Genomic DNA, 142,667 nt, shown 5'->3' on the forward strand with positions numbered 1-142,667 from the left:
GAGGGCCAACTAATGATTTTTCATTTTGAAAAAAAAAAAAAAGTTGGGAGGCAATAGGAGAGGCCACACCTGCGAAAAGCGACAAAAACAAAATTACACTATATAAATTTCATAGTTTCCGACATAAAGCAAATTTTTTTTGTGAATGGCCCAATAACAATTTCATCTGCTCCTTATTCAGACGTACCACCGCCTTTTGTTTCAGTTTCTCTCCACCCTCTAATTTAGAATGCTTATTTTAAAGGCCACCGTGTCAAATGTCTGACACTGTTAGCATGTTAACACTGTTAGCTCCTTGAGTGCTAACTCGGTGCTCTAAATGGCAAGTCATAAATATTTATGGTGACAAAATTATAACTCACACCACTTTCAGAGCATAACGGGAGCTAAGGACGAAGAGCTTCAGGGAGAAAGCAGTAATTAAAAGTAACTGATTTATTATAGAACTCAGGCCACCAGAGCCATATACTATGGTTTTTTAATTTGGCAAACCAACTTGCCAAACTGAAGTTTCTCTGAAAAATTTCTCAAGTCACAATTCCTAGTTATGATTTATAATATTCTAATCAAGTCTCATTTCCTTTGGTAACCTAAGTGTGAGTTAGTTTTCCCTTCACTTATAATATTGATTGTTACCTCTCCATTGTCTTGGAGTCTTGGATGTATTTTTAAGGAGAACAGATTCCTACTCTAATCTCACAAAACCTCTCCTTCTTTGCTTATTTAATATCATGTGAAATTGTCAAAGCAGCTCAAGTATTTCATGGGTGCCCCTCTTCTGCTTTGGAGGCCAATTTGAGCTCCTTATTCACTAGGGGGCGCTTGTCACATAAGAAAATCGTAGACAAGTCATGATCAATGTTAACTTAGAAATGGCCTCATACTCTATCACTTGGTCTGCCTTACTTGAGAGCATAGTCATTTTTTTTATTTATACTTATGAACTGTTCAAGCATACAAAGAAGAAACCGGGTCTTAGGATGTCTCCACTACCTTCCATGAAAGATTATAGTCCACTCCTTAATTCACAAGCAGTTTACAAATTCCAATGATTGTCCAGAACCAAAGCCTGCTGCTGTGGTTTGAATAGATCCCACAAAGTTAATGTGTTGGAACTTAATCCCCAATACAGCAAGGTAGAAAGGAGAGGCCTGCAGGGAACTGTGTAGGTCATGAGGGCTCATCTTTCATGAAATTGCACATTTGGCCCCTCACAATAAATACTTGCTGTCTACTTTTTTTTTTTTTTTCTGTAGAGTGGCAGGGGGAAAACCCTCACCAGATCTAGGACCTTGATCTTGAGTGTCCTAGTTTTCAGAACTGTAAGAAATAAATCTGTGTTCGCTGTAAGTTACTTAGTCTTTGGCACTCCTTTGTAGCAACATGAAACAGACTAAGACAAAAGAATGAGAAACGGGGCTATGGCTATTGCAGATGACTGGGAATATGGACGTGGATTTGGAGTAGGGTGATGGATAGAGACCGGAAAAGTTTCGAGGATTAGCTATAAAATCCTAGGTTTCCTAGGAACATTTAGAACAGTGTGATGCAGAAGAGAGGTCTCCGGGAAGAATGACTGCCTAAGATTACCTAAGTGGCCACTAGCAGAATGCTGATGGACATATAGATGATACAGGCTGTGTTGCTGGTACCTCCGAAGCAAACAAAGATCACAACATTGGAAACTGGAGTAAATTGTCCTTGTTACAAGATGGTGAAGGAATTGGCGGAATTGTGCCCAGGCCTAGGGATGTACAGAAGGCAGATCAAGAGTGATGATCTGGGATGTATGCATTGTAAAAAAAAAAAAAATTCTAATCAAAGGGTGGGGCAGTTGCTTTTAGTTGGATCTGGTTAGATGTGACAGACCTAGCAACACTCAGACTTAAAGATGTCTGTCCATCTGCAAACCCGCACGTGGCTCTGCGGCTCTTCCCTCTATCTCAAATCCCTTGGAGGCCTTCTGGGACTAGCAGCAGCAGTCCAGAGGGCAGCAGTTTGAGACTGGCTTTTTGTTTGTTTGTTTTGACTTGGTTTGGTTAGATATGAGTAAATTTTCTAAAACCAACAAGAGCACACAGCTCTTTTTAAAATTTATTTACTCTCAGGTGAAATTGAATTCCACTTGAGCAAGAAATACATTTATGTGTCCAAGCCTCATGACTCTGGACAGCAAAGCACACAAAAGGAGAGCAATCTGGAGAAAGGTAGCTCTCTGGTGACTGACTAACTCCTATGGCCTTAGTGGTAAGTTTGTATCAAACTACAAACACCGTTTCTGGGAAAACCATTGAATCCAAAATGCATGTGATAGCCCACTTTCAGATATTCAAATGAATGGAAAGTCAGCTAAATAAAAGTTTATGTGTCCTTCACACAGGTATCTGTAGTGGTTTTTCTTGTAATCACCCGCGCGCAGTAAACAGACAAAATGCCCTTTCCTAGGTAAATAAGTAAATACAGACTGCTGCAGAAGAATGTAGTTATGGCCGGGCAGTGGTGGCGCACACCTTTAATCCCATCACAAAGATTAAATCCCGTCCCAGGCAAAGGCAGGCAGATCTCTGTGAGTTCAAGGTCAGCCTGGTCTACAAAAGCTAGTTCCAGGCCAGGCTCTAAAACTGCAGGGAAACCCTGTCTCAAAAACCTAAAAAAAAAAAAAAAAAGTATTTATGCACAAAATACTTAGAACTTCTATGAAGGGAGGTTCCCTTCTTAAAAGAAAGAATTCAGAGAAGACAGACAAGTTTCAACAGGAGCTTCTTAGTCAAAGTGGACCAAAGAGAATAATACACTTGTACAATGATTAAAACAGACTGACTTCAAGTGCATTGTGGAATTTTAAGAAGTACTCTGTATGGATATTTCTGAAGTGGGTATCATATTTTCTGGGGTAATATGACCCTCTTCTCCCCTGCCAAATCATGGTGGATTATTACCTTTAAGGGTGATTCCTCCCACAATTCTCCTGAAATGCCACAATGGGGTAGGGATGTCAAAACAACAATGTAAATAATATTATAAAACTTGGAGTCTTTTAGAGGTGTAGACTCTTCATTAGTGACCATGTATGACAATTTGGAAAGTTCCCTGGTACCTTCATTTTTAATATGTAAGACAGAACCTAATTGCAGATTCAAGGATATTTAGCCAGAGTGAGGCATTCTGTCAGTAGATACGTCTCTCTAGATCCAACTGGAATTTCCTTTAATTCCCTCACATCTAACTTACTTACTTATTTTCTAATTTATTAATTTAATTTTTTTCAAGACAGAGTTTCTCTGTGTAGTCCTGGTTGTCATGGAACTCACTCTGTAGACCAGGCTTGTCTCAAACTCAGAGATCTGCCTGGCTCTGCCTCCTGAGTACTGGCATTAAAGGTGTGCGCCACTGCCTGTTCCACATCTAATTTCTTATCTAACCAGGAGACATAGTCATCAATATATAATCTTTGGTTGCCTCATGCCTAACTCCTTGTCTTCCTTATTTCAGAAAAAAAAAAACACCTCACTGAATGGGGTCAGAGTATAATTTTATGACCACAATAAATAATAAGACTAAGGCAAAATGGCATCGCCACCAGTTAGCCTCCGCAAGCTGATGGGAAAACCCCGTTACTGAAGACAACTCGTTCCCGATGTAACAGGACATGAAGAAATCAAGCTAGCATTCAATGGACAGATTCACATCCACCTCTACGGGCTAGCATGCACAGTGCTAGAAGATGCTACTCATGACACTGGAGGAGAACAGCAGTCCTCCCTTTCCCTCAGCTACGAACCCTGTGAGCTATAATAACACCCTGCCTGAAAGATATGCCCATTGATGCACTGATGGCACAAGTGTTATTGTGGTAACCAATAACTTCTTTATTGGGCTTCAAGGCCTTCCAAAAAGTAGAACTCATACCTGACAATGTTAATGAAGTCGGGAGCCTGAGACTACGTAGGTCAAGGACCCTAGAGAATACCTACTACAATTCTTCCTCTCAGTGAACGCACCAATAAAATCACTCTTGATGACATCTTGCTCTACTCACAGGGCCATGTGTTGCTGTGCCTTCATCAGAAACACTTCTTTGTGCAGTAGGTGATAATTAACACCGAGACCCACACCTGAACAACACACAGAGTGAGCACTCAGCCCGAAACTGGATGTCTTTAGCATTCCTTTCCCCTCAAGACTCAGGAATCTATGTAGACTAGGAAGTTAAAATATCGGAAGAGCAAGAGGAGGTGGACAACTTCAAGAAAATAGTGTTTTCCAGACCCAACGGGGAAAATGTGCATATGAACTCACAGAGACCATGACTGCATACACAAAGCATGCACAGGTGCATGCCGGATAAAACCCCCACAATGAAAGAGGGGAAGTGGGCACAAAGCCCCACCCTTAGCCAAGAGACTATTTGTAATTGAAGCTTATGGGAGAGAGAAAATCCGTTTTCGTCACTGAAGTGACACTAGGCATATCAACCACACTCCAGGGTAGACCCCATGCTCAGGAGTAATTGGTTCTGTATATTGAAATTGGTGGTTCTATGTGTGTGTGTTTGATTTGATTGCTTTTATTTTGTTAGAGGGATAAATAACATTAAGTTGGGTAGGGATGAGATGATCTGGGAGAAGCTGAAGGAGGGGAAAGGGTTTGATCAAATTATATGGTCTGAAATTCTCAAAAAAAAAAAAACCCGATATTTTTAAAAGACTAAGGCTTTATATAGAAACAGGCTAGAATAGTCATGTGACACTAGATTAGAATTTGGCATATAGCACAAACTTCTTTGGGGATTATGACAGATATTAATGATTATGCATAGATGCATTTGTTATGTGGGACTGGGGATTTAGCTCAAGGAGAGAGTACGTGCTTAGCATGGATGGTGCCCTGACTTTTATCCTTAGCCCTGAAAAAAATTACCTTTGCAGCAAAAACTCCAAATAATTTTTGTTCATTGCCTACCTTCAAGATATTCATTTCATGATACCCATAAGTATGTTCTACACACCATGATGTCATTCCCAGTGGTGAAGGACTGAAATAAAAAACCTGACAGGGAGTAACCTAATCAGACGGAAGAAAAAGATGATTATTACAACCATGATAAGAACGTTGATGTGAACCGTTGCTCTGATGTGGTAAAAATGAACTGGCCTCTTGGTCTTGCTCCTCAAAGCTCAAATCATGAGAAAAACAGCAGACAAGTTCCAATTGCAGCTTATTCCACAACACAGGGAACTGATCTTCCTCTGCCATCTGTGACACACAGCTTGACTCCGAGGCTCAGCCTGGCTCCATGCCACACCTGTCCTCCTTGTTTGTCCCAGAGTCCTGTTGTCGCCAATAAGCTGAGGTTTCCATTACAATGGAAGCAGCACCTTCACCCATGGCTTCCCAGGCCCCTACCCTGCCTCAAGATCTGGAGTTAGCGTTACTACTCACTGGTTCTACCTAAGTGTGAGTGCTCTTGTGTTCTCCATGGCCTTCCTTTTCAGAGTAAAAGATTATTTAACTTGCTTTTTAATTTTTATTTTACAGGAAACCACAGTTAGAGACTTTGAATATTTAAAGGATTGTGGGACTTTTTAAGCAATGCTAAGTTCTATATTGTTGGTTAACATGAGATCTTTTGGATGAACAAGAAAGAACAGGTTATGTTTTAATAGTGATGAATTTGTGTTTGAATTAAGAGAGGATCTTGGAGAAGTTGTGGGAGGGGAAAGAGTGTAACCAAAATATACTGTATGAAATTGGGATCAGTTGTTCCGGCTAGTTTTTGTCAATTTGGCACAAACTTGAGTCACCGGGGGAGAAGGATCCTAAATTGAGGAACTGTCTTCATCAGATTGACCCATGGGCATGCCTTTGGTATATTTTCTTTATTACTGATGGATGTGGGAGGACCCAACCCACTGTAGGTGGTGCCACCCCTTGGCAAGTGGGGCTGGGGTGTATAAGAAAGCCAATTGAGCAAGTCATGGAAAGTAAGCCAGTAAGCCATGTTTCTCCATGGTCTTTGATCCAGTTCCTGCCTCCAGGTTCCTGTCTTGAGTTCCTGCCCCAACTTCCCTCAGTGATGGATTGTGACCAAAATAATGTGATGAAATAACCTTTTCCTTTCCTAATTGTTTTTAGTCAATGTTTTATGATAGCAAAAGAAAAGCAAACTATAGCTGATCATTATGGAAAACCAAGTAAATCTCGAAATATGGGCTCTATATTTTTTTCAGTAATTGTGGCAAAGTTGTCATACTTGATAATAAGGGGACCTGAAGATGGGATATACTGATACTTTGTTCTATCTTCAAAAATTCTGCATAAATCTTAAACTGTTCTAAGTGAAAAATATTTTTAAATAATAAATAAGAAGCCAAAAATTTGACACTTTGGAGTAATTTTGAGTCTGGGAATTTATTCTTAGGAAACATCTACTATATCTTTTAATGCAGATTTAATAATATCATCTGTAGAATTAGCACACTGAGATGCTTAAATGAAGTCCATCATAAGAAGTAGTGTGAATTCTCAATAAATTTTGCTACTGGCATTTTATTGTTACTAGAATTCATACCTGTTAATACTTTTTTTTAAAAAAACTGGCTGTGAATAACACATAATCCTCAAAGAACTGACAGTGTGGTTGAGATAAGCAAGAGTGACCATAATAAAGGGCAAGTAATTGATGGTAAATAACTCTTAGCTTGCTGTTTGACATCGCAAAAACAGTTAGTTCTACTGCCGAAGCCTGTAACACTAAATAAACGAAGCAACAATAATGATCTAGATAGCATTAGCCTCAAAAACACTATTGATGTGATGAGACTAGAGGAATGATGGCTTGGGAAAAAAAAAACCAAAAACAAAACAAAAAAAGAACCAATTTCGACAGAGGATATTCCCGTTTTATTGGAAAATGTACTAACTAAAATATATGTCATGAATAAATATTAACTAATAGATCATTAAATAAACATTCAACTAAGTTTCTGTGTATGCTAGTTTGTAGTGTGTGCCAGGCTGCCTTTCTCCTGAGTATTCTTAGAGAGAATGATGGGTAACATTTTAATATAAAGAACTAAGTATAACTTATGGCCAAGAGGGCAGAGGTTAGAACTCACAAGGTAGCCATTGTGGAGACATAGCAATCATGCATGACTTTCCAAAGCAATGGTTCTTGTAATTAGTGGGTAGATATCCCAGTCTCATTTCTGTTGGTATGATTAAAATACCCCAACATAGCCAGGCAGTGGTGGCCTACACCTTTAATACCAGCACTCAGGAGGCAGAGGCAAGCAGATCTCTATGAGTTCGAGGTCAACTTGGTCTACAGAGCTAGTTCCAGAACAGCCAATGCTACACAGCGAACCCCTGTTTCCACAATCCAAAAGGAGGTGGCGGATATTTTATTCAAGTCAAAATTCCTCCATCAGTAAATGTAATTAAGACAGTCCCCCACAGATACACTCACAGGCCAACTGCAACTAGACCTTCATTGAGACTCTCATCCCAGGAGAGTCTAGATCAAGTTAACAGAACTAACTGTCACAGGATAGGATAATATTTCACACAGTAGTGACATTTTAAGAGCCAGTCTTTGGCAAGGAAAAGTAAAAGTTAGATATGATCAAGACACATTATATATGTACATTAAAAATTATCAGCAAATAAATACAAGATGTTTCTTAAAAATAAAATAAGCTTAAAGTGAGAAATCGAATTTGTGCTTATCTCAACAACATCGTACATAGAATCGTACATAGAATAAGAAGTTTTGAAAGATTGCCGGGTCATAAGACCAAGGCAGGAGTATCAGATGGTAGAACCGAGGATAAAGACTTCGGGAAATCATGCTGAGGAGTGTGGGCCTTTTCTGTATATAACCGGCATAAAAGACATTAAACACGACAGTACTTAGTATCTATTTTAGAAAGCATCCTTGATTTGAAGTTTGAAAGATGCACTTCAGTGGTCAACACTCTCAACAGGGAAATCAGAAACCTTTCAAGTGGTGTAAGGAAGAGATTAGGCTGCAAACAGCAGCTGCAGATGATGAGAAGAGAAAGGTTTGAGCAGAGTTTAAGGGAAAGAATTGGAAGAACTAAGCATGAGGGCACAGAAGGAGGACTCCGCGTAAACGAAACTGTGTCCAAAATAGTTTATATTTATATATTTTTTAACTTTTGCTGCCATAGATGAACCTGTAAGTGTTTAACTGGGTCTGGAAATACGAGGATTCAGAGGCCTCATTTGTAGCTCTATTTTTTATTTTTATTTTTTGGTTTCCATGATTAAATACTCTTTCTGCAACTAAGCCCAGCAGCAGTTTCATCAGTGAATGTAGATCTGGAAGGAGATGCTCACAGTTGGCACCTATGAGCTAGGGAGACGCTGCTCCAACACGCCCCTCCTATCCTGACTCATCATTCGGTGTAGTTATACCTTCACTATATAGCTGTGTCTCTATATTCCACAACTCTATAACAGCCCACCATCACTGCTTGGATTCCCACGATAAATCTCTGTTCTCTATGCGAGGGCAACCAGATCAAGCCAGTCCCATCCTAAATGCTACAAACAGCTTTCCAAATACCAGCTCTACCACATGACCACCTTCTACAGCTTTTTCTTTTCTATGAAGTAATTGATATCACTCAATTGCCTACCTGGGCTAAGGGATATTCTTTGGAGAAAGAAAAGCAAATTCTTATTACTTGTGTTGTCCTTACCATAAGATGCATAGAATTAAGTTGCAGTGGTTTAACAATGACGTAGTACACGCCCAGTCGTGAACTTTTTTCTAGCTATGAATTTGAAGCAGGAGTGGAAGAAATACCATGCCTTCATTATCTACTGAGAAAATCATTTTGTTGAAAAATAAAATCAAGTATCTACAGTCAGGTTTGTCTAGCAGAGCTGGAAACTCATCAACGGATTTGCAAAATCTTATTGCAAAAAAAAAAAAATTAGATCCAGCCACATTCTCTATAGTATTAGAATTATATTTTTGTGCAGAATAATTTAAGCCACTTCCCGATAAGGAATGATGAGTGAATTAATGTTGGAACACAAAATTGTGTACTCTCCGCAAGTTTCTTTCTGGTGGTGTGCATTTACTTCCTCATTTCTGACCGAGAATAAATGAGGGAAAGTCACGCATTTTGAGTGCATGCTATAGAGTCCTAGCTAGAAGCAAGCTTACAAGACGCTATTTTTACACACGGGATTTTATTTTAGAACATATGTGCAAAGATCACAGGTTTCTTGAGCAGCAGGTAGGACGGTTCCGTGTTATGGTGGGAAGTATCCTTCCCCAGCAGTCGGGAGAGGCTTCAGTTCTCTCTCTGGCCCTAGCATGTGTGGGAACAGGCAAGTTGATAGATTTAGTCTCCATCTGATAAACAAAGATAATGCCCACCGTCTCTACTTTACACAGTTGTGTGGGATGAATATTTAAGTTTATTTAAAGAATGGTATTTGTTTTTATTACTGAAATAGTTCTCCACCATAAGTTTACATGGAAATCAGAAATTGTGTCTTAAGACACAATCATATCTCATAATCAATAATTGAATTAAACAACTACATATAATGTTCTAAAAATGATTTTTAACCTGTGCATCACGACAGGGCTTGAACAAGCCTTTCACAGTGGATCACATATCAGATATCCTACATATCAGATATTTACATTATGATTTATAACAGTAACAAAATTACAGTTATGAAGTAACAATAAAAATAACTTTATGGTTGGGGGGGTCACCACAACGTTAGGAACAAAGGGTGGCAGCATTAAAAAGGTTGAGGACCACTGTCCTAAAATGTTCTTCAACTGTACAAAAAAGAAATAGCCATTAAAAACTATTTCTTGGCCAGGCGGTGGTGGTGCAGGCCTTTGATCCCAGCACTCAGGAGGCAGAGGCAAGTGAATCCCTGTGAGTTCAAGGCCAGCCAGGTCTACAAAAGCTAGTTCCAGGACAGCTAAGACTGTTACACAGGGAAACCCTGTCTCAAAAAAAAAAAAAAAAACCTATGTTTTTTCTAAGAGGAAAATTTACAAGTATTCTACAATATGTTTTTTGTGTTGAAGCCTCACCCCCAACAAAAATAATATAAAACAATTGTACAGATTCGATTACAATGTTTACATTGTAAACAAACTTAGATCGTTTGTTGTTTTTATCATTCTTTTAAAGACCATCTCTCATTGGATATAGGGTTAGCATTATTTTATCTTTCTTTCCCATTACATATAGTTCAGAATTAGCTTACAAGTACTTCTCTCTCTTCTTCCTATGCCATGTATTCAACTCAGACAGTTCATAGAGAACCTACAATTCCTTCAACAAGTGATTGTAAAAGGAGACCCCATGATATGCTATATGGCAGTTTTCATCTTCCCCAAAAATGTTACAATGGAGAACACTTTCCACAACAGTCTTGGTCTGCACCAGCATTGATGAGGACAGTACAACCAGGTGTTCACATTTCAGAGGAAATTACTAGCAAAGGAAAAAAAGAGGTCTCTGTGAGGTCAGTTACTACACTATGATAAGAGTTATTGATGAGTAACAATGGTGTCCTAGCCACTTTTGCACTGTGGTCCTGAGAACCACCCCCCAATAAATTAATGTTCAATACAGATGACAATTGTTGATTAAGAATGGACTGAAAGGTGAATTAGAACATGGAAGTGGCCACTGGAATAATTTGTGTCTTTACTTAGTTATTTGGCTATTGTGGAAAATCTGGGTCAGCAGTAGTTAATGGATCTGTGCATTCCAAATCATCAGTTTGCTAATGATGGCCAACTGGGCAGGCTCTTCCACCTTGCCCTGCCATTCACTTCATTCTTGGAATACTGTTCTTGCCATGCAAAGATTCAAAGTCCAGCCTATTTTCTTTTCTCTAGCACAGTCTTGAGAGGGCTGGCTCATTCCAGTCATTTCCTGTCCTAATGTGCTCCTAGAAAATCTGGCTAATCTTGGGGCTACCCTGATCCAGATCCCTCCCTCATACCTATAAAGATGCCACCCAGGGCCACGACTGACACAAACATGTCAACCCATAAATTAGCATACACGTTGATCTCCACTATTCATAACCTGGTGCTCATTCATAACCAAGGAGGTCTGAAATACTTATGAAATAAATATGAACTTTCATGGACAAACCCTACTTGGGCCCCAAGAAATACATTTTCAAATTCCTGCCCTATGTCTTTTTAAATAAAAACAACCACATCTGTGAGCCTGGGGATCCTGCCACTGATGGCATGAACAGTGGATACTGGTCGAGAGCTGGAGTGGTGGAAGGGGGCTGGGCAAGAGGAAAGACAAGGAAAATAACATGCTGCCGTCCTCTGCTCAGTCATTCCCAGTAGTGCGAACACATTTTCTGGCTTCTTTTCGTGTATCAGTTTTTATGTATCGATTCAGTGTATCAACGACTCTTTCGTGGATCTGGATTCAAATTCACTGAGGAATGCATTATTTCACACGAACAGCCAAGGAATAGTTGCCATGTGGAGAAATTGTGACTGTCGGACATCTAACACAGAACTCACCCGGCTGGGAATGTGATCAGTGTGATCACTTATAAAGATTTAAATTTTTTTTGAAGGTAGTGTGAAAAAGAATATAAAAGACAACATTGCTTTATACTGATCATGTGCTGAAATACTATTTCATCCATACAGGAATAAATAAAACATAAAAATTGATAATTTCTCCAGTGATTGCATTATGCTTTTAAATTTTGAAGAATGGGTAAAGTTTTAACATCAAATATGAAAAAATGGACATATATGGGATTCCCCTCTGTATGCTGTGAATATGTTTTATTACCATTGGTTAATAAAGAAGCTGTTACTGCCAATGGCTAAACAGAGTAAAGTCAGGTGGGAAATCCAAATGGCGATATGGAGAGAAAGCAGGCGGAGTTGCCAGACGCCGTGTAGCTGCCAAAGGAGAAGCTGCTCAGCAGAACCTAACCAGTAGGCCACAGCCTCGTGGTGATACGCAGATTAATAGAAATGGGTTAATTTAAGATATTAGAGTTTGTCAGAAATATGCTTAAACCATTGGTCAAACAGTGTTGTAATTAATATAGTTTCTATGTGGTTATTTGGTTCTGGGTGGCTGGGAGACTAACGAGCAGTCTCTTGTTACAAAAGGTTTGCACTATATTTTATTTGACAACATCAATGTATGATTTAAAGATATAGTTATTTTGAACAGTGAGTAAAAATTTTAACTCTAGATGATTTTTATCTATTTACAGTTTATTTTAATTATCTACAGTTTTCATTTGCATTAATTTGAGTGATTCTTCATTTTAATAGATCATTTTAAAGAAAAATTATCTTTTAGAATCTAAGTTAAAATAATTTTCATTATATTTAATTTTCTGAAAACATATTTAAGGTATATATTTGTGTTAATTGTCATAAATTGTGTGAAAAATCCTTGTTTTGATTTTTATTTTGCTTTTTTGAGAGAGTGTTTCACTTTGTCCCACTATCCTATGATAGGATATCCACTATCCTATGTCCTCACTATGAAACAGGCTGGCCTCAAACTCACAGCAATCCTATTGTCTCAGGCTCCTAAGTCCTGGTATCACAGTCATGAACCACCAGACCCAGTGAAAATCTTCATTATGGCAACTTAATAGGTGATAATTTTCTGGTGAAAATAAGAACACAGCTGTGAAGAAAAATAATTTGTAAATTATGTTTATAAATTATGTATGTTGATGTTATCAATCTTTGAAAGATTACTGGCTCATTTACAAGAATGTCTAAAGTGTAAAGAAATAAAAAACATTTGAATGCGTCTTATATTTTGCTAAATATCAGAACGTAGAAACCATAACTTTAAACATACATTTCAATTTGACTATTATTCAACAGTATGGTTTTGGTAGGAGGAAAGGACATATTTTTTATAGGTATTTAGTCTGACATTTAAATATTTCAACAAGAGAAATGGGGGGTTCTCTTTGTTCTCTTCTTGTGTACCTCACAAATGTCAGAGGGCTACCTTTTTCAATCATAAAGTGGACCTAGTTACCAGTACGTCCCCAGCTAAGCACTCTTCTGAGTGGAGTGTCACCTTGCCTGGAGCCTCTGCAGTGGCCCCTGCTCTTCTGTCCCAGGCAGTCCTGAGGGCCTCTGAAAGTCTGTATGAATCTGAGTAGCCTGGGTGGAAAAGAATGAACCTGAGACATGGGTGAAGAGAATGAACTTGGTAACGTCCTTGCAAGCACGTTTCACCACCCCTGCTTCTTCCAGGGTGTATTAAATAGTCTGAAAGTTGCTGAAACAGATTTCAGACACTGCAAAGCTTCTGCAGTGTGTGCAATGCCAAACTCGTGGTGCCAATTTTTGGTAGAAACTGGGTCAAAGGGTGGAGTATGTAGAAGTAGTGTCCTTCAAGAGGAGCGTGTGCCAACTGAACAACAACAGAAGGAGTTCTGGAGATCCACAGGAAAGTGGCCAGCTCACTTGCCTGCTAAGTTGGCTCACACATTATCTTACTAGTACTGGGACATGTACCTCTATGTCTAAAACAAATAAGGATGTGAATTTTACCGATTTTCACATAAATCAGCCACTTTTCGACACTGATAGCTATTTCCAGTGACCAAATGTATAGGTTTGAATAATACAGAAATAAAAATGGACCGAGAAGCAGTTGTCTGTTTTGGTTTTCCTTGGGGTGATATTCCAGGGCAAGGCTTTGATCTGGTCTCGACTTCAGTCTCCTATCTGGAGAGAAAAATAATGAGAAAATTAAACTGCCTCCTTTGGAAGCTAGTATTAGAATCTGATGTGACTGTTTATGGTAAAGCACGTGGATCACCACATGGCAGGTAGAAAATACAAAACGCTGGCATTTTGGTTGCCCTCTGTGAGGTTTCCTTCAGAAACCTGGGACTGATCGCCACTCTACTGATATAATCATTGCTTGGGGTCGTTTGATGTGATTCACTGGTAAGACATACTTCATTTTCCAATGACTGCAACCCAAATTTAAATCACCCAAGTCAAATATCAAAACCATTGCAGTATGATTTGAAAAAAAATAATTGTCTTTAAACTCAGAGTCCATCTGATAATATAGGGATACTTTGGTTTCGCATTCTTATTACTCTACCTTTCTCTTTTGATTTTTAAAAATCAGAAGATTTATGCATAAGGGAAGTATGCTGCCAGGACAAATGGTAACATTTACCATTTATCTTGGTAAAAGCATTATCTGCTTTTCTTCCATCCACATCCACTCCTCCATGGTATTGGTGGGGAAGGAACTTCTTAGTTTTTCTCATCCTGACTGTTTTTTAGAAGAAAGGCTCCCTGGTTGCCTGCATCCCCACCCAAGAGGCATCTGTGGTTCTGATTAGCTGGGCTGCAGGATACTCCCTGACATCCTTGCCCTGTCAGATAAATCAGGGAGGGAGCCTCTGACAGCCACCGTGCTGAATGTCCACATGCAAGTAAGTCCAACTCTGATCAGAGTTGTTACACGAGAGGCTAATGTGGGTGACTTCTGTCCTGTACCCTATGGAGTGCCTTGCTGCATCTTTGCATAGGGCAGATAAATCCCCTATGAAACTTTCCAATGAAAGGAATACAGCAATGCAATGCAAAAATAATTATAGGAAATTGCTCCTATCACCAAAAATTCACATTTTATTTGTGAAGGAAATTCCAGACCACAATATAATAGAATAAACTGGTGATTTCTTTTTTTTCTAGCCAACTCAAGAAAGGATTTGGGTTCTTACAATTCAATAGCAAGTTTAAATAAATTCATATTTATTGTGAAGGAAATTCCAGACCACAATATAATAGAATAAACTGGTGATTTCTTTTTTTTCTAGCCAACTCAAGAAAGGATTTGGGTTCTTACAATTCAATAGCAAGTTTTGTCAGGCCCCTTCTAGAAGAAACAAAAGATCATTTTCTTTCTGGAGACACTGTCTTTAATGCCAAGGGTGTGGGTGGCTTTCTGGGACTTCAAGGCTTGTCACTGCTGTGCTCATGTGAAAATTTTCTTGTGCATCAGGACAGCACAGACTTGGCTGTGATCTGAGCTGAGGCTGCCACGGGTCCCACCTGTCTGAGCATGTCTGGAGAAACTGTAACACCAGCTGTTTCTCTGGGGCCCGAAGAGCATGCGGGACAGCGTGAGCTTTGTATCCTGGTTGGGCTAGTAGGCATTTTGGGTAAATCATGAAATTCTATGATAGATTTCTAGCTGAAGGGAGGCCATTGAGTCTCCTCCAAGGAGCTCATTCTAAGAATGGGAGAAAGGAATTACAAGCTCCTCAGTCACAAACTCTTATGCATCAGAAGGGAAAGGAGGCCCGAGAAGAGCTTTGTGACTGGCTCTCACTCAAAGTCCAGTTCAGTCTAGGATCTGGGTAAATGAGGATGATATGTAAGAGCTAAAATGGCGATCACTGAGCGCTCCATAGAACATCAAAGTGCATGAAAAGATGTAATGTTTAGATTGAAAGGGGGAGAAAGGATACTGTAAGGTGTTAAAATGGAAAAAAAAAATCAAACCAGTTCAACTTAATAAAGTATTGAACGAGCAATACATTCTGGAACAGGACAACATTTTGGACCAAAGATGGGTCAGAATATGTCACCATACCATGCACATTAATCATATTTCAAGCGAGAGAAGAGGTGGAGACAAACAGAAACAACCCAATTGGCTGCAATTAACATGCTCTTCATCTGGACATGGTCTAATGCATTGGCTGCCTGTGATTGGCCAGAGCTCAAGCAATGACACACTCATTTGGTTTGTTTGCTGTCCAGACAGGTTTAAGCTCTCATTGTACAGACCCGGTTTAGACTTCCTTTATTATTCAAGCATGGAGACTAGTTCAGGCAAATGTATTTCCACTTACCTTTGATGGCTGCCAGTGTGCCACGGATCACCAAACTTGGACGCTGTGGACTTTGAAGCTATGTATGGAGAGCAGAAAAGTTTTTTGCAGTTAGTGTAGAAGCCGTGGAGTTTACTAAGAACGAGGTGCTTCAGGGACTGTGACGGGAGAGCAGCGGTGCCTCTGGGAGGAGGAGGAGGAGAATCTCCAGGGCAGGCACATCACTAAAGCCAGATTTGTTCCTGATCACAAGTGGAAAGCTCCCTAGGATGAGAGTGACAGTCTCGGGAGCAAAGAACCAGACACGGAGATAAGAAAAACACACTCTGATATCTGGGTGGTTTTCTCGTAATCTTGACTGTGAATACAACCTAGAGGGACTTTGGGTCGTTTGTATTTCACTGGTGTTGTCCTGGTTCTCTCAAAGCTAGAAGCAGGTTCATGACCCAACAAATAGAGGAAGTTGCTGCCTTTAACTTCTATCTGGTCAAAACCACCTAGCCTGATTAGGTGTTTACAGTGTCCCTAGCTTTGCAGCTACTGTTACCATCATCACCACCACCACCATCATCGTTGCCTTCATTTGTATTCAGCTCATATTCTCTGTGTGCAGACAAAGCAATAAAATAACCAGACACTGTTCTGGTACTTATAGAAGTCATAATCTGGAGTTCAGCATGGATAACCACACATCCGTTGAACGTTTTGTAATAGGTATTTCTTCTAAACTAGATACCATTTGGTGGGTTGGGCACATCGGTGAAGAAGTACAGAGCTAAGGATCTCATGCTCAAAGTATATGTGGTTAGGGAAAACAAACAGTAAACGCAAATGAACAAGATTACTATTGATAGTGATTTTTAAAAAAATCTGTGATGAAGAATTGGAAGAAAATCATGGAGGTGCAGTGGCATTTCACTTGTATTTTAATAAGTAAAACATGCCTGAGCATCAGAAAAGTAAAACAGCCACACTGGCCAGCCTTATAGACTAGGCAAAAACAACACACACCTTAATCCCAGTAGCCACACTAGTTGCCATAGAAACCAGGCACTAATGGTGCACACCTTTAATCCCAGAGTTAGAGAGGATTATAACATGGGAGGAGAAGGCTCTCAGTCACAATCTCATCCTGAAATTCCTGAAGGCAGGACCGCCATTTTCAGACTAAGGCCAAGGTAAGAGCCAGTAGTTGGTTGTTTTGCTTTTCTGCCTTTCAGGTTGAACCCCAATTTCTGTCTCTGAGTTTTTATTAATTGTGCTTCATGGAGGGCTTGTAGTTGCACAAGGTCTCATTAAAAGCATGACACAGGGCAGGGGTTGGGAGTGCTAGAGGGCATTCATGTTGGAAGAAGGCTCACAATGGCCTGTAACTCTAGCTTTGGGGTGACATAATGCTAGTGTGAGCACTGGCCCTCAGGTGCAATCCTCCTAAAGATATACATAACTTTAAATAAAAAATAATATTTTTAGGAAGAAAAGACAAGGTTTGAACGTAAAAAATGAACTAAGGATAACTCCTGAATAAATATAAAGATCTATGGATAAATATTTGAGCAGAAATTGCAACAAAATGAAGGGCTCTCGGGCCAGGAAATACCCTTCTGTGCTGAAGGAACAAAGACGACCCATGAGCCACAAGCTACTGAAGGAGGAGAAAGCGATGCGAAGATGGTTTGCAGAATTGACAAGTGTCCCCTTAGACCAGGAATGTAGAGCAGAGGTCAAGTGCTCGCCAACTGCAAGCCCGACTGCAGAAATGAAAATCTTGCAGAGACTTGGAGATTTTCCGAAAGAGCATGGCTTCACTTTTACGTTTCCTAGGAAGGTCGGGTATTGTAAGCAAGGATCCATCATGAGCTGAGAAGTTAGAGCATGCAATCTGATTCGCCTTCCCATCTTTAACATCACTGCCCACCTCATTCTGCAAGTATTGAAGATGAGCTTCCTTAACCTGGTTTTGAGAAAAGATCAAGTGTCACCACAAAGCCGGCTCGTCATGCCCTCTGTATTGAATATCTAAACTCCTGCCTACACCAGGGGTACTAGGACACTTCTGCAGACATCAGTGCAGATTTAGTCTCCTCCTCTCTGTTGAAGAATTTCCTTTCCCAGACTGACTATCTGGCTACTACTGCCTTTCCAAAGTTTCATGGAGGCCAAATTTCGATGGCCTGTATCTTGCACTAAAGGTTATTCTAAAACAACTTTATAGATGCACGCACAACCTGTGACATAACCGAGTGGCAGTGATAGTGAGGCAACAGAGGAGTAGAGAACTTTTAAACCCAGTGTGGCCCAAGGAGCAGTAAATTTGCAGTGATAGTGAGGCAACAGAGGAGTAGAGAACTTTTAAACCCAGTGTGTCCCAAGGAGCAGTAAAGGAAGATGTCAAAACAAAACAAAACAAAACAAAAATCCCAACAGTATTATGGAGGAGCCATACATTCTTCCATGTGAACACTTGTGAAAATCTCCAGGGGCTTTCAGAAATACTGAACAAATATAGCCCAATGGCTGAAATTGAAAAGATGAACCACAGCTAGAGGTAGAGTGAATATAGAGAGATTGAAAGTGTCATGCAAGGCTGGCTGAAGGAATGTGCAGTCTAATAACTTTGGGAAACAAAATTATAAATTATATACCTGCCATATGATGGAGCCTCTCTATTCCTAGGTATTTTCTCCAAAGAAAGTCAACTATACTCCATATCAAGGCTTGTATGTGAAGTCTTTTAGAAGTTTTACATGTAACAAGCCCAAACTGAAAAGGATCAAAGTGTGGACCATCATGGAAACAGATTAGCAAACTGTCTTATTGTCATAAAGTTGAATAATGTTGGCAGTAAAAGGAAATGGACAATCAATATACTCAACCCCATGAACAAGCCTCAAAATCATCATGAAATCAGATAAAATAAGGCAAAATGAATTGTTCGGCTGGGACTTTCCAGCTGGCTCCCGCGAAAGCCCCCATTTTTTCTCTCTCTCTCCAAACCCGGCTTTCTCATAAAATCTCCAATGGAGACAGCCAAAAAGACCAGTTACACATTCTTGGTGGCAATGGGTGGGTTGTCCCCAGAAGTTGACAGCAGCCCAAGATTGCACCTGAAAGCATACCATAATTGGACACAAACCCAGTCTGTGGCAGACACACCATCATCCCATGTCTCCAGAGTATGTAAGCTCCCTCCTTTAGATCGATTCCGTGATTCTTCCCCTGTCCCCTCAACCCCCACCCCGCACCTTCATCTCTAGGGACTGGAGGAGTTACCCAGGAGTTGCATTGCTCATAATAAACCTGGTCTTTTACTTTTTAATTCAGCTTGATCTGGCTTACTTTGTCAGTGGAGAAACCTATTATTAGGGTGCAGAAAACATAGCATGTCATTATTGAATGATTCCATCAGTAATAAATTATCCAAAACGCAGGCTGTTGTATTCTAAGCAGATCCATGTGTCCCTGGCGGAGAGATATGTGGAAGGTAGAAATAGCCAAGGATCTATTGTGGAGTATTATTTTAACTGGGCAAAAATGTGTTATATTTGTCTGTGCTGTGAAATATTACTTTAACTTTGTGAAGGTGTGTTACATTTGTTTCTGCTGCCTTTGTTAATGATGCAAAGATGTGTTACATTTCTCTGTGCTGCATTTATTTAATTATGTAAAGATGTGTTGCATTTGTTTCACCTTCCTGCCTAAGGCACCTGATTGGTCTAATAAAAAGCTGAACGGACCATTGCTAGTTAAGAGAGGGATAGATAGGCAGGGCTGGTGAGCAGAGGGAATAAATGGAAGGAGAAATCTACACTCGAAAAAAGAGAGAAGACAAGAACAAGGGAGAAAGAGATAGCCACACCCGGGCCCAGAAGCCAGGCAACTCCCAGCCAGACGTGGAAACAGAAGGAAAGTAAGATAGAAAGAAGAAAGAGAGAGGGAGAGAGGTCCTGTGCCAAATTGTAGATAAAGAGAAACAGATTAAAATAAGAGCTAAGATAAGGCCAAGTATTCATAACTGATAAGAAGTCTTCATGTCATGATTTAGGAGCTGGTTGGTGGCCCCCCCCCAAAAGAAAGCCTGGTACAAGGACACAAGGAAAATTTGAAGAAGGATGGTTGATACAACAGACATGTCCATGTAATTTTATCAAATATAAAAATTTACCAAAATTTGTAATTTCAATATGAATGATTTATTTTAAATACCATTTGTATAAAACTTTTTAATTATGTCTGTTTTATATATTCACTTCCTTCAAAAGTATATTACAGAATTCATATATTCTCTTCCTCATTGATGAGCTAGCAACATTTTACCTGTGGCTTAATCTAGTTAAACCTTTGCACTCTGCCCTGGCACTCTCCCGACCCACCATGTATGCATGGGACACAATGTGCATTTCTATCTTCTTGCTACAGAATGATGTAAAACATTCTACCACTCTGAGCTGTCGATTTCCATGGGCGAGTCTGCTCTTCACTGTGCTCTTCTAACTGCAGATTTTGATGCACTGATGCTAAACATCTAAGAGACTTTATTCTGCAAAATGCCCTTTTGACATAGTTTTCAGTCCTTTCATACAATTTAAGCCTCAGGAATCCCAGAAAGAAAAGTAGTGACATGGACAAGTATTAAGGCTTGAAGCTAAGCGTCTGAGACCTTTTCAAGACCTAGAGTCAGGTAATGTAATGTAATGAGGAAGCCTGACTTTGCAGAGCTTCCCTGAAGAAAAGACATAAAAGCAAAAATTTGATTAAGAACTGCAAACGTGGCAGGTGCTGGAGAATTGAAAGCAGAGGGCATTTTGCACTGTTTGATTTCACTTTATTAATTATTATTTGTTTGTTTGTTTTATTATTTAATTTATTATTTATTTATTTATAAATTATTTTGGTACACTCACATCCTCCAGTGTATCTTTACAGCACATATCCATTAAATGATAATCTTACTCTGATGGTTATTATTAATTATCAATTTGTCAAGCTCTAGAATCGTCCAAGGGACAAACTTCAAGAACACCTTCGAGGGAGATTCTAGATTGGGTTGATCAAGGTAAGAAACCCCAGGTGTAGGCGGCACCATCCTAGGGGCTGGGCTCCTAGTGTGAAAGGGAGAAAGAAGGCTGTGCCAGCCTTCATCTCTTTGTTTCCTGACAGTGGGTGTGATCAGACAAGGCCTCAGAGTCTTGCTGCCGTGACTTCCCTCCTGTGATGGACGATGCCCTCAAATTGTGAGCCAAATTAAACCTGTCTTTACATTGCTTCCATCGGGGATTTTGTCACAGTAATGAGAAACGTGACTAACAACACTTCCTTCGCGATGGAGGATAGCTCAATAGTAGAGCTCTTACTTAGCATACAGAGGCCCTGGGATTTGGTTCTTAGCATTGCAAGCAAAATTTCCAAGTAATAAGTATTACTGAGGGACAGTCGGCTTGCAAACACTAGGCTAATTCTTCCACTCTCCCTAGACACAGCTCCTTCTGGACTGAATTATGTCTTCCCAAAACACAATCCACAATGTGATTATATTTAGAAGTAAGGCCTGTAAGGAGGTAATTAAGGTGGAATGAAGTCATAAGGGTGGAGTTCTAATCCAATACGATTAACATCTTTATAGGAAGAGCTACCACAGACAATTTGTCTCTGCCCCCACACAGGAAACAAACAGCAACCAAAACCCCTTGTACAGACAGAGTGACACCTTATTCACACTAAGGGAAGAGGCAACACGGGAAACTATTTCTGTTGGCATCTCCCTTGGGTTTCCAGCCTTCAGGCTGAGAAAAATGTAATTGTTGTTTAAGAATTTTCTAGAATTCCGTTTTGGTAACAAAGTTGATGAGTCCATATTCTGACATGAAGATGCAAGACTGTCTGTCTGGTTCACTAGAAATATTCAGTATTTTAAGTAAACCAGAGAGGGCCAGCATCTGACTGCACAACAGCATACATCATAGGGCAGCATTTGTCTGTCATTTGCCTTTCTCTTCCTAGTTTACTTTCAGTCCTCTCCAGACAAACTTTCTGGGTCCTGGCAAAGTGCAGAATCCAGAGGAGATACTGTGCAGTCCACACGTTTCTATCCAGAACAGATTTATTATTCCAATTACATCCCATTTCCCCACTCTGAAGTTTTGGCAAGAACACTTCAGTTGTTAGCTGTTCACATCTGTCCAGGCCTGCAAATTGGGTGTTGAAATATGTTTTTAAAAACTACTTGCATCCATCAGAGAATGAGGTCTGTCTTTCTAACTGTGTGAAGATTTGTGGTACGGAATCTGCAACTAGACTTCCAAGCTTTTGATCTCAACTTCCAGAGGACACACTCGCCTCAGACCCGTATGCGAGGATGCTTTCAAAACAGGTCCTCTCTCAGAGATCACAGGCCATTTTCATATAAAGCAAGTTACTAGATCTGTTTGTAGAGGTCTCTGCCCAGTTAGACTTCCTGGTTTTAGTTCTTCACTAGTTTAGCATGATACCTTTTTTATTCTTTCATTTTTATTTGATCTGTGTCTTCACATTTAAATTAGATAGCTGGGCATGGCATTTCCAGCCACTATGGAAGCTGAAGCAAGAGTTTGAGACCAACACAGAGAGACAGCCATCTGAAAACAAAATCAAATCAAACAAAATAATAACAAAGTCTCCAAATGTATTGGGTTTCTCATAGGTAGTAAATTGAGACTGACTTCTTTTCTGAGAATTTTTTGATCCTGTACATTTAATGCAATTATTGATATAACTGGATTTCAATCTACCATTTTGATAATGTTGTATTTTTTTCCTGTTTTTTTCTCTTGCATTTTAGATTATTATGGATTGATTACCCACTTTTCATTTTCATTCCTTTGCCCACCAGCAAACCTAACTTTTTGTTTTCTTCTTAATTTTTGCTTGTTTTATCATTTTTTGTTTTGTTTTTAGTAGTTACATTAGGCTTTTAGTAACATTATCATTATACGATATAGATCACACACATTATTTTGGTACGTATATGTGTGTGCATACTCACTGTAGATTCAGAATTACTTACCTAAAGAACTTTTTCAACTGTATCTTGTATTCTAGTACTATTGCTGATAAATTCTTTCATCATTTCTATGTATAAAAATATATTTTCTCAGCATGACAAATAATGCTTCTGGTGGATGAAGGACTTGTCTAAGCTGGCTGTACCCTCTTTTTCTCTTTAACATTCTACAGACTTGGCTCTCCTATATCTATATTTTGTATCATCCTTATGATAGTTTCCTATGTGTGATTGCCTTTTAGACTTCAGTTGCTTTTAAGACTTTTCTTTTTATAACCCCTCTAAAGCAATTTAGTCATATGCCCACAATATTCATAAATTTTGTGCTTGAGATATTCTGGAAATTATTCAGCGTTTTAAAATCACAACTGAACAAACTGGCCAGTTTTTTTCCCCGTTTCTCCTTGTTTCCTTCAAAACCTCCAATTTTATGTACCTTATAGCCCTTTGTGTCACAATCCACCAATGTTTTTGTTCATTTTTGTCTGTGTTTAATTTTACATATTTTAAAATAAATATCTTTTTATTATTTATAGTTGTGTGTGTGTGTGTGTGTGTGTGTGTGTGTGTGTGTGTGTGTGAGATGCACATGAGCGCAGGTGCCTCCAAAGCTGGAGCTGAAATTACAGGAGATGGTGAGCCCCTGATATGGCTTCTCTGGAAAAGCCAGATGTGCTCCTAACTGCTGAGCCATCTCTCCCGCCATTCTTTCCGTTTTTAAATTATGTTTCCAAGCCTAGTGATTTTTTTTCTTTCCCCAGCAAATCGGCTGCTAACCTTATATAATGTAATTTCTACTGTATTTCTTGGACAATTCATTTCCACACATTTATTTTGTTTTTTTCTCACACACTCTGAATGACTCCTTAACATGTTCAGTTAAATTTTTCTCTTAGGTTTTGGAAAGCATGAAATACAATAAAAATTAAAATTTTAATGTTCTTATCAGCCAAATATGTCATCTGTGCCATTTCTGGATCAGTTTTAATTGATTTCTTCCCCCCACTTAGCAGTTTCATTTTCTTTTTCTTTTTTCCTTTTCTTTAATTTTTGAGACCTGGCTTCTCTGTAGCTTTGGAGCTTATCTTGGAACTTGCTCTATAGACCAGGCTGTACTCAAACTCACAGAAATCCACCTGTCTCTGCCTCTCAAGTGCTTGGATTAAGGGCCTGCGCCACCACTGCCTAGTTAACAGTTTCATTTTCTTCTTTTCAAAGTCTGGTGATTTTTTTCCCCCCAAATAGGTAACAGGTGTGTAAACAGGATCCCTGTTCAAGGCTTTTGTTTGTTTGTTTGTTTGTTTTTATATTTCTATAAATACTGCTGAGCTGTGTTCAGGTCTATACTTAAGTTACATGGCAATAGTCTGATCTTTTTAAGGTTTCTTTTTAAGGTTTCTTTTCAACTTTTATACTTGACCAAAGATGGCTTTTGGCTTTTTTTGAGACAAGGTTTCTCTGTAGCTTTGGTGCCTGTCCCAGAACTAGTTCTTATAGACCAGGCTGGCCTCAAACTCACAGAGATTCGCCTGCCTCTGCCTCCCGAGTGCGCCCCGGCAAAGATGGCTTTTTATAGAAGGGATTACTGCATCAAACCCTCTATCTATGTGGGTTTCACACCCATGGATTTAACCAACTGTAGATGAACTTTTTTTTTTTACTTGCATCTGTATTGAACAGACTTTTCTTGTCGATATTCCCTAAACAATGTTGTATAACATATATTCATATCATATCTATATTAAATCAAGTGTTACAATGATTTAGAGATCATTCATTTTAAACTATTCTGGAAGCCGGGAGTGGCGGCACAAGGCTTCAATCCCAGCACTCTGGAGACAGGGGCAAGTGGACCTCTGTAAGTTCAAGGACAGCCTGATCTGCACAGGGAGTTAGTTCTATGACAGCCAGGGATACACAGTGAGACCCGGTCTCAAAAACTAACACCCCTTCCCTAAAGAAAAAAAAATGTATACAGGAGCAGATCATAGGGTTTGTATATAGACCGTGCAACTTTATTTAAAAGACTTGAGCATCTACGGATTTGGGTATCAGTAAGGGCAAACAGAGAGGAAGGCATGTCATGCTGCCTGAAAATGAACGTTCTGGCTACAGCTGTAGTTTCTCCTTACACATAGAAAACCAAGCGTCGAGTCTGACCACACAGCACCGCCTTTTTCTTTTCTTTCTTCTTCCTTCCTTCCTTCCTTCCTTCCTTCCTTCCTTCCTTCCTTCCTTCCTTCCTCCCTCCCTCCCTCCCTCCCTCCCTCCCTCCCTCCCTCTCTCCCTCCCTCCCTCCCTCCCTTCTTTTTTCTTACCCCCCCCCCCTTATGTGATATTAAACCTCAGCCAGTCAGGGGCGCTGGGTACCAGACAGAAAGCCTAGTCAAGCTATTCTTCTAAGCGCAGCATCTCAGAGAGGGAGGAGATCAGGAGCGCTGAGCGCAGCCTGGGCAGTCATGGCGGGAGGGGCATCAGAATCCTAACAAAGGGCAGAATGGGCTTTGGGGTGAAGACGAGGCCGAGGCTCCCTAGAGGGTGTTGGAAGGGCATGCGTGTGAGCACCAAAGCCAAAGCCCCTGACTCCAGGCCGATCGACCCAGGCCGGAGGCGAGAGGCAAGCTCCAGCAGATTGGGGATAATTCCCCGGGACGTTTGCAGGTGGGTGCGCCCGGCCTCCACGCAGGAGGCGGCGCGGCGCACGGAACCAATCACGACCGGCGTTGTCACGTGATGAGCCGTAACCAATAGGAGGTGGCGGGGAAGTCAGCGGGGAAATTCAAACGTGGCTCCGAAGAGGAGTTGGGGCTCTGCTGTTTGCGTCCTTGCTCGGCCTCCGGAGGTGAGTGCAGCGGAGCGGGCGTTGCGGAGCGGCTGCAGCCAGCGGGAGGCTGCGGGGCCGTGATGATGGCGGGCTCTGGGGACCCGGGCCGGGTGGGCGGGAGCGCAGGGCGGCAGTGCGAGCTACAGGACCCGGGGCTGGGAGTGGGTAGCGGGGCCCGGAAGTGAGTGGGAAGCGGGCGGGACTGGCTGTGCACCCCACAGAACCTGCCTCTGCTGGCTGGGAGCTGGGAGGAGGCGGGGGAGCCCCTTGCTGCCTTTCTTGCCGCATTTCTGCCGTGGGCTTGAGTTACTGCGTTGTGGAGCATCAGTAATGGGAGCGACAGGAAGAAAGACTGCTAACCAGTTAAAAAACATCTTCGCGCAGAAAAGCCTGGCATTTGCCCAGTGCTGCGACACTACCTTAATCCTTGCGTTAGAATTGCAAAGGCGCAAATCACAGTTTTGTCAGGGACAGAACTGTTGAAAGTCAATCAGCGGAAGGATGGCTTTTCTTCTTGCTTTGTGTTCTCAATGTCTGTGAATACTCAGTCAGAGTAGGTAACCAAAGAGGCAACTTATTCTCAGTACCTAACGGGTTCCTTCCGTCTCCTCTATCACTCCCAGAATTCAAGAGAACACCTCCTTTCTCTTGTTTTTAATGATGAAATCTATAGACGGCCCCGAGAAAATAATTCTGGAAAAAAAAAAGTGAAAGAAGACCTTCAGTGAAATGAAGTTTTAAAGGGCATTCGCCGAACACGGTGATGTATACATTAATCCTAGCACCAGGGAGGTGAGAGAAGATGAGTTAAGACCAGCCGCAGGCACGTAGACAGATCAAACCCATCCTAGGCTACTTGACACCTTGACTCAAACACACAAACAAAACTCATGGCCAGCATTTGTCTTCCGATATATGCAGTGTTCTGTCACTGATAGTATATTGGGAAGAATAGATATGTTTGGCTCGTCGAAACGTTTCTGGTATTTGTTTGGTTTTGGTTTGCTTTTGGTGCCCCACTGTCACCTAATAACAATTACATTTAGATATGTTTACAAAATTAATGTTTTGTTGTTTTCGTTCTAGAAGATGAATTACAATTTAGAAATGGAGGCTGAAGAATTAGATGGCAGGAAGTTGACAATTGATTCCATAATGAACAAAGTAAGAGATATTAAAAATAAGATAAACGAAGACCTTACTGATGAGCTGAGCTCGAATAAGATCTGTGCTGAAACTACAGGTGAGTTTTTCTTTTCTTTAAAAAGCAAACAAATAAACAAAACCCCAACTTTATTGAGTGCCTCTAAGGTAAAGAAAAGAGATCAACCACTGTTTGTTGCCTAACATAGTTTTTTTTTTCTTCAGAAATTTATGGCTATCCTTTAGACTGTACTTCATACTTCATCATCTTTTTTGCTGATAAATATTACAAACTTTTATGCTGTCTAGAGAGAGGCGTGGGGGGCCATCATGGGTGTGGTAGGGTACCTTGTACCTGTCATCCCAGCACTTGGGGATCTGAGGCAGCAAGATCTCAAGTTTATGGCCTGTAGGGGACATACAGTAAGGCCCTGCCTCAAAAACTCAAAATAACAACAAAAAAGCATCATTTATTAGTGTACTCACGAGTAGTTTTCTTACCTCTTCTGCTCCTGTCAGCTGGCTCTGTTGGCTAATCTGCCTGCTCGCCTTACACGAGCAGGGTTTTCTGTTTGTTGTTGTTTATCTGCTCCTTTTTTTTTTAAAAAAGACTGAGGAAGGCTCATGAATTTTACTGAAGTTATATTTAAAAATCTTTTTTTGATTTATGTGTGACTATGTTACCAACACATAGGTGTGAATACCACTTTCATGCTTGGTGCTCTTGAAGGTTAGAAGAGGGTATGGATCCCCTGGAACTGGAGTTATGAGTGGTTCTGAGCCACCATGTGGATGCTGGGAATGGAACCTGGCTCTTCTGCAAGGGCAACAAATCCTCTTAAGTCCTGAGCCATCTCTCCAGTCTCCTAAAGTTATATTTAATCTTAACACCAAACACTGGATTTGAAGGATCCTCCTATTGGTCTTGTGGCTTCACCACCCCCTTTGCTCTGTTTGCCCTCTTATAGCCAGAGGTCCCTTCAGTCCCAAACAGGTGTCACTTTTACCTCCTCATACTTCTAAACGTTTGCTTGCGGGGCCTTCCCTAATGTGCCTGTTTCAGACAGTTACCTTCTGAGATGGGAGTGTGTCCCCTTGTGCTGTTTATTCAGCCCGAATTCCTTTCATGTATAATTCATCTGTATGTTTAGAGATTGTTCTGTTCTCCACTAGAGCACCATTTCCAGTCTGTTGCTCTGTCCAGTGCTTAGACAATGAATCCTGGTATGAAGTTGGCACTTACTGGGTGACGACAGCTGAGTGCGTAATGCACTAGCTTTGTAACAATCATTAGTCTCACAAGCTGAAGTCTATTTTTCAAATGGTTGATGTCATTTGAGCGGCCAGCATATGGATATTCACAGGATAAGACAGAGATGCTCTGTGTTCCATCTTTTTAAACTGTGGGTTAGAACTTAGTAACTATGTGAATGGTGGGTCAGGAAAAATCGGCAACAGTGTCTGAATGCTTGGTCATTGAAATTTATGTCAAAGGCAAATGTAGGATAAACCCAGTGCTTCTGCCTCTATGTGCCCGTGTTGCATTGCTCAGCTGCCCTGTAGCCTCGGTTCCAAGTGCACAGTGTGTGTACTTTGCACTGTACACAGTGTCCCACCACTCAGTGCTGATAAACACTGTCTGCAATACCTTGGCTCAGATTTGAGGTGATTGCATGTTTTAACTGTACATATGAAGCTTCTTGCTCCTACAGAAATGCAATAGTTTAATGATGAACAACAAAACTTTTAACATTTTTCCACTGTTATTCCTCATGGGTATGAAATTACCATTATCTTTGGATTGTAATATGTTAGAATGCTTGATTTTAAAAGTTGCGGGTTTGCTGACTTAAATTACATCAAAAAATGTTAATTTATGCTTAGGATTAGAATAGAATTTCCAAGAGTTTTTAAAATTGCCATGAATGTATTTCTTCCATTTTGTTCTATATATTTATGGTAAGTGGCAGACTCAGAATTGATGATAATAAAATCAAAATATTGATCAGTCTGGAAAACACTAGAGATGTTCTCTGCCTTCCAATTTTCAATATCCAGCCAAGATTTCATTTTTTGCGTAAAATATAAATAAATACATCCATTTTATTAGGATATAGGTTTGCCTTAATTCTTAGTTTTGTTTTGTTTTGTTTTTTGAAAAAGAGTTTTGAAAAAGGGTTTCTCTGTAGCTTTGGAGCCTGTCTTGGAACTCACTCTGTTGACCAAACTGGCCTCGAACTCAGAAATCCACCTGTCTCTGCCTCTCAAGTGCACGACCACTGCCCGGCTTTGCTTTCATTCTTAATAAATGGTAAAATTGTATGTGACAAAATTATTTTGAAATAGGTTGATTTACGTTATTGTCAATAAGTGTTCAATTTGTATGCCTATTTCATATACTTGCATTCCTGGTGGTTGCTTAAAAATTTCTCAGGTGAAAAGGGATTGCAGATTTGGAAGCACTCTCTGTTCAGCAGAGAGCCTGGTTGGTGCCCAGAGGGCTTGGGAATCCATCTCCAGATCACAAGTGACAAAATGCATTTTTTAGGTATTTCACAAAGTAGCTTTTAGGAAATTAGTAGAAGATAAACTGAGAAATTAGGTTAGGATTCGGCCAACTTAAATTCAGAGTGAGAAAGCAAAGTCCTGAGTGAGGTGTTCTGACAGAATAAGAAGAGTCGTTTTTGTCAGCAAATGGAGTGACAGCTCCTTTGAGAAACTGTAATTTAAAAGTACTTATTAACCACTAAAATACCCTAATTAGGAGATTGGCAGTTAAGTTTCTTTAAAAGCAAAACAAAAACAACAAGTTAGCACTGAATAAGTGTGTTACCAAGTGAAAATTATGCTTGGAAGATTTAACCCAGGACTGTGTACACTAGGCAGGACAGACTTGGTTGTTGAATTCCTTGAAACTCGACACCCAGAAGGTAGAGAGGGGCTCAAAGTACAAGGTCACCCTCAGCTAAGTATTGAGTTGTACACTACCTAGGCTATATGAAACTGTGCTATAAAAACAAAACAAGATTTTCTGAAATTTAATTTCTTGTTGTGGTTTTGGTTTATTTATTTTGAGACAGTCTGTAGCCATTCTGATACAGCTGTGTAGACCAAACTGATCTCAAAACTGACAGAGATCCTCTTACCTCTGCCTCCCCAGCCCTGGGATGAAAAGTGTGAATCACCATGTCTCGCTTGAAGTTTATTCTTGCTGTTCTATGTAGGATGAGATTTCACAGCAATAAAACTAATGCCCACAAGAAGCCCTGTAGGATCTGAAGGCATGGATTGGTGAGACCAGGAAATTGGCAGGGCATTTAAGAGAAATGTAGGAAACTTGGAAGAAGAAAAAGGCCTTAGTGCTCTTGTTCCTTTGCTTCTCTGTTTGCAGTTTAAGTAAGTTTGAGGTACATGGAATAATGTTGGATATTATCACTATTACCCAGGAAAGGTTGTGCCCAGCCAGAGGCTCATACTTCTGAAACGTGAATCAGATGATTGATAGAGGATTTTCCAGTGTGAATTCTTACAGTTGAAAATAGTGAGATATGACCTAGAGAGATTGCTCAGTGGTTAGAGTACTGGCAGAGGACCCAAGTTCAATTCCCAGCACCCAATCTGCAGTTCACAACTGTCTCTGTTTTTAAGTTTATAATTACATAGTTTAGACAATCCTAAAACGATATCTCAAGACCTCTGGCTTCTGGGAGCACCGTGTGCACACAATGCACAGACATACATGTAAGCAAAACACCCATACACCCAAAATAAATTATTGTAAAAATCAATAAAATCATGGATTAAAATAGTAATATTACAAGGTGCTTATGTGCATTGACAGTATTGTAAATGCCTAACTATAATTTGGAGGACAATTAATTTGTTTGCTGTTTATCTGTTTCTCTGTTGTGATTTTTTTCTCTTTATTCATATAATACAGAAACGGTTAACCAAATTATGATGGTGGCGAACACCCCAGAGAACTGGTTGAATTTCTTGCTGAAACTAGAGAAGAGCAGTGTCCCCCTAAATGATGCTTTTTTAAATAAGTTGATCGGTCGCTATAGTCAAGCAATTGAAGCCCTTCCTCCAGATAAATATGGCCAGAATGAGAGCTTTGCTCGAATCCAAGTCAGACTGGCTGAATTAAAAGCGTAAGTTTTAGCTTTGAAACTACACTTAACCAACTATATATGTACTACATTACAAAGAGAGAAAGTAAAATCTTGTAATTTATGTTTTTTAACCCAATACTTTTGTTTAATATAAATGATTTCCTGTGGATATAGATTTTTCAAAGTTGCAGAGTTTAGAAAGTTCCTAAAACAGTGCACAAATGTCACCTAGATTTTTTATTTTTGCATAAACAATAATCCATGTCTTTGAAAAGAGAAGTTATCAAGTGTAGTTAACTATGTCCTTTTGATTTTTTAAATTTGGGTATGTTTTGTTGTAGTATTCAAGAACCTGACGATGCTCATGACTACTTTCAAATGGCCAGAGAAAACTGCAAGAAGTTTGCTTTTGTGCATGTGTCTTTTGCACAGTTTGAACTATCTCAAGGTAATCTGAAAGTATCAAGTGTAAATAAGTGAAAGCGCGTCCTCGTGTACATTACTGTTGAATCATAGATTTGAAGTGAAAACTTAAAGCGGAAATGCTGCAGCTGAGCAGATGAGTGCTTTGTGGCTAAGTAGAGTGTGCACTCCGCCCTCTGTTCACAAGGAAAGGTCTGGAAGTAAGCACAGACGTCTGAAGGAAGGCTTTCTCACTGAGTATTTGTAGAATACAAATACTGGAACTTAGATAAACTTGTCTAGTCTGTGTGGCATAGCCCTGGAGGGTGTGTTAAAATAATGCTGTGACATTGACTTGGTGGATCTCCCTAATGCCCCGCTGCAAGAACATTTCTTCTTGCTCATGTGATTCTTCATAGTCTGCCTTTTGTTATAAGGCCAGGGCATCTTTTCTGTGAGACATTTTATAATCTTATTAAAAATTATAATCTTTGCTTAACTTTCTTTTTATTTATTCTTTGTGTCTTTCACATCATATGTCTTGATTCTGTTCATTTCCCATCCCTGAGTATCTGCCCTCTGCCCTCCCTCCGGGGGCAATAAAATTTAAGGTGGGGAAGGGGAAGGGAAATCTCATCATGGAAACTGTAGTCTGATGCAGTGAGTCCTACAGTAAACTCTTTTATCTGTTTATCTTCATTTGCAAGTGTTCATTGCAAAGAATCTTTAGTTTGAGGCCTCTAATTTCTGCTGCAGCAGTGATGTTGGGCCCTCACTGGAACCCCTGTTGGTGACTCTGCTGTTAGCCTATATCGTGGAGATCCTGCAGCTTTGGGTCTGCAGGATCTGTCTCTTCACGTGCTTCAGCAGATCACAGATCGGGTGGATGTTGGTTCTAGGTTCTAGGCCTGGGTAGTTGCAGTGTTGGTCAGCTCACCCGTTCTCCCTTGCCCTCTCACCAGCAGGGTGAACTCCCCGGCATTGTTCCTGCAAGTTCACCCCTTGCAGCAATGAACAATAGCAATGGGCGGGGCTTGTTCTCCTGCTTCCTGTCCTCGTGGCCAGCTCTATTGTGTTGCCCAGACTTGGTGTAGGGGCCGCTTTCCTGAGTGCTGCAGCAGGTGAGGGGCAGGGCTAGCACTCCCTCTCTTAAGACCTCAAGGTCAGCTCTCCCACCTGCCTCAGGCATTGGTGGACAGAAGAGGGGAGGGCATCTTGCTCCCACCCACGCCACCACATGACTGATAATAGGGACAGCTCCTCCTTACTCAGCCAGGCCTCTGCCAATAGAGTTAACTCTATTGTGCTGCTCACATGAGGCGCAAGGCCTGCTCTCCCGACTGTTGCAGCTGGTGGTGGGTAGGGGCATCCCTGAGACATTTTTAAGCTCTCTGTTCCGTAGTATTTTTCCCCTCATATTCTGCGGATCTTTGGCTATACCTGATGTGACTAAAGTAGGTTTGTTCAAGGCAAACTGTTCCCCAGGTTTGATGTGGAAAAAAACATTGAACAACTCAGACATGGTTTGGGAATCCTCAGTTTACAGAGGTGTTTCCCAAGTTCTAATAATCAAATCTGTAGTGTACTGTGTATTTAGAAAACACACATTTTCCTCCTAGAGAAACTGATATCTCCTTGCTTTTTATGGTAGGTCTGGTCAGGCCTTTAAAACCCAATGGCCTTTCAATGGTAACTGTAACAGAGAACGAATAAACTGAGCTGTCTATAAACACACAAAACTAAATCCCTGAAGTGTATCAGTAGCCGCCAGGTCAAATTTGTGATTGCCCGCAGATTGCTGTCTGCCTTTAGAGGGGAAGGGCGTCCCAGCATTTTTCAGAGGCTCTAATGACTTTTTGACTTGAGTCAATAAGGTCTTAAATTATTGGTGCTTCTCTAGGTCTTTAGGTTTACCAAAGTACTCAGTTACATGCAATTTTTTCACGTTTCTCAATAAAACATAAGGATTTAATCGTTAAAGTGTTTTGTAGGGCATATGTTATATGCTGAGCGCATCTTCCCTGACCCAGTTCTCCCCACCTGCCTTTTTCTCTCCCTCTCCCTCTTTAATCACCTTTGTTGCCCCAATCAGTTTTACTTCTATTTGTGTGTGTGTGTGTGTGTGTGTGTGTGTGTGTGTGTGTATCTATCTATCTATCTATCTATATGATTTTATGTTATTGTATAAAAATCTAGGGCCATAAAAGAAAAATGATATTTAGCTAAGATTTGCTTGGTTTTCTTTATATGATTGTCTCTAATTGCATCCATTTTCGTGCAAAGGTCATAACTTCATTCTTCCTCTGGCTGAAAATAATTTCATTGTGTATATATACCACATTTTTGTCATCCATTTCTCTGTTAGATACCCATCTTGATTTCATGGCTTAACTGTTGTGACTAGTTTTCTGTTTTATGTGGATGAGTGTTTTGCCTGCTTGTATGTTCTCGAGCCATGTATATACCTGCAACCTAGAAGTCATAGAAGGAAGGCATTGGGTCCCCTGAAACTGGAGTTCTAGATGGTTGTGGGCTACCATGTCAGTACTATGAACCAAACCCTGGTTATCTACGAGAACAAGTGTTAAACGCTGAGCCATGTCTCCAGCCTTGCCTATACTGCTGCAGCAAACACCGCTGTGAAGTCTCTGTTTTATGTTTTATGTCTTTTGAGTAAGTAAATACCCAGGAAATAGTTGGGCCATGTGTTAGGTCTGTTTCTAGTGTTCTGAGAAACCTTGGTACTGATATCCACAAAGATTGGGCTAATTTATATTCCCATCAGTGGTATATAAGAATTTTCTTTTGTCCACCTCTGCACCTATATTTATTGTTTGTATTCTTAATGACTCACTACTCTAGTCAGAACAAGAATAAGATGAATTCTTGATGCAGTTTTGATAAGTTCTTTTTATATTCTGGATATTAGACCTCTATTAGATGCATAACTGGCAAAGATCTCCCATGTTACAGGTGGTTTCTTTACTTTGATTAACTATCTCCTTTGTTGTATGGAAACTTTTTAATGTCATGAGGTCTCATTTGCCAGTTTGGCCTCATTTCTCTAAGAACTGGGACTCCTTTCAGAAACTCTTTTCCAATAGTGCTATCTTGAAGTGTTTTCCCCACTTTATATTCTCTATACCCTAAGGGCCAGATTCATAGCACTATAGCCCATGAGTTCAGTTATTGTTGATAATATCCTGTGTGATACATGATGTACACATTGAATATTTATCAAATATTAGGGATAAATTTGCATTTGAAAGAAAATTTGGTAATCTCTTTAGTTGTATGTAATCTTTCTTGGTTATTTTGTGTTTTGGCAGTTGGGTGTAGATTAGTCTAACAGTGGATATTAGCCATTTACCCTTCTTTTTATGTAAATCCTTTTGCTAGAAGAGGCCTTAGCAAATTTTTGGTCTTGATGACTAAACGTTACAATGAATAGTTTGTAATAACAAATGATTGTTACTAGTACTGCTGTACTACATAGAATGGTTGAAATGTTTCTAATTGCTGTAGTTGGGTTTGGTTTTTTTGTGTTAATTTATTAAACTTCTAAAAGTTGTTTCAGTGATGAACAGGAATTAGTGTGGAGGAATTAAGTGTATGTATGAGAAATGAGAAATTGCTTATTTGTTTGCCTGTGCAATAATGTGCGTAAGACTGCTTCCCGCCCTAGGCACTAGTGAATAAATAAGAAGCTGGAGGTGGAGGATGAAAAGTGCTGCATCAAATCAGTTGTTTTTTCCTCTCTTAGGCAATCTTAAAAAAAGTGAACAGCTTCTTCATAAAGCTGTAGAAAGCGGAGCAGTGCCGCTGCAGATGCTGGAGATTGCCATACGCAACCTACACCTCCAGAAAAAGCAGCTGCTTTCAGAGGAGGACAAGAAAAGTTTATCAGGTGACTCTCAGTGTGTACTATGGTTTGCTGGAGTAAAATTAGGGTTCGGGATACTTTAAAGATGACAAAAAAAAATCATTTAGATATAGTGCTTAAAACCTAAAGTTAGATTGTAGGTGTATAAGAGGCGAGATATTCAGAAACAAAGATCCTTCCTGCACAAACATGTGTTGGTAACTCCTTTAAAATGACTTGGTCCAAGTAAGAAACTTGCACTTATTTAGAAGTAAAGGATATGCTTTTACCTTGGGGATAAAGCCATGTAAAAGAATGTATTGATGGCATTGTTGTGTTTCCATACCTTACGTGAGGCTCTTACCTATTATAAGTTGTCTTTTTAAAATATTTCAGTTTATAAGATTAGTTTTTTGTAAATTTAATCATAATTGTGAAATTTTTACAGCATCTACAGTACTAACTGCCCAAGAATCATTCTCCAGTTCCCTTGGAAATCTACAGAATAGGAACATCAGTTGTGATTCCAGGGGACAGCCTGCTATAGCCAGGATTTTATATGGGTAAGAAGATGAATTTAGCTCTTTACATGGTTATCTTTTATATATCTCTATATATCTGTATCTATCTATCTATCTAGATATCTAGATATATGGATATCTATTTCATGCAAGTGTAGTAACTATGTTTAGCAGTAAATGAAGATATATATTCATAATAGTCTCTGAAAAATCACAGCTATTTTCTTTCTATTCAGAGAGAACATGCCTCCACAAGATGCAGAAGTAAGTCATCGAAATCCCTTAAAACAAACTAACAAAGCTAAACCGGTAAGTCATTTTTGGTCTACTTTGAGGAAGGTAATGGTTTGTGAAGGAAATTTTTGTGTGTACCCATTGGTGTCTTAATCTTTCAAATCTTTTTTAGTCATGTCCCTTTGGAAGAATCCCGGTAAACCTTCTAAATAGCCCAGATTACCATGGGAAGACAGATGGTTCGGCTGTGCCAAATTTTTCGAAAAGGTATGTTTGAGTTTGGATTTTTATATATTTTTTATATTTAAAGACTATGTCAGAATGTCTTTTTTTTCTGATTAGTAGTGATTATGGTTAGTTTACCTTTCTTTGTAGTTCTAGGGATTGCTTGAGCCTAGGGCCCTAGTCATGCTCAGAATCAAAAAAGAAATAGGGTAAGTTAATTAACTGCTGAGTACAGTAGTGCAGACCTGTAACTCCAGCTAGCAGTGCTGAGCCAGGGGGGTTACCCTGGGCAGCACTGTAAGACTCCATCTTCGGTAATGAAACGCCGTTCATGGCATGTGATATACTTCCCTACTCTCAGCTTTAGTGTTTGCTCCCATATAAGAAACGGGAATATGCTGGATGTGTGGTAGGTGCTAGTAAGATTTGAGAAACAGCTAATTTAGTTGGTACCTTCAATAATTGAGGCCTTGTTATATTTAGACTTTGAGTAAATGTTGATAGTTAAAAGGGTACCTGCATTTGAAGTACATATCCCTGTTAGTTTATCTTGCTCCTTCATTTCAAATACCTAGTTGAAGCATGCAAGAGATTTTCTCCCACTCTGAAAAATGTATTTTTTTTTTAATTCTCCCCATCCCTCAAGCTTTATTCAGCCAGGTTTTGATACTTTTTACAGAAGACTGTTTGCCAGATTATAGAGGTCCACATGGCAGCTCACTGTGCGTTCTTATCCTTGATCTGTGTACAGTCTGAAAAGCCTCACCTACGTCCTTTTCCTTTCCCACATTCTTATCTAACTCCAGCTGTGACTTATTAGGTAATGAAGACATTAGCAATCACCTATCTCTTCATCAATTTTGTCATTGCCCAGCACCTACTTTTTAAGCATAGTCACCTTTGTTTTAGAATTATGTCACTCTTAAAGATGCCCCTTAAACAGATGCTTCCAATTCAACGTGTGTAGTATCAAATATGTGTATTTAAAACCAATTTTCAAATGATGAAACAATTTCAAGTTAACTGTTAAAATCCATTTTTTTTTTTTTTGTGGGTAATAGAAAGATATCCGGATCAGATTCCCGAGATTCAATTATGCCTGGATCCAAACCAAGTGGAAATGATTCCTGTGAATTGAGAACTTTAAAGGTATTTCAGTTTTAAGTGAATGTGAAGGTTCCAGGTCTAAAAGTTATAAAGCTTTCTTTAGGGAAAGGATCTAGTGTTTATCTATCTCCAGTGTATTGGGGAAGCCACAGGAGGGTTGAGACCACCCTGGGAGGTGACACACAACTCCTGGACTGTCTCTCAAACATTAAGTTGTTAGAGCAAGTGTCAACCATCTTTTAGAAGAACTATGAGGTACACTAATTAGGCATAGCTTTAAGTGGGTTAGTTGGCCTGGGTCTAAAAACCAACATGGAACTATTCACCATGTTTTGTTTATTACTATGTTTTACCTCATGACTCAAAGCATCTTTAAAATCAGAGCCCATGTTGGCGCTCTGATGAGATGAGAGCATAAGTATCAAAGTTAATCTGCCCCGCCCCACCTTGGTTAACTCTGCACAGATGTGACCAGCTCCATGTGCAGTGATTTCTAGGGGTTTAATGTTCTTAGCACACTTGACTTAAATCCCTGCCATTGTGGTATAAATTTTCAACATTACAAGCTTTAATGGTCTTATGCTTTGAAATACTAATTTTCTCTATTTTTAGGGAATGATACGTAATTATATAAAAAGATTACTCTCTGAGTTTATAATAACTACTGTCTTGAGGTTATGCAAGGGCTAATTTTTATTAGTGCTGTTTCTTAGTGATACAATAAAATCAGAGCGGGGGGTTTTGGCTGAGTGGTAGAGACTTCGCTGCTGTATGTGGGGCTTTGGGCTCATTTCCCAGCACTGCACAACCCATAAACACAAACTAAATAAAAAGTATAATAATGTAAATAAGTTAATTATATTTTCTCTTGTCATCAGACTTTTTCTATGGTGGATATAAACCTTCTAACCCTTTCTTTGTTGGGTGAGATATAGTGTAATAATTAAGTAATATTAATATGTCCACTGAAAAAGCAAATTAACCAAGTTAATGGTTATGCCTGTTCTGATGTTTAATCAGTAATTGAGAAAATTAATATTTTCTGAGTTTGTGAGCCTACTCAAATATGAGATAAAGTTTTGCAGTCATTTCACATAGATAAAGCTTTATTATATTGAACAGTAGGACAAATTAGGAGTACTGTTATTTATAATATTGTTATCTTATTTGAAATCTTTCTATGCTTTTTGTTTAGCCCATTCAAAGTGTCCATTTCAAAGACTCTCTGGTGTCCAATGAAAGAAGTTCTGAGCTTATTTCTGATTTAGTAATCTTGAAGAGTAAAACTGAATCAAGTCTTCTAACAAAATTGGAAGGTAAGTTCTCATGTAAGCAACCTTGATTAAGCTCACTGGGCTGTTACAAAAGAGGGACATGAAAGTCAGAGAGGGACTTGTTGAGAATAAAAAGGTTTTCAGTTGGGGAGAGAGGAAGATAAGAGAAGGTACCATAGCACGAAAAATGATGCATTCTATATATGTTTGAAAGTATCAAAACATAAAACACATAGATTGGGGAGATGGCTCTGTTGGTAAAGTGTTTGCCATTTATGCATGAGGACTGAATTCAGATCTCCAGAACCCACATGAAGCTGAACTTGGTAGTATAGATCTGTAACTCCAGTAGTCCTACGGTAAGGTGGAAGGCAGGGACAGGAGAATCCCCAGCAACTCCTGGGCCATCTATTCTAATGTATACAACACGGAATAAGAAGAGACCCTGTATCTAACAAAGGGAAGGCAAGAACTGGTCCCTGAAGTTGTTCTCAGACTTGCATGTGTTCACACATACCCAAGTGTGCACATGTCATATACACATGAGTGCACATAGCTTGAAACAGATTAATGACCTATTTGTGGTACAAAACTCTGTCTTCCTTTATTTTCCATTTGATTTTTTTTTTTTACTGAGTGCATGAATAGTATTGAATCCTATAGGGGAGGAAGCTATTTATCTAGAGGATGCATAAAATGAAGAGGAGGGACAATATAATAGAAATAAAATAATAGTTATTTCTTTAGTTGATTTGGATGCTATTTTTATCAAAGGACATAAAAGCAACTTGTATATCACAGCCCAATCTCATTTTTATTTTAAATCATACTTTGATTTTCCACTATGTAGATACTGTAATAAATGTTCTAGGGATCCAGTAATTTTAGGAATGGGGTCCCAAAATTTCAAATTAATTATGGGGTGTATATAGATTAGGTAACACATAATGTGAATAAAATGTACAGATTGTTAGGAGAGATGCAAGTAAAATGCTATGAGAATTTAGAAGAAAGAGAATTTTAGGAACCTAATTTAAATTACGGAAAATAAGAATATATGAAAGAGAACAAATTTGAAACCCTGTTAGCATATAAGTGACAGCTCACAATAATAGAGCTCAGATAGAGGGAGAATAGGTTAGGCAAACAAATAGAACCTAAACAGGGCTGAATTGAAGACAGTTGGGTAGAGTGGGCAGTAAGACTAGGTAACTTGAGTGGCATGCTTACACTCCAAAGTAAGCAGCTGCTCTCAGGGGTGGCAGGCTTACCAGCTGACTTTGAGTGTGTTCTAATGCTTTTCTGAAGCTGTGGTAAGAGCTGAGGATAATATTTTAATGTTCATGGGAAGCCCAGAGTCCAGTCAGAGGTTGCAGTGTTTTCCTCTTCACTTGTTGTAGAGCTGAGGAGGGACTTTGAAGACAAGTGGGACTTGCCTGATGTTTGCCTGGTGCTTTCATGGTTTTTAATACTGGAAGTCCAGGGTCCCAGGTACTGTAGCCTGTGAGACCAGCTCCCTGAACTGCACCCAGGATTGCAGAAAAGAGTACCTTCAGAGCTGCGGGGATTTAGAAAACTTTCCTGTCTATCTGAAGGAAAAGACTTCACAGCCACAATCTGAGGTCAAGCACTTTATTCTTTCCAGTTCTCCTTCTTCGGTTCCAGTTTTCTCATTCTGATTCTTCCGTAGTGCCTTTGTTCACACAGCTTATATATACACACATTCAACAGCAAACTTCTTTCAACATAAAAGGCTACAAAAGCTGCATCTGAGGGAGGTTAGTAACCATGGCAACACCCAACTTCAAGGTTCCTGGTGCAGAGGCTATGACCTGAGGCCAGGAGCGTAGTCCCCAGTGAGACAAGCTGCTGCTAAGGAATTTGCACAGGGAGTGGGTCCTTTATCACCCAGGCTTGGCAAGAGAAATTGGCATAGTATTTTAGGTTGCTTTGTGCTGATAACCTGTAGACACCTGTAATTCTGTCCTTTTGCGTATATGTAAAATTTTTAACTTACAGTCTGTTTACAGAGACGGTCTAGTTTGAAATTGTTCTGAGGTATTAAATCAGCTAAATATATTTAGCTTGTCTTAGATTGGGGAGAAACTGTTGTTTTCTCATGTTAGTCTGGGTAAAGAAACAAAACAGGCTTCTAAGTGTCCTGGTGGAGCAATAGATCTAGTTATGAAGCATATCCTAGTATCTTTCCATTCACCAAAATTATATAGCTTAATGAGAAGTCATCTTCCTGACTATCCACAGATATACGTGCCCATAAGATTGAGATGTGGTCATGAGGTTACATGTACAAATTACATGAAAATGCACGGTAATGGGGAGATTCCACAGCTATTTTTGCACATGTGAATTCATAGACAGAAGCAGCTGGGGTTCTCTCCATCAGAGAATAATTAATTCATCTGGTGGGTTGACATCTGAATTACCAGTTACCATCTGCCATATTGGCCCGCAACAGCTCATGGACCCAGGGGAGCCTCTGCCCCAAGCAGTGTTTCATCCTTAGAGCAGTCTTCTTATTCTTTGTCTTGAGTTGATTGGGAACAGATTCCTAGCCTTGCTCTTTGTTGGAAACTATATTCCATATTTTCTTGTCTTTTGATACCATTGGGAAAAATCATCTTTATCAAATAGGCGTGCTCATTTGGTGACTAATTTGATGAAATGGAATTCTGAGTTTCTGTACATTCTTCCTTACCAGTCTTCGTTCTTGTACTTTCTTTTATTTTAAACAACGTCTATGCAGTATCCTAAACATATTTACAGATTTTAGGTAATCATTTTGTCTTTCATATTTGATTCAGTTTTGCTTGAATTTAATATGAATATGAATTCATATGTATAAGATAAAGTGTAAAGATTTGTTCTTGATTTTTCTCATACAAATGTCTGTTTGACCCAGGGCCATTTTGAATACCCTCTCTTCTCTGTCTGGAAACTTAGGTGATTGAATTTTGGTGTGTGGTTTGGGATTTTTGCCATTGTTTCATACTTACTTTGTCTTTATTATAGTAAGACTTGATGTCTGTTAGTGCTAGTGTGTATGTTTTCAGTTGTTTTCCTTAGGATTGTTTCAGTTCTTATTAGCATTTTGAATTTCCATGAAAATACTAGGAGTTATGCATTACTATCCATCCTTTGAAAAATGGAATTTTGATTGAGAAGCCATTGAACCTGTAAAGATATTAGAGAGCTATTGTCCTTCCTTCATCAGCTTTTCAACCCGCTAGACTGGCTTATTGTTCACTTAATACACTAGGAGAGCTGTGTTCTCTAGAGCTCCTGTATGTGCTGTGGTGAGCCTATCCCTAACCCCTAGGATAGCTGATAGCTCCTGTATATGCTGTGTGAACCTATCCCTAACCCTAGGATAGCTGATATCTCTTGTATACGCTGTGGTGAACCTATCCCTGACCCCTAGGATAGCTGATATCTTGTATATGCTGTGTGAACCTATCCCTAACCCTAGGATAGCTGATATCTTTTGCTTTGTATACCAACTTGATTGTTGGTATACAAAATTAATTGGTTTTTAACATAGATATATTGACATTTCTACATTCACTGAACAAGTCTAATAATTTCCCTATGTATTCTTTAGGAGTCTTGTATTTATATTTGTTTATTTTATTTGTTCTTTTCTGAGACAAAGTCTCATGCTAGGCTGTGTAGCTTCAAACGTGTAATTCTCCTGCCTCCACCTGAAATTACAGGCATGTGTCAGTTTGTGGGGTTTTTTAGGTACACAGTCATCTTTGAAAATAAGTAACTTTTTTTTCTGATCCTTTTCATTTTCTTTGTTATTTTGCAGCATCTAAGAGGTCCAGAGTTATTATTGCTAGGAGAGATGATAAATTTTTTTGTCTCTCTATTGTAAGGGGACATTTTTAGTATTTTAGCTCTTGAAGTTATAGCTGTTATAGATTTTTATTGTTGTTTATTATCTAATTCTGTAAGCTCTATTTTTGATGTAGATTATTCATATTTTTGTGTATGCATGTGGTTCAACATTGATTTTATTAAAGGACCTTTTGTTGAGTTAGTCATATTTCTTTTTGATTATAGCAAGGTGCACTGATTTTTTTTGAGAGGTGTTTAGCAAGCAGCATTTAGGAATGAATTATATTTTGATATAATTTATTAGGTCTTTCATTAATTGTTAATATTTTGCTAAGAGTTTAGAATTTTGGTATTCACTGAATTGTAAATATGTTATTGGCATTTTTGTTTTTAGGCCTTTAAGACAGTCGATTAGAAGCTAGTAAAATTAAATTCTGTTTTAAAATGGAGGTCTAAGAACAGTAGTTTGTTAGTTTCTCTTTTTTTAGTAAGACATTAATATCCACACTTAAAAATTTTAATTTATTTATTAAAAAGCAGAAACACTTAAATCTGGTATGGTTTCCAATTAAACTTTCAAAACTATTTAGGGAAGTTACTGCCTTGCAGTTTTTGTAAACCTGACCCCTTCTTTCCTCCCTTTTCCCCTTTCTTCTTCTTTTTTTTTTTCCAGAATGAAAATGAAGCATAGTTTATATCACCTTCTTATTGCTTGCACTTACTTATGTATTTGGGGTTTATTTTGTTTTATTTTGTGATGGATCTTGCTGTACTGCCCAAGGTGGTTTCAAACTATATGGGTCCAATGCCCCAACATAAAGTACTTTTCGCTCTCTGGACCGGCATGGAGGCCTGGGAAATAATTGAGACACAGTTCACACAGCAATATCAGAAGGGAGTCTCGGGGTTCATTCATTCCTGAGGATCGCCTGCATTTATTTTTCAAACACCTTTTATTCCCCAAGGTAAACTAAGGTGGAAGTTCATTAACATTCTCTTTCCAGGGGTAGCAGGACTGTCTGGTCACTAGCTTGAAATTCACCCCCTTCTCAGGCGATCTACATAATAACAAAAAAGAAGGAGCAGTGCATCCTGAGCCTTTGTTAGGTATAGACAGCCTGTCTAGAGGGTGCGATTGCTTTGGATATCAACTATGGCCCAAGAACTTGGCTGTCACACCATGTAGAAATATGGGCCTGCCTCAAACACCCTGGTTCAAGTGACCTTTCCTACTGCAGCCTCCTGAGTAGCTGAAACTACAGGCAGATACCGCCATGCCTGGCCTTAATTATTTTTATCATCAAATACTGATTTTTAATAACAATAAAATTTCAGAAACTAAAGTACGTCAAGAATCAGAGATTGCAGAAAGAAAGCACAAACCATGGCAGTCCACAAAAAAGTCCGAGTGTGTGAGCCAGAACCAGTGGCACATTCCGGATGTTACCCCTAAGACTCAGAAAGAGGTAATGTATTCCCTTAAAGGACATACTGTCTTTAGTAATACCTGTCTGAAGCTTGGTGACAATGTTGGGTATTGCGTCTTAAAGTGTTTAAGCCATATTTAGTGGAATCACTTATTTACAAGATGTTATTTTTTCAGAATACTGTACACCTATGGGTTCAGTAAGAGTACATGTCAGGATAAATTCTGGTTTTGTCAGTTTACTAATAGACTTGTAGTTTTGTTAGGTTTTTGTGTGTGTGGGTATAAGCCTATAAATGCAGGTTTTCATGAAAGCCAGAGCCATTGAATCTTCCCGGAGATCTCTGTGAGCTCCAGTCTAGCCACGGCTACATACTGAGACTGTCTAGAACGGTGGTTCTCACCCTTCCTAATGCTGTGACCCTTTAATACAGTTCCTCATGCTGTGGTGGTGACCCTTTAATACAGTTTCTCATGCTGTGGTGACCCCGACCATAGAAGTATTTCATTGCCACTTCATAACTGTAATTTTCCTACTGTTATGAGTCACAGTGTAAATATTTTTGAAAATAGAGTTTGTCAAAGGGATCATGGCCCACAGATTAAAAAGACTGGTCCACAACAAAACTAATACTGGGCTCTGGATCATACAAAAGCCAGCAACTTCCTAATTTCTTCTGGCTTCTACACCCATCCCATATATCATCTGTCTGATAGCTGGCCTTCAAATTCGTAACTTCTTTACAATGACCATACCTTCGTGGTAGCCACATATACTTGTGTGTTCGCTACCTAACTTCCAAAATACCAAGTGCACGCAGCCCACTGTATCACTCACTGTCTTTAACATTCCATTGCTCAGGAACTCACCTAAGCAGTTTCCTACTCACACACTTATCACTAATCCCAGTGTACATGTCCGCACTCCTGTTTATGCATGAGGCGGTCTTAAACAAAGGAGAAAATATTCTAAGAAGAGAGGTCTTTTAGCCATTTTTTAAAGTTAAAAGGACTCCATTACAAAAAGTAGAGTAGATTTATCCATTGTGATTCTTCTATAATGAGGTGTCAAGGTCTAAAACTACATTCAGTGTAATCTAGTGCAAATACTTTCTAAAAACTAAAACTGTCCCCAGATTGAAGTTCATCTCCGTAGGTAAAAGAATATTTTATAAAATTTTAACACTTAATAATTCTGATACAATGAAGATGCTGGGTCTTGTTTTGTTAAATAATGTTGTGTGCCTTTCTGACATGTAACCAGTTAGAGTAGAGTATATTAGGATTAAGAGTTTGTAATAAAAGAACTGTAATAAAATTTAACTAGAAGTTAGGCGGGGAGTGGGGGGTAGCTTAGTCGGTACTTGCTGCACAAGTATGGGGCCCTGAGTTTCAATGTAAAACACTTTGCATTTGCTAGTAGGGAGATGGAGACAGGTAGGTCCCTAGGACCTGAGGCTCATGGATTAGCCTAGGCCTCAGGTCCTAGATCGAGACTTTGTCACAAAACACATATGCATAAACTCCTGCATATATGTACATGAACATAAACATATGCCCACCTGTTTTATCATGTTTTGGTTTTCATATTTTTACAATTTAAAAGGTTTTATTTGTTAAGCTGTTATATCATTGTTTAATTTGAAAACTCTTAAGTGATGGAATTTAAAATGTTCTTTTAGCAGAAGTGTCCCACTGTTGAGCAGCTTGCCTTATCAGTTTCAAAGCAGTCACCTCCGATGTCAGTTCCTAAATGGGTTGATCCGAAGTCTGTCTGTGAGACACCTAGTAGCAGTTCCGTGGATGATTACATGAGCTGGTAATTACCTTTTGCATCAAGCTCAGAATGCAAGGTGGTAAATAGAAATAAGACACAATTTGGGACCAAACTAAACTTGCTTGAACCTGCTTTCTTATTTTAGACACTTTGAAATTACTGTTTTTCTCAACATCAGTTTTTATCACCTGTAAAATGCAAAGGGGAAAGTGATTATGGCTACATGCGTATTATCTTTTTTTAAATTTATTTAATTTTATTTTATGTGGATTGGTGTGAAGGTATCAGATTCCCAGAAACTGGAGTTACAGACAGTTGTTAGTTAGCTGTCATGTGGGTGCTGGGAATTGAACCTGGGTCCTTTGGAAGAACAGCCAGTGCTCTTAACCGCTGAGCCATCTCTCCAGCCCCTGTGTGTATTATCTGGGGTTGGGGGGGGGGGTGGTTTGGCTTGGTTTTTGGTTTTTGTTTTTTTTTTTTGGTTTTTTTGTTTGTTTGTTTGTTTGTTTGTTTGTTTTTCGAGACAGGGATTCTCTGTAGCTTTAAAGCCTGTCCTGGAACTAGCTCTTGTAGACCAGGCTGACCTCGAACTCACAGAGATCTGCCTGCCTTTGCCTCCTGAGTGCTGGGATTAAAGGCGTGCACCACCACTGCCCGCCCGGCTGTTGTTGATTTTTCAAGACAAGATTTCTGTGTAGCTTTGGTAAATGTCCTATAACTCACTTTGTAGACCAGGCTGGCCTCGAACTCACAGAGATCCGCCTGCCTTTGCGTCCTGAGTGCTGGGATTAAAGGCGTGAACCACCAAATGATTCTGCTTTTAAGAACTGTTTTTGTAGAAGTAGTAGTAACCTTTGTTAGAGGTTGGAAATCTTTTGAGCACACAGTCTCTTTTCAACATGTATGGTTTTCTGATTGAGAACATGTTTTGCAGGAAGTTTAGCATTCTTAGAATGGATAACGGGATAGATGTTTCTGTAGGGAGTGTGATTGGAATGGGATGATGGCTCCTGAAAGAGGTCAGGTGTGTTATTTACATGGTTTGGAAAGTACTCAAAGATGCAGGCCTTGGGACAGGAATGAGGGATGTGGTAGGATACTGGATGGTCAGAGCTGATGAAAAGGGGAAATTTTGCAACAGAAAATGAGTGTCATTTCAGAGAAAAGAAATAGCCTTCAACTATGTTTTTAATGTTTTTAAGGAATAACATAATTCTACAGTAAAAAGCCTTTGACTTTTTATTTTCAGAATGTTATTTTTTTTATCCTAATTGGAACTGTCCTTTTTATAACCAGTTTCTTATCTATGTAATACAGTTTTATTATTGCCTCATTTTATTTCATGTAGGACATTTCAAAGAATGATTGCTGTCTAAAATAATAATGCATTTCTTAAGATACTTGTGTGTGTGTGTGTGTGTGTGTGTGTGTGTGTGCGTGTGTGCTGTATGCACATGTGTATGTACAGTTGCACGTACATGTGCCTGCAGGCCAGAGTGGGGTGTCACCTTATTCCCTTTAGATGGATCTCATGGACCCTGGGGCTAGACTGGCAGCTAACAAGCCTTAGTAGTACTTGTGCCCCCGACCCACACACTTTAGGGCTACGGTCCTGCACATAGCCATGCCCAACTTTTTACATGGTGTTGGTGATTCTGACTTAGGTCCTTCTGCTTGCACAGCAAGGGCTCCTACCCGCTGAGCCATCTTTCCAGCCCCAGATTATTTATTGTTCATATTTTTAGAGTTCTTTTGTGCCAACTACTGTTACCGATATTGGAGATATAATAGTGAACAAAGGAGCAAAGTGTGGATGTGTGCGGAACAGACACACAAGCTGGAAGACCAAACGCCTTTGGTGACATAACTGGCTCTCAACTATTTCCAGCAGGCTGTCATAGAGCATTATTGTTTAAAGCCAGTTCTAAAATCTGTGGTCAGACCTTTGCCTTGACGAAACTATTATACAATTTTCCTTACTCCATATTTTTAATTCCATTTTGCTTGTTTTATTAACAAGGATTTCTTTTAAGGGGATGAAAATTGATTTCAGAATAATTTTCACCAAATTAAATATCTGGTGTTGATAATAAGTAGAATATAAATATTAGCTATTATGAAAACTAGGTAATATGCCATAAATAGAAAATATAAATATTGGCTCTTATGAAAAGAAAACTAGCTAATATGGCAATTTTAGGTTTATGTGACCCTTTTTAGAGTATATAAAGACTTAAAATTATCCTTTTAACTTGTTAATATTTTTATATTAAAGAAAATAAAATCTTCTCCAGTTTTAGGACTCCAGTTGTAAAGAAGGACTTTCCACCTGCCTGCTCATTATCGACACCTTTCAGCCAGCTTGCCTGCCTACAGCAGCCACAACAGCAGCAGCAGCAGCACCAACAGCAGCAAGGACTCAGTACTCCTCTTCAAAGCTTACAGGTCTGATGAGCTTGCTTTATAGTGGCATGTGTTAAGGTGCAGTCACTTTCATAGCTTTTGCTTTCACAGTATCAAGGTCTTGAGAAAGGTCTTTAGAACCTGTCCATTCTTAGGAAACTTTTTGACTCTTGATTAGAGTGTCTCCCACCTATTCTTGGGGAGTAGGCCAAGGATCCAGTTTGTGTAGTCTGGTAAAACTTGTCTTATGATGGAACTTACTTTCTATTTCTAAGTAGCTTTGTTTCCATTGTTAATATGCTATTCATTTGGAAAAGTGAATTTTCTGAATAATCAGTATAGCAGTGTGAGGTACTTAGAATGTATTTTAATTGTTGTAAACTAACAAAGATTTTGTTTATATGTGATTTACCATTTGACAACAAAACAAGGTACCAAGTTACTGAAATTATTGTACTATGAACGCACTGTGAACATGGGTCTTTTAGAGAGGCTTCATGGAGCTTATTCTTGGCTGTGTGATTCACCAGCTGTGTGATCTTTGGCAAGTTACATGAGCTCTTTGTACCCATTTCGTCATGTGACAAGTGGAGAAACCACACTGCCTGCTGCTAGAATGGTTATGAAGGTTACATTAATTATATATGTAACTCTTAAAGCAGAGCGTGGAGGACCCAACACTAAAAGTTAATGTTAGCTTATATTGTTGCTTAAGTGAAACAGCCAAAAGAGTGACCATCTATTAAAACCAATTGATTAAAAATAATTGACAGAAAGTAGAAGAGTGGTTACATACCTTGGAGAGAGGAATTGGGGAGTTGTTAAAGGGCAAGGGGTATGGAGTTTCCGTATTTGATGACAAAAAATTCTGGAGATGGACAGTGGTGATGTTTCCACAATGACTGCTGTATCTATACCACTGATTTGTACTTAAGATTGGTTACAAGGGCAGCAGTTGAGATAAGTATATTTTGCCACTATTAAAAACAATGACCAAAAGATTACCTGATGATCGATTATATAATATTAGCTATGGAAAGACTTGATAGTGTCTGCAGTCTGGAAATTATATAAGTTATAAAAAGAAAGGAAAGTTTAACATGGTGGCATATGCCTTCAGTCCATGTCCTCAGGACATAGGCAACAGGATTCCTGTGAGTTCGAGACCAGCCTGATCTTCATAGAAGGTTCCAGTACTTCCAGGATTACATAGGAAGACCATTTCTCCAGGGGGAGAGGGAGAAATTTATGTTAGTTCAAGATCTGTTTATTGACCTTTTTGTGGTAACAGGTCCTGTTCTGGCTAAAATCTGGAAGGCAATTCAGAAGTGATTGGGAAGAGGGCTTGGAGAATGTTCTAGAGGGACTTCAAAAGGAGTCAGGTGTGACTTACAGATTGGGGAAGGAAAATGGTGCTGGAGGTTTTCCTGGGCTTTGAAAGTTGTGGATAGCGTAGCGAAGCAGAGGAAAATGATCTAATTAGTAGTTTGCAAGCTTTCGGCCCGTTGAGGAGAGGTGGGTAGGATGAGGAGACTCAGCGGAAGATGCTGATGTTGATACTGTATTCTGAAAAGTGCACACAGCAGCGGTAAGAATGTCAAAGTAATTATTGTCTACAAAATGCTGTTTAAGGAGAAACTAGGAGAATGCATGGGAGGCAGCTCTGACTTAAGACTCTCAAGTCCTGAGAATAAAGAAATTAGAATCCTTCTGTTAACTTCTATAGTAGACTTCATGGAAGATTATGTCATGTTGAATTTAAAACATGAATCAGTTAAACTGAAGTTTATTTCAGACTTTAATTGATTCAATTTTGTTACTTTGGTAATCACAAAGTCTTCATTTCCCCTTATTATCTCAAGTGGCCTTCCCCTTACTATCTCAAGTGGCATACCTTCTCTTTTAAAGCCTCTATAAGCACAAAGCAAGACCGTCCAGCCATAAAAGAAGGCAGGAAAGGGCACTGCTGTTGGTAGATTGCCTGGGAAGATGCTGAGGTTTGGAGAAATTACATAACTTCTTGAACTTCTCTCAGGACAGAAGAGAGGGACAGGCGTGGATGAAATGTCATTGTCTAATTGACTGAAGCTGACTGTACCTCAGCACATTGCTTTTATATAAAGTTAAATGGGAGGGGTGACTTCATGCTTGTGGAAGTAGAGAGACACAAGGAAAAGAAATAGGAGAGAAAGATGAAATGTTTCTGCTCAGATTAAGTAAAAATCAGTTAAAGAGGGAGCACCTTTAGAGGTTTGTCTCTGAACAAATTGAACATATCTTTCTTATTCACCTTTTATGACTTTTGTTGTTCCTTTTGAGGCAGTCTTTTGTAGCTCAGGCTTGCCAAAATTGGGAGCATTTCACTATACCTAATGCAAACTAGTTTCTTAGATATGTTCTTTGAACTTATATTTACATATTTTAATTGTTTAGGTTTCAGGATCCTCAGCGATAAATGAATGCATTTCTGTTAAAGGAAGAATTTATTCCATATTAAAACAGATAGGCAGTGGAGGTTCGAGTAAGGTAAGTAACAAATAAAATAAAGACACTCTGTCGTTACAGGTATGGGAGCAGTTTTATTTTCTAGAAGCTTTTGTTTCCCTGGAGCCAGAAAAGCTGCCTCATGCCCTCCCCTCCTTCCTGTAAAGTTACCCTCTGGAGACCTAAAACTGGATCTGTCTCATGCCTTTTCTTCAGTGTCCTGTGCTTTCAGATTTCTGTATCACCTTGACATTGGCTTGCAGTGTCCAGTAACCACTTCGTATGATCACGGGGGGGGGGGGCTATAATTGAGGACATGACATGATCTGCTGGTGGGCATCAAGTCATTCAGTAAAAATTTTCCGTAGTGAGTTTTTTTTTATTTGAGGTTCCCCATTTTAAGATGCTCTAGTCACACAAATTTCTGCAATTAGATTATTTCCTAAATTCATCTGAGTGATTTATTTTTAAATGTGTTTTTATTTTTTAGATTAGTGTGCAAGATATTAGATAACATTATAGCCTTCCATTTCCATACATTTTCCTACAGATTTTATTTTTCTTTATAGCTAAATGAAATCTCATTATGAATATATATTTTTCATTATCCATTCAATTGTGGATGTACTGGTTTCATTTCTTGCTGTTGTGAATAGAATGGCAATTAGCATGGATATACAAGTGTCTGTGTTGTAGGATATGGAGTCTTGGAACATATGCCTACAAAGGATATTGTAGCATGAATTCTAATTGTTCTTAATAAAAACCCGGAGTCAGACATTATGAAGTGAAGGCTAAGAGATCAGAGAAGCACAACAACCAGCCACTAGAGAAACCTTTTACCTCTACCACTGCTCAAACCAAAGGGGCTATCTGTCCTCAGACTGCCTCCTCAGGCTTTGTCCTGCGTTCAGGGTGGCCTTGAACTAATAAAGATCCCTTTGCTTCTGTCTTGGATTAAAGGTGTATGCCACCATTGCCTGGCCTCTAGTGGCTTAACTCTGCACTCTGATCTTCAGGAAAGCTTTATATGTTAAAACACATACAAAATATCACTACATTTCCCCTTTTTTGTCTTAAAAAAAAGGCTATAACTAATATAAGAAAAATGAAGCACGATTAATTAAAAACTCAGAGACAGAAATTGAGGTTCTATCTGAAGGTTAGAAAAGCAAAACAGCTAGCTATTGGCTTTTACCTCTACCTGAGTCTGAGATGATGATCCTGCCTCCAGGAATTTCAGAAAGAGGCTGAGTCTATGAGCTGTCTCTTCCTTTCTTATATTCTTCTCTAGGGCTGGGATTAAAGGCATGTACTGCCTAGTTTCTATAGCAACTGGTGTGGCTACTGAGATTAAAGGTGTGTTACCACTGCCTGGTCTGTAAAGCTGACCACTGGGGCTGTTTTACTTCCTGATCTTCAGGCAGGCTTTATTTATTAAAATACAAATGATATGCCACTACAGAAAAACTATAAACAATAAACATAATAACTATATACAATATATACAAACAATAAGTACATCAGCAATGTCTAGTTCATTTACATTTGACAAATTTAGAGAAAATGCTCCATTATCTATCCTGTCTTGGTGAGTCCAAAGTGTTGTACCTAATTCACTTTCTATCCTTACTTGAATTACCAACCCAAAACTATCTTTTGATGTCTCTCAACCTTATATGCTTTGCATTTCTTTAATGAACTTCTTTTCTGAGCCTGGTAAGCAAGGAAAATCATATATACAGTCTTCAACTCTCTCAGAGACCTGAGAAGAAAATAATATTAACTGAGTAAGCAGGAAGTGCAAGCAAGTGACTTCTAAAAAATGTGAGAAATGACAGAAATAGTTGGTTGCCTGGACAATCACCCAAAGTTCCTCTGCAACAGTGGGCATCTTCAGCCTAACTGCCTAGAATATTTGACAGACTTTTCTATGAAACAGGATTTTTGAAGGACTGTGTCACCTTGTGAGAAGGCTTATCAGTCATTCTCTTCTGTGTCCTGCTTTTCCAATTAGGACAGCATACTGTCAGCAGTCGAGGCAAGGGCACTTTCTTGCCCAGTGGCTTACTTTTGCCACAAAGACAGTAAACTCCATGTGAAGTTTCTTTGATGTCCATCATCTCTGAAGTAGATTGGTACTGCCAGGAGCAGATCTGTCTCATTGCATAATTAAAAGAACCCTATTAAAAAATTTTAAATGCCATATTCTATAGATCTCTGAATTATTGAAGAATATCTACTTAAAATATATCTCTGTTTGGTCTTGAAAACATACCTAATATGACTACAGGTTTAATTGTAACAGGTGACTAATTACTAGCCTATATTTCCTTATTATCCTAAACAGTTGGTAATAATAACTTTCAAGAATTAGAAATTTGCATTGCATTGTTTAATATGAGCTGTATATGCGCAATACCGTGAGCACGGGCAGAGATGTGTGTAGGAGTTCTAACAAAATTAATCTCAAATTTGTATATAATATATAAAACTCCAATCCAATGTAAAACAATTAAAACTAGTAGTTGCTTTTTAAAAATAGATTCAATAATCTACCTTTTTATCTTATATCAATAGCCACTCTTTTTTCCAGAGTAGATTGATAATCTACCCTTTTAGTCTATTATATCTGTATCCCCTTTTTTTATTTCAAAGCAAGAACTCCGAATCTAATCTCCCTTATTTAGCTTTTTTGCTGACCATTACCAATAACAACTTGTAACCAATTCCCTTAAATAATGACAAATATCCATAACCCAATAAAAGATCAAAAACTACCCACCCACCTCTTGGGAATGTAGGTATCGTGTTCTTAAATTTCCTTCCTGCTGTCTGGGGATGATGGCATCTTTAGGGGATCCCAAAAAGAAAAATTCGGGTTAATTGTCGAGTCCTGGGAGAGACAGATGGCTGTATTATTTGTTGTCCGGTCTCTGTGTGATGGAAAAGGGCAGGGCTTGTCTCAGGTCCTGTCTAGAGTGGTCTGTTAGGCTGAATCATCTCAAGTAGGCACCTCAAAATTGTTTTAAGCAGTTTGTAGTCCAAAGCCGATCTTTAGGTGATACTTTTCAGTTTAATGGTATTATCACAGCCCTGGAGGAATCTTCATTGTGGGATCCCATTATCTTTTTGGAGACTTCAGACATGGCATTAGGTCAGATTATTCTTTTTCTTGGTAATTTTTTTCTCGGTACTTCCCCCTTTTTCTTTTCATACTTATTTGTCCAAAGGTCTTTAAATTCCTCAAGATGTTAGTTATTATTTTCCTGTAAAAACAAAAATAAAACCCTGCCCCAACCCTAACTGTAGGGAGGTTCCTAATCTAATCTTTATCAATTTTGATTCATAGTTTCTTCTGAAATTTCTGTTTTATCTTCTAAAGCTCTTCTGTATGGTTTCTTACAATAGGCATTAGGTTTTTTAATTGCTCCGAGAAGGAGTTTCCTTTATGATGACAGGAAACGGCCAAACCAAATTTGGCATGGGGGGTATGGTGGGCTGCAACAGGCCCATCAAGGCATTTCCCAGTTTTTAGGGGTAATTCTATTACAAGTTGACCATGAGTTTAACATTTGATTCACAAGAGGTGAATGCATGCCATATGAGAATATTGCTTCCTTCAATCTCCTTAAGTCTACCATTGCCACAGGAGTCCAGACATTCAGCTCTTGCAGAGTCTTGGGGATATCTATCATTTGGCAATTCCTGTAAGGTTACTGGATATTTAAGGTTTGTTGTTTGAAAACCTTAGGCTGTTCCTCTCATACCTTATCATGCAATGCTGAAATTGGTTCTTCATTAAATCCTTCTGTCTGGATTTGAATATCTCTATGATCTGTTTTATTAACAAGAATTATCAAAATGGCAACAAGGATTATCAAGATGATAATTAACAGTATGTCAATCCTGGTTGATTATCCTTTCATTTAATTGTTCCATTTTTAAATCATGCATTGTGTAATCATACAAGCTATAGGATTTATCATGAAGCCATGGTGAACTTTGCCAAATGCCTTTTCTGCATCTGTTGAGATGATCATATGGTTTCTGTCTTTATTATATTTATTAATATGTATATGTGGACCCAATCTCCAGGATGTATCCCACTTAGTTGTGACATTTGATCTTTTCAGTATGCTTTGAGTTGTTTTTGTTTTTGTTTTTTTTTTGTTTTATTTTGTTGAGAACGTTTACATCTATGTTCATCAAGGAAATTGGTTTGTTTTTCTTTCTTTTTTTCCTTTGTCTCTGTCTGGATTTGGTATCAGAATAACACTGGCCTTGTAAACTGAATTTGGTGCTGTTCCTTCCCTTTCTATTTTGTGAAATAGTTGGAAAAGTGTTGGTATTGGCTCTTCTTTTAAAATTTGATATAATTTAGTGAACACATCTGGTCCTAGACTTTTGTTTGAGAGGAAATTTTAGATTACAGTTTCAGTCTCATTGCTTGTAATCTTGTTTAGTAATGATACTTTTTGGTATAGTTTTTATTTGATTGAACATTTGATCCCATTATTTGTTTGGTTCTTTTCAGTGTTTCAATTTCCATGCTGATATTTTTTCCATATCTTGTACTTTCTCCCCCACTTTACAGTCTTGTTCACTTTGGAGATAGTCTTTTGGGGTCTTGCATTGATTTCCTAAGACCATGCACGTGCCTGTTTAAGTCTTTAGTCTGGTCATTAATTCATTTCAAAGGTAGGGCTCTGAATTATTTCAGTCTCAGTGATTTCATTTTCTTCTGGGACTGCTTGGCGCCGTGAGTTCTGTTGTCATCTGCCTGAGTAATGAGGAACGCATGGAATGAGTGCTGTCTACAGACCATGGTTCTTGCCACTGCAGTCATCTCTGCCTTTGAGACTCCCCACAGAGCCACCCTCAAGATCATTCGAGCTTTTGTTTAAATTGGTTCTGTGCTTTGATTTTTAGGTTTCTTAGTAGACAACTAGGGTTTATTTTTATGGTAGTTGTTCTCATTGGAGAGCAAGCGTACACACACACACACACACACAGCCCTGTATTTATTCTCTCATACTGATGCATCTTTCTCAGTCTTCCTGCATCCCTGAACCTTAGGTACGAGGCCTCAGAACTTAGGCTTTCATCACTTTCATTCTCTCTGAACTTAGGCTTCCTTCGGTGTTTTTCTCCAGGGTGGTGATTGTAAGTGCTGTTTCTGCTTACAGCTTCCAGACTTGTATTTCCAGTTCAGGCCTCTCATTTCCAGACTTTCCACACTTGACTGCTCAGCATCTCTTCTTGGTTACCAGGTGTTTAAGACAGTTGTGTAAACACTCACTCTCTAGTTTTTCCAGTTGCGATAAATAGCAGCTCTATTCTTACAATTACTTAGCTAAAAACCTATTGACTGCTCTTATTTTCATATATACATCTAGCTTGTCAGCAAGCATGCTGACTTTCCTACCTCTTGAGTAGCTTCAGAATCTATTTTCTATTAGTGTTTTAGTTTGCTATTATCTTTTTGCTTAATTTATTACAACAAATAATAATTTTACTCACTCAGTCTTTGTTCTTCTGATCTGGCCTATATCTTTTCTTCTTTCCTTCCTTTTGTCCCTTACCACGGTGTCTTGCTTTTTAACCCAGCTAGCCTTGAATTTGTAGCAGTTCTTCTGCCTCAGCCTCCCAGATGCTGGGATTACAGGTGTGTGTCACCAGCCCATCTCTGTCCTCATGGCTTTATGTGCTTGTGTCCTCTCGGCCAAGGAGTACTTGATTGCACTCTAAATTTAACTGCAACTCCTACCTTCCAATCACCAGTGTTCTCCATTCTCCTCTCTGTTTCTACTGTAGTTTTCTTTTCTTTTTTTTTTTTTCAAGACTGGCATCAAACTCAGAAATCAACCTGCCTCTGCCTCCTAAATGCTGAACTTAAAGGTGTGTACAACCACGCCTATCCGTAGCTTCCCTATTAACCACATTCTGTGAATAGTTTGTTTGTTGTTTGTGCTCCACCCCGTACTTACTATCAAGATGGTAATATTTGGCTGCCTAGGTCTGATGCCTGCAACTGAATAGGGACGCCATTCCTCTGTTGGATGTTGCTCCTTGGCTATTCGGCTTTTCTGTGCTGTGGTGAAACAGGGCTTTGGGGCATATTTTAGGTTTTGCTGTAGTTCTCTAAGCCACCAACTAACAGTAACGAGTCTTGTTTCAGGCTATCTTATTAACATTGCAAATAAGGAATACATCAGACATTGTGGCACTCATCTATAATCCCATTACTTGCCAGGCTGAGGCAAGATTTGCCTGGACTGTAAACATAGGATTTGTAGGCTAAGGGGTATGCTCTGGTAGAATATGTACGTTATGTGTGCAAGATCCTGGGTTTAATCCCTAACATCAAAACCATAAGCAAAAAAAAATAAATAAAAAGCAAAATAAATAAGAGTATTTATTACCACACATTGACTAATCCCCAACATCAAGACCATAAGCAAAAAGTAAAATAGAGTGTATATTACAACATCCAGCAAGCCTTCCAACAAATATTTTCCTTTTCATGTTCCCTTTATCAAATTCTCAGTTATAAGCATAAGGAAGGAGTTGAGGTAAGAGAGTAATTGAATAGCAATGATAGCACAGAGGGTGCCCTTTGGGAAGGAGATGAGCAGGTGGGGGCAGGGGAGAGACATGAAGGAAGAAGAGAGTATATATGAAATGTCATAACGAAACATTTTACTCTGTGCGTTCTCTTTGGGAAACTGGTGTTGAAGAAGAGTATGCTCTGCTTAGGACCTGATGGGCCTTCTAATGTATGCAGTTTCAGCTCTTGAGCCTCACATGCGTTTAGGCTCATTCATCCCCAGTATCTATGGGGTAGTCACAGTTAAGTGACAGACACACTGTTCAGTGTCAAAGGATGGAAGTGAATAGATATGTGTTACAGGCACTGTTCTTTGGATTTGGATTACTGTTGTGATGTGTATGTGTTGGAGGAGGGGCCGCTTGTTGGTTCCTGGCCACTTAGCTCCAAAATAATCACACAGAAACTATATTCATTAAATCACTGCTTGGCCCATTAGCTCTAGCTTCTTATAGGCTAACTCTTACATACTTATTTAATCCATTTCCATTAATCTGTATATCGACACGTGTCTCTTGCTTACCGGCAAAGTTTTGGCATGTCTGACTCCAATGGCGGCACCATGGCGGCTTCCTGAATACACCCTTCTTTTCTCCCAGCATTCAGCCTAGCTTTGCCTGCCTACCTAAGTTCTGCCTTGCTATAGGTCCAAAGCAGTTTCTTTATTCATTAATGGTAATCACAGCACACAGCACATACAGCCCACATCATTCATGCTGGAAGTTGTACCCTCACATGCCTTCCTCTTTCAGATGTTATTTTCCTGTTGGTGTTTTTAAGAAATTGACTCATAAGAACATATTGCCAACCTGACTGAAAATGTGACGTACCCTACTTTTCACAAATGAATATAATGATGGCTTACAGTTACTGTATTTTTAAAAATATTCTCTATCAAAGAAATAACTTATCGATATGAGGCACAATGAAAAAAAAAGCAATGTCTTTTTCTCAGGGTTTCTTCCATGGATGAGACATCCCTAGAGCTTTGTGAACATAGCAGCAAATTTAAGTTGCTTTTCTTAGATGTTGATGTAGAAAACTTGAGTCATTTGTACAGTTAAGTTATTTGAATGTCCATTGTAACGGGCTAGAAATGGGCACTCACTTGCTCATTCTCCAGGATTTGTTTTACTTCTACATTCAAAAGCCCAGAATCTTCCATTGTTCATGGTGGTATTTCTTTCAGAATTGTAATGGTTTATAGAAGGAGGGTGTGTTCTAAACTTTTCTATTTACTGTCTATGCAGGTATTTCAGGTATTGAGTGAAAAGAAGCATATATATGCTATCAAATATGTGAACCTAGAAGACGCAGATAAAGAAACTATTGACAGTTACCGGAATGAGATAGCTTACTTGAACAAACTACAGCAGCACAGTGACAAGATCATCCGACTCTATGATTAGTATGGATCCATTTTTATTTTTAAAAGATAACTTTATTTTTGCTATAATTCATAGACAAACAGTAGATCCTTATTGATTTAATGTAGGCAATTATTGTTTTGTTGCTTCTGTTCATTTTTAATTGCAGTGAAATCACAGAGCGGTACATCTACTTGGTAATGGAATGTGGAAACATTGACCTGAATAGTTGGCTTAAAAAGAAAAAATCCATCAATCCATGGGAACGCAAGAGCTACTGGAAAAACATGTTGGAAGCAGTACACACAATTCATCAGCATGGTTATTTTAAAATCTCTTCATATATATAAAGTTAAAAGTAGTTGTTAATTGTGTCGTTTTAGAAAGATACTCTTATTTTGTCAGTACCTACCTTTAGTACTTAGTTGGAAGATTATTTAGAGATGAAGAAACAAACCCATTTCTTAAGACTAGTCACACAGAGGACACAGAATGCAAACTTAAATCCACACACATGCAATGTAACTTTATCCTCCTCATTTTAACTGGTGGTTCTTACCTTCAAGTCCTTGGATTGTAGTAGTAGGTCCTAGACTTAAGGATCTGGACGTTCTAAAAATAGGAAGATGATGGTCAGTACTTCAACCTCCACAGAATTTTCTTGTCTCAGAGTTGGTTTTTTGTTCTTGCTTTTGTGTTTTACTATCAGCCCCCAGTTTTGTTTTGTTTTGTTTTTTTATGTGTTCTTCGTTCTTCTCAGAGCTTTTCTTTGCACTTTACCCTGTCTTTAAAATAAATATGTTCAATTTAATATATTTCCTCTGCTTCTCTTTTTCTAACCTAAAAATAATTAGTCAGTGATTAGGATTCTTGAGTGGTGTGGGAAGCCTTTGGCCTGGCTCTCTGACTGTGACTGGTGATGCTCTCTGGGCAATGTGCAGCAGTGTCCCTCATTCCGACCGCCAAAACCCCTAGCTTCAGCTCCTCCTTCCTTTAGATCTAGGCCCTGTAACCTTGAGCAGTTCACTTAAAGTCAAATTACATTAGTGTACTCACCCTGAAAAGGAGGATAATGGTACTTACTCATTTATCCAGCATTGTTAACAGGTCTAAAGTGGCAAGTTTAGAGTGGCACTTGGCACACTGAATTTGCTAAGAAGGTATAGAATGTGTAGTGAGTGAATATTAATGTGTTGACTAGTTAAAAGAATCAGCTTGATCCAGAGATTGCAAACTTGTTTTTGTTCATAGAATGTTTTACTTTATCTAATGTAATGTATTTTATTTTGAAGGCATTGTTCATAGTGATCTGAAGCCTGCTAATTTTCTAATAGTTGAAGGAATGCTGAAGCTAATTGATTTTGGGATTGCAAACCAAATGCAGCCAGATACAACAAGCATAGTTAAAGATTCTCAGGTAGGACACTTTTTGCTATTTTGAATTGTGTTTTAGTGTTTGAACCAGGGTTTCATATAACCTAGAATGGCCTTGGCCTTACTCTGTGTCAGTGGCCAGCCTTCAACGCCTGATCCTGCTGTCTGTGCTTCCCAGGTGTGGAATTACAAAGGCCTGACTTTCGGTAGAACTCTTAGTGATTGTTGGTATTAAGGTTTAGTTCCCTTATATCCGTTAAGTATTTTCCCATTATTATATTTTTTACTGACCATGTTCTTCAAAAAATTTGAAGTCTTTTAAAAGAATAGAAACTTGATTATAAAAGGTCCAAAACCATAGACAATTTGATTTAGAAAAGCAGTTAACAATCAGACAAATATATCAAGGAATTTTGAATGCTTTTCTCATTGCTGAAGCAGAGCAAAAAGGAACCATAGTTGCATGTTCTCCATTGCTGTTTCTTTTCTTAGCACTTAAATTGGGAGATTTTTAAGAGAGCTTTATTGGAAGTAGTGAAACATTCCACTCAACTACATTAAAAAAAAGAATTTTTTTCTATTATTTGTGGTGTGTTTGTGTGTATGTTTGTCAAGTGCAAGCATGCTCACATCAGATTGCACAGCACGCTCACCTCTATAGCCCCAGCTGTGTTCTTGTAGTAAAATCTTCAATAGCAAATGGAATGAAGCTGTGTCATAAAAAATAAACTAGTGACATGAAGATAGACCTGAAAGGAAATCTTGGCTGAACCTCACATGCTATATCCATGAATGCAGATTCCTGACAGGTCTGCCAATTCTTGGAGTAAAAGCAGACTTCGTTAGGAAGAATCAGTTGACAGCATACACTTAAAATAATTCTACTTGACAGTCAGTTATTACTTTTTGTATCAAAAGTATAGGTGAACATTGATTTATAGATAAACTTGAAGTTATCTATGGCAAGATTCTCCCATTCAGGCTTTGTTTGTGTGTTTCTTTTGTTCTTAGAACTAATGCAGTGGTTCTTAACCTTCTTCCTGCTGTGATGCTGTAACCTTCGATACAGTGCCTCATGTTGTGGTGACCCCAACCATAAAATTATTTTCATTGCTACTTTATAACAGTAAATTTGCAGTTATTGTGAAATGTAATGTGGACATGTGATATGTAACCCCTGAGAAAGATTCGTTTGACCCCCAAAGGGGTTGAGACCCACAGTTTGAGAACTGCTGAACTAAAGGATTATGCTACACCATTTTTGACTATAGAAACTCTTAAATGATTTAGATTTCCAACCCATTTCAGTCTGCATATGGGGCCAAAGATAAAGCTAGCTGGTTATTAATTTGTTGGTTGGTTTACTGAAGTGAAAATGTTGAATTTATTTGAACATGGAAATGAACATGGAAGTCAAATCGCTGAGTTCAGAATTACCTTAGGCAGGTGAAAAGACAGATAATCTTAGTTTCCCAACACAGTTACAGACAAAGCACAAGCACTCGGAAACGAGCCAGTTCATTCCCAATCTGACTCACTTTGTGGGAGTTATGACGTGATCTTAATATATTGTTGGCAATTATTTGAATTTTTCAAATCTGTCACTTAAATCACTAATTATCCAAGTTTCTAAGAATCTGACATTTATGTATTTACAGATATAGAAAGATGTTTTCATTGTTTTCTGTGATTTGGCAAATAGGTTGGTACAGTTAATTACATGCCTCCAGAAGCAATCAGAGACATGTCTTCTTCGAGAGAACATGGGAAAGTCAAGACCAAGGTACTGGAAACAGCTCACTCGCCTGGCACCAGCGAACTGCACCTTTGTAATTGTTTTGCGATTCACTTTCCCCATTCTTTTAATTTTTTTATTTTATTATTTTATGTGTGTGTGATTATTGCCTACATATATGTTTGTTCACCACATGTATGTAGTGTTCTTGGAGGCCAGAAGAGGCAATTGCATGCCCTGAGACTGGAGTTTAAGGCTGTGAGCTGTGTGGTGGGTGTTAGGAGTGGAGCCCAGAACCTCTGGAGAAGCTGCCTATGCTCCTGACCACTGAGCCATCTCTCCAGCACCAGTTTCACTGTTCTTTATTGACTTGAGATTGTCCTAATGCTATTCTTTTGTATGTTGGTTCTTCACAGTGTGCTCATTTAAAGTTGACCTAGGGAGAGCTTTTTAAAGTTTAAGTTAAAGGCAATTTTAATAATAACTCCGATTTAGACACCAGAAATGATATTCCTTGATATTCTGTGGAGTCTTTTTTGTTTGTTTCCTTTCTAATTTTTTGCATTTACTATTTTTATAGTACTGGGGATTGAAACTAGGATCTTGTGTATTTTAATAATCGTTTATTTACTTGTGAATTCTACTAGTCTACCAGTGGCAACTTTATTTCAATCTTGTTGAGTGCTGTTAGCCCCCTTGATGTCCCTTATCACAGGCCCATTTTCTCTCTTCATGATACATCAGACTACCAGGTTAATCTTTCTTTTGCTGTTGCAGTGTTTGCACATACTTGGGACCCAGCAACCTTCATGTCCATAATGCTGTCCCTTCTTCAGCAGTGACATAACTTAATGTTTTCCCCTGTGATTTGGACTTGTGAATAATGTTTATTTTAGAAGAAAGCAGAATAACTGAGAACGTTTTCATTTTAGCATCTGACTCACTGCTGCATAAGTTTGCTTTTCTTCCCTAAAACTAGGTTTTTAGGGATTCAAAGAACTTGTTTAGTGTCTGTGTTTATATGTCCATGCCTGTGTTGGTCCACACATGTATGGGGTGTGTGTGTGTACACTTATGTCCTACGTGTGGGCACATTTGTGCCATAACACATATGTAAATGGCACAGGGTGACTTTGGGTATCCATTGTCACCACTCAGCCTGTTGCAAATAGTCTTTTTGTTGTTGTTGTGTGCCCAGGTGTACAGCAAGCTAACTGACCCCCAGGCTTTTGGGGGTTTCTTTTGGCTCCCACCCCCGCCTTGCCCTGGGTTGCCATGCCTGACTTCACAGCCCTCACGCTCGGGCAGCAAGTGCTTTCCTGCTGAGCAGACTGTCCCCCCTACCCAGCTTGTGTAAAACCTTGTTGAATATTTTATTTAAAGCTGTTTTCATAATTGCTTGCCTTCTGATTTCTTCTCTGATTTATATTTGCTAACTTTTAAGTTTTCTTTAGATTTCTCATGGTTTTGTTGAACTTAAAAAAACAGATATTGATTTTATGCACAACTTCTATTTTATTTTACTTTCCAGCTGTGTTTTGTCTTTGCTAGGTGTTTGGTTATTTGTGCTCTCTGTGTTCTCTGGTTTTTTGCCGCCATTATGTGTTTGTTTGTGTGTTTGTTTTGCTGTGACTTTTGCTTGAAGGCCGGGTCCAGTTTTGAACCCTTGACTGGCTTTGAACTTGAGGCGAGTCTCCTGCGTTGACTTCTTGGAGGGGCGGCATTATGTGGGATGGGAATTACATTGCTTGAGTTACCACTGACAGTTCCCAGCTAAATATTTTCACTCTTTTGGGTAGGAATGCAGGGAACTTAACCTAGGGATCTTGTGTTTGCCTCTTGAACTGTCTCTCCTTGGTGCCCTGGTTATTTTCCTGTCTTCTTAATTTAAATCATAATTGTTTTAAATTTAGTGTTTGTACTTGAGTTAAAGCTGCTGATTTAGCTGGGTGTGGTGGTGAGAGCCTGTTCCCAGCGCTGGGAATCTAAGGCGAGGGAATTAAGAGGCTAATGACTGGGCTTTATAACATCACCTTTCTTCTGAAAAGATGAAAGGTTTACTGAGTTTTAATTTGGCTATTATTTACAGATTTTATTATAGTATTTTAAATGTCTATTTTCTAAGGTTTGTAATTTCAATTAGAATCTGTCTTTTTTACTTTAAGATTTTGAATTATATCTAGAGAATATAATTTTTTCTATTGTCATCTCAGTGATTTAATATGCAGTGGCAAATTTCCCCCTCCCCACCCTCCCTTCTCTTTACTCCATTCTCAATTTTTGAGGCATAGTCTCTCTCCTTATATTGCCTAGACTAGCGTTGAATTCTCAAATCACTCATCTAAACCTTTTAAATGCTGGGATTGCAGATATATGCCACCACACCTGGCTCAGCTTTCATGATACAGTAACATTTTAAAAATTCATCCTTGGGGCTAGAGACATGGCTCAGTGTTCAAGAGTAAGTTCCGCTCTTGCAAAGGATACTTAAGTTCCCAGCGTCCATGTTGGGTAGCTCACAACTGCATGTAACACCAGCTCCAGGGAATTCAATGCCCTCTTCTGGTTTCTGTGGACAACCATACACATGTCACGCATGCACATATGCACACACATAATTTTTATTTTTCAAGTTTATCCTTCTCCTTAATTGGTAATATTATTTATCATGGTTAAAACCGCTTCCTTTTCTCTATGTGATGTTTTGCTCTCATTCCCTAATTGAATTGTAGTTTCTACTTTACTTTCATTTCTTAAACCAAATAGGTTTTGAATGTCCATTTCTTTTTCTTTCCCAGCCTTTATCAACTTTCTGTATCATTTGATTTAGATTTATTCTTTGTGGAAAGTTTATGTCTGTGTTTGTTTTTCCTTCCCCATTTTCCTGTTTCTGTGATTATTCCTAATGTGTTTTAACACCATGAACATTTAATAGTGTTGGTCTGGGGGAGAATGAATGATACTTATTAGTAAGTACTCAGAAACTCCTGAGGAGGTAGCTCAGCAGTTAAGAGTACTTGCTGCTGTTGCAGAGAACTGGGCTCAGTTTCCAGAACTCAAGTACACACACATACATAAAATAAAAAATAAATAAATAAACCTACAAGGAAAAGGAAACTTCTGTGATTTACTGTATTCTATTTATTTAATACCCATGACAATGTGCTTTATCTTATTTTTGCTGTTGGGGATTCACGTGGGGGTTCTGTGCATGTCAGGTGGGTGATCTCCCCCGACTCCGTCCAGCCTGTTCCAATGGTTTATACTCTGATTTCGGTTGTACAATTTAAACAACCTTTTAAAAATACACATATTGTGAGTTCAGATACAAATGTATTACAGTGTAATCATTCTGGAACAAACAAGTAAATTCAAATTTATGGGTATGTTATTTTTTAGTGTTATATTTTCACAAGATGCCAAGAATTTATTTCCTTTAAAGTAGTTTTGAGTTTTTCAAAGGTTTAAAGTTAGAAACTAGGAAAAGATGTTGTGTCGTGTTGTGTAAGCATAATCTTACACTTTGATATTCACTGAGATGTTAAGTGTTACTATATAATCAGGATTACGGATATATAATATTATGTTACCTTTTCTTTTAAAATAAAGCAACTTTTTCTGTTTCTCCTACTTAGATAAGCCCCAGAAGTGATGTTTGGTCCTTGGGGTGCATTTTGTACTATATGACTTATGGGAAAACACCATTCCAGCACATCATTAATCAGCTCTCTAAGCTACATGCCATAATTGACCCCAGTCATGAAATTGAATTTCCTGATATTCCAGAAAAAGATCTTCAAGACGTGCTAAAGGTAACATTAACAGTCTATGAATGTAGGAAGATAATGTCTCCTAATTTCATGTTTGTTTAAAGGAAATGGTCGAGGTGATTGAACTGTCTTTAATGTAGTTAAATGTTCAGCTGTCTTTAATGTAGTCTAGTGAAAGGAAGTTCCTGGTGGACGCTGCTTGAAAGCATGCTTTCTATGGAAGGTGTTGGAAATTTCTAGAAGGTGACTCAGAAAGCCTCTCACTGTTATTTGAATACATGGCTGGTGTGCAGCTTCCGTAGTGTGATGTCATCTGGAAAGCTAATTTGTCAGCCTCATTTATGAAAACTTGCTTTCTGTTTTTTTGTTTTGTTTTGTTTTGTTCTGGTTTTGGTTTTTTTCTTTAGCGCTGTTTAGTAAGAAACCCCAAAGAGAGGATATCCATCCCTGAGCTGCTCGCACACCCGTATGTTCAGATCCAACCCCACTCAGGTACTGTTTCCTTAAAGGTTACTACTAGATTACCATCATGAATGAATAGTGTGTTAACTGTTGAAAGCCAGAATCTAAACTGGCCACTCCCTTATAGCCTGACTTCTTCAAGGAAGTTAGTATTTTGCTGAATAATAAAGTTAATAACATTGCCTTTTTAACTTCCTTATATAATCTTACATATCTTACATAAGGGATTGAGATAAATTTCAGTAATGCTCATTAGTGTACAACTCATTAAGTAGGATATATATCTTTTTGTTGTTTTGGGGACAGAATGGCCTTTAATTCATGATCTGTTTACCCAGCCTCCAAAATGTGGTTTTTCGTTTGTTTGTTTTGATTGGGGAGGAGGTGTCTTGCCTCAAACTTAGAGCAATACTCCCACTTCAGCCTCATGAGGGCTGGAATTACAGGCATGTACTTGGCCAGAAGGTGTATTTTCAAATGAACTTAGAATATTCTTATTAGCACTAGCATTTTGTTGATTATATTCCTTGTACAGGCAGCCAAGTGGCTAAGAAAACCAATGATGAAATGAAATACGTTCTGAGTCAACTTGTTGGTCTGAATTCTCCTAACTCCATTTTGAAAACTGCCAAAGTAAGTGCATCTACATTAATTCCAGCTGTTTTAATGCAGTACAGCGAGTTAGATACTTAAAGACACGTAGCCGAAAGGAAAGTTTATTGTTCACATCTATGATGAAATACATCTCTGTGATTTGGTACTTACTGTTTCTGAGCGTGTTTTACGAGTGTAAATCTTTCTGATTTGTGTTGTTATTGTTCTTGGGGTTCCAGCTGGAATAAATAGGAATTTATCTTTTAGACTGTCTCAGCATGCTTAGCACGGCTCTAGAAATCAGCCCCTCTAGACAACATTTATCATGTGTAATAGCTTCTGTGGCAGTTGGTGCATTCCCCAAAGCACATCTCATGCTTGCCAGCTTCCTGGGACTCTCTCTCTCTCCACTGTTGTGTTGAGGCTTGATTTTGTTTGTTTGTTTGCTTTGTTTTGAGACAGTGATTCACCGTTCAGTCTTTGTAGCCCAGGGGTGTAGACAAGACTAGCCTTGAACTCAGGCAGAAATCTTCCTGCCCCTGTCTCTGGAGAACTGGGAATAAAAGTGTGGGACACCATACTCAGATCCATGGTGATATTTGATCTCATTGTCATCAAATATTTTTGTAATTTCTAATATCTATAATTGCTTATCAATTAGATTAGCTACCAAGCTATTGCAAATTAGATATTTGAATCATAATATAAAATTATGGAAATTTGAAATAACAATACTTTGTTCTCTGGATTAGGATCAAGTCAACCTATTTTGCTAATGTGGGCCCATCTTGAATGAATTTATTATTTATTCTCTATACTGTGTTTATTTGTGGAATCTTAGACTTATTTCTCAGATGCAGTGGCTGAAAAAAATACCCTTGGGGTGTTTAAGTTGAACAAAATGTCTTTATATTTATTGCTTTTTATTTCATGTCTCTATATTTTATTTAAGTTCATACCAGTATATTAGTTAAAATGTTCTTTTGAGTAAAATTAAGGTGAATTAATCACTCCATCACTGAGATTTTATGTTACTTAATGGCAAATATATCTGTCACCTTCATAAGTTAGATGTTGACTAGTCTCCAGTCTTTTCTTCACGTTTAATAATTCAGTTGCACCCTGTATTCGTGGGTTCCATGTCTAGAGTCAACTGCAAATCAAAAACATTCTGAAAAATAATTTATGTGTACTGTACTATACCTACTGTCTTGTTATTCTGTAAAAATGCAGGAAAACAATTATATCATATTTACATTGTATTAGTTGTTATAAGTGTGAATTAAAATATTCGGAAAGATGTGTGTACTTATATGCAAATAGTATGCCCATTCTGTAAGGGACTGGAGCGTCTTTCAGGTAGGAATCCTGCTAACCAGCCCTTCAGAGGTACACTAAGGGGCAAGGGAACCTAATTATAGGTAATAATAATTTACATAATAATTTTAATGACTTTGTTCATTAGTGTAAATAACTTCTGAGATGATACATTGTTTCCTAATGAATATTTATGTAGGAATTTATGAGTAAGTTTTAAGGAAAAGTAAGAGGCTTGCAGTGGTCTTATAGGTCTGTATATGTGCTGATTGTTGTATTATAATTCTCTTATGAAAGGTTGAGCTGCATTTCTTTATATTTAGAATTCATCATAGTCTTTATTAATTTAGTAATACATTGAGCTAAAATGTTAAAAAACAGATTTGTGTTTTTATTTTAGACTCTCTATGAACGCTATAATTGTGGTGAAAGTCAAGATTCTTCATCATCCAAGACATTTAACAAAAAGGCAGAAGGAAACTGATGTACAGCTACTCACAAACCAAAAACACTAAATCTGTCCATCTGCTATACTCTTGAATCGCCACGGAAATCTACCTTACGAAACAACCTTGCCTGAATTTTTTCAGCAAAAATCTGTGTAAATTATCCTCTAAGAAAACTGTAAAGTTAACCACTAATAGCACTGTATTAGATTATATAATTGTGCTTTTGTTTCATGCTTTTCTGTAAATCTAATCTGTCTGGTAACATTTCACACGGAGCGGGGACTCTGGACTGTTGACGATCTCTGTAAATAAGGAGGCCCTTTTACTCTAAAGACCTGTGTAAATAAAGCTCATCATCATGAGGGACACCGCTGTCCCTAAGTTGTACGACAGTTTTCTTTAATCTAATGTGTTACTGTCATGATAGCAAAAATCTTAGAACTGGATTAAGAATAGTCATTAGTAAATAAAGTATATCAGTTAAATTTCCAAAGGGTTTAAGATTGTAAGTAGGTCTGGGTGGTGCAGGTAGATCTCGTGAGTTCAAGGTTACAGAGCTAGTTCTAGGCAGTCAGGAATACAAAAGAAATGGTGTCTCAAAAAAAGCAGAAGCAAAAAAAAAAAAAAATAGACCAAAACTAAACAAACCACCACCACTAACAAGAAGATTGCAAATAGGTTTCCTAATTATCTGTGGCCCTGATGCCATCTATAGTGTTCAGCCTGCACGTGGCTTTTTCAGTTTTCCTTTGATACTTAATAGCACATATGGGTTTTGGAATCCAGACTATTGTCCTGACATCGGTGGTATAGTTGTATAGTTATAGTTGCATGCCATTATTGAGTACTTTTTGGTAAGGGATTATTATATATGGGGCCTCAGTGTGTGAGCCTGTCTTTCTTTCTCCTGTTCCCCACTCCTCCCCCCATGTTGGGGACCATATCCAGCGCCTTGCAAGAATCACACACAGTATATGTGCAATTATTTCCAAACCAAAATTCTGAAAACTTCCCTCAAATATTTCCAAATATTGATACTCAACTTTGTTTTGCATTACCACAGTATTAGTTTCTAAAATAATGTATTAGATTTCCTTTTTTGAGAGCAGTTTTCGGTCCACAAGAAAACAGAACTCTTAGGTGTCCTTTACCTTCTCTCACAGGCTGCTGTCACTTTTGTCATTACCGACATCAAAATCCCACAGCACAGTGATGCCTTTTGTGACCATCCATGACTGAAAAATCCACAATGCATGTAAGGTACATTCTGTGGACTTTGGCATGTCTCATGCAGGCATTTAGCCTACAGAATGGTTTTGGTGTCCTTGCCCTTAACCCTTGGGAGACACCGCTCTTTATACCCTATTCTTTCCCCAGCCATAGTAAAAGGGAGATCCTACTGCAGTCCTGGAAGTGCTAGTGGGGCATTCCAAGACCTCATAAGCTTTCAGAGTAGCCTGGCCTCAAGGCTAAACACTCAAGTTGTTCGGAGGAGCCTCTTTCTGCAAACCGACTGTGAATCTCCAGACAAGAACTTGAGGACAAGTTCCCTGCAGAGTTCTGCTGTGAGGTTGAGCACTGCTGAGCTGTTTCAGGATGAAGAGGCTTCGTGGCTTTGTAGGTTCTGAGCAGGCCGACCTAACACTGGAAATATTCTGGGTTCCTGACACTATGAAGAAAAGCATGGACACAAATGAAGTTGCCAAATGGCCGACCAAACAGGAATATGGCTCCTGGGTGTCTGAGAAGCTCTACTTAACTATGTATCTCTAAAATCATACTTCCCCCTCCCCCTGTGGTGGTTTGTTCCTATTAGAACAATAAGAATGACCTCCATATGCCCAGCTGAGAGGGATTAGGAGGTGTGGCCTTGTTGAAGAAAGTGTCGCTTGGGGTGAGTTTTGGGACTTCAAAAGCTCAAGACAATCCTAATATCTCTTCCTGCTGCCTGCGATCCAGATGTAAATCCCTCAGTTATCCTGCACCATGCATGCCTTCAGGTCCAGATATAGATCCCTCAGTTACTTTATTCTGCACCATGCATGCCTGCAGATCCAGATATATATCCCTCAGTTATCCTGCACCATGCATGCCTGCAGGTCCAGATGTAGATCCCTCAGTTACTTATCCTGCACCATACATCTCGGCATGCTGATGACAGATAAGCCTCTGAAACTAAGCCAGGCCCAATGAAAAGGCCCAATGAAATGCTGTGGCCATGGTGTCCCTTCACAAAAATAGTACCTCCTTCTATCATTGATCTTTCTCTCTATATCTCTCTAATTTATCTTCCTCCCCCACCCCACAGCAATCACCCCATTAATGGTGAGGACAGGATGGAAGACCAGATCACACAGGTTTGTAGGCCATTTGTTATGGACATTGGCTTTTAGTCAAGAGTAAAATTGTCCTCATAGGGTTTTGAAACATGGACTGACATGATCTTACTGTGACTGGTTTTAAAACACAACCACAGCCTGGAAACAAGCTAAGGGGGAAAAAGTAGACCTGGATAAGACCAATTAGGAAGTCATTAACAGCTACAGGCAAAATAGGAGATTTGGCAGCACTGATGTGGCAAGCAGCAGTCAGCCTATAGGTGTATTTAGAAATAGGCAAACCTTTCCTGATGAGCTAGATGAAAGAAAAAGGATTAAGGATAACCAAAGAGTTCAGAGTTGAGTAACCAGGAGTGATGTGGCTTGAATATGAAACGCTCACCACAGGCTTGTGTGTTTGAACTTGGTCCCTAGCAAGAGTTGCTGTTCTGGGAGGCTATGGAACCTTTAGCGTCGGGGACATGGCTGATAGAGATGGGTCATGGGAAGACAAATAATGTTTTGAGGGTTACAGTTCAGCCCTGATTCCATCCCACGTTTGCTGAGTGCTGACTCACGTATGAGTCAGCAGTGCTGCCAGCTCCCCTGCCCTACACTAAACATACAGATACCTTCGCTTCCCCACCATGATGGGGCCAACATAGCCCACTTAAATTGCTTCTGACAGACACATGGTCACACGGTGAAAACACTTAAGTGAAGTTGTCATCAGCCGAGATGGTAAGAATTTCAGGGAGCAGGTTTGGTTTGTCTGTTGTTGTTTTGAGATACTCTTGCTGTGTAGCCCAGGCTGAAATGCTCAACCTTCCTGTCTCCACCTACCAGTGTGAATATATGGTTTCATGACTGGCCTAGAAAACAGATTTTGATAAAGGACAATTTTGCTTTGCATTTTGAGTTTGAGATGTCTTTATGAACATTCAAGTGGAGATATCAAGTAGTTAATTCAGTGTGTAAATCTGGACCTCTAGAGTTGAGTCTAAATTGTATACAGACCTGGAATTATTTGCTTGTATATGGCCTTTAAAATCAGATGAATGCTTAGTAATGAAGATCCCTCTTCCATTAAACAGAGACCTGGGAAACGTGAACCAAGCTTAGCATTCACTATGTTGTATCTGACTCAACTTTTGGTAGATGCTTCCTTTCGAGACTGCTTACCTGCAAATCTTACCTTACTAAAGACAGATGGAAAATGGAAGACCAAAAACTCAAGAAAACAATTAAGCAGCCGATCTACATAGTCCCCAGCAGTGCATGCTCACGCTCCTTGATCACAGGCCCCATTCGGACAGTAGACTTAATGGGGGGCGGCATTTTTTACCTGGGAGAAGCCTGGTCAATGCAGTTAGAATCTGGGCTATGCCGAACACAGGACTACACAGTGCTGCAGAGAAACGAGACTTCTTTGCTTTGTGTATTTATGATCAAGCAAGGAGACTCCAGGTTTCCACTTCTGGCTCCAACTTTGAGCTCATATGGGGAAGTTGCTGCCTCGTAGAAACAAGGATTTTTTCCATCATCTAAATTCATTTTTTTTTGTAAATGAATTTGTAGACTTAAGACCTGGACCCAGGAGAGGGTATAGTCTCTTGTCCTAATTTCCCTAATTAAGGCTATCATGTTCCCACATCATTGGCAATAGCTCAGCCTCCACAAGCTTGCCAGAGAATGCCTAAAGGAAGTCCTTTCCATTTAAAACTGGCCACACTCTATAATCTTCAAATAAATGGCATTCAGTAAGCCCCAAAGTACGTTCACAAGAAAGAAATTAACATTCAGAACACTCTGTTCTAGAATATCCCTTTGTTCAACTCACATAAGTAGGGAACATTAAGCCTTCAAGACATTTTCTGTTGTGGGATATTTGTACACTGTGTGAAGGTGTAATAAAAAGCTGAGTGGCCAGGCAGGAGGTTAGGTGGGACTTCTGGAGAGAGAGAAGACTCTGGGAAGAAGAAAAGGTGGATGGAGAGGAAACAGGAGGTGCAAGGTGGAAGAGAAGTTACAGCACATGATAGAGCGTAGATTAATATAAACAGGTTAAGTTATAAGAGCTAGTTGGGGACAAGCCTAAGGTAAAGGCTGAGCTTTCATAATAAGAAGACTCCATGCCGTTATTCACGGGCTGGCAGTCTAAACAAGAAAGCTTGCTACGGTTTTCTAATCAAACACCAGCTTACACCACTAACACTGAGTGCTCACACGATCAGTTAACAGAAGGGTGTCGATGGCACACTTGACTTTGCTCATGCACATATGCTTGGGGAATTTGTGCACCCAGATCAGCGCTTTTCTTTGCTGAATTTATAAGGGCACAGTTTATGCTCCATGCCGAGGTTTAGAATAAGTTATTTATTCTGGGCTCACAGGTGCTCCTTCGAGGTGTGGGTGCCTTTCCCAACGAGATATTTGGGACTCACGACAGGATGAGCATTCTAAAAGGTTGCAAGTGCAGTTATTTCAAGACAACCTTTGAAGACTGGTGGTATTTACAAAGAGCCTCTAAAGGGTAATTTTCTGATTTTAAAGTCGGGTTTTTTTTTTTTTTTAAACCATGCTTTCTACATGAGTGGGTTTACAGAACTGCAGTTTAAGTCCACTAGTTATTTATTACATAAACGTAAAAGCGAAAACCCTGAAAACGAATAAATGTGGTTGAAAATGGGTGAATTGAGAAGTAGAGCAAGTCACATAACAGGAGAAACTATTTGAGAAAGACCCGTTGGAAAGGATTGTTACTCCAGATATACAGAGCTCATAAGCTTCAAGGAAGTCTTGATTAAAAGAAGATGACACCATATACTCGTTACAATGACCAGACCCCAAATCCAGACATCAAATCTGATGAGGGCGGGTAGCCACGAGAATGCATGTTTAGTGCTAGGATAGAACACAGAGCATGGCAGGTGCTTACAACTCCAAATACTCTTAGACATAGTTTCTACCCATGAAAAAATAGATGGAAACTGACATCATACAAAAACCTGCACAGAAATGTTTATAGCAGCTGCATTCAAAACTTAGAAGCAACCAAAATGGCTTTCAGCAGACTTATAGCTGGTCCAAGGCACACCCAAAGGACTATTAGTGAGGGGGAGAAAGAGTCACTGTCAAAAAGGCTTGGAGAAAAGGAGTCCACCTGAAAGGAAGGGGCATCTGGAGTGCAGGGTGGACCCTGAAGGGTGAGAATGGACTCCATGTTGGCTGTTAGCTCCACGTTCGGTGGAGTTTGGTGAGTGGCCCTTGGGATTTTCTGATGGAGACTAGAGGGATAACTGGATCTCAGAGTAATCCAGGCTTTACTTAAAAGGAAGATATTAAATTCATGCTATTGATACAGAAAAAAAAGGCATTTTTCTAAAACCTAAAAAATAGAATTTCACACTCAAGATTGTATTTTTATCTTTGGGATTCAGATAAATAACTATAATACACAATGCAATTAAGAAGATCTAGTGCCAAGTTTTGCTGAAACTTCGTTGTGAGGCAAAAATAAGAGGACAGCTTGGCATGGTGGTGCAAGCCTAGAAACTCAGCACTTCGGACATCAGGGCAGGTTGCTAGCCAGAAATCTGAAGCCAGGCTGGGAGGCAGAATAAAACTTTCATCCCACCCAAACCCATTTTTCTAAATGCATAAAAATAGTATCAGAGCTAATATTTTAGATCCACTTGGGGGCACTGCTAGGCTGTTTTTCACTTTAGGGGCAAACAGGCTTAGAAATCATGAGTACAGGGGTTCAGACCAGCCTGTAAAAGGGTACTATTTGTCAGCCGAGGAAACTGGTGTGGATCGTAATAAGTCCCTGGCTTAAATCTGAAGCAGCCCAGTCACCCGTACTCCTCTGTGGTATTTACATGTAGAAGAATTAAGATTAAACCTCGGGCCAGCATTAGTACCAGCACCAGGGAGGCAGAGGCAGGTAAATCTCCCTGAGTTCACAGCCAGCCTATCTACATGGTGAGGTCAGACCAGCCAGGGCTGTGCAATGAGACCATGTCTAAAATAAATGTTTTAAACTGTAAGGCTTTGTTGTGCTGGTCCTGTTTCAAGTGCTTGGTAGCCAAATGTGCCTACCTGGCTAAGGTACTGGAGAGGCTGACAGAACGTATCACCGGTGGTGGTTTTTTTTTTTTTTTAAGAGTCTCTTCAGGAACTGCCACAATGAAATCCATCCACGCCGCATCATTCCTGGCTTAGTTGGTCTCTAATCAGCAGTTGAAAAAAAAATCTCAGTTTTACTTTAATTGGTTCAGTTGTCTATTTAAAATGCAGCCATGGAGGTTGGGGAGATGACTTCTTGGCAAAGTGCTTACCATGTAAGCATGAGGACCCAAATCCAATCCCCAACACCCACATACAAAGCCGGATGTGGTGGTGTGCACCTGAAATCCCAAGCCAGGAGAGGTGGTGTGCACCTGGAATCCCATGGCTGTGGGGCTGAGGCAGAAGCATCCCTCACGCTCACTGGCGATCTCGTCTTGCTGAAATGGTAAACTTGAGGTTCGAGGAGAGAGCCTGTCTCAGAAACTAAGGTACAGAACCATAGATAAGCACATTTTATGTCACCCTCTGGCCTCTACACACATGCACACGGGCATCTGCACACAAATTACACACATTTTGTCATTCAACTTTTTTTTATTTATAAATAAATGTCCGTTTATTGGGTAAAAGATTTTTACATTTTTCAATAAATTGCCCTTTGTCATTCATCTTTAAAGGAGTCTTTCTCATTCCGGCTCTTATATGTATAGGCTTCTAGAAGTAGAATTTTTTAAATTTTTTTTATGATTTATTTAACTTTATTTTGTGTGCATTGACGTGAAGGTGTCAGATCCCTTGGAACTGGATTTTCAGAGAGTTGTGAGCTGCCATGTGGGTGCTGGGAATTGAACCTGGGTTCTTGGGACGAGCAGTCAGTGCTCTTAACCGCTGAGCCATCTCTCCAACCCTGGAGGTAGAATTTTTTAAGTTTACATTTGCATATGTATATGCATGTTTGCCGGCATGTATGTTTGTATACCACGCATGTGTCTGATGCCTGTGGAAGACAGAAAAGGACTTTGGATCCACTGGAATTGGAGTCACCAACGGTTGTGAGCCACCACGTGGGTTCTGCGAGCTGAATCTGGGTCCTCTGCAAGAACGGCAAGTGCTAAGCTACCTCTCCTGCCCAGGCTGTTCGAAGTAGACTCAGAGTTGATTTGCTCAAAGTGCTGGATTGATTTCTAAATCTTCACTGCAGAGTTGAGTTGCTCTCTAGAGAGGTGTCTACCAGCAACTAGAAATAATGCTTTATGTTTTCTTTATAATCTTTAAAAGCTGGGTTGGAGAGATGTCCCAGTGCTCTTGCAGAGAACCTGAGTTCAGATCCCAGTACCCTTGTCAGGCAGTTCACAACCGTCTGTAACTCCAGATCTTGGAGAATCTTTCACCCCTGGCCACTGCAGGTACCAGCACCCATTGCTCATACTCCCCACCCCCCTACACACACATGCACAAAAAAAAAAAAATAAAAAGAATTGAAAAAGTTAAGACGGGGCTAGGTTAATGGCTCAGTATGTAAGCACTGGCCATGCTAGCATAAAGACTAAGTCTGGATTCCCAGAACCCCCAGAAAAGACAGTTGTTGCAGTGCAGGGGTCTGCCATCCCAGGCACGTTTTAAATGTGGTCTGTTACCTCTGTCTCAGATTAAGACGGTGTCTTCTCTGGGCTTGGTTGTCTGTGCTTGCGCTGCTGTGTTATCTATGTGGGGAGTGAGGGCACATGAAATACTAGAATCTGCCTGCAGAAGAGACTTCAGTCTGTTCATACCAGATCCTCCTCCCCACAGGATTCCATGATCCTAGGATCAGATTGAAAGCCATGGGATTTATTTCTAGATGATAATTTCCCTGGGAGGGATTTATGTGGTTCCAACTATAAGGGAATGTTAGGGGTACTAAGATCCCTTGTCGGGCAGGTACTGGTCTTGCTTGTTTACCATGTTGCATGCAGTCACCAAACGTACAACTCACTCCCACAGGCGCCGCTTCTGCCCTCACAGATGCTCAGCTGGTCTTGTCCTTCTGGGTTCTTATCGCCATTGATAGTTTAGCCCCATTGTTCCTACTAACTGGCTTTTAGTTATCTTTTGTTGCGTTACCCAATTATCCTGCAAAACTCAGTAAAACAACAGTGTGCCACCTATGTTTCTGCAAATGGGGAATATGGGTACACTGTAGATCTCTGCCAGCGCTCTTCCATTGGCTCTCTTGGACCATTACCCTGAACCATCTCACCCGAAGTGCTAGTGGATCACAAGGTGACCATGCTCACTTGCAGGGTGTCTGGGAGGAACTCGTTCCTTGTAGGTTGAACCAGAGGCCTCACTCCTCTCTGGATTCTGGGGAAAGGTCTCTTTGGTTCCTTGCCAGCCCACAACAAGTAAGCCCAAGATGTAAGCCGTAGTCTTTTTGTACCCTAAGCTTGGAAGTGACTTCCCTTTGGCGACTTTGTTAGAAGTGACTCACTGGGTCTAATCCCGTGATGGGCTCCTAGGAAGCCAATTTTGTGGGCAATCTTTGAGAGTCCCTGCCACAAATTTCTGAAACATTGTTGCTTTCTGATTTATTCTCTATTTAATACAAATTTGTAAGTTTAGCCTCCAGAGTGTTGGTGTAAGTGTCCTTTGCCCTTGCTTTAAAAAAAATTATTACACAAATGTACATTCTTATTTTCTTTCAAGGTCTGATCATTTGTCAGTCTTAAAGACTTATTTTTGACTAGATGCAGGGAGAAGCTCCCAGCAAGGACAGTCTACCTCTCTTGGCTATCTGGTACTGGTGTTTTTCTTTGACTTCCTTCTTTCTCTTTATCATACTTTGTAGCCTCCTCCTCTTTACTCTGTGTGTGTGTGTGTGTGTGTGTGTGTGTGTGTGTGTGTGTGTGTTTTCTTCAGAGCATAACATCAGCAATTGTGTCTCAGGACATATCTTCGATCTTGGGTGCTTTAGGCCTGGGCTTCTGACTATCTTTGTTTAAGGGTTTCTGACATACAGGACATCATCTTCTGTAGAGAGACTGAAAAGCTTTCTAATCCTGTTGGTTATTTTTGGTCCCAACCGCCAAAGCACAGTAGTATCTGTCAGTAGAAGGAATAGTCTTTTTTCCTTAGTTACAAAAACCAAGTTGCGAACACTCAGACTGGCATCCGGGATGCATCCTCCGACAGACTTGCACTTCTGTCTCCAGTTCTCGTTGGTCGGTAAAGAGAATGCCCCTTACTCAGCAGCAGGCACACGGCGGTGGGTCAAGACGCCTTGCTTCATGGGAAAGCCTCATTTCTCGTTCCCATCCCTGACCCACACCTCCCTTCACCCGGAGCCTCAGCAGCTGCTGCTGTGGCCCTGCATTTCTATAGGAAGGGCCGAGTCTCCGCTCACCATCCTCTTCAACCAGCTTGGACAGTCAGCCATGGCTGGGAAACGGTTATTCAGCTTGACACAGCCAACCACCTAGGAGGTGTCGCAGCAAAGAACTGTACATCCTTAAACACTATATTGGTATTCCTTCCCAGACTCTGTGCTGGTTAGTTTTTGTTAAACCGACCCAAACTAGAGTCACCTGGGAAGAGGGCACCTTAATTGAGAAAATTCCTCTATCTGATTGTCCTGTGGGCATGTCTGTGGGAGATTCTCTTGAAGAACGCTTGATGTGGGAGGGCCCAGTTCACTAGGGCAGTGCCACCCTTGAACACATGGTCCTGAGCGCTATAAAACAGTCAGCAGAGCAAGCCCCGAGAAGCGGGCGTCCCTCCTTGGTTTCTCTTTCAGTTCCAGGCTCCAGGTTTCTGTCTTGAGTCACCGCCCAAACTTCCCTCAGTGACAGACTGTGACACGGAGTTGTGAGACAAATAAACCCTTTCCTTCCCAAGTTGGTTTTGGTCAGTGTTTTATCACAGCAACAGAGAAGCTAAATAGTACAACACACACGCACACACACACACACACACACACACACACATACGCACGTACACACTGGGTAAACTGTAGCTTATTTCCTAAGAGCAGAACTTGGAAGTTCTTTCTGACTAGCTGATATTTAAATGATCTTTTTCTTTTTTAAAATTAGCATGCAAAGTGTTAGATATCAGTACAGCATTTTTAGTAGATTTCCCTCCCCTCATCTCCATGACCCTGGCTACCCCTAACTCACCAAGTAACTTCCCCCAGTCTCTTTTCCTCTTCCGTGGATCTCCTTTTCATATAGAATCCTGAGTAACAGGATGTTTGATGCAAAAACAGTTTGTGAGCAGCTAATGAAGAGCCCTCCAGTGCTTTGTTACATTGAAGTGTTAAAAAGATACCATGTAGCCTTCAAAACGGAGCAGAACAAACTGTCTACTGAGTGACGCTACTTAAAATACCACTTCCTGGAGTCTAAATAATTAACATGATTAATAACACATGACCAAAAGGATGCCCTCTCATGAGCATCAGAGAAGATGAAGGCCCTTGGCCAGAGTTTTTTGGAATACCTACATGATCCTGACATTCCTACAGCAGAAGATGAAGGAAACAAAACTTACTTCCTTCCTTAAATCCATTTCAAATTTAGTTTTACTGATTTAAGTGTTAAATTTTCCCGATGTGGATATAACATGTACATTATGCAGTCTGAGGAACATGAGCCAGGAAGTGTTCTGCTGGATCTGCTGGTAACTTGGAGCTGACTGACTTCGGAGCTTTTGAAAGATGCTATTGTGACGTATGTTCTTCTGGGTTTCCCTCTTATCTTTCCCTGTTCTCTCAATCGTACTCAAAACGTTTCCATACATATATTTTATATTCTGTCCTGTTACACCATATAGTATACTATAATTCATTTAAACAATTCTAAATATCTCCTCTTGTCAGTAGACACTGTATTTGCAGTTTTCATTTTAAAAAATGGTGCTAAAACGCATGTCTAGAGTTCCCAGATCACAGGTCATGCATACAAGCTCTTTATATGTAGAACTACATTAGGTTAGACAAATGTTCTATTTACAAAATAGTCTCCCCAAAGTTCTGTGCCAATCAACTGTCCCTCTGCTACTGAACTGTTACTGATGCACAGTATCTTTTGCAATGAATGACGTTAACTACTTTGGCTATTTCACATGGATATTGTTACATATCTCATTTTTCCCTTGAGGAACACAGATGAGCATGTTGCCATATTCTTTTGTGTTATAAAGCTTGGGTTTTTGAGGCAGGGTCTTACTGGCAACCATCTTGTGATCCTCCTGCCTCAGCCTCTTGATAGTTGGGATTATGGGTAGGTGGCAAGCATGATTCTGTTGTTTGTTTATTAGCACTCACGTTTGTTTTTCAATTATTAAAGTCCATTTAATTCCTCTCTGATATTAGTATGTTGATGTCAAGTTTGTTTTTGGACTACCTTTTTTTTTTTAAAGTGTTCTTTGTGTCAGGCAGTGGTGGGGCACGCCTTTATTCCAGTACTTGGGAGGCAGAGGTAGGCAGATCTCTGTGAGTTTGAGGCCAGCCTGGTCCACAGAGTGAATTCCAGGACAGGCTCCAAAGCTACAGAGAAACCCTGTCTTGAAAAAAAAATATGTTCTTTATATAATAAAGATTAGTATTCAGAAGTAGCTCATGTGCTGAAAATATATACCTCAGGAAAGTACTGGCTATTTGTAGCCCATGATTCTTCAGATCAATTTGCAGTTTATGTCATGAATATGACATACAATAAATATGTCATGAAAAACACATTTGGGTTATGCTAAAATCACATTAAGTGTGCAGAGCGTTTGAAGGTAAGGGGCACTTTTAACAATGAGTCTTCCTGTCTACAAGCACCGTGTGAGTCTCAGATTAAGTCTCTGTTTCTTTCCTTGAACTCTGTTTTATATAGGTATTTTCTGTCTTATTTGCAATGATTCTGGCAACTTTATTGTTTTGTCGCTATTATAAAGAGTATCTTTCAAATTTCATATTTCTAAAAATAATCTTAAAAACAAATACTACATTTGCTAACCTTTGATGCTAGTTTCACAGGACTGTAACCACATATAGTGTGTTGAACTTCCGCCAGCCATTTTGCTGAATTCTTGTATTTCTTGTAATTGCTAAATAGTATAGGATTTTGTATCTAAGCCATCACGTATGAATTAGGAGGACTTTCTTCATTATCCAGTTATATTTCCATTTTACTTTTATTTTTCTGGTTTTTTTCCCTTTTAATATAGGTGCACTAACTGAGATCTTCATTACAATCTCATATAGAAAAAATGCTAGTTACTTTCACCCTTCAATTTTGTGGTGTGTGGTATCTTTGATATATGTGTGGTGTGATTGTGTGTGGTTTGTATGTGTGTGGCGTAGTGTGTGTGTATGGGGGGGGGCTGTGTATATACTAAGCATGCCCTCTACCTACTGACCTACATTCTTTCAGTTAATTCTTGTTTGAGGTTTTTGACATTTTAGTGATATTAAAAAACAAACAAATCCCTCAGAATGCCTTTATATTACTAATATTATTGTATTTTGTTTCAATAATGATATTTGAAAATTTGACTAGTTCAGTCTGTGTCCTGGGACAGTGTTAAAGCTGGTGTCTGCAGTGTCGACCAAAGGCCCGTGTGTTAAAGGCATCTCAGCCCAGCCTGTTAGGTAGGCATGGAAACCAAGAGGAGGGACCTGGTGGGAAGTTCTGGGTCCCTGTGTGCAGCTCATTAAGAGGTCCTGCCACGAAACACTTAAATGGTGTTGGTGAAAAGCTGAACGCATGCTTTTCGGTTTTCAGCCGTAGCAGGAAAAAAGCTGCGCTGTTTTAAAATGCCGGCTTTCTGGGCCGTCCTGCCAAGGCAATCTCTGACTCTTTCAGGCAGGCAGTCCGACTGAGTGTGGTCTGTGAGCAGAATGCTGCAGCTTGCTAGCAAGGACCTTGAAACGCCATAGAGTTGTGGCAGTGAACACAGCTCTGGCTGGTATCTCAGCCGTAAGGCTGGAAAGTTAAGAAATGGGCTGGATCTAGCCGTCAAAGCCACGGCTTTAATCTTCTCCTTAAAGACTCATGTAGTCAAAAAATAGAGAGAGATACAGTAAAGAGAGGTTCAAAGATGAAGAAAACCTCTAAAGAGTTTACAGTGTGTTAAAACTATATGCAGGCTAAAGGTTAAAGTCATTAAAAATAAAAAAGAAACTGTCTCGAAAAACCAAAAAAAAATGAATAAATAAAAAAGAAAGAAAGGGAGAAATAGGGTATGGTGGTACACACCTTTAATCCCAATGCCTGGGAGGCAGAGGTACATTGACCTCTGTGACTTCAAGGGACAGAGGTAGAGATTGACCTCTGTGACTTCAAGGTGTGGTAGTACACACCTTTAATCCCAATGCCTGGGAGGCAGAGACAGATCTCTGTAAGTTCAAGGTGTGGTAGCACACACCTTTAATCCCAGCACTGGGGAGGCAGAGACAGAAGGATCTCTGTGAGTTCAAGGACAGCCTGGTCTACAATGTTATTCCAGGACAAAGATATACAAAGATCCTGTCACAAAAAGTAAAAGTAAAAATAAAAGAAATAGAGGTTAAAATAAAGCCACATAAAGATGGAAAATGCACAGAGAATCTTCATACTGTATGCTATTATGCTCTCTTTAAATTGTTTGATTGCTGAGGAAGGAGCAACAACTGCTAAAAGACTTTTGTTTATAAATGCTGCTGAACTAACCCAAGATAGGAATTTTGAAAATACCTTGGCTTCAAAACTGAAGTCAAAAGGTATGTTACTTTGGAGAAGAGATTTTGTTTTTGTTTCCACAGAAAACGAGAGACTCTGGATTTATTCAGAGTTAAGAATAATCACCTTTGACCAAGGGAGGCCACCTGAAAAATCTCCGATAGGAACAGATGGCCCAGATGACAGAGTTCATCCAGAACAGATTCAAGACTGCTGCCTGAGATGATCAAGACTCACAGGATACTCCAGTCATGACTTGATTATAACTCTAAATTTTCTTTAGGTCCCCTTAAGACTATCAGCGCCCCCAACCAGCAGGTAGTAGCCTGAAATACTACGCCCACATTCCCAACAAATGGATTATGGGTATTTTCCTTTGTTTAAAAAAAAAAAAGAGAGGGAAATGGTGCGGGAGAATTATCTGTATTCTGTCAATCATATTTTAATAAAACGCTGATTGGCCAGGCAGGCAGTATAGGCAGGAAAGCCAGACAGGAAGTAGGGGTGGAGCAAAGAGACTGGGAGTATTCTGGAAGCAGAAGCTCTCTCTCAACCATTCCTGTACAGACCACCGAAGAGGCAGCATGTAACTTGCCCAGCAGAGAAAGGTACGGAGCCATTATGGCTAACATAGATGAGAATAATGGGTTAATATAAGTTATAAGAGTTAACAAGAAGCCTGACCTAATGAGCCAATCAGTTTATAACCTTATGGAGTCTTGTGCGTGATTTTCCTTAGGGTATACCGGCTGTGGAGTACCGGGCGGGACAGATACCCCAACAAGCCGGCCCTCATGTTACACCTGTGGATGTGTCTTTGAAGGGGATTGTGGGACCCCAATTTCTCCCTCTCTTCACTTCCCAAATGCCAAAAAGGGAACCCTGTGCCCCACTACACACTGCCTGTCATGATGTCCTTCCTGCATACAGCCGAAAACCAATGGGGCTAATCCCACTGTGCACTGGGTCTTCCACGCTCTGAGCCAAACAAACCTTTCTTCTTTTTAAGCTGAGTATCTAAGGTATTTGTCATAGCAAACAAAACTGAGGCCGATGACACATTTTTTTTTCCCTCTGACTTTAATCTTGTTTGCTTTTATTTTTTGGAGACAGTGTTGCTGTATCAAGGAGGCAGTCTTTGTACCCATGGTCCTGCTGTCTCAACCTCCAGCATGCTGGGACTACAGGCATGTGCTACTACATCTTAAATCCTAATGTAGCAAATGAGATAGGGTTTTCTAATGTTAGTTTTCTAGTGAATTCTGACATGGATTAACTATTATATCACTTTTTAAAATATGCTAATAGTTTGCCAACCAGCTTTTACTGCATGATGAACCATTTTAAAATGTACTAATTTGGGACTAGAGAAACGCTCTTGCAAGCGATCTTGAGTTCATTTCTAAGAACCCATGTTGGGTGGTCCAGTTCCTGGGGACCTGAACCCTATTCTGGGCTCCACAGATACAACATTCACGTATATGTGATACACATAATCAAAAATAATAAGAAAAATTTTTTAAAATTTAGAATGTACAATTTTAATCATTTTTTCTCATTTGTGGAGGCAAATGTTTTCCCACTGATCCACTACTGCCCCCTCAAAACTGACTATTTTAGAACAAGAAATGTGTGCTTTCCATGATTGTCTGAGTTGTCTGGTTGGCTTTTTAAGGTGGGGCTGGGGATCCACGGTAGCCTGACTCACATGTATACAGCTTCTGCTAGGGAGCTGAGATGAACCGTGAAGGTCTTTCGGAAGGACAGAAGTTTCTTAGACATCACTATCAGCGGAATGGCCAGTCTTTCTAGGTACACACATCACAAGGAATCACAAGACCCAGGCTGTTTGGCAGCTAAGCCGGACCCTGAAGGAGCTGCACTGGGGTGGGAGTGAGGGGCTGTGAACCGCATCCCCTGTTGCTAAGCAGCACATCTTTAGAGGGGGAAACTGCATTTATTCCCATGGTGGCAGACAGGCATGTTGTACAGAAACCTTTAGGACTGCGCTCAGCCAGTTTCCAGAGCCAGACAGGACTGTCACATCACAAAGGGGTGCAGACACAGGAACAGGAGGCCCTCAAAACCACTCAGTTCACCATTTTCAAATTACTTGTTCATTCTGCTCAGTATAGTATCTGATCTTTGCTCCTTTAAAAAAAATCTGTAGACAAAAAGTTAAACTTTAGTTATGCAAAAAATTTTTGTCATGAAGACTTTTTCTTTTCCAATTGTATCTGATTTTCCTTGAGGTGGTGGTTTTTCCATGTTTTTTTCATTTTTTCTTCTGAGTGGCTATTGGTCTACAGCAGAATATAGAGAAAGCTATGGAGATGTGTCTTATGTTCCTTCCCCAAACAGCATGGCTCCTCACTGTCAGGATCCAGCAGAATGCTGCCTGTTTCCATTGTTCGATGTTATAATGGATGAGTTACACAGACTCTCACCACAGTGATAGAAGACCACAGGTTGGGCACAAGGCCTTTTTTAAAGAATTTTTTAAAAAGATTTATTTATGTGCATTGGTGTTTTGCTTGCATGGGTATCTGTGTAAGTGTTAGATCCCCTGGAACTAGAGTTATAGATGGTTATGAGTTGCCACGTGGTTGCTGGGAAATGAACTCGGGTCCTCTGGAAGAGCAGTTAGTATTCTTAACTGCAGAGCCATCTCTCCAGCCCCTGGTACCACGATTTTTTTTTAAAACTTAGAGTGCCTTTTATTGAACTTGTGGTTGTGGAAAAAGTTTCTGAAATTTCTCTTCTACAAAACATTTTTCTCCCAATTTTGCTGTACTAAAATGTCAATGCAGTGACTTGCACATGGCAGGCACTCTGTCTCTGGAATAAGCTATAACTTCAATTACAAAGCATTTTTTTTACTTAATTTATTTATTTTACATCCCAATTGCAGTTTTCCCCACTCCTCTCTTCCTATCCCCTCCCCCACTTCCCCCTTGCCCCCCCCACTTCTGCTTCTATTCAGAAAACAACAGGCCTCCCATGGTTGTCAACAAAGTTTTTTTTGTTTTAATTTTACATACCAACCGCAATTCCCACTCCCTCCCCTCCTCCCGCTCCCCCCTCCCACTATCTTTGTTAGGATTATGCTGGCCTTCCTATAGAATGAGGGCCAGCTTGTTGGGGTATCTGTTCCCACCTGGTACCACACAGCCGGCAAGTCCCAGAGAAAATCAATCACACAGAGATCTCTATAAGTTATAAAGCTGATTGGCCCATTAGGTCAGGCTACTTATTAGCTCTTATAACTTATGTTACCCCATTATCCTTATCTACATCAGCCAGTACCTTTCTCAGCTGGGCAGGTTACATCTTTCCTCTCCGGTGGTCTGGGCAGAACTGCAGAGGGAGCTTCCTGCTTTCCAGAATACTCCCAGTCTCTTTGCTCCACCTCTACTTCCTGTCTGGCTTTCCCGCCTATGCTGCCTGCCTGACCAATCAGCGTTTTGTTAAAATATGATTGACAGAATACAGACAATTCTCCCACACCACCTTCCCAGTCACCTGACAGGATGATTCCAGATGAGACAATACCCCTGTCCCTTTAAGAGACAAGCTCTGCCCTCCCCGCTCCCCACCCCACTCCTTCTGTAGAGGCAGCAGTCTCTTTGTCTTCTTCCTTCTTCTTCTTCTTCTTCTTCTTCTTCTTCTTCTTCTTCTTCTTCTTCTTCTTCTTCTTCTTCTTCTTCTTCTTCTTCTTCTTCCTCTCCTTCCTCCTCTTCCTCCTTCTCCTTCTTTTCTCTCTTTCTCTCTCTCTCTATTTGTCTCCCCTGACCTAACTATGTATCTCTCCCTTCCCCCTCCTACCCTCTCAATACCCTCTTCTTCAATAAACTCTACATTCAAGCTCTCTGCATGGTGTACTGGGTTTCTGACCAGCATTTCTCATTTGCCAGGAGACCCACTAAGGTCCCCCTTGTCATGTCAGGAATCTTTCATTGGTGTCTGTTGTGACTTCACAGGCTCTCCTTACACTCCCATCCCAGCAGGGATCCAGTCTTTCCCCCACCCAACCCCCCATTCACTCCTCAGAAAGGGTAAGATCTCCCTTGGGGAGTTTACAAAGTCATCAAGTTGAGGCAGGATCAAACCCCCTCCCCCTTATCAAGGTTAAGCAAGATATCCTTCCACGGGGAATGGGCTCAAAAAGCCACTTCATGCTGGGGAACCTTCATAGGACCGAACTAAGGCCTCTGTGACTTGGGCTGTCTGCAGGGTTACCGACAGTAGGGACAGGATTTATCCCCAGTGCACAAGGACTTTTAAGGAGTAAAGCTAGTGGGTTTCGCTCCTACTTCTGCCCACCCCTGGCAACCCCTCACCATTGTCTTTACCTTTATCAGGGTATTAAGTCTCCATGCAGACTTTCAGCTTAGTTTCTTTCACTTGCCAATATATATATTTTCACGGTCACTGTGTCTTCAAGGCTTCATAACTCATTTTTTTAGCGTTGAACGATTTTTGAGTGTTCGATAGTTTTTGTATCACATCTCATGCAGCCCAGGCTGGTCTTGAACTCATTATGCAGATAAGAATGACCCTCTTGCATTACCCTGCCGAGTACTGGGATTATAAGCATATGCCACCATGTTCAACAGGCCCCAGTTCATGCAGAGGTGAGAACTGGACCCAGGGCTTTGTGAGATGATAATCACATCACTTCTTTAACTATTTCTTACTTCCTAATTTTATGTCTGGCATCCGACAATGCCAGTACTTCAATTTTTGATTTGAAATTTATTTTGTCTTTTTTTTTTTTTTCTTCCTTAACCTGTCTCGTGGTTTCTAAGATCATGTCCAGGTAGGTTTCCTTGTTTATTTGTTTGAGTAAGGAGCTCACAATATAACCCAGGCTGGATTTGAGCTTTCAGCAGTCCATGTGCCTCAGCCTCCTGAGTACTAGGATTACAGGCAAGAGCCAGTGCCTCTGGCATCCAGTTTAGCTGATCCAAGAATTTTTCAAGGGCTCCACTTTCAGGGCACATCTACTATTAGCAAAGCCTTGCCACCTCCCCTCTATGAGCAGGATCACTATAGCAACTCCTCTCCTCTCTGCTCTGTCCCTTGACTCTCTAATCATGTCATGAGGTCTCATTGCTCTCTCTCAGGGCCACCAAATGAAGTTCCAATGGCTGGGTCTCTCTGCCACTGCAGCTGGACTGTTAGGAGCACACCTCTCTGGCCCCTGGGCTGTTTCTATTGCACAAATTCTTTTTCCAAGTAGTCGTTGGGCTTGTCCCTTCACCTTCTTGTATTTATCCAGATATTTCTTGTTGAGGCCTTCTTTAAACATCGGAGTTAATGCTAAGGTTTCCCTACTCCTAACTGTGAAGTCATAATCCCCTTCCTTGCTTTACTTACTTTTATGCTACTCCCCCATTTTCAATAACTACTCAGTTATTTACCGTTTGACAGCTAATCCAGCAGCGACTTTCCAAGTGCACACTTTTATCTTTGCTGTTCACTGCCCTATGCCTCATTGCCTACTGGGATGCTTGGTCTATAGTTGGTATTTGGTTAATATTGTTTGAATGAAAGTTCAGTCCTTTGGGCCAGACAATGGTGGCGTATGCCTTTAATTCTAGCACTTAGGAGGCAGAGACAGGCAAATTTCTTTGAATTTGAGGCCAACCTGGTCTACAGTAGCAAACTCAGCAAACTCAGCAGACCTATATCGCCCCTAACATGCCAAACTCAGGAGGCGTCTTCATGGGAACACTCTTTGTGATTGTTCTGTAACATGCTAGGCTAAGAGGTAAGAGGTAAGAAATGGAAGATATTTGCAGACTTATTCTGGAAGGTCCTTGACTGACAGAATGGGTCCTATGCAGAGATGGGGTTTAGTTTTCCATAGGAAACATTATGAGATACAGGGTCCCGTGTGAAGCATTTCTATGCTTGTTTATGTCTTTGTTCTCTGCCTGTGATCTGAGGAGACACAACTTTGTTCCTTTGTTTGAGGCTACAGTCTAATGATCCTAGAACTGACTTTTGATCTGAAGGCTGATTCATAGGTATGTTGACAAGACAGGGATCTGTTGTGTGGCTGTGTGCCCATAGTTCTGGGAGGTTTCAAGGGGATGCATTCAGGACTGTCTCCTACTCTGTTGCCAGCAGAGGAAGGGGGCAATCCCTTGCTCCTATCTCCAGCGGAGTTACTCCCAAGGGTTCTGGATGCTTCTATCCCAGACTAGAGTCCTCCTTTGTCTTAGGCTTACCCAACTTCACAATAGGGCTGGGATGGCATCCCCTGGTGGTAAGAAAAGGCAGAGAAACTTGAAGGTGCTGCCCATCCCAAAAGTTTGGGAGCCACTGGCTTAGTGAGTCAAGGTTCACAGTTCCCAGCCCTGGGGTGGGGGTGGGGTAGCAGTGACAACAGCTGTCATTCTGGTCCTGAACAGGAATTTCTGGTTTGGGTGTAGAGACTATGCAAATGGATGATATGAAACAATGCTATAGGGCTCAGCCTGGGACAGGCGTGTAAGTGGGTCAGGTTAGCTTGGAGGACACTGCCAATCACTGTTACCCAATCTATCCCACGGTGTCCAGAGCATGCTCCTGGCAGTCCTGCCAACCTCTGCTTTCATTAGTCCTCTCTAGCTGGCCATTGCTACTTGATTTTACATCACCAGAAGCAACAGAACAAGCAGGAAGGATTCCATTTTACCAGGGATCCACTGCAATAGAGACTGCTCTTCCTAGAACTTACCCTTTTATTCTTGCTATTTGGGCCACCATGTTTGAAGGCTTAAACATTCCTCCGTTTTCATTCTCCTGCCTCACCCATTCCAACCACACACTAGGTCCTTTGCTTCCATTCTTTCCTGACGTTAGTTCATAGTTGTGACTCCAGCTCAGCAAGCACAACATGACTTCTCCAGTGTGACCCGATGTTAGAGTCACTGGAAACCAGTCAGGAAATGTAGACTCTCTGGCTCTACCCCTGGCTTCCAGATTCAGAGGGTGGGGCCCAGAAATTTTCTTTTAGCAAGCCCTCTGAGTAAGAGCCTCTGGGCCCTGGAGGGAAATCACTGGCAGATTCACCTGCTACAAGCATTGTTTCATCAGCCGCCTCACACATCCGAAAGGGCTCCTCCTTCACAGCATTCTGTCCTAATTTCGTCCCAGCCCCAGATGGAATTCCTGGCCCTCTGCATCATGGGGGCTCCTGTCCTTCTGCATTGTCTTTCCTGCTGTTGGACCTCTCTCCTCTCCTGCTCCTATCGGTCACCCGATGCCACCGCCAACCCAGTATCTCTCATGCTGACTCATATCCTGTGCATCCTTGGTGGCATAAGCCATGCTTTACTCCTGAGCCCAGCCCCAGAGCTGCCTGCTTCCACTGAACCTATTCTGGGTCTGTGTATTTGCATGACCTAATGAGTGGCCCAGCACCTGCCCATTGTGTCTCACATCCAGTTTTCACTGTACATCGATCTAGTCCATATAAGCTGCTTGGGGTTTTGTGACATCAAATCTCTTTGTATTGCAATACGTAATTATTTTCTTTTATTCTAAAAAAAAAATAAATGGAAATAAGGCCATCAAAGTCACTAGCACAGCAGCCGAATGTACTGAGTATGAGTACCTGTATGTTCTTATGGACCTTGAGTTAAACATTCACACTCTAACCAGAACATTCTACAATTTTCACTGTTTGCACAACCAAAGGCATTTTTCTCAGATCATTTGGAATCTTTGCTCTGTTGAATGCACATTGTACAGTTTTGTTAATAATTGTTTAGTATCTAATACTAATATTTAGTAAGTATATATAATAATGTGCTCATCTCTCTAGACCGTGGCTTCTTTACCTACAGTGTGATAATGACAACACCTTATATGGTATCTCTGAAGATGGACTGCAATGATCTTTGAAAGCACATAGTACCAAGCATTTAACAAGTTTTCTATGAGTATGGTGGTTTTATGATTAATTATTAGTAATAATACCTTATTTATTTGTTGTGGGGAGGGTGTATATGTAGAAGTCCAAGGACAACTTGTAGGAGTTGGTTCTCTCCTTCCATCCCTTGGATTCCCATGATCTAACTCACATCATCGGGCAAGGCCTTTACCTGCTGAGCTACCTCATCAATCCTGACAGTACCCTGAAAGACAGAGACAATAATGGAAGGAACAGTGTCTGAGACAACCGCCTGAGTTACAGTCCTGGACCCACTGTTTGCTCCTTGTGTGACCTTGGAACTGTCACTTAACTGCTCAGTTCCTCAAGCTATAGTCCTTATCTTAGTCCTGTACCTAACTCATGGGGTCACTATAGAAAATAAATAACATAATAAAGGAAAGTTCTTAACTCAGTACAGGATATTAAAAATCTACCCCACAAATATGAGTTATTGTTAAATATTTAGTCCTGTGCTTATTGGTCAGGAGATTTCCTGACTTTAAAGATAAGACCCTTCGCTGTCAGTCTTGAAAAGCTCCTTCCCAGCCATGAGTGCCTAAGTTAGTGCTCTGACCCGATGGCCCACACCTGCTAGTCCATCATCCGTCCCTACTTCCTTCCTTTTTCCTCCGATTTGTGAATGTGGGGAGTAGGGATCAAACCCAGGGCCTCTAGCAGTGAGCTTCAGCTTCTCCCTTTCCTGTATTTCTGTTCAGAAAATAACCAGTTAACCACGAAAAAATGGTTAAAGGGGTTACAGGGGTGGGCACAAGAATATTGACAATATATTTGATGTTTATATTTTTTTTTCTAAGTCAAGGTTTCACCACATAGATCCAGCTGGCTTGCAATTCTCTCTTCAGACTAGGCTGAACTCAGAGACTCAGATCTGCCACCTCTGCCATCAGAGTGCTGGGACTAAGTACATGTACCACAATGCCTGGCTAGAACAATTTTGAGAATGAAAAAGTGTAAGCATAGGTGGTACTTTTACATCCCATCCACCCAGTCCCCAAATAATCACACAGAAACTTAATATTAATTACAAACTGGTTTATTTCTCAGCCTTATTGCTAACTAGCTCCTCATTTTAAATTAACCCATTTCTATTCATCTATGCACTGCCACACAGTTTGTGACTTTATCTTGTTGCTCCTGTGGCTTGCTGGCATCTCCTCTGACTCTACCCCTCCTTATCTGAGTTCTCAGTTTGATTGTTCTGCCTAATTTTATCCTGCCTGGCTATTGGTCAAACAGCTTTTATTATTAGCCAATGAGAGGAATACATATTTACAGTGTACAGAAAGATAATTCCACATTTCACCTTTTCTGTCTAATCAAAAAGGGAGGTTTTTATTTTAACATTTTAAAATTACATATAACAAAAACACTATCAAGCAAGAATTGTAGTTATAATATTTAGTTATTTATATTTGACAAAATAAGAGAAAATATTTAATTATTTGTCCTCTCTTGGTGAGTTTAAAGTTTTATATCTGATTTACCTTTTTATCATAACAAAGACAAGCTATAATTATAACTATCTAGTCTTCAACTTCATCTAAGACCTGAGAAGGAAATGATACTACCTGAGTAAGCAGGAAGTACAGGCAAATGACTTCTAAAAATACAGTGAGAAAGGACAAAAACAGCTGGCTGCCTGGGCGGTTTCCCAAAGTTCCTCTGCAATGTTGGGGATCCATCTTTGGTCTACAGACCTGGAATCTCTGACAGACCCTTTTCAGAAGCAGGAAAAATTTAAGGACTATCCAACCCTTCTTGGCAAAGCTTGGCAGTCACCTTTTTTATGTCCTGCTGGTCCAGTTTGGACAGTAACTGTCAGCAATTGAAGAAAAGGCAGTTTCTTTGTCCACGTGTCTAGTTTTTGCCATGAAGAAAATAACCTCCATACAGAGTTTCTTTGATGCCCATCATTTTCTCTGGAGTGCATTGGTGCTGTCAGAAGCAGATATGTCTCACTGTCAGGAAAAGTTTAAGTTACTAAACTATTTTAAAAGCCATATTCTGTAGGTCTTTGAAGTGTTTGAAGTGTTTGAAGAATACCTATCTATCTGAAATATATCTTTATATATCTAGAAAATCTAACTAGCATGACCTTAAGCTTGACTAATATAGATAACTAACTGTATTTTTGTAGATCTGTATTTCTTAATTATACATTACATTTTAATTGAGCTATATAAACACAATACCTTAAATAAGAGTAGAAATACACACACAGGATAACAAAATTAACCTTAAATTTGTATCAATAAGCTAAAATCTATACCAAGGTAAAATATTTTGAGATTGACAGTTGTTTTTTGAACTAAAGCAGATTCAATAATCTACCCTTTTCTCTTTCATTTTTATGTGAGATTTTCTTTTTGTGCACAGTGAATATGTATTCCTTTCTCTGGTTAATAATAAAAACTGTTTGACCAAAGCCAGGAAGGATAAGGTTAGGCAGAACCATCAAACTGAGTACTCAGGTAACTAGCGGCAGAATCAGAGATGATGCCAGCAAGCCACAGAAGTAGCAAGATATACTAGACTACAGGTAAAGTCACAAACTATGTAGCACTGAATAGATTAATAGAAATGGGTTAATTTAAAAGTAAGAACTAGCTAGCAATAAGTCTGAGCAATAGACCAAACAATTTGTAATTAATATTAAGCTTCTGTGTGGTTATTTTGGGATTGGGCAGCTGGGAAGGGAAAGTACCGCCTGTGTTTGCAAAAGAAAGAAAGAAAGAAAGAAAGAAAGAAAGAAAGAAAGAAAGAAAGAAAGAAAGAAAGGAAGAAAGAAAGGAAGGAATGAATAGAAAAAGAAAGAAAAAAGAAAAGAGAGAGAAAAACAAAATAAAACAACAGCAACAAAAATCAGAAAACTATGGACTATCAAAAGAAATGAGTTAATAGAGGAGACAAAGCAGAAACTTTACTAATATTTTCTTGAAATTACCTGTTTTCCTATGAAAAGAAACATAACATGGCTCTATCTGCTGGCTCAGATATAAGAGCTTGTGCCCCTTCCTCCCATTTATTTATTGTTTGATCACTTTATCACTGATTTGAGCTATGATCTCCTGTGTCTCCCAGGCTAGCCTGGAACTCACTATGTAGCCCAGGCCAATGTTAAACTCCCAACTCCCCTGCTTCTACTTCCTGAGTACTGCAACTGCAGGCTTGCACTACCATGCCCAGCCTCCTGTTCCTTTCTTCCTCTTGGATTTTCTACAGAGAGCTCTAGACACTCTCTTTGTATTTGAATTACCTATCGATCTGATTCCATCCCCATTAGGACTTCAGATGACTTTCCTGCCTCAGCTCACTTTCCAGAGCAAGGTGCACTCCCCTAAGTGCTCTACAGCGGGCTCCTGGCTACTTTTTCGGCAGCACTTCCTCTTCCACCCAGAGGGGGAGCTCTAGTTCTGCAGTGGATCTCAGGCCCCGGCTCTCAGTAGGTTTGTCCTCCTCACCCTAATCCCACTGCTAGGTTTTGGTTTAGTCGAAGGCACATATCTTTTGTTGTTTGAGAAACAGGGTATCACTATGTATTTTAGGCTAGAATGACAGCATAGTCAGCTCATAGGTACACATCTTAAATCTGGCAAGTGAAGCATGAACAGAGTCCTGAGGGACTTTAGGAAGTGTATTCTTGGTCTTGAAGGTAAGAACTGGGAAGAAGCGTCTCTGGTGCTGCTTGTGGTGGTATCTGGACTTGACCTAGTTAACTGTAGCAGCTTCCCTTCAGCCTGGAGGGATGGAGAATAGGAAGACAGAGGACGCTGCCCATCAGGAGGATGGCTAGTCGGAAGCCATTTGCTGTGGGGTCCTTGGTATGTGAGAAAATACCACCGAGAGCAATGTGAAGACTTATTTAAGACGAGCTGATTAGGATGTTATCTGTTATATGCCATTGGAAGAACCCTGGATAACATGAAATTCTTGTTTCCCATAGGAAAGCCTATGTCTCTCTGAGTCTCATAGCTATGAGCCCCCCCCCCTCCCCGCCCCGACCCCTTCCAGAGCCTGAGCCCAGGGCATCCTAAGTCCTTTATGGCTCAGGGTAGCATGTTTCCATTCCCTCTTTCTCCTCCACTTTTCCCCACTTCCTGTTCCTTTTTTCTTCCTTCTCCTGTACCTCCATCTCCTCTGCTTTCTCCTCCTTCCCCTCCTCCCTCTTCTTTTCCTCTTCCCTCTTTAAATGTAAAGTTTTCCGTATTTCAAGCTTGCTCTCTGAAAACTGTCAACACCTGAACATATCTTCGGTGGTTCTGGAGATAGGAAGAGACCAGCCAGCACTGCCCACCAGTCTGCACATGAATTTTCACAGTCTTTTTTTTTTTTTTCATGATAGGGGTATGTTTTAATGGAAAAAGCTTGACTCCCATCTCAAGTTTTACTTCAAAGATTGTCACTAATGATAGACTTTCTGCAAACTGGTTAACCCTTTCTGCTTTCTGAATATGGTTGGTCGTACCTTGTAGTACTGCTATGGGAATTAAAGGAGATGCGTGCAGCATACACCCACATGTAGAACACCTGACTATGTACATAGGTCCACAAATCTCCTTCATTTATTCATAGCTGATGGGTGAAGAAAACTCAGGGATAGTCAGCAAGGGACTATTTAGACTCCATGTTTAGACATGGGCTGCATAGACTTATTTTACATGAAATAGAGACCAGGAATATTCTAAGATGTTTTGAGTCTCACTGTTACTTGATTTTTTTTAGCATGAACAAATGTGCACATTACCTTAGAGCATGTGATTTTGATAGTTAAGATAGACCTATCCTCAGTTTCATCCCTTCTGCCTACACCAGGACCTAGATCGGGTGAGAAAGAAGGAGGTGTCCAATGTTCCCAAGACTGAGCCAAGTGGAACTGGGTGAGAGACTACTTCATGAGAAAACTACACTGCCCATTGAGAGACACACAGCTTGCGACTGCAAGCTATAGTAACCAAAGCAAAGAATGAGCAACGATGGGGACCATCTCTCTGCTAATCCTGAGATAACGATGTCAGATATTCAACTGACCTTAGCTTCCCTAACTCTGACTCACATTTCCTCACTGTTATTTTTAAAATATCACGCTGCACGGGAGAGGAGGAGTGGAGGTTGGCAGTGGTTCTCAGGGTGTAGAGAGCGGTCTGCACGTCGGTCTACACATGGGTTCGCGTGCATTTGTGTAGTTGAAGAAAACAAACGGAAAGAGCCCACTCTCGTTTCGAGTTTGACTCCAAGTTTGCCTTAAATTAGGCACCAGTATCTCATGGGACGCTCAACTTGCTCAAACCCAAAGCTATTGAAATCTGTACAAAGGAGCACTCAATCTGCTTTTGCAATCTGGGCTTAGCAGGATTTGTTGTTGTTTTGATTGCAGTCATTTCCTTGTGTATTTTTGCACAGCTGGTGTCTGTGGAGGAGGAGACCATGTTTCTAAACTCAGGAGCCAGGACATAGATACCCTGCCCGGAGAGCGGTTGTTGCCAGGTGAGGAAACGGAAGAAAGCGCGAGTAGGTCATGGGTCCCCTGAGCAGAAGCGGAGGAGACCTGGCAACTGGTTGCTGTCACTGCCTACATGGGAAGGGGTGGCATTGTAATAGTAGATCACGATACGTGAGTCCTTTATGTAGGTGAGCCAAGGACATGGTGTTGAGGCAGTATTTAAGAAATTAATGCCAGGTGTCAATGGTGGATCTTGCCAATCTTTTGTCTGCCTTTCTTCCCACTACACACACCTTAGAAAGACTAGGAATCAAAACAAAACCAAGGAGTCCTACAGTTCAGCCTATTGCCTATTTTACACATACATCACTGTTTCGTTTATCATCTTCCGTATTTTATTTTTAATAGGCTCTTGCTGTGTACTCCAGGCTAGCCTCGAACCTGTGACAACCTCCTGCCTTGGTCTTGGATTCACAGCAGTGTGTCACCATATTCAAACTCTTCCTAATTAAGAAGGAAATTTTTCTTGTTTGTTTCAAGCCCCTCCCCCAACCTTTATCTCTGTCCCTGTCTCCCCCCCCACCCCCACTCTCTCTCCCTATGTCACTTAGGATGGGTTTCACTTCCAGAGCTCAAGTGATCTTCCTGGCTCAGTTGCTCTGGTAGCTGGGGTTGCAGGCCTATGGCACTATGCTCAGCTTCTTTATCATATCTTCCTTTTTTTTCCCCCTCCTCCTTCCACTCTTAAATATTAGAGATGACGATTCAACTATTTAAGTACAGTGTAAATTTCATCGTTCAATTTGCTTCCTCGAAATGGTAATTCCAACTGTCCAGCTTGGCTAATGGATTTTAAAAGAGTCACAGGGACGTTCTCACGGTTTCAAGAAGAACCACATTACAGAGTATTTCAAACAGTGTGCTTGTGGGCATAAACTTCAAGGCAGCTTAGGAGTGTGTAGGAGAGAAATAGGGAAGAAGCTGTGGGATGCGCCGCCATCACGGTACTGACCCCCACAGACAGACGACCCAGCAAGGATCGTAAAGGGTAGGAGCAGCGAAGTAAACTCTAAGCCCAATAATAAGCAAAGTAAATAAACACATGGGGAAAGCATACGGTTTAAAGGACGGAAACAAATTAGATGATACATCTCAAGTTTTAAAATGGATATGCATTTTAGGGGAAAGCAAACATAGTAGAGGAAGGGGGGAAGGAATGGATAGACAGAAAACTAGCATGCTTGCAGGGATCAGCAACAATAATGCGCTATTAATGTGATATCGGGGTTAGTAGAAATGAGTCAGCTCTTCAGATGCTAGGTCCTGGGGTAGCAAAAGCAGGGACTTATCAGTAGGAGAGTTCGAATGTTTGTTCCTAGGCTGTGTCTATAGAAACACAAGCTCTCTGTGTCCCACAGACGGGACTGTTTGATGTAGGCCAGTGCACCCTTTCTATCAAGTGACCGCCTTCCTGGTAACCAGCTGTGAATGTGGCCACGCTCCTCACGCTGCGGGTCTGCCTGCTGAGAGCCGTGGAGCAGGCATAGTTCAGAAAGACATCAATATTCCAAAGGCAAATGTCCGGCACTCTTTGAGGGGTAACTTTAAACTTGTACCATCGTACAGTATTCAAAGCTCTTCTGAAGAGCCGTTCGCTTCTCTCAGAGGAGGCTACTAGGCATTTGAAGACGAGGAGTCTGTAACTCAGCACTGGTGCGGGAGGACCAGCACAGCACAGCAGAGCTCAGAGACCCTAGGCCACATGAAAGAGCAGCCCCGGCCTAGAAAATGCTCTGGAAGAGCTGGCTCACTCCTGTTTCTTCCCCGTGGGAATAGACAGCTGACTGAGTTCTGTCTCTTTTTGCTTTAATTTCCATAAAGTTCAGGTTCAGATTTGGAGCTCCTGTGAGAGGCACAATCTGCTTTTATGATCTCCACACCCGGGTTCAGGTTCTCAGGGGTTTTTGCTTGTTTGTTTTGCTTATTGGTTTGCTTGTTTGGTGTTTTGATACAGGGTTTCTCTCGGTAACAGCCCTGGTTGTTCTGGAACCTGCTCTGTAGACCAGACTGGCCTCGAACTGACAGAGATCTACCTGCTTTCTGTCTCCTGTGTGTTGGAATTAAAGGTGTGTACCACCACTGTCCGGTGGGTTCTTGGTTTTATTCCTGATGGCCCTGGACATTTTTTCCTTTTTGATTCTGATCATAATTTCTTATTGTGCCTTTCTTTCCCTGTCATTTTATCCTAAAGCCACTTCAGGCTACATTTAATCTTCAGTAGAGTACACGAGTGCATGATAAACGCATGAACTTCACAAGGACTTTAAGAGCCCACAACACAGACAGCATGTTTTCCTGGGAAGATCCAGGAGTCAGCTTCCGTGAGCCTGACCACAGTTAAAACCTCTGTGTTTGGATTACTCACAACATCAGAATTTTGAAAACTGTGGTTAGAAAAACCTCTGCCGTGTGGAAAGGAAGACTGGTTTTACATTTCCACGTTTAACAGTCACAGGTGGTCTGGTTCTGGGCATGAGACTAGGACACTGTGCTTGTGAGCTGTGTTCTACCATCAGTATTTGGACTTCTTCACACCAGCTCAACTGCTTTTTTTTTTTTTTAAATGATTTATGAGGTATAGTGTTCTGCCTGCATATATGCCTGAACTCCAGAAGAGGGCACCAGATCTCATCATAGATGGTTGCGAGCCACCTTGTGATTACTGGGACTTGAACTCAGGACCCCTGGAAGAGCAGTCAGTGCTATTAATTTTTGAGTCATCTTTCCAACCCCAGCTCATCTGTTCTTTTTTTTTTCCAGTCTGTTTTCTTTTATTGAGACAAATGCCATAACCAAAAGCAATTTGTGGAAAAGTTTGTTTATCTTAGAATTCCAGGTCCTTGAGGGGAGTCAGGGCAAGCACTCAATCAGGAACTTGGAGGCAGGAACTGGCCATGGGGAGCACTGATCACAGGCTTGCTGCCTAGTTTTTCCTCAGCCAGTTTACTCCCTCCTTCTCTTCCTTCTCCTTCCTCCCACTTCTTCCTTCCTCCCACCCCTTTTCCATTTGTTTGTTTGTTTGTTTGTTTGTGAGACAGGGCCTCACTATGTAGCCTCATCTGTTCTTAACCTCCACGTCCAGTCTCGTCTCTCCAACTTCCCTCTGACACCTCCCATCCCACAGGCTTCTAACCTTCCTTGATGTCCGTGCTGGTTCTCTGACAGATCCCTTCTATGTTCCTGTCATTGGCCTGGCCCCTGTCACAACCCTGCAGAAATGTTTTTGATCTGTGTGAAAATATGCCACTGTGATAGGTTTAATAAAAAGCTAAATGGGAAATAGCTAGGCAGGAGTTTTGGAGCAGAGAGAACACTGGGAAGAAGAAGGTGGAGAAGTCACCAGCCAGATACAGAGGAAGCAGCATGGGCACTACATATTCTTTACACTGTGTGAAGAAATGTCACTTTGACAGGCTTAATAAAAAGCTAGAAGGCCAATAGCTAGGCAGGATTTTCAGGGCAGAGAGAATCTGGGAAGAAGGGCAGATAAGCCAGCAGATGCAGAATGAGTTGGACACACAAAATGGTATAGACGTAAAAAGTCATTTGGTAGAACAAAGATTAATAAAAATATGGGTTAATTTAAGTTATAAGAGTAAGGTAGGAACAAGCCTAAGCTATTGACTGAGATTTCATAATTAATAAGAAGTCTCTGTGTGGTTATTTGGGAGCTAGCAGGTGGTACAGAAAATCTACCTTACACTTCCTTTCTGCTGGTCTATTCCTAAGCCCGCAATAGTAACAGCCTCTTCCTGCCTACCTTCTCTGCACCCTGCCCCCTCTCTGTTACTGTCTCCTAGATGGTCTATCCTCCTTCCAATGATGAAACTATTTTACCTCAAAGCTGTGATTCCCACTTTAAGTCTTTCATTTGGTAGTATTTTGACTATCTGCGTGCTGGGCATCTCATCTAGGGCTTCATGCTTGCTAAGCATGTGCTCAATTACTGAGCACTACTCTCAGCTTGTGTTTTAATGTTTTCTATTTATTTTTAAGAATTTCATACATGTATAAAGTATATTTTGGTCTTATTTATCCCCCATATTTCTCCCCTTAAATCCTCCCATGTCTAACTGCCACATCCCACTCCATCATTAAAATGATTTTATGCCATCATTAAAAACACTATCATGATTCCAGTTTGTGCTGCTATACATAGTCATGGGTACGGAGCCATCCACTGGAACATAGTCAAACTACTGGGTGGGGGAGACACCCTTAAAGAAAACTGAGCCCCTTACCCCAAGCCTGCAGTGGTAAATAGCTCCCTCACGAGCCCCTCCCCTCCCAATGCTGGAGTGCTGACTGACTTGGTCTTGTGCAGGTCTTATAGAAGGAACCACAGTTGTGAGATCACAAGTACAGCAACCCCATCATTTCCGGGAGACTGTGTTCCTCTATGATCACTCCTGACCTCCAGCGGCCTTTCCACCACCCCCTCTTCCATGACAGTTCCTCAGCCTTGAGGGCAGTCCCTGTAGCCCTTGAAGCCAGTCTTTAAGTAGGTGCAGTTTAATTTAAAAGTCATGTGTTACCTGCCCATAAATTACAGATTGCAGATGATCATCATGTTAAAGACAGTATGATTGTAGGAATTAGAAACAGCTCTATTCTTTGACTGCCTCTGTGCACACAAACTGGCAAATGTTAATACATGTCCAAACATGAAATAAGTTTGAATTATAGAAAACCTACAGATACATTGTTGTTTTTCTTTTTTTCTTTTCTTTTTCCTGGAGCCAGGGCTTGCCCTTGCTCAGAGAGTATTTGCTACTGAGCTGTGCCACACCAACCACGCTGGTTTTCAAGGTTCAGTTTTGCTCTTACGTGCGAATACCTGGCTCCCTTAGGTATGCAAACCTTTAAGGAATCCAAACGTGGGCTAATGGTGAGGTGTGGATCCCCACTCCAGACGCAAATGGGAGCCAGGCAGGGACTGATGCTAGAAGTTGGCACAAAAACAGATGTGTAGACTGGGAATGCCATGCTAAGTGAGGAATGCATTCCTCCTGCCAGCAGCTGGGAGGTAGAGAAGGCTCTGAGGAAGGTTTCACTTAAAGAACTTCTAGTTCTTTAACAGAGAATGAACAGTGCAGGCAGAAGCGAGGAGATCCGTGAAGTCAAGGAGCGTGATGCTGCGGAGGGCTTGGCCAATGGCACTGGGTCTAATGTTTGACGACTGAGCCCCAGCCCCAGCCTGGCTCCTTATTTTATTATTAAAAATTGAATAAAAGTTGGCACATACTGTCAATAGATTAACATTAAATATAATTAGTGACAACTCATTTATCCAAACAAAAATCCCATCATCTATTTTATAGCTTCAGAATTGTTAGTGTAAAACAGCTTCCCAATGCTCCCAGAAGAACACAGTGCTTAAATTACGGCTAGTTTACTCAGTATTTGTCAATCCAGGGATTCGTTGATGCATTGCTTGATGACAAGGACAATTTAAGACAACTTTCGTAACAGCGACATATCTCGTGGGACCACTTTCTTGTATGCAGCTGTCATTGACTGAAGGGCCATTATGAAGCATGTGATTATAATTATTTTATGTCTTCCCTGGTCATTACAATTATTCATAGTTTTTGAATAATGTATGTACATTGAAATGTGCAAGTTTTAGCTATAGTGTTGACACATTCATAGAACTATGTAACTCCCAAGATTATCACAACAGACGCCATTTCTGTCCCACCGGAACATCCTCGTGGTGGCCATCTTCTAGGGGGACTATGGCTATGCTCTTGTGATCTGTGAATTCTTTCTCATACTGAACAAGGTTGACCAGAACAACAAACTTAAAAAACACTGTAGGCATGATTCTTTACCTTCTGCATCTAGTTTTGTTCGTTTGGATTTTGAGACAGGGTCTCCCTTTTTCACCCAGGCAGGCCTGAAGCTCAAGATCCTCCTGCCTCAGTCTCCCAGTGTGTGTGGTACGATGCCTGCCTGTGGTTAGCTTTAGAAGGTTTTTGCAGCTTTCATCTTCTGAGTCAGGATTACTTCTCCTTTCAAAAGCCAGCACCAAAGCTGTGAGGACCTCAGAAAGGCTCCCGGAGATACCCGAGTGTCAAGGGACAGTCAGCAGGGGTCTAGACCTCATCCACAACCACGTGAGTGGATAATTTGGGAAGTGAATTCACAGTCCCCGTTGCATCAGCCTCGGAGGTCACCGTGGGCTCAGCTAACGCACTTGCCTTTGCTTCCTGTGAGACCCTCTCCTGGGACCATGAAGCCTGCCACGCCCAGCCTTCTGACCCACAGCAAGCATTTGGTAACAGACGCCTGTTGTGTAAGCTGTATGTGTGGAATTCACTATGCAGCTGTGGATGCCTCTTTCCTCCCACTAACTCTGGCCTGGTTCAAGTCTTTGTTTTTATTGTGTGTGTGTGCTTGGGGCTGGTGGCACATGACACCACACATGTGTGGAGGTCAGAGGATAACTTGCAAGAGCCATTTCCCTCCTTCCATGCGGGTTCTGAGGATGGACTGCAGGTCATCAGGCTCGATGCCTTTACCTGCTGAGCCACTCACTGACCTGCACGTGTCATTTTCATGTGTGTCTATCTGTGTGTGTTTGACTTTTTCAGTGTTTTATTTAATCTTTTAGGCACTTTTTTCTTTTTTCTTTTCTTCTTTTTTTTTTTTAAAAAAGGGAAACAGTATTCTCTCAAGTGTCTTATGCCACCTGGTAAGTGCTTGGTAAATAAATAAAGCAAGCAAACACAAATTAACTTACTGAATTGCTACTCTCAGTCCCTTCTGTGGGAATGAGAACCCGTCAGACTGTGGGCCCCTGGCCTCCCAGAGCCACCTTTCATCTGTCACACTTTTTGAACTTTAACCCACGCCATAAGCCATTTGGAGTGGGTGTTAGGACCTGCCTAGGCTGTCTGTAGCAATCCACAGTGACTGGCCTGCGCCTTGCGTCACTATGGGCCTATGACACACACCCCACTCACCTCCAGAGGCTTTGCTATAATCCCATCCTCAGGAATGTCAAAACTATGGGAAGAACACAATATCTTTTTTTCCTGAATCCATGTTTTAATGACCTGTCTGAGTGATATTGTTGTTGGTTTTGGACAGAACACGTATTGCTAAATTCCAAAGACAGAAAGAAACTAGGTCTACTGAAAGGACATGCATATCATGTGGAAATTCTTCTCTGGTGGGAAATTGGGAACTCTAGTTTGAGAGTCTCACTTCCTGTTACATGGGTTCAATTGTCTAATGTTGGCATGATTGATGATATCATTATCTCATAGTTTGGGAGAACCCAAAGGAAATTTTTATAGTCACAAGTAAATTAGGAATTCAAAATTTGGGCTCAGTGGTTAAAAGCATATACTGTTATCGCAGAAGGACATGAACTTGAGACTCAACACCCTTATTGGGTGGCTCACAGCCACCACAGCCCTTGCTTCAGGAGATGTGGCACTTTGGGCCTATTCAGGCACCTGCACCCATGTTCCCCTGCCACCGTACACATACAGTTAGAACAGAAAATAAACCTTAGAAGATGAACTCAAAATACTAAGAAATTCTTTCTCTCCAGGCATAAACCCTACTAACCTTGTGCTGTTTTGCTTTCGTCCTTTCTTAATTGTATTTCTCTGTCTCTTTTAAAAAAATCTCTGCGCATAGGGCTGGAGAGATAGGTTAGTGGTTAAAGAGCAGTTGTTGCTCTTAAAGAAAAACCCAGGTTCAGTTCCAAGCATCCATATCAGGTGGCTCAAAATCGCCTGTAACTCCAGTTCCAAGAAATGTGATGCACTTCTCTGTCCTTTCCAGACTTCTGAACATGCAGACAAGCACACACACACACACACACACACACACACACACACACACACACACACAAATAAAAAATTTAAATTTCTGCAGCTAAAATAGTATATGCTGTGGGATAATCTTTTAGCACATTGTGAAGATGTATCTCTGCTAAAGCCACTTCTGACTGGTTTACTAAAGAGCTGAATGGCCAATAGATAGGCAAGAGAGGACAGGTGGGACTTCTGGGGAGAGAAAGGAGCTCCGGGGAAGGAATAGCTTGCTAGGATTTGCCAGCGAGCTGCTGAGGAAGTTGGATGTAAAGTATGGAGAAGGGGTAGCAAGCCACATGGCAAAATGTAGATTGGATTAATATAAATGGTTTAATTGAAGTTATAGGAGCTGGTCGGGAACAATCTGAAGCTAAGGTCAAGTTTTCATACTTAATAAGACGTTTCTGTGTCATTATTTGGAAACTGGCTGTTCAAAGACAGTCCGACGACAAGCACGCATGCTTCTTGACCTCCTGCATAATGAGAAGAATGGAATGCAGGAAACAGGCAACAGGGATGAAAATTCCTCAGCCTAGAAATAGGAGTATATCGTATCAAAAAGACAAAGGGGCCTGTCTGAGAGGGCTTCTTTCTGCTAATATGGAAAGGCTGGAAGATTAATGACAATGAGAAGGCATAGGTTTATAATCATAGATAAATAACAGAGTGAGCATTGGAGAAATTAAGAAAGTTCACACGGTAGAATTTTAGCTAAATGTGTTGGAAAGAATAATTGAAAAAGCCATTATTTGCGAACACTAGTCATTATTTCAAGATCAAGAATTGTTAGTAGATGGTAAAATGAGTCATGAATGTGTTTTGAATTTATTCTTTGAAAATTTCATACTTACATAAAGTGAATTTTAGCCATTTTCAATATTCCCTCTTCTGCTGAAATTCTTCCTCTTCCTAGAAAATCCCCTCCTATTTTCATGTCACTTTCCCAAAGCAACCCACTGAGAAAAATGAGGTTTGCTTGCGTGGGCATAGGTGGTCGGCTATTTACCAGAGCATGGACTGCTTTTGGCATCTATCCCCCTAAAGAAAATGAAGCCTTCCCCAGCACCCATTAACTCCCACTAGTCTCTTGGAGAGCAGTGGGGCCTTATGAACCCTTCTTCCATTCATAATGAAGTCTTGACCAGCCCAGTCTTGTGAAGATCAACGTATTTTCAGTCTTGGAGTATCTTTTCCTACATGATACTCACTCGTTACAAAGGGAAAGACAGTAACTTTAGAGTGGAGAAACAAGATCCTCAAGGGAACAGTCACCCTCAACATTGAGGAACAAATTGATACAGTGTGCCTCCTCATAAGCACCACAAAGTGGCCACAACTTATTTTCTGGTATAATTTTGCCAAAAACATGTGATTTTAATTTAATCACGAATATGCATCCAACCAGAACACACCAGAGGGGTGTGCTACAAGGCAACAGTCCTGCACAACTCCAAATACCAAGTTATTAGAAACAAAGGGCTACTCAGAAGTTTCTGTATCTGTGCTTTGGACACATGGGGCAGCAGCTTGTCACAAACACAGACTGCTCACTCAGTTTGTGGGTTTGAGGCTCTGCACCAGACACAGACCCTTAGATGTTACACATGTTGGGGGTCTGGGTCCACATGTCAGGAACTAATTGGTCCAGAATAAGCAAGCTCAGAGGCCCTCTAGTCAAGTTCAGCTTGCAGTTTGTTTTCCTAATAGAGCATCCTCTTTCCCCCTCCACAAGAGATGTGTTCAACATCCCTAGTGGATGCCTGGGATCACGGCCAGCACCCAGCTTTATCCTTCCACACCAGCGTCAAAGCTTTAAAGCACGCACAGTAAGAGACTAGCAATAGCTATGAATAAAGGGAATGAATGGAACAGTACGGCGTGATAAAAGCTACATGAGTCCATCCCCCCATAACAGATTATTCCAGCATGCTTATCCTTCTTTCTATGATGATGAAAGACATCACTTACCAAGGAGTGCAGTGTGGCTTCTTTGGCCTTTCCAAGTTGGCAACATCACGCTGCTCTTGTCCTTCTGGGCTTTTGTTAAGGGCTATTTGTTACCGCTGGACAAAAGCGTTGCTGGACTGTACCAGGTGGTGTCCTAGCCAGGCTGGCTCCCAGGTGACTGAAGACAGGATGTGCACAGAGCGGACACTCTGGACTGGGATGATTCAAGCGGAGTGGGACACTGCGAGATTTTCTCACGCCACCCAGCGGGCCACCACTCACAACTAGTGAGTTATTCACTTCAGCAATTATCCATTTGATATTTTTGGACAACAGCTGACCGTGGTAACCAAAACCACAAAAAGTTGTCCAGAGGACAAGGTGGTGTTCGCGCAGAACTGACTGGAACCCAGCCACATGCAGCTGTTTAGCCACACCTGTGGCCGCGTTTGGCCAAGCTGAGTGGTTCCCTTAGAGGTACTGATGACCCATGAAATGTAAATATTTACTGTCTAGGCCTCGACACAGCAAGTGTCCCAGATCTCATTTAGAATCTAGATTAATTGTGCAGCACAGCAAAGGAATATAATTGATCCTGCCATTAACTGGAACTCGCATAACCAAAGAGCCAATAATGGGACAGTTAGGAAAATTTGGATGCCTCTAGACTAAATAAATTTTACCAGTATTATTTATCTTTTTGGGTTGTTATACTGTGATGACAGAAATACAATGTCAACAGCTCAGGAATCTGGGCGAACAGTATGTGGAAATTCTTCCTAGGGTTTTATTTTCATGACTTGGTGTAGCGTTTAGAACCAAGAATGCCGAGAGATATGTGGACCCTGGAGGACTGGCTGCTGAAGTTTCTGGCCTTATTCTGCCCGTGGCCTCTGAGAACGGTAGCCTTTAAAGGTGGACAATGGTACAGTTCAGGGTCAAGTTAGATGTAGTGTGGAACTGAGATGGGTAAACTTGGTTACACATTTGACAAGACTCAGAATCTTCAGGAAAACAGGTCTCTGGGCATGTATATAGGACACTTTCTAGACTAGGTTAGTCAAGGTGGATCTTGGGACGTTTCATGGACTTGGGTCCCGGACTGAAAATAAAGGCGAGGGGAGGGGGAGGGATTGCTGAACAGCTGCACTCATGGCTCCCTGCTTCCTGACTGTAGATTTGCTGCCTCATAATCCTACATATGCTGTTCTCTACCCAGAACTGTGAACCAAGATGAAGCTTTCCCTCCTCAAATGGCTTCTGTTTGGCATTTTGCCACGACAACAAAACAAGTTAACTAATGCACACATCAAGCAAATAGCTTCAACAATTTCAATTCCCATACAAAAAGACTGATCTATCTATCTATCTATCTATCTATCTATCTATCTATCTATCTATCTATCTATCTATCTATCTATCTATCTATTTATCGTGTGTGTGTGTGTGTGTATGTGTGTGTGTGTGTATGTATGTATGTCTATGTGAGTGACTACCATGTACATGCAGGCCCTTAATGGGGCCAGTAAAAGGCACTGGATCTCTTGGAGCTGAGATTACAGGCAGCTGTGCCCTCCCTGACGTGGATGTTGGGAGCTGGACTCAGGTCTTCTGGAAAGAGCTGCAGGGACTCCTAGCTGCTGAGCTGTCTCCCCAGGGTCTCTCTTGCAGCCCAGGCTGGCTTTGAACTCATTAAACAGCCTAGGCTATAGCCGCAGCTCCAGCCTGTGAGCCTCCTGCTTCAGTCTCCTGAGTGTCAGAATTACAAATTTGTGTCGCCATGCCCGAGGACCAGGTTAAAATTCATTTTTTTGAGGAATTAAGATTCAAGACCCAGCGCACCTTTCCCCCCGCTCTGTGAACCGGTTTGCCATCTGTCTTTGCACTGAGTTCTGCAGTGTAAATGCAGGATGCTCTTACCACTGACCAGGCTCGCAGGTGGCCTGGGGCTAGGTCTGTGCTCTGGAAATTTATGAATTGTGATAAGAAAAGCCTTCAGAATTCACCCCTACATCAGATGATAGTGATCACCGAGGAGCCTGTTGAATCTTTCAAAGGAGTTCCACTCCCCACACCTTCTCCCTGTGGATTCTAGGCCCCTTTTGCATATTCTCGCAGTCCTTGCAATGCTAACACTAATGTAGATGAGGAAGTCATACCGCCATCTTCTAGATTAGAACATGAGAACTTGGCGTTCATGATTTGTGCAGGAACGTATGCTCATGAAACCCACCTTGTTATCAGGCTGGTCTCTGGTTAATTGTCGATCACAGGTTTTCAGTCCTGGCTGCGCATCCTTCCTCTGCTCTTTGGAATCAGAAGTGATCGGAAGCTTTCTGAGTGTCAACACGATTGCTGCAAGTGGAAAAGACCACATGCTAAAACGGTTTCGTGCACAAAAGTATTCAAAAAACATTGTGTGAAATATTTTCAGACTTTATATCTAGAAAGTGTAAGAAATATAAATAAATTTTGTGTTTAGAGTGCTCGGGTTTAGTGTTTGGTTTTACTCCAAACACATTATATGTGCACAAATATTAAAAAATCTGGACTCCACAGGAGTCTGGTCCCAAGCATTTTGATGAAGTACTTGCAACTTGCCACGTGACAGGGGCACTGTTTGGAGCTACATACACTTCTGACAGCACAGCTTCAAATTCCCTGCTATCTCCTAACTCTCCTTTTCACATGAATGAAAACATACATATAACAATAAACAAAGCCAAAGGCAGCTCCCCAGTTGGGGAACCCTAGCTTTCCTGAGTCTGGATCGCCCTGTCCACAATTTATGCTTTTTCTATCTCAGTGCACTTATCTAAGGTGACCTTGAGAAGGAACAGAGGCCGCCACAACCACACACAAGGCTGGGACAGGCAGGGAGGAGGGGTGAGGTCAAGGGATGGGGCTTTAGTGAGCCGGAGCGAACAAGACTTCATTTGGACGCTGACAGGGAAATCAGACATATAACCACTTCTGCAATGAGCCCAGAGCCTCTCTGTGTTTGCTAAGAGGATGCCGTGTAGTATGACAAAATAATTTACCCAAGAAAATTATTATTTTCCATTTGAATTTTAGAAGATCACACTAGAAATTGGTACTTTTAATGAGACACTGACAATATAATTACACAAAAGCATATTATTGTAAAGAGATCCATACTAAAGTGAGCATATTAGCTTTAACACACAGAGCAATAATAAAAGAAGTCATTACAGATGAATATTTGAGCAATAGTAGCCAACACAAAATTAAATTAAGTAAATTAAGCAATTGGGAAAAAACCTTGTTAATTGCAGAATTTGGGTGGTAGATAAGTGGGAATTCATTTATGTACTATCTACTGGTATGCATTTTGTATATTCCTGAAATTCTCCATAATAAAACTTTAAAAGAAATCAAGATTTTAAGAAAATGTACAGAGAAGGCAAAAATGTTTTTAACATTCTTAAGTTTACATTTAATTTATTTTAATCTTGATAAAATAAAACTTTAACTTAAAGCTAAATTGCATAACTTCAAGGAGGTTACCTCTTAGAACCCCAGTTTTTAAGCCCATTAAGTTACTATAAAGTGGTAAAAGTTACATGAAATTCAACAAATAATGAAGAGGAGGGCAACTTGCAATAGCCTGTTGTGGGTCCTAAGACTGAGCTCAACAGTCCATCACTGTATAGTCTAAGTCAGTTCTCAATCTTCCGAATGCTGCAACCCTTTAATAGAGTTCCTTATGTTATGGTGACCCCAATCATAACGTTATTTCGTTCTGGGCAGTGGTAGTGACACACGCCTTTAATCCCAGCACAGGTGGATCTCTGAGTTTGAGGCCAGCCTGATCTACAGACCAAGTTCCAGGACAGCCAGGGCTGTTATGTAGAGAAACCCTGTCTTAGAAGAACCAGAAAGAATTATTTTGTTGCTGCTTCACAGCTGTAATTTTGCTAGGCTTTGAATCATAAAGTGAATATCTGATATTCATCTGATATTCGACCCCCAAAGGGATCACAACCTACAGGTTGAGAACTTCTGGAAAATCTTTTTTTTTTTTTGGTGTGTGTGTGTGTGTGTGTGTGTGTGTGTGTGTGTGTGTGTGTTTTGGCTTAAAAAAGCGTCCAAAACAGGCAGGAAAAAATACTTTGGTATTTACTAAAAATAATATAATAAATAATTGCATGCAATATGATCTTTAAAATAATTCAATATATAGCAATGCATTACACTATTACCTACCTTAACCATTTTATATGTTATAACGCTTATGAACTCATGCATGTATGAGATAGAAACGGGGCCTCCAGCACAGCTTCTGTCAGTGCCCCTGCGAGCAGCTGAGAAAACAGCGACTGGCCGTGTGACTCCCACCCTTCTTTCTGCAGGGAAGTCAGCCGGGGCTAGGCTGTGCTGTGGTAACAAATCCACTTGCTCAATCAAGCCATAGTCCTCTATGTCTTTCATCTCACTGGCGTTGTGAAACAGACATCTACGTACATAGCTGCCAAGTTGCTACAACAGCGTAGAGAAGAACCGGAAGGAGATTTGACTTGGAAATAGCCATGCATCCCTTCTACACATTTGCTTATTGTTTGGAACTTTTTTTTTTTTTTTAAATGCATCCTAGGAGAGCGAGAAGAGACACAGTGCAATACTCAGCTCTGGCTCCGGTGAGAATATGGCACACAGGCTCCCTATCTACACCTGAATGTGCTGTAACTCTCTGGGAAAATCCAAAAGGCTTCAGAGAGATGTGCTGTTTATGACGGATCTCCCAGAGGAAAGAGCAGCTGGACGAACCCCACCGAGAGTGGAGATATCTTACAAATAAAGTAACGAAGAGAGCACTGGACGGACCAGAAGTTTGATTTGCTCGACAATAGGATGCCGTGGAGGATGACGTCTTCACCAGTTACTTAGGGACAGTTACACACTGAGGGAGGGGGGTGAGACTACAGTGAACGCATCTGAAACTTGAATTGATCTGGGAAGGATCATCTAACTGTGCCATATTGTGGTTGAAGACTTCTTACACAGTGGAGAAGAGATCCCCCCTCCCATTCATGTAGGTAAAGGAACCAGGACTTCATCATGTAGGGAAAGGTTCTTCAGACTCTGGGTCGGAGATCAGCAGTCCCTGTGAGAGCATGCATTTGGATGATTTGTCTGAAAATGCTGCACAGAATAGATATGGTGATGGTTCAGATGATTTTACACATCCCTTCGCCCCAAATGAAAGGGGAAAGGCTTTGAAAGATGCCAGTTACTGGGAGGAATGGAGAATAAGATCAGATTCCATGTTCGAAACACTTTGAGCTAAAGTGATGTCGCTGCTGGCTCAGTGTTGCACTCTTTCTTACTCTTCTCTGAGACTGATGATCTCTGAGTGGGTGGGAGCCTTCAGCTCTGTCTTGGAGAAAAATGTTTCCACGATTCTGTGGTCATACATACAGCCATTTTGTCAAACTTTACCCCAATTAAAAAAAAAAAAAACAAAACAAAATCCCGTGTGACTTTGGCTCATATTTACCTGTCTTGTCTATGTCCTATCTTACTTGATCTAACCCAGGAGCAGGGTGATTATTTATTACCTTCATCTAACTGCAGGGATGGAGGAGAGAATCCTAGAATTGTGTGCTCTCGGCCATCCACCTCAGCTTCTCCCAGTGATGAGACAATGAACTGAGCTCCCCAAAGTTTGAGATATCTGAGGTTGTAATTGCAGCTGAACTGTGGAGGCTCTAGTTCATGGATCTTTCTCCTACTTGATTACAGTTTAGATAGTGTGGGGCAAACAACAACTGATACAACAAGCACGAATAAGAAGCCAGCTGGCGAGGCTTGGCCACACCCACCTTTAATCTCAGCACTCCTGAGGCTGAAGAAGGAGGTTTGTGTGTTCAAGGCCAGTCTGCGCCGTATAGTAACACCCCGACTCAAAACAAAAACAAAGCAACACCAATAAAAAGAAGCCAGCAGGGTGAGTAACTGGAAGTGGAAATTTAGGTTGAGAGTATATTGGGCATAGGACAGCGAAAAGCAATCCTGCTTGACTAGAAAACTCTCCCTACTGACTAGTTCTCAGTGTTGGAAGGTGCTCTGTAGGCTGTTGGGAGAACAAAGACATCAACGGCCTTAGCAAACACTAGACCTGCATTCTATAATACTAATCTGTCAGTCAAGATGGTGCAAGAATGGCAAGATAGTTTATGGTGTCAACCAACTGTTCTCTTGATTGGATCTGAGGCCTGTACCACAGGAGAGAATTCCTGCCTTCTGCTGTAAACACGGTCGAAAAGCATGGCTGGAGAAGTCATAGGTCCAAGGGGGAAAACTTTCGATGTTTTACTAAAATGGTCATGTTATCAAATACCTTTTAAAGATCTATGGTTTTATCCATAGTGAATGTAACTCTCTCAACCTTGGTCTGAGAAGTTTCTTAAATTAGTGGGCGATATTTAATGTAGAGATTTAGGGCTGTTCTAAGTGCTAAAATAAATGACTGAGTTTTCAGCCATAGGGGACATCTGTCTGGACTCTCCTACCTCAAGGTTCAAGGAGCATCTCAGGAGAGTGGGTAGAAGGAACGTAAGAGGCAGAGAATGGAGAGGGGTGCTGTTCTCTGGACACTGGCCTTGACTAGAACAAGAATAAGCTAGTTAAAAATTCCATCCTGGAGGTGGGAAGGATTCCTGAGCTTCCAACCCTGGCTGAGGAGCTACTGGTTTAATGGCGGCCACAGGAGGAAGACCCTCTTTTCTTTGAGGGGCGGTCTGTAGTGGGTTGTCCATGTACCAGTAGGTACGCCTACACAAACTGGACTCAGTGGCTTGTTAGAGCCTGGGGTAAGGGGGACTTTAAGTGGGAGGGGAGACATACTGAGCCTGGTGGAGATTAAGGGGGGAATTAGGAGAGGTATGTTTAAGATATATATGTCTAAGAAACTGTAAGTAAAGATATACAGTACACATAGAAATATTGGTAAATATATCTTATTATTTAAGATGAAAGTGTTAGATCATTTGGGGCTAGGCATGTGGAGTCTGTATGCTGCCATGGCATGGTCAACTGAAAACACCACCACCCACCCTCACTGATCTGAAGTACCATCTGTGTGCCATATCACCTCTTATGTATGCCCAATGCTCTTTCTGAAGTTTCCTTTTTATCCTGTCTGAATAACTACTAACCCATTCCACTTCGTTGTTGGCAGGATTTGACTTCATGTGAAAACCAACATGGACAAAAAGTCAGGCAGTGAACTCGAACTGCCTGGGATTGAAGCCAGGCTGCATCTTATGGGCATGTGTCCTCAAGGGTGTGAACAAGCCTCTTTGGACTTTGGTTGACTGTTCTGGAAAATGACAAGGACGTGCCATACCTCACAGAGTTACCTTGGCTCAGAGAAAACACATTCCATTGGACACTCTGGTGCCCACACATAGGAAAGTACTTCCGGTGAGACAGACCTGAGGGTTAAGGTGTGTGTAATGTGTGGGAACAGAGGGTACCAGTCATTGTAAACAAGCAAGAGTCCTAGTTTTGACCCTGAGATTCAGTTTTCTCATCCATTTACTCAGCGTTAATGAATGCCTGCTGAGTAAGGTGAGCCTAAAACAAAATAGCCTGTGCTGTGTAGGCCTTGGGCTGTTTTTAAACAGCTTGATGGGAGCAAAGGCAGATAGATACATCATACGGAGTTGACACTGAACTGCAAATTGATTGAAAAAACATTTGAAATTTGTACACTGACTCAGGAAATATAAATCTTAACATTTCATAAATATATGCAGTTTGCAATTTATAATGCAATTGCCTCCTGGAGAGGACTATGAAGTGCTAATAATTTTTATTATCTCACGCCACCTGGTGTCTTTTGCAAGTTACTACAGCCTCCATTCATGAGGATTTTTTTTTTTTATTTGCTTTGAGATAGGTCATGTCACTAGAGCTGGAGCTTGTGACTGTCTTGCCTCAGCTAAAGTCACAGGCACACACCACTATGTGTGGCATGTGTGTGCATGCCTGGCTTATACTTGCAGGTTTTTAGTAAAAACAAAAAACATAGCTAATATTTTGTAGGCTTTTTTTGTATGTGTGTGGGCCAGTCGTATATAAAAACTTGTATTTGTTTGCATGTTAATAAACTAATTCAATAAATACTTATTGAGAAATGTCTGTGTTCAGCAAATTAGGTAGTATATGATCTTATCATCATGGCATCTGTCTTCGTGGGTTTTAGTGCTTTCATAAGACTCAGTGGGTTAATACAGATACCGAAGGTCACACAGTCAGAGACCCATGAGACTGTTAATCACCTCTCATTGCCTCTGTATGGTAGTACTCTACTCTGGATAACTTGTGTAGCAATTTTTATAAGATGGTCTATCGTGTAGCGATCTTATCAATAATCTTTTAATACAGTTGCTTTCTTTGGTGTTAATGGAATATTCAATTTCATTTCCCTATTGCCTCTTTGAAAGGTCTTTGGAGGTTGTTCTCTGGATGGCAATCTTCATTCTTAATGTATTACCATTGACGTAGATTTTGTGCTATACCACTTCACAGAAATGAGAGCCTTAACTGAATGACTTTATACACCCCCTGTTATAACATTGTCACATATTTTACATCTACGTTTAGATCCCCCTTCACAACCTAATGTTATAATAAATTTTCCTTAGAATAGCCAGCTGTCATTTACTGTGAGAAAGGAAAATCAGGTGAGAACACCTACATCTGCCCCCCTATTGACCGCTTTTGATTCTTCTGTTCTCTTATATTTCAGTTTTAAAATTATTATTAACTTTTGCACGCATGCCTGCCTGAGTGCATGGGCAAGTTATAGGATGACTTAGTGGAGCTGAGTCTTTCCTTCTGCCGTGCGGTTGGGCTTCAGGGATCAGATCTTCGGCTTCGCATGGCGAGTACCTTTAACCGAACAAGCCCTCCTGCCAGACCTACTATCTTGCATTTGCTGTCATTTTCTTTCTTTCATTTATCATTCTAGTAATTTGACGTCCCTCCCCCCTCTCTTTCTAGTGGAAGTTTTCTTTTTAAAATGTATTTTCAAAGATGTTACCTTTTGGTTTCGTGGGCTTTTTTTGTTTTCTTCCACTAACTTCCACTGAAGCCTTCACTAGTCTTTCCCTTCTGCGCTGTTTAGGCTTAGTTTTTCTCTTCTTGCCCCTAACTTTAAGCCAGGAATTCAAGAGATTGCTCTGAGATTGTTTTCACTGTTAAGTGGACATTTTCAACCATGCATTTCCTTCTCAATATTATTTTTGCTGTTTAAATCCTTTAAGCTCAAGTGTGCTGTGTCGTCACTTTCCTTCATGACAAAATATTCTCTAGTTTCAATTTTGATTTCCCTTTTCTGCCGTTCATTATCTGGGAGCGCCTTGTTTAATTCCACACACTCCTGAGTTTCTCAAAGTTCTTTGTTATTAATTTCTAGTGTCATTTAATTTCATATTTTCTATTATTTTGAGTGTAGCAAGGCTTGTTTTGTGGCCTTAACACAGAATTCATCTTAGTGATTGTCCCTTTGTGAATACTCCATTGTTTTCAAGAAGAACATTTTCCAAAAGGTCTAGTTGGTGTGTAGTTTTCTTTGAGTCCTCGATTTCCATGCCAATCTCCTGCCTAATTGTTCTACCCATTATTGAAAGAAGAATATTAGAGGTTCTACTATTGCTATTAGTTTTCCTATATATCCCTCATTTCTGGAAATAATTGCTCATGTACTTTGGTGTTCTGTTGTTAGGTGCACAAATGTTTATGGGTATTATATTTGTAGATGGCTTGAACACCCCTCTGTTGTTTTAGCCTATACCTCTTGTGTCCCTCTTTATGTGTTGTAACACTTAGTTATGCAGTTTAGTTTTTCTGATATTGGTACAGCCATTCTATCTTTCTTATACGTACATAGTTGTCTGTGTGTATGCATATATGTATCAGTGCCAGCGGAGGATGGGAGAGGGCATCAGCCCCACTGGAGCTGCATTTACTGGTGGTTTGTGAGCGGCCTGTTATGGGTTCCGGGAACCAAATTTCTGCTCTAGTCGTTTATTCTCTTTCTGCTCCTATTGAAGTGATCATGGCTTGATTTTGTTTATTACATTAATAAAAATAATCACATGGACTGATTTAAAGTCTTAAACAAACCTTGCATTTTCATGATTAACCTTATTTAATCATAAAATTACATTTATGTATTGCTTTATTACATTCCCTAGAATTTTGTCAAAGAGCTTTATATCTATATTTATGAGAAAAGTTCTTAGTTTTTTTTATAGTGTGTTACATGGTTTTACTATCTGAGTAGCTCTATCATCATAAAATGAGTCAGAAAATATTACTGCATCTTTAAATCTTTCTTTTTCTAAGAGTGTTTTGCTAGGTAGTCTGGGCTAATCCTAAACTCATCTAATAGCCCAAAACTTCTTCCAACTTGTGATCCGCCTTCTTCCACATCCTGAGTACTGAGGTCACAAGTATGTGCTATTACTCTTGGGCAGCTTGCAAGTTTTGAAAGCAGAATTGAGACAGCTTCCTCCCTAAATTTTTGTCAGAATTTATTCATGAAGACTTTTGACTTTAGAGGGTTTTTAAAAATTGTTGTGACTTTTAAAGCATGGGGTTAGCTTATTCAGCAGACAGAAGACTATTCATTTTCTTCTTCCTCTAAGCAAAGTTCCTTACAAAGCTCTTTGTTTCTGTGAGCCTACTAGTAGGTTGGTTTATCTTTTCTGCATATATGAATCTGTAGTTTGTATACCCAGCCAGCCATAACTATGGAGTATATATAAACTATATATGTTTAACTGCTTCTTTTATGCTCCTTTTTAAAAGAGAAGGTAGAGGGCTGGAAGAATAGCTTGACCGTTAATTGTGCACAAGACCCCAGTTTGGCTCCTACCACCTACATCAGGTGGCTCACAGCTGTTTCTAACTTCAGCTTCAGAGGATCTGGTGTCCTCTCTTGACTCCTCAGTCATGTGTCCTGCCATCTGTGCATACACACCTAAACACGGACACATAGATAAACACACAATTAAAAACCTAAAGATATCCTTAAGGAGGAGAGGTCAGTGATTCAAATTTGTGAAGCCACCATGTCTATATAAAAGGGTAGAGAGCAGCCCACTAAGGACACGGTTGCAGTTCATGTTAAAGTGTCAGAGGAAGGACTTTCACCGTGGTTGTACACGTACCTCATAGCAGAGTGGCTGCGTGGCCATTCTGTGTCTGAGCTTCCAATTGCCGGTTCCCCTTAGGTGAGAAACAGTTCCCTGACTTATTCTTGGGCAGTGTTCACTATGTGTATAGTCTTTGCCCATAAGATGCCTCCCCCACCCCCAATGAGGACATAGCAATCAAGGACAGCCAGGTTGTCTCTCAGAAACTGAATCTTCATTGGACCCACTCAAAGATAGATTAGATAGTTGAGGCTAACTCATGGGACAGGTTTTACTGTTCTCCAACACCATCCCCTGCGTTGTCCTCTGCATCCCTGGAGGACTTCGAGCTTCTATTCTTTATGAATCTGTTTGTTTCTTTCATTTATGTTGTTCATCCCATATTTTCAGAAGTCATTAACTTAGTGAGATATTATTGCAATAGTTGTGATCCAATAAATCCAAATGTTAAAAGACTGAGTCAAGAAGGCAGTGGCCACTCCTTTCTTCAGGGAGAGGACATTACAGTACATATAAAGGTTTAAGGAATTTGTAGGCTTATCTATGACAGCTGGACTGTAAAAATTTGCTTCTCTACTTTGGGCCCAATAGGATTTCTCAGTGGGAGGCCTAAGTCATCTAATATTTGGACAGAGTTCTTGGGGATTACTTCACAGAATTAAATTGGAAAGCAGCACAGGTTTTGGAAACTAAAGAACACCTACTGGAAAGCTTTATCCCAAACTGAGGTCAGTCTGTAACATCCTTTGATCCTATTTTCTCATCAGTAGTGTGGATGCAGAAAGAGCCTGTTCATTCTGAGGATGTGAGCCAACCTAAGGTATTTTTCTGTTGCCAAAATCAGAGAGTTGCATCAGTGTTGGGATTCTAGAATGTAAGTTTAAGGTAAAGATTGTGTGAAACCAAAATAGAGTCCTAAATCATTTAGATCTGCAGTAATGTGTGACTATATGTATGTATCCTATAATAGAGAATTCTGTCATTAAGTATATTATTGAGAACTTTCCCCAAAGATCAGAATAGATTAGCTCAGCTGCACAACAGATAAAGGACATGGCTTGCACTGAGAAATGATGCTCGATGCAAACCAAACCCCCAAACAGAAGCACAATCCAGCGACACATTCAAAGACTATTTTATAGACCTGGTCCATGTCAGACAAGGGAGATGGCTTAAGGCATTGGATTAGGAGCATGTGGATGGATGCTGTCTCTGAGATATTATTACTCGATGAGGCAGAGAATAGAACACAGAGAATTGGCCCCTGACTCTTACATTCCTTAGCCTGGAGTAACCATAGATATTTAGGTTCATATTCTTTGGCAAAACAAATCTCATTGCCATGGCTGATGTCAGTTGGTTGAGAAAATGAAGTCTGCTTGAGTTCTTAGATGCAGGGGATAAGGCTGGTGACAAAGCTAAGTGGTAACACATTTGCCTAGCATGTGCAAGGACCTTGGTTCAATTCCCAAAGGTGCAAAGAATAAAAAATGGAGGGACTAGAACTGTTTGCATTGTTAATGCTTATGCCACATGGGACATGGATATTGTGTGAGATCTAGTGTGAAGCAAAGGTTGGGAACCAGTATTCACCTTTGCCTTTGGATGGCTTTACATTCTGTAGAGAAGTTGTCAGGAGTCAGTAGTGGTGACCCTGTGCTGCTTCCTCCTTTTCCACACTGGTCCCCACTAGGTCTTCCTCACCCTCACAAGCACTGTAGTTCAAATAACATCCATGGGGAGGAGGTAAAAAGTAAGATACTGATTTTAAACTTGACATTACTGGATGTAGTAATCTTAGTTGGCAGTTATTGTCATAGATGTCATTTGATATCAATATTAATGGTTGTGAAACATTAATTTTAATCAAGGTTTTGTAAATCTGACAGTACTCACAAATTAACTTTGGAATTAAAACAGTCACCACTGCCTATTGCCTATCTTCTTACAAATTAACATGTTTCTTCAAAACAATGATCATATACCTGGGCAGAAACGACTGTTTGCATATGAGCCTTCACCTCCCTGCATAGATCTTCCTGACTGGGTAAGCATCACCTGCAGAAAGTTCCACTTTGAAGGAAACCACCTCTACAGCAAAAGCATTTATGATTTCTGTCTGAGCAGGATGAGTCAGGTCCCTGGAAGACTGACCACCATCCATCCTGAAGCCCTATAGGATATAAGAATGCAGAGAGGCTTCTGAGACACATGGGAACGTGGTGATAGTGGGAGCTCCTCTATATGGGGTGGGATAGGTGGCTCAGATGCATGGGTTGGCTCACAGTTATGTTGGCAAAATCAGTGCCCACCACAAGCAATGCTCTCAGTACATATGTTGAACAGCAGACTCAGTTTACCAAAAGGATAAAGATCAAAATAAAAAAGCAAACAGCAACAACAAAAGCAACAAAAAATTAGCAGGATGAGGCAGGAGAATTGTCTGTATTCTGTCAATCATGTTTTAAATGAACGCTGATTCGCCAGGCAGAAAGTATAGGTAGGTCAACCAGACAGGAAATAGAGGCAGGGCTATGAGAACAGAAGTATTCTGGGAAGCAGGAAGCTCCCTCCACATTTGTACCCAGACCACTGAGAAGCAAGATGTAACCTGCCAGCAGATAAGAATAATGGGTTAATATAAGTTACAAGAGCTAATAAAAAGCCTGACCTAATGGGCCAATCAATTTATAACCTAATGCAGACTCTGTGTGATCTTTGGGGCTTGCCAGCTGTGGGGTATAAAGCAGGACAGAAACCCCAACAAACCTGCCCTCATGTTACAGCAGGACCTAGGTAAATTCTCATAAAATGCATCCCTAATATTGCTCATCAATCTTCTATTTTATTTATTTAATCTTCAGGGTCTCACTGTGTAGCCAAGGCTGGATTTCAACTTGTGTTCCTCCCACCATGGTCTCTCAGATAGTTGGAGTTTTAGGTAAAGAAGGGAAAAGTGTGGTAGACATAAAAATATCTGGTTGCCAAATACAGAAAAAAATATATAAGCAAAATTAGATAAATATAAGTAATAAAAATCAACCCCCCCCCGCAAAAGTCTTTAAAAAATGTTATCAAAGGATACTAGTTCACTGAAGAAGCAGAGGATGGAAGGGGAAAATGTAAAAGAAAAGCAAAGGAATGTTGGAGAGGTCTCTTCCTGAGTGATTCAGATTGGAGACTACCAGGTCTAGTAAAGTGTCAGAGGTCCACAAGAGGGCTCTTGATGGACACACTTATCTCTACAGTTTGTGGACCTGTCTGTCCCCATGCCTCTAGACCTCCAGTTCATATTCATTCTCTGTAGAGGCTAACGAGCTCACTGAGGTGGGTGTCTCATGAATGCATTGGGAGCAAAGAGTAAATGGAGCCCCGAGAATTGCAAGAGGCCTGGTCTCCATGTTCTCAGGTTGTAGAAAGTCAGATAATCCATGGAAACTCCAGAACTTCCCATTCAGCCAGCAGATAAGGCAGGTGGCTCCTTAAACACCCACCACTGACCACAGATTCAGGATGCCCAGGTTTCATTTTTTGTTTTTAAAGATAAGGTCTCACATGTAGCCTAGGCTGGCCTCCAATTAAGGTAATTTTCAAGTCTCAACCTCTTAAATGCCAAAATTACAAATGTGAGCCATGACCAACTCAGACCCCAAAGTTATTTTCAAGGGATGAGTTTGACCATCAGCCACTGCGGTTGGTGTTACTGCCCACTGGAGCATTCAGTATTCCAGCTAAGTTTCAAGTTTCCTGAACCTTCAAACTCCCTGTGTCAGCAAGTCTCCCTCTAACTGCCTTACTCGACTTGAGCCAGTCCTGGGGATATGGAGGGTTGTTTCCAGTCTCCCAGGCCTGTGTTTGTTCCTTGTTATCAGGGTAGCTCAGTCTTAAACAATGAAAAGATCTCAAGATGGTGCTTTGCCACAGACCTCCAAGACTTGAGGAATAATAGCATAGAGGTTTCCTCCTCTTGTTCTCTGTGTCCAAGAGCATTGCTGTAGCATCTACTTAGCTTCTTGTGAGGGTTCATGTTTCTTCCATCACACAGGGAGAATAACAGGACAAGTGTGTATATAAAGAATTTGCCTGATGAGAGAGAGAGAAAGTCAAGAGAAAACCAAGGACACCAACTCTCCATCTAACATTCCATTCTTCTGGTAACTAATCCAATCTGAGAATTTTCTCATTATAATGACATTGATAGTTTCAGGAGAGCTCTGCCAAAGCCTGATCACCTCTCAAAGGCCTGCCTGTTAGTATTGTACCAGTGCATTAGATTTTCACATGAGCTTAGTTGAGAGAAAGCTGAATGTAATTCATATAAATGGTGTATTTCCATGGCTTTGAGTATATTCCCAAGGTTGTACAACAATCAGCATCATTTGATTTTAAAATACTTCTATGGTGGTTTGAAAAAGAATGAACCCCATAGGCTCATATATTTGTATGCCTGTTGGCCGGTTGGTGGAACTGTTTGGGAAGGATTAGGAGGTGTGGCCTTGTTGGGGAAGGTGTGTCACTGGGTATTGACTTTGAAGTTTCAAAAGCTTATGTCTTTCTTATTTAATGCTCTCTTTTCTCCCTCTCCATTCGTCTCCCTCTCTGTCTTGTGCTTCCAGATAAGGATGTGAGCATTTAATTACTGTTCCAATGCTCTGTCTGCCGCCATGCTCCTTGCCATGGTGGTCATGGACTAACTCTGTGAAACTGTAAGCAAACCCTGAATAAACTCTTTCTTCTATAACTTGCTTTGATCATGTTGTCTCTTCATAGCAATAGAAAAGTTACCAAGACAACTTCATGTACCCCAGTGAAACTACAAACTCATTTACAGTCACTTCCCATCATCCCCCTTCCACTTCCTGTAAACCATTTATCTACATTCTACCTCTGTCTCCTTGATTTGTGAGTAAAGTTTCATACAAATCGAATGATTTATGTTGTTTTGTTTTTAATCTCTGGCTTCTTTCTCTTGGCTTGCTTTTAAGATTCACTCATGTAACAGTATCTCAATTCTTTTTATTGTCAAGTAATTAACATTGTATTTTTGGATATACCACATTTCATTTACCCATGCTTGATTTGACTGACGGTTGGACTACTTCCACTCTTTGCCACTATGAATAATGTTAATTATTACATGCCACTATGAATATGAATAATAATATGAATAAAAATGTCACTATGAAAGCTTGCAGATTGTGCATGTAGTTTTCATTTTTTTGGTCATATAATACTTAGTAGAACTGATGGATTGGATACTATTTTAATACTTCTGAGTGAGCAATAAGTTGTTCTCCTCAGCAACTTTACCATTTTGCTTTCTTACCAGGGGAACAGAGCTCCGCCAACACTGAGTAAATGTTCATTTTAAATTTAAACATCATAAGTAATATTAAATGGTATCTCATTGGTTTTGTTTTGAATTTCCGTCATGGCTAATGATATTGAATGTTTTTAAATGTTTAATGACAACTGGTATATCTTATGATGAAATATCCATTCATTTCTTGGTGTAATCACCCATTTTAAAATGGCTTTATATTCATAGAAAAATTGAGGATAAGGTACAGAGGATTCTCATTTGCTTCCCTCTACATGTACAGCCTTCTTAATGGTCAACACTGCGCCTCAGAGGCACATTATCACCTCTGAAGAATCACTTGGATCCAGCATTCTTGCCCAAAGTCTGAATTGACCTTAAGGTCCAGTTTTGGGGTGATAGTCTGAGTGGATTTGAAAATGTATGACATTTATTCGCCACTATAATACAAAGACCAATATAATACCAAGACCAAGATGGCCAGGACTATAATTATGCCTACAGTCAACCCCTACAGCAACCAGGCCACATACTACAACCACCCAGTGCTTGTGGGAGATAATGGGAACATGCCCAATGTGCTTAGCCAGCACCATGACCCTCAGGGCCCAACCCTGGACTGGTTGAAGAACCAGTAAATACACCTAATGGAAGAAGCCCCCTTTCATGTTGCTCTCCCAATAAAACTGTGAACATCAACCCAATATAAATGATAGCCATCTTGTATTAAGAAGGAAATGAATTTATTTGAACAAATGAAAATTTTACTTCACTTTATAGCAAAGAACACATTCACATTAAAAGATGCTTTTAATAGAAAAAGAAACACTTATTTGGTCACTTGCTTACTTGAGTTGAATCAGGTTACAAAAAAAGTGCTACAGAAATAGGAATTTGAATATTGATTATTAGGCAATACTTATTGCCTATTGTAGATCATGGTATGATATTTTGATTTTAGGTGTGACACTGATTTTCACCCTTTCATTATTGAAAAATTTCTTTAAACATTTTTAAACTGTGAAAGGAAAAAAGTGGTTGAAACTACTTTAGACAGCTGGAGAGATGGCTGGTTGCTAAAGGTTAAACCATATAGGTCCAGATCCCAGGAAACCATAGAAAAGGCCAGAGTAGATTGTCATTCGGTTTGTGCACCCTCACACAAAAACATGTCTTTTCATAAGCAAAACGAATAAAATTTTAAAAACACAATAGCAGTCTCTCAATGTAAGCAACTTTGATGTGGGGCTAGAGTAATGACTTGGCTGATTAGAGCTCTTTTTTGCACATGAGGACAACCTATTATGGTTCCCAGCATCCACATATGACAGCTAATCACCCCATCTCCAACTGAATCTCTAACCTCTGGCCTCCATGAACTCTGACTTCCAAGATGGATGTAATCACATGTACGAGACCACACATAAACACTTGAAATTATTAAATCTAAACCCTGAAAATAAAAACCCAGGTGATCCCAGGTCTATGCAATGGCCATGATGAAGACATAGAAACTTCTATTCTATGTCATTAGAGTTGGCTTTCCTGAGAGCCCAAAACCTCAATCTCCCAGTGCTGGTCCTCTAGTGAGATTACTCTCTTCTTAGGACCAAAGCATGAACATGGTGGGTCAGGGTGGAGGAACACTATAGTAATGAGCAGCTTGTAATGATCGACACCTCTTCTTGATGAGTTTAATCTGAATTTCCATGTGGTAACGATCAGATCCTTCATATCTACTGCAAGTTTCAATTTCGGCAGACGTACTAACACAGGGAGCTCTCAGGTTCAAAGTCTACAGTGATACAGAACGCGCTAATGAGAATGCTTTTCCTTTTTCTGCTTTCAGTTTGAAGAGAAGTTTATAGAAACCCCGGCAGATATGGAAAAGTTAATCAAAGGTAGCACCAAGTGTCTGTGGTGCCTACTAGAAGCAGAAGGTGATATTGGCGGGTGATGGGTGGGAACAGTCAGGAACGGCAGAGGGATGTGATGGAGGGGGTGGGGCTCCTGGAATGCTCTGAAAATGAAGACAGTGATAAAATGGGATGCAGATTTCTACAAGAATTTGTCTGGGGACTTGGGAATAAATGTTTTCTCATTCTTTCTGCATCAGAGTGAGCTATTTCATTCAAGCTCCCTCTCACTGACTTACTCAGGCAGGTTTCACCCACAAGGTCCAATAACCACACAAGTACATGACCATTGATTAAATCACAGGAGGAAAAACAGCTGGGGTGATTTTCTTGAGCATTTTCATCATAGCTACTGATGAGTCTCTATCACCGCACAAGAACAGGCTGGAGGAACTTATGGTGGCTCACTGCATAAGAAACTGTCACACATCACCTTAATGTCATGAACATGATGAGATTGTCAAGCATACTAGTTCTGCTTTCATGGAGGCCTCTGCTGTCCCTCCTCCTCTTTCACGTGCATCCAGGGACATGAACTGACATGAAAACATGCACTAGAAATATAATATGTGTCTGGATAAAAAATAAAGATGAATGTGAGAAGCTCAAAAGCCAAAAGAATATGGGTGAGACAGAGAGGAAACAGATGCTAAAGTAAATGGGGTTCAGTGTGAAAGACTGAGAGTCGATCATTTATCTTCCCTTTGTATGATCAGACACTTCAATACAATTTTTCTGCTCCTGAGAAGTGAGACTTGGACACCTCAGAGACCTTTTCCTTTCTTCTTTCACAGATGGGAGGTTGATGTTTCAGCAAGTGCCCATGGTGGAGATTGACGGGATGACGCTGGTACAGAGCAGAGCCATTCTCAACTACATCGCCACCAAATACGACCTCTATGGGAATGATGCGAAGGAGAGAGCCCTGTACGGTATATTTCCTGTTATTACTCCAAGGGGAAACAAAGGAAATTTGGGTCCCTCCATGAATGAGCAAGAGGGTGGAAGGGTTTGTGTCTAAGAGCAGGCTAGTTATATCACTTAGGCCAAGTATGGAAGAGTCCATGGAGGAGAGGGAAGAGCAAATGTGGTGGATGCAGGTGAGTGTGGCTACAGCTGAGGATGATGTTGTCAGCACAGCACAGGGACAGAGTTGCAGACACGGTGGCCATGGGTCTGAGCATGGGGGAGCCATGACTCCAGGTGCTCAAGGCTTCAGTGCTGGACCTCAGCCAACAGCTTAGGATGAAGGACACAGGGCTTGAGGCTGAAGGAGGAGTCCTAGGGAAGGAAGGGTGAAGGAGCTGCCTCCCACATCCCATGAGAAGGAACAGTGCAGAGCAAGAATCTGAGTTGCCAGTCAGTTCTAAGGACTGCTCAACACAAGTAGGCTTAGAGAGACAGGTTCCCAAGTGTCAATATTACCTGAAACATTTAATTCAGGACTAAAGCAGTTCTACAGACTGTACCACCCATGCTGGGACCCACTCTGCTTGACAAAATCCTTCACTCATATACCACTGTATAGGAGTATTGCAGTTGATCAGAAGTTAAACATGGTGCTAGCCAAAAACACCAGTGCAGGAAACATATGTCCATGGGAAATAGAGATTCACTTGTAACAGGGCTTGTATAGAGATACTTCTAGAGCCATTGTTTATAATTTTCTCATGGTAGAATCAGCCATGATATTCAATAAAAGATGAAAGAGCACAATGTATGATTTTAGCCATGAACTTACATGAAAGGGTGAGGAAAAACAAACAAATGAAAGGGTGAGGGAAGCAAAACAAAGTAAAGTGTCAACACTGAATTGTTAGTTCTGAGAATCTCTGCATGGTTGTTGAGAACAAATCATGTCAGAGAGACACAGAAAGAGAGAGGGAAGGAGGGAGGGAAGAAGGGAGGGTGAGAAGGAAAGAGAGAGAGAAAGAGAGAGAGAGAGAGAGAGAGAGAGAGAGAGAGAGAAGAGAAAGCCTGCTGTATAGTTTGATGGTTATCTGGAATGCCACTAAGTATATCACAACTGCATCTGTAGATGGGCCAGTGATGCTCTTTGGCCTGGGTTTGGCCATGTGTGTGTAAAAAAATTCTACCACCGTATCAGAACTGTACTAGAGGGAAGGTTAATATTTCTATTAAATATAAAAGATAATGACTCACTATATGTGAGTAACTTTGCACCCACTTTTCAATGTAAATTTCTCAGGCTTTTAGATTAAAATGTAAAATAGGGAACCTTTGAGAATCCTTAACCATTTGGATAACTTTGTCTTTCAGGATCGACATGTACACAGAGGGTATTTTAGATCTCAGCGAGGTGATGCTGCAAGTGGTCATAAGTCTCCCAGAGCAAAGAGAAGCCAAGATTTCCTTGGTTAAAGAAAAGACCAAAAACCGATACTTGCCTGCCTATGAAAAAGTAAGTAGGCTGTTTGAAGTCTGGGGACACTGTGATCCCAGGACAAGAGAAAGGCAGAGGTTGGGAAGGACAGGGTGCTGCCGCACTGACCTTCCATGAGCCTCCCTGTGCAGCTCCCTGCCCACAGGACGCTGTATAAAAATGGCCTGTGAAGGAGCACTGCATGGTCACGCCAATCTAGTGTCCACATTCAACGGGGTTCAAGGCCATAACCACACCTGATCTGTGGAAGGCTGAGCCACACCAGAGATGGACCTAGATCCTGAAGACACACTGGGCTTCAATTCCAGGGCAAACTGCAGAAAAACACAGATGGGAAAATATTCTGTCACATCACACAGGGAGGCCAGAGAGCCACTGGCTGTCAGGAGAATAGGATAGAGCTTCAAAGATGGAGGAGAACCTGACCTAGGACAATGATGCAGGGAAGAGGAGGAGGCTGATGAAGAGATGTAAAGGAACACTGGCCTGCAGGAGTTAGGGTCACAGATGGCAGGCTTGCGAGGGAGCCATGCTCACTCCACATGTGAAGGGTTTCCGTGTACATGTGGTGCCTCTCTTAGTCGTGGCTTCTCTTTGGATGTAGATCAAGAACACTTCAGACTGAGTTGATGTTCTGTCAAGTAAAAGCTAAGAACAAAGCTGTGATCCTAGAGGATAAGGGATCCTACACATTCCTCAGAGACCTGACTTTGACCCCATTTAAAACTCAGTGGAAGCTCACTCACAGCTACCTCTGCTCTGTGGAAGCCGTGAGGGATTTAAGAGTCACAGGTCCCCACACAGCCCTCTGGAGTCAAGGCCCTGTATCACAGGACCCAATGTCCAGCCATCACTGCTTGAATCATCTCTGCTGCATGATTCATGAACTCCAAGCACACCGTGAGCTCTGTACCGAGACCATTTGATGCTTCCTTTTGTAGTTTATTGTTTTTTTTTCTTTCCTTCTTCTTCTTTTCCTTTTCTTTACAGCAGGATTTCTCTATTAAGTAGCTATGGCTCTCCTGGATCTCTCTCTGTTTACTGAACTCAAGCTCACAGAGATTCACCTGCCTCAGCAACTAGAGTACTAGAAATAAATGTGTGTGCCACCATGCCTGGCTTTCTTGTTTCTGAATGTGGTCATTATATTTTTTTCTCTGTAGACATGTACACTATAATAAGGTGACAACAAAACATTTTAATTCTTCTCTACTTGTAGCTCATGATGTAGCAAGTGCTTGTCCTTTTGGTTATTTGTGATTTTCATATTGCTGGAATATTTAAGTAAATGTCATAAACTGTAATTAAGACAGTACAATTATTAAATCTTGACACAACCAGAAATGTTGAAATAAATGTTAAATAAATTCATAGCCACCAATCAGATAGCAAGATTAGTCCCATATGGTGTTGGCATGCTCATCTGTACAAAGTTACTGAGACTCCAACTCTGTTCACCCTGTACAATTCAGCCCCATCAGTCATGACGCAGTGAAGGTTGGGAGTCAGAGCCAATGCTGTACAGGGAGGATGTATTTAGTTCAATCAGGTATATTTCAGATTCCAGAGAACCGAGGAGAGCAGACACAGGAGAGGAGAGACACAGGGTGTTCTCTGGAGACTGATGTTCTCTGCAGGTGAGGCCTCTGCCCACAGGACTGAACAGACAGGACAGGGAGAGGAATGTCCTGAACTTCTGGTGCTCTGTCATTTCAAACTAAGGGGAGGAGCCATGATGTGCAAGGGGCTAAGCCCTCATCCCATGTGGAAAATGTACATAGGGTGGTGGTGTGAAGGCCATGGGAATGTGCAATGACAGAGAAAGGTCACCTGAGCTTTAGAGAGGAGGTCACATGCCTAACTTCTCATGCTGCCTCTTGCCTCATAGGCCTGTTGTATACCTGCCAGGAAGAGTCGGGGACACCTTTGGGAGACTTGGGAAGAAGTAGTGGCCACAGCTCAACCTTATATGTTCATAATCTATCTCCTTTAATTTGGCAGGTCTTGAAGAGCCACGGACAAGACTACCTTGTTGGTAACAGGTTGACCAGGGTGGACATTCACCTGCTGGAACTTCTCCTCTATGTTGAAGAGCTTGACTCCAGCCTTCTGGCCCCTTTCCCCCTGCTGAAGGTGAGATCACCTCAGAGAGGCAGCCACACACACATGCCTCTGAGAATATAATATAATATAATATAATATAATATAATATAATATAATATGCCTCTGGGCTGCTGAGGGCCCACCCTTTGACCTCCAAACTGAATTACTAGACACTGGTTTCAGGCATAAAAATAATCTTTTTGTGTATGAAGATTTGAGGCTGGTAGCCTAAGAAAAATATATTTTTGCATTGAGAAAGACACTGAACCCCACAGCTGTCTGCCACACCCCTGTTCCTTGCAGGCTGCTTTTGGCCTTCATCTTCCATCTCATGTAGCCTGTCTCTGCACACTCAGTGTCTGAGCAGGTCTCTGTCACGCTGAACCCTCCTCAGCTTTGACTCCTCAGCACTGTGCTTCCCTCTCCATGGTCCCCAACATGCTGTATCCTCCCCCCCCCACCCCAGTGACCCCATCCTTATCTCCCAGTGCGAAAACTGACTGTAATTTGCTCATGGTCAGACTTTGATATTTTCTGTTCTCATTTCCAACTCAGTTTTTCACGTCTTCATTTTTCTTTGGTAGTCTCTGCTTTCACTCCTGAGAGACTCAGTGCTCTGTGCTCTGCACCACACTCTGCACAGGGTTCGTCCAGGGGCCTGAGGAGAAGGCAATTGGATGTCAAAGGAGGTCTGAAGGAAATTATGCTGAGCTATGGTTTCTAGCTCATGGATTTGTCATTTTTCTCACGTCTACTCTGGACCTGTTGCGAGGATACAGTAGGTTGTGTTCTGGGAGGGCTCTGTTTTTTGGACCATGTACATAAGCAGTTCTGACTCTCAGGCTGTGTTTTCTGGATCATAGGCTCTGAAGAGCAGAATCAGCAGCCTTCCAAATGTGAAGAAGTTTCTGCAGCCTGGCAGCCAGAGAAAGCCTCTCCCTGATATGAAAAAAAAAATTGAAGAGGCAAGGAAGGCTTTCAAGTTTCAATAAAGCAGCAATGATGGAGCCCACAGACACCAATCGCTGACGTTAGGAAATAATAAGAGCAATTGTTCATCCTGGTTCTTGCGATATAATAAATATTAACAAATGGTATGTGCATCTCATGTCTTCAACCTGTTGAGCTGGGATTGCAGACATCACTTAGGAAGAAGAAGGCAAACAATAATCCCTACAAATACAAGCAAAGCTTGTAAAAACGAGGACAAACTAAATAAAGAGTACACTAACAAAAGGAAAGAAGTGACCAACATCATTGTAGAATTACTCAATATGTTTAAAAGTAAAATTAATCTACAAAAGAAAGAAATTAAAAGAAAAATGGGAAAATATAAGGACAAAAATTTAAGGGCCAAAAATAAAAAAGAAAGAAAGATGTCGGAAAAGAAAGACTGCAAGTCGGAGGAGCAAGAATAGGGTAGCTAAAAAAAAATAATAGTAAAAAAGGAATTGGGTAGCTAGTGAAAGGATTCTATTAAAGAAGGAAAAAATAACAGAGAAAACAAAATTAAAAAGTTTAAATTAGTGAGGGAGAATCTGTAGAGCTGGCTGAGAGGTGACAGGAACAGCTGCTCTTGCAGAGGACCCAGGTTAGGGCCCAGCATCTACAGGACATCTCACTACCATCTGTCACTCCAGCTCCAGAGAGCCTGATGACCTCCTCTGGCCTCTGTGGTCACTGGACACCCATGACACACATATATACCTGTAGGGAAAACACCTTAACACACAAAATAAAAATTTAAATTATTTTGATGGCAAAAGTAAAAAACAGGGAAAATACACAGTCCAGCAAAGTAGCAATAACAGAAAATTTCCTTGAAAAAAACTGTCTTTCATCAAGTGGGGTTGTACAGGCTTTTAATCCCAACCTTTACGAAGCAGAGCTACATGAACCTCTGTGAGTTTGAGGCCAGCCTGGTCTATATGATGAGTTCCAGGACATCCAGAGCTACAGAAGAGTGATGTCCTCTCTCAAAAAACACAGAAGAATATTCTGTCCTTGCCCCTGCTGGAACCCTGACTTCATCCTTTCCAGGCAGCATCAAATATCCAGGCCCAGTCCTGTCCTGAACATCTCCTGTTGAGGTCTAGCCTGGTGTGTCCTTCGGTTCCTACTCTCTGCACACCCTCCCCTTCATCAGACCTAGCCTGGGCTCCACACCATGGCCCTGGTGTATCTGGTGAGCTCCACTTCCACCCCTTCAGCCTCCAGCTCAGGCCAGCGTGCACATCTGCACACACGTCAGACCCTCCCCAGCTGTGGGAGGCACAGAGGCCCTTGTGCTCACAGAGAAGCACTAGGGAACCAGTAATGCCAAACACACAGGTTTGTCCCTTCAAAGAGAGGAAGGCATTACCTGTTTCCTACCCAGGAGGCTGGAAACAAATGTAGTTAACAGCCTGGTGACCTTTGAACTAACTGTGTTTTGAAGATCACACCAGATCCTCCACCAGACTTTATCATGAGTTTGTCAATATTTTGAACCCATGTTTAGGGAAGATGTCACTTGTACTTTACAAAGAGAGGAGTAGGTGGTCCTTCTGTCTATGTCTTACTTTCAGTGGTAAATAAAGAAACTGCCTTGGCTTTTTGATAGGGTAGAATTCAGATAGGTGGAGTAGACTGAACAGAATGCTGGGAGAAAGAAAGCAGAGTCAGGCAGATGCCATGATTCCCCTTCCCAAGACGGACGCTGGCTAGACTCATGCCGGTCAGCCATGACCTCATGGTGGCATACAGATTATTAGATATGGGTTAGTCAAGATGTGAGAGTCAGCCAATAAGAGGCTAGAACTAATGGGCCAGGCAGTGTTTAAATGAATACAGTTTCCGTGTAATTATTTCGGGTGTAAACTAGCCCGGGAGCCGGGACCCTGGCGGAACACAGCCCACCACTCCTTTTTACTACAAAAGAGTCTTGGTTTCTTCTTGTCTTATACTTTAGTGTGCCCAGGGGATTAAGTTTATCACCAGGAATTTTTTCACCAAATTGTGTTGTGCTTAAATATGTCCAAAATACTCAGGGTCAGACTCCCTTCTTCCCTCCTGTGGGTTCTTACTCTGCTGGCTGTGGTGGTTGTAGAGATCCTTCAATCCTTCCTCCTTCCCCACCCCTATGCTCCCAATTTTGTCATGAGATCTTGTCTATTTCCTCTTCCCAGGTGGATTCATACACGATTTTTTTTTTTTTCGGTTCATCTTGTTACTTAGCTTCTCTAGCGTCATGGACTATACATATTTTTTTTTTTTTTTTAGTGTTTACCTTGTTACTTAGCATCTCTAGGGTAGTGGACTCATTATCTTTTGCTTTACAACTAGTATCCACTTATGAGTGAGTACATACCATGTTCATCTTTCTGGGTCTGGGTTACCTCACTCAGGATGGTTTTTTGTAGTTCCATTTGTTTGCATACAAATTTCAAGATGTCATTGTTTTTTTACCACTGTGTAATTGTGTAAATGGTGATGTACAATACAGTTTCTTTATTGTACAGGATTGTTTTGGCTATTCTGGGTTTTTTTTTTCATAAGAAGTTGATTATTGTTCTCTCAAGGTCTGTGAAGAATTGTGTTGGGATTTTGATGGGTATTGCATTAAATCTATAGATTGCTTTTGGTAGGATTGCCATTTTTATTATTGTGATCCTACCCATTCAAGAGCATGTGAGATCTTTCTATTTTCTGGTATCTTCTTCAATATCTTTCTTCAAAGACTTGAAGTTTTTGTCAAACAGGTCTTTCACTTCTTTGATTAGTGTTATTCCAAGATATTTTATGTTATTTGTGGCTATTGCAAATAGTGAAAGTTTGACTTCTTCCTTTCCAATTTGAATCCCCTTGATCTCCTTTTGGTGTCTTATTGCTCTAGCTAGGACCTCAAGAACTATATTGAATAGATATGGAGAGAGTAGTCTACCTTGTCTTGTTCCTGATCTCAGTGGAATCACTGTGAGTTTCTCTCCATTTAGTTTGATGTTGGCTGTTGGCTTGCTGTATATTGCCTTTATTATGTTTAGGTATGTTCCTTGTATCCCTGATCTCTCCAAGACCTTAATCATGATGGAATGTTGTATTTTGTCGAAGGCTTTTTCAGCATCTAATGAGATGTGGTTTTTATTTTTCAGTTTGTTTATATAGTGGATTACATTGACAGATTTTCATATGTTGAACCATCCCTGCATCTCTGGGATGAAGCCGACATGATCATGGTGAATGGTTTTTCGGATGTGTTCTTGGATTCAATCTGCCAGTATTTTATTTAGTATTTTTACATCAATGTTCATGTTCATCAATATTTCTCGAAGAAACAACTCTTTGTCTCATTGATTCTTTGTATTGCTTTCTTTGTTGATTTCAGTTATCAATTTGATTATTTCCTATCATCTAGTCCTTCTGGGTGAGTTTGCTTCTTTTTGTTCTAGAGTTTCCAGGTGTTCTCTTAACTCACTAGTGTAGGATTTTTCTGGCTTCTTTATGTAGGCATTTAGAGCTATGAACTTTCTTCTTAACATGGTTTCATTGTGTCCCATAAATTTGGGTATGTGTATCGTCATTTTCACTGAATTTTAGAAAGTCTTTAATTTCTTTCATTATTTCTTCCTTGACCTATTGATGATTCAGGTGAGTATTGTTTAATTTCCATGTTTTTGTGGATTTTCTGAAATTAGTCTGACTGTTGAATTCAAATTTTAAGCCACGGTGATCCAATAAGATACATAGGGTTATTCCATTTTTTAAAAAATCTGTTGAGGTTTGCTTTTTTGTATCTCTTGAGGATGCAGGCTCAGGCCTGCTCCCACAGAGGTGGCTGGCTCAGGCCTCTAACAAGGCTGGGAAACCACAAACTAAAACCTTTCAGTTTGACATTGATCTGTTATTGGTGATCTATGTGGAGTGAGGAGACATTGTTCCCAGTTCCTAGTTTCTTAAAGTTCTCAGTTTAATGTAACATCAATGTATTTTACTGCCCTCTGAGGTTATTTTTTAAATGTGACATGGGTGTACTCAACAAATTCAGAAAAACTGAAATAACTCCACGTATCCTATCTGACCACAATGCAATGAAACTTAAAACAGAGAGTAAACACACCTCAGGTAAGTGCACCGTCTCATGGAGATTACACAATCAATTACCAAATGATGAATGGGTCCGAGAAGAAACCAAGAAAAAAATATCCTGAGACTAAATGAAAATGAAGACACATCCAAAACTCTGGATACATAAAGACAGTATTGCAGAGGAATGTGTAGCGCGAAGGGCCTACATTTAAAAAATCAGAAGGAGCAAAAATAAATGGCTTACTTATACAATTCAAGAATTTAAAAAATTACACACAAGAAAAAAGCCAGTCCCAAATCTAGTAGACAGAAAGGAAAGAAACAACAGAAATCAAGACAGAAATTAATGAAGTAGAATCAAAAGAAGCAATACAAAGAATCAAATGGTCTAAGAGCCAGTTCCTTGAGGAAATACGGAAGACCGACATACCATGGCCCAGCTAAAAGGACAGAGAACCCCGATTCACAGACACAGAAGCGAGCAGGGATCATTGCAACAGACACAAAATAAACTCAGAATATGATAAGGAACCACTTTTGAAAACTGTACTCCATTAAGTTGGAAAATCGAAAAGAAGTAAATTAATTTCTAGATTTACCCATACCACAAATTTAAACCAAAAAGAGATCAACAATCTAAACAGACCTATCACAAATGAGGAGATTGAAACTGTAATAAAAATCTATTTAAAAAAACAGAAAACAGAAAACAAAAAACGGGCCCAGCTCGACTCAGAATTCCATCAGGCTTTTAAAGATTTTCAGCCAACCTTTCTTGAATTGTTAAAAAAAATGAGTAAAAAGAGAAAAAGGGACATTTCTGAACTCTTTCTACAAAGCAAGTCTTAATCTAACAGGAAACTAATCACATAGAACAACAAAGAACAGCTACAGGGTTATGTCCTTGTTGAAAATATATTTTAACATCTTAATAAAATGCTTTCAAACTGAATACAGGCACACATCAAGGAGATTATCCACTGCCCTCGAATGGGCTTTATCCTGGAAATGTGAGGATGGATCAGCATACGCAAGTCAGTAATTTAAAATATCAGATTTATGGAGTTAAGGACAAAAATTACACCGTCATCCCAATAGATACAAAAAGAGATAAAATCCTTTGACAAAATTCACCATGCCTTCATAATCAAAGTCCTAGAGAAAATGAGACTCGGGGGAAACACCTCAATTCAATAAAAGCTCTATATGTGACACCCATAGTCAACATCACCCTTAATGGAGAAAACTTAAACAATCCCATTAAATTAAGGAATGAGACAGGGCTGTCCACTATCCCTGTTTATTTCAATATAGTGGTTGGACCACAAGCCAAAGAAATAAGGCATAGGAGGGACTTAAAGGGATATAAATAAGAAAAGAAGTTGAAGTATCATTATTTATTGATGGTCTGATAATATATATATATATATATATATATATTCTTATATTTATATATGAGATCCCAAAAATTTCACCAGAAAATGTCTAAAAATGACCAAAAATTTCTATAAATCAACTTACAAAAATCAACAGTTGTTCAAAACACCAGCAACAAACCATACTAACAAAGGGATCATGGTCATGTTCCCATTCACGAGATAACCTTTAAAAAATTAAACATCTAGGAATAAACCTAAACAAAGAAATGAAACACCTTTACAGTGAGAGCTATAATTCCCTGGAGAAAGCTATTGACAAAGACACCAGAAAAGGGAAAGACCTCGCATGTTCATGGGTTGGTAGAATTAACACTGTGAAATTGGACATTCTATCAAAAGCAATTTACTGAGTCAATGAAATTTCAATTAAAATCCCCATAACACTTTTCACAACAATAGAAAAATGCACTAAAATTCACATGGAACCACAAAAGCAATTCTGAGCAAGACATATATACATATAAAAAAAAAGCCAGGAAACAAATTACCCAATTAAAAAAGCCCTGTGGATGTGAGCAAAGAGTTCTCAGAGGAAAAATTAAAGTGGTTAAGAATTGTGCCCCATTCAGAATGTCTAGGCACAACAAACAAACAAACAAAAAACAAAAACAAAAAACAACTGACAACAAATGCTGAAGAGATTGCTGGGAAAGGGAACCCTTACCCACCCCTGAAGGGACTGCAAACCAGGGAAGCCTCTCAGGAAACCTTCTACGTACTACTGCCGTCTTCCTAAACCAGTGTAATTCCTAACTGCATTCTAAATACTTATTCTTATAACCACAGATAGGTATAACCCTCACTGAAGAGGAGGCGAAACAAATATGTATTTTATATGTTTTTATATGCACCTAACAAAATCAAATTACTACTGTATTGTAACTTAATGGAAATCTATGTTGAGAAACTATAGAGGTAATTAGAATTTTCATAACACCACCTCTCATGAATGAGGCTTCCATTTGCAGATATTGGAAACCATAACAGAAAGTCACAAATGATCAAATGCAGAGAATGACTGACTGTGATTCCTACGCTCAACTGATAATCCATAACCCAGCTCCCACAGCAAAAGCTCAGGGTGCACCATGGACAAGGGGCAGAAGGACTGTAAGAGCCAAACAGACAGAATTCTGCTGGGAAATTGTGCCTTCTATGACAGGAAAGTTACAGCCATAAAATCTCAACATGGTTGACTAAACAAGACCTGAGCAATTCCAACACTAATTGACATCTCAATACAGGTGGAGGAAATTTTATGGGCCACACCCATAAATAAAGTACTACAAATATTTTGAGTTTTCTGATACTTGCAAGTGGAAGCTTCTCAGATATCACATCTCCAGACAAACAGCATCAGGGAATGTGCTTAGAGGATTCTGAGAGATCAGAGATCAGTGTGGGTCTCTGTTGAAGAGAAGTTGAAGGATGGGGAGTAAGAGATGGGTTAAAACACATTGAAGTGGGAGTGAAGAAGCCCACAGGTTTGTCCCCAACTTCCACTGAACCAGCAACTAAGAGATTCTTCTGGACAAACATCACTGTGTTCAGCCATGTCTGTGGGTAGAGTCATGGACTGATGGCCGGTTCACAATTTAGACTGTGGGAACTTCTATAGATGGCTTGGAAGAGTCACTGCTGCTGCATTTGTCTTTTGGTGACATTTGGTGACACTCAGACTTCGATAAAAAATCAAAGTCACACAGCCAGGGCTATGTAGTAAGACCCTGTCTCAAAAAAAGAAAAAAAATCTAAATGCAAATAAAATTCAGAAATGTGCAAAAATTTTCTAATTTGTCAAATGTGCTAAAAAAACCACAACAACAAAGTTTCTAGGCTACCTTGCAACAACATCTAGTGTTTCCCAAGCTTGGCTTTAGCCTGTTCCTTTAAGGGCCCACATTAACTTTGGTACTGTTTGCTTCATCAGCATTGGCTGTCCTCCTCGGGGATCATTTACTAAACTTGAAGGACCTCAGATGTTTATGACCTGGGACTTTGAGTTCCAATGTCTTTTAAAAGTTGACACACTGTTTGCTTTGGATTACCTTTTGACTAATAAATATAGTCTATCTTGACAAAACTACTTCTTTGGTGAAATTCTGCCTGGTTGGTCTCTTTCAGAACTTTGAGCACTCCCTCGACTCCATGAGCTGCTCACTCCCACCTTAGGGCCCAGGAGCTTGTGGAGACCCAAATATGTGAGCCTATGCCACCTTGTCTGAAGGTCATAGAGTTTGAGTTTATTTTGCTTGTTAAAAATTGTTGACAACAAGTTTGGCTACACACCCTGACCTAGAGTTGGTTACCCGGTGTTTTGGAAATTAAGATGTCCCATAGAAGTAGATCTGCTCCATCCTGACAAAAGATCAGAGAATTCAAGCATCCTCTGCTCCTTCTCTTGAAATAGGAGGCTTAACTTGGGGAATGGCTGCCTGCAGGATACTTGGCCTAAGGTATTTTCACTGCACCAACCAAGATATGCTTTAATCAGCAGTTAGTGGATAGATGGCTCAAGGTATTGGAGAAAGTGACTGTTCTGGTTGTCTTTTGTATCATGGTAAAGCAGTCTTTTGCATTCTTACCCCCCTTTTGTACTGGGGTATAAAAGTCTAGGGAAAATCCACTACGGGTAAACTCAGAACGCAGAACTCAGTATGCCACAGTCAATGAGTTGCCTTCCCAATACGACCCTGTGTCTCTGTGTTTCTTTCTTATCTCTGTTCCTCCTGCTTAACATTTCTAATCCTCCCACTCCTACTTGGAAGGTATAAACTGCCACAGTTGATTAAAAAATAGAGCATCTTTTATACTATTGTTCAGGGAGAAATGGGACAAAGTCAGCAGGAGGCTAATCAATGATGTCACTCAAAGGGAACACAGGGTTTCTCAAGAGCATCACAGTGGCCATGGGACTGAAACTCAAGTCTCCTCAGGAGGAACAGTCATGTTCCCAGGAACTAAAGCCTTAACTCCTTCGAGGTCCAGTTCCCCTCCCAAAACTGGCCTTGCCAAGTCCACTCCTGAGCAAGGGCATAGAACTAGGTTCCTTTTGTCCTTCATTGGGGCCTCTGAGAAAGCCTTAGATTGGTGGAATTTCAGGAATGTTCCTTTTACAAATGTGTGTGCCCTTGTATTTAGGGCATAGACATTGTCTTGATGGATTTTTCCTGTGTTGGATATGATATATCTTCCTCTCTTTTGATGAATTTTAGTTTGAAGTCTATTTTGTTAGCTATTAGGATAGCTGTACGAGCCTGTTTCTTAGGTGCGCTTGATTGGAGAATCTTTTCCCAATTGTTTATGCTGAGCTGAAGTCTGTCTTTGAAGTTCAGGTGTTTTTCTTGTATGCCACAGAAGGATAGATTCTGTTCTCATATCTGTTCTATTAGTCTGTGTAAGACTGGTGAATTCTCAACAAGGCCCAAGACATGTTTTTAGCACTCTTTAGAAGCACAAATTCTTAAGAGGTAAAAAGAGACAGCCTCAGAGTGAGATGACACAGGGGTGTTGGTGTCCACACTAACTATCACGGTGGGGAAGAGCATTTGGGAATTTTATGCCTTTGAACTTCTCTTTTCGATGTTGGCTCTACCCCAGGCTATTGGGATCATGCCAGAACAAATATTACATCCAAGCCGCACTCCCAGCCCTTAAATGTTTCTCCAGGCAACGTTGTTTCAAAGAACGCATTTGTAGAACATGTTCCATTTTTATTAGATATAGTTCAGGATTTGCATCACAGAACTTTAACTTTACTATTTCAAAGGTGGGCGCATGATGGGCCACAGAATGTCCTTTCTACACCTGCACACAGTGACACATTTCAAACACTAAAGGAAAGTTGGTCACACACTCACAGAGGCTTTCCAGTGTGCTGCACACTTGGCCAGCCTTGGGAACTCAGAACCAAGCCCTGGAGAGTTCCTTGCTCAGGGCTTTTGTGCTGTCTGGACAGGGACCTGATGGGGAAGCCCAGCATTTGGATGGAGAGGAGCAGGCCCAGCTGAAGAAATGGTGAGAGCAGAGTCTGGGCTGCAGAAAGACTAAAGTGCAGGGAGGCTGGAAGAACAGGTACATAGTTCTGGGAAAATGGAACTGACAGGCAGGATGCTGAGGGCTCCCTTCCTTTCAGAGCTGGGACAATGAACTCAGTTTTGAGGCAACAGCATTCTCAGCAGCGCTCCTGACTCAGCCTTGCTGTGCACTTGAGATCTCCCAGGTCTCCCCAGCAGTCTCCACAATGCTCTCCTGGGACACTCGCCTTCCCCACAGGTTTTCTTTCTTCCTCTGTCAGGAGCTTGCTGCTTGTGATATGGACTCTCTCATGAGCAGTGCCAGACACAGCTCGTCCCTGAACTGACTGACACAGGGACTTGAGACCCTGTGCTGTGCACATGCGCATCACCCTGGAGTGCAGCTCTGCTGCTTTGCCAGCTGTTTGTAGAGCAGTGGAGCAGATTCTACAGCTGAGGAGAAATTAGCAGTGCACACCAGGGTACAAAGGGGCCAGCCCTGGACACTGGGAGGGCGTGCAGACTCAGGCAGTGACATGCATCTCTGAAGCCACTGAGGTCAGCATGCGATGATTAATACCCGAGATCTATGAACCAATGATTATAACTAAAATCACAAGTGAACTTGTGGGTCTGTGAGTGAAGTCAGTGACAGATGTCTTTGTTTGTGGATAAGATCCCTGAGTGTGAACTTGGCATGAAGTAACCGTAATTCTCACTGTCTTGTAATGACTTTGGTAATGGTGACATGACAGCTTTCCCACAGCAGTAACTGCAGGGATGCACAGATGCACAGAGACCCAGAGCATTCTGGGACAGTGTGTCGATGGTCATCCAGGTGAAGTTAAGTGTGAATTGTAAAATTTCTTTCTCCCTTCAGCTCCAGATTAAAACAGGACAAAGGTTAAGACAGATGTCATGGTATTACCAACACGCGGGAGGCAGAGTAACCTGTACTTGAGCCCAGCCTTGAATTTAAGACAATTTGTAAATTTTGTAATTTAGGAATAACTTAACAAGGCCTCTGTGGGTTGACTTAATTAAGGAATGTCATAGTATATAAGAGTCTTAGGAAGTTTTTCCTTCTTCCTTCCTCCCTACCACTCCACCTTATGTGTATGAGTGTGTGTGTGTGTGTGTGTGTGTGTGTGTGTGTGTGTGTGAGAGAGAGAGAGAGAGAGAGAGAGAGAGAGAGAGAGAGAGAGAGAGAGAGAGAGAGAAGAGAGAGATGCTGGGTAGCTTTAGAGCTGTTTCTGTTAGGTGTTGCTTACAGGACTGTAGGAACTACACTGAAGGACTCTAGACCCATAGGTTCCTCCCTCTGACTTGTCACATTTCTAGTCTATCTTGAAGTTCTGAAACCCCAAACTCTGTAGGAGTCGCTGGAAGTGGCTTTTCCCTATTGGGTCCCCACCCCTTTCATGAGAGTGGTCACCTTATTAAAATGGCTTCCACACTCATCTGGAGTAGGAGATGGGGAGTTGAGTAGAGTGGAAGTCTGGACTCTCACTAGGTCAGTGTTCTCTCTTATAACCTGTGTGACAAGTTCCATGTCTGCATCAGTGGAAAACAACTTTTCAATTTTCTATTTAACATGCATTAATTGTACAAAGAAGCTGGTTTTATAATGCAATTTCTACTCATGGATATATAAGACAGTATTATCATATTCACTGCTCAGTACCATTGACTCTAGCTGTGTTTGATTCTTGTTCATATTGTTATGCCCATTTCATAGGCCCACCCAAAAAACCTTGTCTGTCCTTGTATGGAAAAGCCAAGAGCTGTTATTCAAGCTTGAGCTTTGACCTACATCCGTCTGACATAGCAGGGAGATTGGAGAGCCATGAGCCAAATTGGGGTAGGATTTTTTTGTTAGCAGAGGTTGGGGTGTCTTGGTGAATAGGAACCGGGTGTTTTGGGCTAAGGAACATTTGGTGATCCTATCTACAACGATTGTAATGTTAGGTATTTTCTTTGGAATGCTAGGTATTTTCTTCTTGAACGTTCCATTCATGGGTGGTGCCTGAGTGGTCTCAGTTTGTAGGCTTTTACTTGTTTTAAGCTTAACTTTGAACAGATACAGGGGACTAAGTAAGGCTTGGTGTGGGAAGTCCTTCTGTATATGTGTTGCCGTTATTGTTTAGTGAATAAAGAAGCTGACAGTGATAGGGCAGAAAAGACATAGATAGGGGAAACTAAACTGAATGCTTGGAGTAAGAAGGTGGAGTCAAAGAGAAGCCATGAAGCTGCCCACAGAATACAGATGCCCCCGATTGAGCCGACAGAAACTTTATTGGTATGAGTTGCTGGAAATGAACAAACAGCCTCTTTAACAAAGGCTTATCCCTGTAGTTAATTATGTCATCACTTAGCATGATCATAGTTAGAGAATTTGATCATTTATAAGGATATCTGACTGTTTACTTGTGTTCCCTAACATTCCACAATAAGTTAGCAACTTTTATAAGACTTGGGCTTTTTATCCGATTTGTCAGGTTTAGCCCTAAAAGTAATGATCTTGACTTGGATCTCTTTTAGTATTAAAATAAAATTTATAAATAACCTCAGTTTATCCAAAAAGTTTGAGCTTCAAAAAGTTAGCAAAGACAAGGAGGATAGACATCCATTCTAAGGCCTAAAGAGACCTTGAGTAGGAGAGGCATTCCCTAAGCCATTGGCTTTTAACTTTCCCAATGTTTTGAACTAATGCAGTTCCCCATGCTGTGGTGAGCCCCCCCCCCCCAATTCAAAATTCTCCTGTTGCTCTTTTAGAACTGCGGTTCTGTTACTGTTATGAATCTTAATGCAAACATGTGACACACATGTAAACATGTGACCTGCAGGCCGTCCTTTCACACACCTGTAAAAGGTTGTTTAACCCCCAAAGAGTCAGACTCACTGGGCTGAGAAGCTGCCTCAAACCCTTTGCCAGACTGCTTAGATCTTTGTCTTGCTGATTATAAGAAATGAACACCCCATTTTCTGGTATGTGAGGCTTATGACTGTGGCCCTATGTTTTAGTTTTTTATTTTAAGTCTAAATATTAACACTATAAAAAATTTTTAACCTTTAAAATGTCCTTAGCCTTATAAATTTAAATACCTTAAAAACTGTCCTGAAAAAGTTTTAAAATCACTCAAATGTCTTCCTGCTATACCAAAACATGAAGTACCCTCTTTTACTTTAGAGGGAGAGAACACGGCATAGCCATAATCTGTATAAGACAAAATTAAATAGTTCGAGGAATTTAAAGTTCAACATCTGGGATTTCTTTATAATACTTTCGTTTTTTTGTTTTTGAGAGGAGTTTAGCTGATCTCTTTGTCCCCCCACCCTCAGCAGTGTATACATAGCCTGCATTCTGGCTCTCAGCCTGCTCCATTTCACTGTGGCTGCTGCTTCTGGTGACTATCAACTGGCACTGGCATTTCTACAACTGTTAAGGTCACCATAGCAACTGGACTGTCTTTGGAACTCTAGCCCTCCCATACATTGGCAAACCTCAGCTGTTTCCTGTGGTCCCTTTGTGTTTTTAAAACCATTATCACCTGGGTGACTCTTAAATCACCAAATTACCAGACCAAGGTACATTTTATGTAAAAAAGCATTGATTGAAATGCAGATTTAATGACTC

At 40.5% G+C, this 142,667-nt stretch overlaps 2 protein-coding genes and 1 long non-coding RNA gene across 8 annotated transcripts; 2 read left to right on the forward strand and 1 right to left on the reverse strand.

The window, feature by feature from the left end:
* The first annotated feature begins 25,472 nt into the window (after positions 1 to 25,472).
* Positions 25,473 to 68,665, forward strand: Ttk (TTK protein kinase). 6 transcript variants are annotated; one of them, XM_087905440.1, is made up of 23 exons: positions 25,473 to 25,787; positions 26,393 to 26,592; positions 26,856 to 27,012; positions 30,853 to 31,066; positions 31,369 to 31,475; positions 35,193 to 35,336; positions 35,740 to 35,854; positions 36,049 to 36,121; positions 36,219 to 36,313; positions 37,333 to 37,420; positions 38,574 to 38,694; positions 43,846 to 43,976; positions 45,619 to 45,755; positions 48,008 to 48,158; positions 50,550 to 50,642; positions 58,461 to 58,618; positions 58,747 to 58,898; positions 59,870 to 59,994; positions 61,654 to 61,734; positions 65,322 to 65,498; positions 65,864 to 65,948; positions 66,454 to 66,551; positions 68,230 to 68,665. In XM_087905440.1, the coding sequence occupies exons 3-23, from the start codon at positions 26,859 to 26,861 to the stop codon at positions 68,311 to 68,313; spliced, it is 2,583 nt and encodes an 860-aa protein (XP_087761566.1). In that variant the 5' UTR covers positions 25,473 to 25,787; positions 26,393 to 26,592; positions 26,856 to 26,858; the 3' UTR covers positions 68,314 to 68,665. The 6 variants fall into 6 exon arrangements, with proteins under 6 accessions (XP_087761566.1, XP_087761568.1, XP_087761567.1 ...); XM_087905442.1 differs by having other exon boundaries at positions 26,393 to 26,561; XM_087905441.1 differs by having other exon boundaries at positions 26,393 to 26,529.
* On the reverse strand, positions 26,130 to 105,976 carry LOC148122248 (uncharacterized). The gene is made up of 3 exons (XR_015737686.1): positions 105,601 to 105,976; positions 59,137 to 59,189; positions 26,130 to 26,462 (listed from the first exon to the last, which is right to left on the reverse strand). It is a non-coding gene; the product is annotated as an uncharacterized LOC148122248 (long non-coding RNA).
* Positions 105,977 to 123,925: 17,949 nt separating this feature from the next.
* On the forward strand, positions 123,926 to 129,503 carry LOC148122249 (glutathione S-transferase A2-like). Its single transcript, XM_087905445.1, has 5 exons — positions 123,926 to 123,989; positions 124,799 to 124,931; positions 126,285 to 126,426; positions 128,410 to 128,541; positions 129,375 to 129,503. The coding sequence occupies exons 1-5, from the start codon at positions 123,971 to 123,973 to the stop codon at positions 129,501 to 129,503; spliced, it is 555 nt and encodes a 184-aa protein (XP_087761571.1). The 5' UTR covers positions 123,926 to 123,970.
* The last annotated feature ends 13,164 nt before the right edge of the window (positions 129,504 to 142,667 follow it).

Source organism: Myodes glareolus, chromosome 4, assembly GCF_982192425.1.
Source record: "Myodes glareolus chromosome 4, mMyoGla1.1, whole genome shotgun sequence".
NCBI lineage: Eukaryota > Metazoa > Chordata > Mammalia > Rodentia > Cricetidae > Myodes > Myodes glareolus.

Coding starts and splice junctions, on each gene's coding strand:
- LOC148122249 (XM_087905445.1), top strand. Junction 126,427..128,409: donor ACTTGCCTGCCTATGAAAAA/GTAAGTAGGCTG, acceptor TTAATTTGGCAG/GTCTTGAAGAGCCACGGACA. Junction 128,542..129,374: donor CCCCTTTCCCCCTGCTGAAG/GTGAGATCACCT, acceptor TCTGGATCATAG/GCTCTGAAGAGCAGAATCAG.
- Ttk (XM_087905440.1), top strand. CDS start 26,859: ATGAATTACAATTTAGAAATGGAGGCTGAAGAATTAGATGGCAGGAAG. Junction 27,013..30,852: donor GATCTGTGCTGAAACTACAG/GTGAGTTTTTCT, acceptor CATATAATACAG/AAACGGTTAACCAAATTATG. Junction 36,122..36,218: donor AAACTAACAAAGCTAAACCG/GTAAGTCATTTT, acceptor AATCTTTTTTAG/TCATGTCCCTTTGGAAGAAT.